The 144,179-nt window shown below is 38.4% G+C and overlaps 2 protein-coding genes across 2 annotated transcripts; both read right to left on the bottom strand.

Moving 5' to 3' along the window:
• Positions 1 to 3,741: 3,741 nt before the first annotated feature.
• On the bottom strand, positions 3,742 to 9,382 carry LOC134530492 (uncharacterized). Its single transcript, XM_063365350.1, has 2 exons — positions 9,338 to 9,382; positions 3,742 to 6,335 (listed from the first exon to the last, which is right to left on the bottom strand). The coding sequence occupies exon 2, from the start codon at positions 6,318 to 6,320 to the stop codon at positions 5,838 to 5,840; it is 483 nt and encodes a 160-aa protein (XP_063221420.1). The 5' UTR covers positions 6,321 to 6,335; positions 9,338 to 9,382; the 3' UTR covers positions 3,742 to 5,837.
• A 17,210-nt stretch (positions 9,383 to 26,592) lies between these two features.
• Positions 26,593 to 140,807, bottom strand: LOC134528290 (neuroglobin-like). The gene is made up of 3 exons (XM_063361784.1): positions 138,579 to 140,807; positions 70,355 to 70,586; positions 26,593 to 31,132 (listed from the first exon to the last, which is right to left on the bottom strand). The coding sequence occupies exons 1-3, from the start codon at positions 138,776 to 138,778 to the stop codon at positions 30,986 to 30,988; spliced, it is 579 nt and encodes a 192-aa protein (XP_063217854.1). The 5' UTR covers positions 138,779 to 140,807; the 3' UTR covers positions 26,593 to 30,985.
• Positions 140,808 to 144,179: the final 3,372 nt, after the last annotated feature.

Raw genomic sequence — 144,179 nt, 5'->3', positions numbered from 1 at the left:
TAAAATTCATTAGAATTTATTTTAAACCACCTTAATGTTATCTTAATCATTGGCCCAAAGAAAATTTTTATACGACCATGCATACTTTAGAATGCATAATATGAAATTTGTTGTAAGCTATTCAATGCTGCATGCAATGCGTTAAAAATATTGTAAGCATTTTAGCTGCAGAAATATGAGAAAAACGTTATTATTGATCATTTTGGAATATGGAAGAATATATAGTATGTCATGTTCATTAAAACCTTAAAATCATTTATATATTTAAAAAAGTTTCCAGAACATTTCTAAAAAAAAAAAAAAAAAAAAAAAAAAAACTGAGGGATTTTTGAAATTATATTTCTTTAAGCACGAATGAAAATAAGTAGATTAAAAAGATTTTTTTACGATGCGCGCGCACCAATACAGCAAGGTTTGACAGGATAAAAAAAGGCTACAATTAAAAATACTATTGTACTTTAAATACATAGTCATTTAGTGGCGTATTGAAAACTGGTCCATATAATTATAAACTTTATTTTTTTTTGTGAATATTAGTGATTGTAATTGTGCTTTGAAACTTTTTCAAGTGTAGGTATTTATATAAGTGAAGTTATGTTCCCGTATGTTTAATTTATTTGCACAATAACTATAACATTATGATTTAACAAATGAAATATTATTAAATTAGAATAAACATCCATCACATTTATTGATTAAAATTTATTTTGATTATTTTACTAAATTAAATAATTAATTTTATCGACTTATTTTTATAATCATTTTTAATACTTAGTATTTATTTACTTTTTTTTTAATTGAATAGATGTTATATTTTTCTAAACGTATATATATATCACTTTATTTCTTTTATTATTTTATTTCTATTAATTAATTATTCTTATGCAAAATTAAAGTTAGTTTTTTTTTACTACGCCAAGTAAGTACAAGAAGTATAACTACTTCTAACGCGCGTACATAGGTAACGCACCCATGTTTTGTGTTATTTTTTTTTCATTTTTTTCATCATGTAAAAATTTCGTTGCGTGGTTGGCACGTATCGTAAAAATTCACTCTCAAAATTTTTTGTATAATGCGCCTAATAAAGTACAACTAAAAAAAAAAATTGAAATTTTACAATGGATACTAAGTGATTTTACTCACCAGATTGGCATACCTCTGTAGACTGCATAGCACATCAAATAACTACTCAACTCGTTTGAAATATATTTTTTTATTACTTACTCATAGAGTATAATTTACACATAAACATTCAATATGTATTTTACTATAAACACGTAATTTAAATTTTTTTAATACATTGAAATAAACATGTTAAAACATTTATGGTATAGGCACATTTTACCAAAATAAGTGTGTTTTTAACATATCACATATAGGCTATCGAACAACTTTTTTATTTGTTGTAATTTTGTTTCAGTATTTTTTTTATCAGTCTTCATTTAAGTTTCAAATCGTTTTGTGTAAAATAGAAGTAGTAACTTTTCTATATTTCTACAATTAGAGGAAAATATTACATCTCCATGTTTCTAATGGATATATCATGTAAACATCCGTAAGTTTTACATAATTACAGACGTACTGTTAATTTTTGTCATACATACGTACTGTATTTTTACATATAAGAATTAACACAAAATCTTGTAACGCTTTTTGTAATCTACGCAAGGCAAAAGGTATGTTACGTGAAGGAATGCAATAAGCTATTCTATTTAATCTAATTTACATACATTAATAGGTCGTACAATATTTGCTGTTACCTACAGATACAAAAATTGCTTGCAATGTAGTTTTAATTGGTTTATAATAATAATAATGACCAAATTTTTATGACAATATTCTTACGTTATACGACTGTATTTCCGTTCTGACGAGCGATTACGTGTTAAAATTTCAACCGTTATTGCTTAGGACGACAATATTAATGCGTATAATAATATTGATAGATAATAGGTACTACGTAAATATAGTGACACATATTTAACTTTGGAAGACCTACACAGAAGTTATTCTAATATATTTACGACAAAATTTCGAGAGAAAATGTTTGACTAGTAATAAGGATTTTAGTTTTGTTACAAATATCTATTATCAAAACCCGAGAAGATAAAAAATTAGATGTATGACATGATGATTATTTTTTAACTAGTCATAATTTATGCCCCTTTACTTGTTTGAAAATAAAATTTAATTGTAAGCAACAATTGTCTATTGGTTACAGGTGAACTTAAAATTTCGTATTAGGTATATTTCGAAGAAAGACTACCTATTTGTAGCCATTACCACGCTGCGACTTCTGGAAAATTATATATAGTTTTTCGTTTCATGCTTCATAGTAATGGAAAATCTGAGTCTAACTTGTTTATGGGCAAAATCCGACCAGAAGGGTAAAAATGGAAAATGTTTTTTGAAAAACTGTAAAATATTATAACTATCATAATAATACGAATAATATCGGTTCTGTTTGAACGTAGGAGTAACACCCAAAATGTATTTTTGATACGACCAACCGTTAACTACAAAGGGTGGTAAAAACAAGAATTGGTCTACAAAAATGCATAACTTCCTCAGTAGGCACATTATCGAATACGTTCAAATTGTTTGTAAATCTTATAATTTTTATCTAAATTGTTTGTCTAAAACAATTTTTGATAAGATGAACCATTGCTACAATGGATTTAAAAAATAGGGGTAGAATTTTCAAAAAATCTTGATTTCAGTAACATGTATACTATTTAATCCGTTCTATTTATGAAAAACTTAAAAATATTATCTTCAACTTTTGTGTGAATGAAATTTTTAAATAACCAACCATTACTACAAGAAGTGGAGAAAAAACGATAGATGGACAAAACAAAATTCATGACTCCCTTAATATGCACACTATTAAATACGTTTAAATTTGTGGCAAACCGTATAAATATTTTTTTCCCTTAGTAAGTTCACTATAAAATCCGTTTAAACTTTTTTCTAAATCTTATAAATAGAATATAAAACTTTTGTCTAAAGTATGTTTTGAAAAAAAAAGCAACCATTACAGGATTTAAAAGACAAAAAAAAATCATTAAATCCCTTATTAGATTACAAGTAAAATATATAATTATTTTCATTTAAAATTAGTAAATCTTCTAATAATTATCTAAAACTTGGGTCTGGCCCGTTTTTTGAAATGGCGAACCATTACTACAAAGGGTTTTAAAAAATGTGGCTTGAATAAAATTAAAAAAAACTTCCTTGCTATGTACACTACCCTTTAGCTACTTAATTTTTTATTTTATTTTAAACTTTCTAAATATGGTCTAAAATGTTGGTCTTCAGTAAATTTTTATGTAAATATTTCTGCAAAAGTTGGAAATAACAGGGCTGATAGACAAATAATATCACAACTTGTTCAGTAAGTAAACTATCATATCCGTTATTTTGTAAAATTCTAAACATTATCTAAAAACTTTGCCTGAAACTATTTTTGATGCAATTAACTATTACCGTGAAATAGGGGTTGAAATAAAAAAGCAATACTTCCTTGTTATCAAATTCGTTTCAATTAACCATTTTAATAATATTTAAAACTTTCTTCAAAGCATATCTTTATAAGATTACATAATAGTGCAAGGGATGAAAAATAGTGATTTAAGGTAAAAAAATCATACTTACCTTAGAAGGCTTAGTATAAAATTCGTTGCTGGATGCATTAAGTTAAAAACATTGGAATCACTTTCACTGCACGGAAAATGAGAGAACTTTTTTTTTTTTACTATTTTGGAATATTTTACCACATATGGGATGTCATGTACATCAAGTTTTTAAATTGTTCCAAAAATTTATAGAGGTTTCTAGGTGTTTCCAGAAGAAATATGTTCTTCGAAATCTGTGCCAAAAGGGATATTTTTTTTTAAATCGTAGCCTTCCTAACTTCCAAGAGAAACGTACTCGTGAAACAGAAAATCAATTTTTATGCATACATCTGGCATCAAGTAGTAATACGTAGCTCCAAAAGACTGCGGCTTTGGAGGATGAAACAGGAGAAGAAACTAAACCAAGAAGAAAGTAGTTATTAGGACAGTGTAAACAAACAACGTCAATTTGGGGTCAGAAAAGGGCCTGTAAAACGTCGGTTAATCTCTAGGAAAGAAGCTTAGGCATATGATGGAAAGTATGTACATTTATATAGACAGTATGTACGTTTATAAAGGTTTGCCAAATAAAAGCTAGTTTTTTTTTGTATTGTGTGTTCTTACAAAGAAAGTTATCCCCATAGTGAGCAATAAGCAGTAAATATTGCATATGCATGGATATAAATAGAGCCATGATTATTTAACAGATTTATGACTAGCAAAGTATATTTGATGCATATTTTGTTTAAACATCGGCTGCGAGTTGGTGATTGGACTACAGTGTTCTGGACACGCCCGTAACGACCCTAAGCCAGTTATAAACAAGGAGAAGTAGTGTTTAGTGATTACTCAATCACGTATAACACGCCAAAGGACTTAATCTTGTTATCGACAAATAAATATTCTAAAAAGAATATATTTTACAAAAAACAATTGGAGTTTATCCTGGAGTGAGATGAATCTGCAACACAATTGCAACTCTAAATATTACAAAAAACTAGAGTTAGAAAAGTATCCGAATATTGATGTACCTATAAACCATTAAAACTAATTTATTAATAAGTATCAGGACAATGCTTTGTTTAAAAAAAATGTACAATGACAAATTTCAGGGCCACGATATCAAAAAGTGATCAATAGGATATCAGAAAGTCTTCCAGGTAATCCTCTTCTACTTTCCATTAAAACAATTATTGTGATTGTGCTGAAGTATAATAACGGCACAGTTCCTGCATGGCTTATTGTGAGGCATTGACTTTCTGCGGCATGCTTTTTGGCATACATTTTGGCTTATGACATTCAGGACGTCAATGAGGTGCTACGGCCTTGCAAATTTCAACATCCAGGCTGGTTGGCATTGTCGAGGCGAATGAAATTTATACTTATAAGCATCAAACATATTCACTAATCTTGTGACCGATACTACTAGGGTGTGTACATGCATTCATTACTGCATGAATACTGCATGAAGCTGTTTTTATTATCCAAATAATGGTCTGAACTATGTTTGTGGGGCAAAAATAAATAAATTTAGAGAGGAGTTTGCAGTGTAGAAACAGTTTAAAAGGACTATATTTTGAGGAAGTGACTGTGGTTAGTGACAGAAATTCTAATTCATACTTATTAACCATCATCAGGTATTTTCAAGCACAATATCGCAACATTTTAGGTATTGTAATAAGGTAATGTTGTGTTAGAAAGTGACTTCAACTACATCACAGTATCTCCTGACAATGCCTAATTTAATTAATACTATTGAGATCTTTTGGACAGTCTAATATTGGAAGATGACACAATGATAATGCTAACGAAGACTTTAAGGACAGCAGTGAGTAGCGAGATGACCCCCAAAATCTCAGTATTTGCAGACAACGAGCCAATGTTGCTGAAGAAGGGTAAGTGCCAGATAAGATCCCATGTGGTTGTCGCAGGGTGCTAATTTTCTGTGGCAAACAGTATTAACTATGCTGGCATTGAAAAATCAAAACGGGATTAAAATTTCACCAAGGTAAACGAAGCTAGAACTTAGGTGGAACATAGTCACACATATTCTGCGAGTTAAAGTGAGATAGAACACCGTGAACCATCAGAAGGATTAATGACAGCAGAGACATTCTAGAAGATCCTCACTTTGTTGTCATCATCATGGTAGATTAAGGAGACCCAAATAGATCGTCATGTTCATACATCTGAGAGAAACTGATCCAAAGCTGTCTCAGTGAATTAAATGGAGATCAGCATCACGATGACCACCAGGAGGACGATGACCGCCAGCGGATAGCAGAGGGCCTTCCACACGATCCTGCTCCTCCAGTACTTGGTGACCATGAGCCACGTGTTGCCGCAGTAGAAATGGCAGCACAGGTCCAACATGGCCTGCATCGGCGTCTCGATCTTCTGCGGCACGCTGTGCGGCTCCTCGCGGGAGATGACCTCCACCACGTCGCACAGCGGGCAGTTGTGCCTCTGGCCTCCTCCGGCCAGCGACGACATGACGGCCTGGTAGCCGGGGTGGCCCTGGATCGGCAGCGGGTAGGCCGGCGGGGGGCCCTGCTCGCCCATCAGGGACTCCTCGAACTTCTGCGCCTCCGGGGAGAAGGGCCCGCCCTGCCCGTCCAGGGACTTCAGAGGGGCCCCGTAGTTCTGGTTGTCCGTGCCGTACTGCGGCTGGCTGCTCGCCGCGAACGGGTTGGTCGACGACTGCATGTCTCACCTCTTTGTCTGAAAACCCGAAATAAAGCTACACCTTATGAGTAGAGACACCTGCATTTCGCGAATACATTTCGTGTCAAGGTATTTCACAAAATACTGTAGCTTTTCTCCTGTGGTTATTGGCTGAGGTCGGTGAGAGAGGTGTCGTCCCGCTCTTGACGGGGCCAATGAGAATGTGGTCACCGTACTGCTGCACCCTCAAAATTTGCCATGACTTAGAAAAAGCTACAGTGTTTTGTGAAATACCTTGACATGAAATGAAATCAGGAAATACAGGTGTCTCTACTTATGAGCATTGTAGACACACATATTCTGAGAGATAAAGTGAGATAGAACACTGCTAGCCACCAGAAGGATTAAATACACGATAATGACAGCAGATATATATATTCTAGAAGATCCTCCCTTTGTTGTTATCAACATGGCAGAGTAAGGAGACCCAAATAAATGGTCAAGTTCGTACATCTGAGAGAAACTATTCCAAAGCAGTCTCAGTGAATTAAATGGAGATCATGACGTGCGACAGACACGGTAAACACGACCTCACTCCTCCGTCTCTGGAAGTCGACTGACACGTCACAACTTGTTCAAACTTGACACTGACTAGATATCTCAACGAATCAGGCTATCGGGCTTCAATGTTTCAATCCGCAGCTATGCTCGAAATCTTTTCGCTCAAAATACATGTCCCTAACAATAAGCTTATAGAAAACACTTTGCGCCATCTGTCTCATATTTTGTCATTGTGGTTAACTAAACGCACTTTGGCTGTGTGAGTACAAGTATCTTGGTTTTTAACTTAGGCTCATAAAAGAGCTGCTACATAGAAACAATCCATACTTACGCTGCAAAAACATCTTATTTATGTCAATGAAAACAAATATTTTGCTCTACTTAAATAAAACAAATTAATCAACGATACTATAAACATGTTTACTAAAGTTTTATTGATATATTGATTCTTTGGACATTTACGGGTTGTTGCCGAAACATTTATTTATAGCAATAATAGTAACTCAGTCATGAAGAAAATCCTTAAACTTTTTAATTTGTAATTAACTTTTGCTGTAACTTTACTTGTCATAATTAAAAGTTGTTGGAAGCAACTTAGCTTTGTAGCAACCTAAATTAAATTTAAAAAAACGATTTTATAGCGCAAAAAAAGTAATATAATTTAATCAACTAATTTAGTCCATACAAAAATGAATCAAGAGTTTTAAATATATCTTTGTTCAATAAATTTATGAACAAAAAACGGGCTGTATTATTTTTTAAGTAAACATTTAGCTTATTTAGATATTTTCGTTACATTTTATGAGTGAAATTAATACTGCAGTATAAAAATGTTTTCTTTGCCACAACAAATTGTTAAATGTGAATGTGTGAGATAGCCTACCGCTATGTTATCTTGCTGCAGACTAAATTATTGTTTTACACGTATATTTATAGTAAAATCAATTTTGCATTGTAATCGAAATGGTACAACAGTTTTCTTGATTATGAAATATAAAATAAGATTGTATTGCTCTGAAGAAATGTTTTATTATAAGCAAAATTATTGAAACTTCGAAGAAATAATAAGTTTCAAATAAACCTAATTATTCAAAGAAAACTTTTACCGTCAATGATTCTTTAACAATATTGTCGACTCAATATAACTCTTATTTATTCGACCAAAAAAATGGCTGAGACATGTTTGCTTTGCCATAAAGAAAGCGGTTTCACAATGTACTGATAAAAAATATCCCGCAAAACTTAATTAGTTGTAATCGTTCCCACGTAATCCTTTTGCCGTAATTTGTAACGATAAGTTAATAATTTAAAGGTTTAAATGATAAATAAATAAGAATCATTTTCACTCGAGTGAAGTGTTTTGAAGTAGGTACGGAAAGTTAGATAGAATAAAACGCCCAGAAAAATTAATGTGCGGGATCTTTACTAACGTTTATTTTCCAAACAGGCCAACATTTTAATTTTTATTTGTCCGAAAAACATAAATTTTACGATGTAATACGATAAATATTTTTATACAAATATTAAAAACCTTTTCTTTCAAATAGGTATGATAATTTTGTTGAAATTTACAAAACTGCTGTTTTAATTGGCGAGGAATTGATCTACTTTAAGTCCCGACTATATAAGAACTCGTTAGATTGACCACTTAAAAATGTTAAAATCTGATATTTTATAATATTCACTAATCAAGAACGAAGGTTTTAAGCGAGACCCTAGAGTTGAATAAAATAAAAGTAGTGAGCATTGCATAGGGGTGACATTGACACTACTTAAAATAACATAATTAAAAAATATATATGATATTACACACATGCCTTATGGAGATAAAAATCAATCCCTAAAAATTTACTATAATATAAATGGGGAAACTTTAATTTAAAAATTTAATTTATAATAAAGTTGTCAATGTGGCCATAAATTAATAATGAGGGAGAGAGGACGCTAATACAAATTGTTTGCGAGTTTATCATACCTAAACAACTTATTTATAATTCAGATTTTTGTTCACTTTTTCAGACTGAATTTTTAGGTTTTAGTAAATTACGGAACCATTACGTAACCTTTTACACAAACTTGCATACAAAATAATAACGATTGAAAGCATCTAACTACAGTTTCTAAAGCGACTGCCAACTTGACTTATATCCTGGTAACTTAAGAAATATTTTTTTTTGAAAGCGTAACTTCTTTCGCGCTGCAGTAGCCCAAATTTAATTACTGGAATGTTTTCACGCATATACAAAAAATTAATGTATAATATTATCGTTATATATAAATATATAAAAATATATTTATATAACGTTGTTATTACACATTCAAAAGACGAAAATTGTACGTATCAATATTACAAAAAAATATCTTTCAAAATCGTTAGAATTTTTTTTTGCACGAACGCACTACAAGCTTGCAGCATAGAAAAAATTATAACAGAGCACGTACTGGCCGCCTAATGGCAGCCATGCGTAAGCGGCGCTACTTTACGAGCTAGCTCGTACCGTGGGGTTGGCAGTACCGTCGCCTCGGGAAGCGCTGGAGAGAGTGCGCGCTGGGAACAGTCGTCGCAAATGACGTCAAGAGAGCTAGAGTACGATTGTGGCACGGGCGTGCTATAAAACGGTACGCTCGCACGAAAGAATGGTACGTTGACGAGATTTACGTGTGGAAGCTCAGATGTGCTTTTCATATTTTATATTAATTCTGCAATAATATTTTTTTCACAGTTTAGTAACAGAAATGAAATACTGTTAAAATGTATAAAGTTAAAAAATTTAAATAATATTAACTTTATACTTAATAAACATTAAATCAGTATATGTTGTCAATTTTATTTATAACACTATTCTGTTCCTTGCATTGTTACTTTTCTTTACGATTTGTTAGAAAAATAAGGGGGTAAAAACAAACATGGTGAACGCATAGGGCACGTTTATAGCCGTTTGCCAAGACAGTCGTTTGGAAAATTTCGAGCTTTTTTAATGCGTACGCTTATTAATTTTTCATCAAGAATTTTTTCTTCAACATCAAGGTCATTAGAGACGGAAACGTTTGCAGCCTTTTCCCGGAATGGCTTCCGAAACCGTGGACTTAAAAATATATTTTAATGTTAAATTCCATGAAATCATTTAAGTACTTGCAATCAACATAGAAGAACAACATGCCACAATTAAAGAGTGAGACTAATACAGTTTTGCAACAAAATGATATGAGTAGTTACATACTTTCAAAAGATAACCAGGTTCGGAATTAGATATTTGACATCTATAAATTATTTATAGAAAATAACATGAATTATATACAATAAGTAATCATGTACATTAAATTTAAATATTTTACTTATGTCAGTAAGACTAATTTAAGTTATTTGAAGATGCCACAACTATGTAAAAACAATATTTTTTATTAATTTTTTCTCAAAAAAAAATTTTGCCCTTTTTTTTTTTTTTGTGTATAACTGCGCAACTCAAGCGGTTTGTATATATAGCACATAATGCATGCGATGCTAGCCTCGTAAATGGCACGCCAGGCTCTACTGTGGTACACGTACCATGGTAATGGTACGATGCCCAAAACAAGCCTGCTCTCTCTCGCAACCTCAGCATAATGCAACGCCGATCTCGTTCTCCGCCAGACCCCAGCACCTATGTGACGGGTATTTTGAAAAGGGTGGGAGAGGGAGGGGGGAGGGGGGGCAAAGGACGGGACGGGATCGATAAGTCTTCTGTCGGCGCCGCTTAGACGCGCCGGCGACAACAAATAAACAAACTCTTCATCCCTGGCTTGAAATCCCAGCATTTCGCAGACACCGCTCGAGAATAAAGAAGACAGCGCAGCCATTTTTTTTTTCATTCCAGTGGATGATAGCCGTGTTGGTAATCAGCTGTTTTTTTAAACGTTACTAAGCGGTAACGTGTACCTACCCAAAGTTGACGTTTTTATATACATAAAGAAGTCAGATTTCTACGGGAAAACTTCGGGTGTAGGTTCCCAGTAAAATAATAAGTTGAATAAATAAATACATCTATACTAATATTATAAAGCTGAAGAGTTTGTTTGTTTGTTTGTTTGAACGCACTAATCTCAAGAACCACTAGTCCGATTTGAAAAATTCTTTCATTGTTGGATAGTACACATATCGAGGAAGGCTATAGGCTATATTATATTATCAATAACATTAGGGATCCTTACTAAAAGTCCAATTTAGTATCAAATGCGTTGGAGGGGGTTAGATACAACATGCAGTACACGTACGAAGTGTGTGTTGACAATGCCGCAGGCGCTAGAAGTTTATTTACTATTGCCTATTAACATTGTTGCCACGCAATAGATAGATCAATCTTAATTTTCCCATACAAGTAAAAAACACCCGTGTGATATTAACAACGAAGCAATCAGTACCCTCATAAGAGTTCAATTAGTATTTAAATACTTTTTATCACTTTAAATCGCAAACCTAAACTATTGTTTTTTTTCTCTCTCTCTGTGTTTAATGTGTTTTTTATTTACCTTTTTTTCAAGTATATAGTATATTTTACAGACTTGTAACTTCACAGTAATGTTCCTTATGTTACGCAGGATGACATTTTCCGAAAATTAGATCCCATGTGTGGTTAAAACCAGGCAACAGTGGGTACTTTGTCTGCACGAGAACAGGATTTTGCATTGTTCATGCCTTCTGCGTCTCCATGGCAACGGGCATCGCGCGGCAGTGGCGTACCCACAAGGAGGGGCATGTATAATGAGCGGCGCAAGAGTGATCTGCCTGTAGACTGCCGTAGCGAAGTACGGGTACATCAGTTGTACGTTGCGTGCACGAGTCGGGAAACCATCGGTGCTATTCATTTTCTCTCCGGTACATTATACAGCATTGTAATAAATTTAACTGATTTTTTTTATTTGTCATAACTGTAAATGGAAGATGTGGCTTAATTTTTTTCCATTAGTATAGCCGTGCGAAGCCGGGTCAGGCAGCTAGTATAAAAATAAAGTGATTCCCAATATTGGTTTACGCCTTTAAAGTTAGAGCCGAACATTATTTGTATTGAAAATAATAGATAAAGTATTTAAGATAGAACACTTAGCGCCTGGATAATGTTTATGACACAAATTTCTAAAACAACCGCAAAGCTTGTAGATGCCATGAAAATATTGCTTTCAAATAATTTGGTGTACCAACACGACAATGTATGGAAAATAATGTTTATATCCCCAATTATTTCAGTGATTTCATTTTACAACGATAATATTGTCTGTGGAAACTTGTTCAGCTGAACTCAATACAAACGTTGATGTGTTTCATGTGTTAAATAGTTTATCTATTATTTGAAACAAAAAAATTGTTCAGCCCCGAATTAAAAGTCGTATACCAGCATTATGAAGCACTGGAGGACATATATCGCATGCATGTTTTCAAATATATATCACAATTTTGTGGACACTATAACTGCCGCAATTTTTCACAAATCACTTCCAAACTGATACATAAAATTTAGTAAGGGAAAATCTCGGCCGAGTAAGTTAATAGGCAATATCCGACCAAAGGGGTAGATATGGAAAAGGTTTTTTGAAAAAAACAGAAAAATCATTATAATTCCTATAATATGGAAATATCACATTCGTTTGAACTTATTATAACTCATAGGAGTAATACCACAATCTTTTGTCTTAAAACGTTTTTGATACAATCAACCATAAGGGTAGGAACAAAAAAATCATAACTCCTTTGTAGACACAACATCGATTTCGTTCAAATTGCTTGTTAATATCATAATTTTTATCTTAAACTTTTGTCTAAAAAGATCTATAAGTCGAACCATTACTGAAAGGGGTTTAATAAACCCGGAATTGAAATAAGAAAATAAAATAAAACTTCCCTACGATGTATTCTATCATATATATTTTATTTTTGTTTTACTTTTTAAATATTAATTATTTTTCTGTCACAAATCATTGCTGCAAGGGATGGAAATATCATGGGTAGAAAGACGTACTGTCATTACTTTTTTAATAGATACTATCAAATCCATTATAAATAATTAATTAGAACGCCTAAACTTTATCTAAAACCTTTGGTTGAAACATTGCTTTATGAAACGAACTACCACCGTAAATACAAGGGTTCAAATTAAAAAAAAAACTTTCTTAGTGTCAATTTCGTCAGTATTTATTAATGACCATCTTAATGTTACTTTAAAATTTTATCCAAAAAAAATTATGACCACATATTAGTGCAAGGGATGAAAAATAGTGTTTACAGATAAAAACAAATTGCATGAATACCATATTAGGCATAATATGAAATTTTTCAAGACATTCAATGCTGGCTGCATTAAGATAAAAACATTCAAAATATTTTCGCCGTATGGAATATGAGAAAATGTCAATTCAATCTTTTTGGAATATATAGGCTATATTAAGTTCTTAAAATGTTCCAGGAGTTTATAGAAGTTTCTAACATATTCCCAGAAGAAATAGGTACTTCGAAATCTACCTACACCTGTAGGCTGTGCCAAAAGTGTGTTCTAAAATTTAAAATTTTTAACACGTTTTACGAAATTTTTTTACAAGTATGTGCATACATTCTCAGGAATATTCTCCAGCTTAATTTGTATATTCTCTTAGGTAAACAGAAACATTTCCTTAAAAAATAATATAAGTGCCTAAATAGCCAAGAATAAAACAGAAAATAAGTGTCGCCTTAGTTTTACTAAGACACAAAAACTAATTCTGCAAATTCAGCACTATATTTATTATTAATTTAAATTTTACAACACAGCTAAAATCCCAATACGCGACAAGTATCATCATATGCTAAGAGACATCAAGCATACTTTATAAAACCTTTTTTGTAATAATCATCTCGAACATGTTAAATCAGGAAGCAAACATCAAGATAAAATAAACAGATAACACGAAAGTGCACACATTTTCGCTAATGAAACACCTTCTGTACATTACGCAATTAAACCAAAATACCAAAAATTAAAATTAATTATTTACCAAAATATATGGCAGGAATTTTCATGGTAGCAGATGAAAAAGGAAACACAATTCTTGCAATAGTAATAAATTGTAACAAAACTGAAAAAAAAAAATTCTCATTTCTTTATGATAAAGCATTTACCTGTAATTATTATTGTTTTTACTTTTGTAAAGTAGTAAAACATAATATATAGGGGCCAGATCTTCACTTACTTAAATAAACCTATTCTTTTTAAACGTTGTTTTACTCGCCATTTGTTTATGCTTTTGGGTCTCTACATTTCACTTTCCTTTTAATGCGGCTATTTATTTCAGGCATCATGAATTCTAAGTAGAATCGCGTCACCTTCGGTAGTATCTTGTTCATCAAAATTGTTTTTTTTTAATCAAACGATATTGTTATTGCTGCTATAGGCCACGAAATCGCAATACTACTTTTTTGAAATGTTAAGTTATAGCTGAATTTGGTAATAGATACTTACCATACACAGATGCAAAAAAAAATTACATTTCACTGTACATAATTCTTAACACTACTTCATTACATTCTTAAGAACTTAATTCCTCTGCCGTCTCCTCTTTCGGGAGTTTCAACTTGCAAATATGTGTGCAAAAGTGCGCAAAAATGTGTGAAAATTGTACACAAGTGTGCAGATGTGCAAAAGTGTGCAAGTGTGCAAAGGAAGCAAAAGTGTATGCAACTATGCGAAAGTGTGTGCAAAAGTGTGCACAAGAGTGTTCTAATTTAAACTAAAAAAATCGATGCGGTGACAATTCAATTACATCTATGGAGGAGATGACTTTTACAATACTCATCACGGTTAAGTAGGATACTTCTTCAGTAAAACAACTGCTAATTTAAGTGCCTTATATTCTTTATAAAATGAGTTAATATCAACATTTATTCCACCAGTTAACAATTTGGACACCAAGATTTTTTACCATTTGTTAACGAAAATATGTAAAGGAAAACACAAGGAAGAACAATCATATATTAAATTTATTTTGACAATGTCAGTTTCAAGATAACATGATGGTAAATAGAAGGAAAAGTGTTTTTTTGTTATGTTCGCATTAATTTTTATGCACAAAAATTATTACATGAATAAAACAGTCCATCTTATCTGCTCGGCGGTCATTAAAGCTGAATTAAAAATAAAATAATGTGAATGGAGATGTACGGAATGCTGATAAAATGGCAGCACTCCGAGAACACTCGGACTAACTACAACAATCATATTAATTCAGTTTGAAAAAAAAAATCTGTGCCCCAAACCCTCCAGGAATCGAACCTGGGTTGACTCTTGAAGTCGAGCGTACCGACCGCTCTACTTTTTTTTTTAGATGTGTCATGGATTTGATAGTTGCTTCAGATTTAGTACATACATCGAAAATGTTGAAGTTACAAATGCAAGCAATATTTACAGATTGCTTTTAAAATTTTTAAATTGAGATACAATTTACAAGATACAAGTTACAATATCATCAAAACGAATGGGAGTGTAGAAGGTTTCAGAATTTTGTATCTATGTGAATAATCAATGTTAAGGAAATTTGCATTTGATATCTTGAACTTTTAATTTTATTTGCAACCCTGGTTAAAAAGCAGTTTTAATTAATTTGGACTTAAGTAGGAATTTTAGAAGAAAAAAAAATTCCAGCCTGCTGTGATTTGAACCATGGATCTTAGAATTTGAATTATGTGCCTTAACTACCTCGGCTATTTTTTTATATAACATACAACATGCTTTTCCTTTTCCTGTGTTCAAAAAAATAACGATTGTTTAAACAAGTTTAAAAACAATACAACAAAACTTAAATACTTTCAGTCAAAAAAAATATTAAAAATATAAAAATTTTATGGCAATTCATCTGAGGTCCGTAGTAAAAAGTATAAATATAAGAAAATAAATAGATCTACAGACACATACAGTTCATTACGTGGCCAAGACAGATTTAACTATATCCTTTCAAAAACGAAAATAAGAATGTTCCAAACCATGTTCGGAGCGTGCCGCGGCGGGCCATGTTCCACCGCTCCTGTCGCAGGACCTGCACGAAGTCTCGCAGAGTCACCGGCCCCGTGACGTCCTTCAGGAAGTGGACAGCTTGCAGGATGAACCACGCCGCCGCTCTTCTCTTCACTGACGGGAACACGAAGAAGTCGCAGTGCATTACACGCTCGTCGCTGACGTCACCTTGACCATCGATAATTCGTCGCACTCTTGTGTGAACACCTAATACCATGAAATTGCATTTGCAAATTTGACTGGAAAACGTCTACTTGTAAGATAATTAAAACAAATATATATATATATATACCACGCATTGCTTGACGAGGACCAAAATTGATATTTTTTTTATCATAAGATTGTGTTGGAATATATCAAAGGCTTTGTTCATGTTGAAAAAAAAAATGAAATTAATGTGCCTATAAATATTTTTTTGTCTAAAACTTCTAAAATACTTAATAACAAAGGTATTGGTCAATAGTTTGTGACTAAAATTTAACTGTCAATAATACTTCAAGAAAATATATACCGATAAATGGTTGAACAACATCGGTATACATACACTCACTGACTGATACACACTTAATTCTAATATTTTATGTACAAAAGCCAAAAAAATTTAAATGTTTTTTACCGTTAGTAAAAACTAAAACGCTACAAATCTAAAATATATATATATATATATTTGCAAAACTCCGTTCCCCCGGAGAAACCCCCGGAATGGCCACCGCATGGGGAGCCCAAGAAAAGAAACGGGCTCCCCATTTGGAAGCCACCTGGAAGGTTTTTTTCTGTTCCACCCACCGTTTCTTTGGTAGCCTGACTTGTTACAAGGGATTGTATTCCTACCAGAGAAAATGCCTCCATTTTGTCTGGGCAATCCGCCTTGGAGGAGCCGGGGCGCGAACCCGGGTCCTACAAGTCACAAGGCAGGCGCTCTACCCCAGAACCAGAGTGGTAGAGCGGATACTTGCAGTCTTCTTTACACTGACATGATGTTATTCCACGAGTTTACTGTAGTTTCGTGTGTCATTAACACGTGCAGTAACATCTAACCTCGGTAAAGAACAAATTTATGTGTTCTTATGTTGTTCGTTCAGCATGAATTATATAATTTCATATCAGTGAAATATAATTTGTGTAACTAGTCTGGAATTTTTTTATTTGTTTTCCTGCAAACAAACTTACATTATCGCTGTACAATAATTATATAGAAATATAGACTAGTAAAAACATATGTAAGAGCTTGCAATGTCAATGGTAAAGTTTTTTTGAAATAAATGTTATATATTAAAAGAGTGTGTTTAGTTCAAATATATGTGTGCTTACAAGCATGAAGTTATTGTATAAACATTTTAATTGTTTGCTTTTAAAGCCACAGAAAAATTAACTTTTTTATATCACTTTTGGCTTTCTTTTGTTTTACCGTGCTTAATATGGGCAGCTAATACTGGAAAGCTATTTAAACAAATGTTAGCAAATAACTTTAAATATTGGAGATACTGGGGCAACACAAAATATAAATGATAACCCTATTTTGTAGTGATACAGTTATTTTCATGTAAATGTACATATAAAAAAATGTAAGTTTTCATGAATATTTCTGTTGCATTTACAAAGAAAATTTATGGTGCACAACGGCAAACGGCAATTGAAAAAAAAAAAAATAAACGGCTATACGGAGACGCACAGGTGAACCCAGCGATGGGAATAAACAGTGACGACAAAACAGACGAACACCACAAGCAACAGTTGAGCGAAAAAAACAGATATTTTGAAAACCACAACGATAATAGCGCAGACTAACACAGTATATGATTCCTAAGAGAACAGTTGCAACGTTTCGGGAAAGATATATATTCCCTTCTTAACGCACAAACAGACTGAGTTTTGTCATGAGTTAAAGTTTAATGAGAAATGGCGTATGTTCGAAACGACATCTTGAATTATTTTACCTATTATTTAAAATGATGTTTGTCATTTAAAATTTTATTTAATTAACTCCACTGAATTTGTTGAAATTCACATAGAAACTGACTTTCTTGAAACAGATTAGTGTTTTGTTTATTTTATGTGTATATTTGTTTACACTTCTGTTAACAAGGCACAGGTATTAGTGCAGAGAAGCTTACTCAAAAGAGGAACCTGTTTCTGTAACAATAAGTGTCAAGAGCGTAGTAAAAAAAAAAAAAAAAAAAAAAAAAAAAGGAGGGTAGTAGGGTTGCCAGATTTATTTAGACAAATAATTTTTTTTTACAAAAAGTACAATGGTAGGAATCTAAAGGCTTCTGCCCTCCCCTTCCACAAATACTGGCTACACCTGTAGTAAATGTGTAAACAAAATCACATGTAGATACACGCACTAGTACACGATATACTCAAAACACATAAATTAAAATTTTGAAGACTATTTTTTTAAATAGTATTTATATATATTTATGATATTAGTTGTCAATTTTTCAAGACATGTGATGATAGCCTATGTACATGGAGTACTCTAGTCTGAAATCATGTATTTGTACTGTTATGCAATGATCGTACACTCACGACTGTAGCATGGGGCATCAATACAAGGCAATCTGAAGATGAGAAAAGATACAATATCGATTTTTATTGACCGAGTCGTAAGACACTAGATTCATATTCCAGAGAACACAGGTTTAAATACCGGCGGGCAATTTTCATATCGTCTTAAAGTCTTAAAATTAACAGCGAAACATATAGGTACCAAAACAGACGAAAAGGTCTGTATCATCTTGCTTTAATATTTTCCTAACTATATAGGCTTCGGCCTGAGACGCACTTAAGAGTATTTCCTATGTAGACCTCCCTAATAGGTACACTCAGTTTTAATTTAGGTTAGGAAAAAAATTCTGTTCAGTGGAGCGCAAGACTCAGACATGATAGCGCGGTGATTTGTGTGTTTGTGTATAGAGAACAAACAACACTGGGCAGTATAGATTGTACGTTTACTAAAAATCATTAATGTTGATATTATGCCTTCAATATCATATATAACAAGCCAATGTTAAATAAAAATTTTGTCAAATATTAATTGAAATGAATAGTAAGCTACCATTTAGTGTCTGTTTCGAATTAAAAATTTTAGTACGGAGTCACTGTCTCGTCTTTTATTGTTTTTATTTTAAACCATTACAATAAAAGCGAATCGTTGACATAGAAGTTTCACGCGCAACCAACGGCCGCGAGTTCAGATACAGCCCGACCGATTTTTTCTGTTGATTCCTGAAATAATTCTAGATAATTGGTAAGATTCTTCCTTACTGTAGGTAATGGCTAATTCCTTTTACATTGTCGCTCTGCTGTGGCGTTGTGTTTGGCCGTCTGCATTGACCTCGCTATTAATCTGTTCATGGACAAGCAAGCATTTCAGAATAAGAAGAAATATAGTATCGGAAATAGGCTATTCCTCTAGTAAACATACATAAAAATGATTTCAAGGCTTTTATAAATTAATATTCTGAAATGTTTTCACTTAACCAACCCATTTGAGTATTTCTAAATGATTTCATAGACATTGACGCAGTTAAAATTTAGGCATAATTTCACAATTATTTAATCAATAATACTTAAACAGCAAACGTGAATCGTTCTCAAGAAAAGTATAACAAATATTCCGTCTTCACAGTTCTCAGGTTGGAAATGTGATTGTTTTTATATTTTCTTAATGGCAATTTATATATATATATATATGTGTGTGTGTGTGTGTGATAAAATACTCTTCTAGTGGTTTTTTCAGCACATGCTAAAAACATAATGCTGGAATCACAATATCCTGTGACATCCACGACATGACAAAAACAACACCACAGCTATTAATAAGTAAGTGCGGAGTGAAGTCAGCCCATGAAAATTAAACCCCAACAGCCCATCAGAAACATAATGTGGGTATTATTAATGATGTAGTAACTTAAACATATTTTTCGGTAAAATCATTCATGCTTTAGTTTATTTTATCGTTCTTTGATAGACGTGACGTCAAATAAAATAAATTGAATTGCCACCTCAGTACTATAGATAGCTATACACCTGATGGTGACAATCTGTCGTGACATTTTAAAAATATGATATAAATCATGCAATATTTTACTTATTTAAGCGTCGGTTGTCAGGGAATTGTGATTTTCGGTCACTAGATTGCATTTCATGTCAACTAGTGACCTGGAAATACACATGAATTAGAATCACAGGACTTCGTATGCTGCTTATTTCTACAAATTCTTTCTAACATAACAGACATAATTTACTCATGTCGTTCGAGTATTAGGACTGTATGGTTGCGTTTTAACTTATGGTAGTTTTACAGTATGGCAGTCTTCCGTCGCCCCCCATAAAAACAGGAGGAATAGTGCCATAATGGAAAACTACCATATTAATTTAAATATCGTGTTTATAAGTATACGGTGCTACTACCTATAACCCATTTTGGGAAACATTTGTTTTTACTAGTGCGCGATCTGTTGAGTTTATTTATGACGAACTACAGAAAATCACCACCAGAAGTGCTATCTGTAGCCTTTTAAGTTAACCTAAGAAACAGCTAGGGGGTTAAGGGGCCCGCCTACCTGGTCACACATACGGTGTGCAGAGCTTCAGGAAAAACAACGCGATTTCAAAACTACTCAAGATATCCGAGTGGGGCCTATTTACGAATAGCATTTAAGAGTTCGCTGAGGACCGAAAAGTACTTTTAATTTTGGATTAAGTTTTTAAACTGTATTTTTAGAAGCTTTAAAATGCCTAAAACGCGTGTTTTCAGAGTAATTTTTAGGCATAAAACAATCAGTACAGATTCTTGAAAGCACTTAAGGGGCTTGCATAACACATTTATCTTCATTTCTCCGCCATATACTGTTATGGTCACCGCTCAAATTTCACAGTTATCCTGTGACGACGAGACGAATGCGCGCCAGTCCACGTCCTTGCGCTTAGAGGCTATACCGCGCTGGAAGCACCAGCGAGCGTCGCGCTTATCATCCCGCCTCACCAACACACATACACCCCCGACGAGGCGGGCCCCTTAAGGGGCCCGCCTACCTGGGCACACATACGGTGTGCAGAGCTTCAGGAAAAACAACGCGATTTCAAAACTACTCAAGATATCCGAGTGGGGCCTATTTACGAATAGCATTTAAGAGCTCGCTGAGGACCGAAAAGTACTTTTAATTTCGGATTAAGTTTTTAAACTGTATTTCTAGGAGAGTTAAAAAGGCTTAAACGCGTGTTTTCAGAATAATTTTTAGGCATAAAACAATCAGTACAGATTCTTGAAAGCACTTAAGGGGCTTGCATAACACATTTATCTTCATTTCTCCGCCATATACTGTTATGGTCACCGCTCAAATTTCACAGTTATCCTGTGACGACGAGACGAATGCGCGCCAGTCCACGTCCTTGCGCTTAGAGGCTATACCGCGCTGGAAGCACCAGCGAGCGTCGCGCTTATCATCCCGCCTCACCAACACACATACACCCCTGACGAGGCGGGCCCCTTAACAGCGCTACCTAGCGACGTATTCTATACGTTACTTCAAGAGCAAAGCAGTTGTACTCATTCCATGGAGTGTATAAATGAATATGGCAGAATTCCGTTACGTTATCGCAGTTTTCTGTTATGATACTTTTCCGCCTTTTTCGAAGAGACCAGGCGGAATTCTGTCATTATGGTAGTTTTCCATTATGGCAGTCTTCGGTCGCCCCTCGGAACCTACCAAAGATGTAAGAAACTGTGCTTGATAAACATAAACAAAAAAAATACATTTTCTGTCTTGCCATCTTTGAATACCCATTACAAATGTTATGAAAGTGGATTATATTTAGTTTTATTAAGGTAAAACAATTATTTGTACTTACCAATGTGCGAGATGATTAAGGCATCATTTTAAATATAAATTAAAATACAAGTAAAAAACATAATATTTCTACAATTTTACACTGATGTGGTAATAACATTATCAGTTTAGTCTTGTTAGGGAAACTGGTATCAACCTATTTACAAAAGCACGAGGAATGAATTTTCAAATACATGTTTTAAAATAAAGAATATACCATGCGGTAATTTTTTTGCCATTAAAAGAAACAAATAGACTGACATACATAGGCAAAAAATAAATAAAAATAGAAAAGAAAATCTAACAAAAAAATATGTGTCAAGTTTTCAGTAGTCTAAGACTCCTAAGATGTCTGTAGAAATTTAATTTTTTTTAACTGTTTGCTGTATAAATACTTCCAGCCTCTCAAAAATAGCATTATTATTCGAAATTAATATAAAAACTAAAAATTTTATTGTTACCGAAACATACTTAGAAACTAATCCTGAAGCTACGTTGATTGATATAGGCTATTTTTCAGTATTTATGATATTCCGTAAACAGGCGCAAATATAAATTTACTTATAACGGGTATTTAATGTTTTTCGTGACTTTTTTCAGTACACTTAAAACGCAACTTTTCGCGTGAATATTACATTCAAGACTAAATCATTAGAATACGTAAATTTAGGTAAACCTGGATAAATGAACTAAACATGTTACTGTTTATTTGCTGGATGTTTTCTATTTTTAGCTGGGCGTTTAGAATCTCAGACAGTTGTGATTCAACTTTAAGCTTTGAAGGAAAGTTCTTTGTCGAAGCGTTGAGGACGGTTGTATAGCTTGCGGTCGTGCCAAACGAATTGTTGTTTGTGCCGAGACGCAGCACACATGGTGGCGCCCTAGGGAAGAAACCGACAGTAGAAACTGACAGAAACCGCCGCCCAGTTGTTTGTATAAATGTTCCTCTTTCTTCTGGTGCTCGGAAGATTTGTAAATGTGTCCCGTTTTTGTGTACATTTGGCCTCGGGATGACCTTATTTTCTAAAATCTTTAAGCAAACGGAAGAATGTCACGGACAGCATAATTTTCAGAGAAAAATAAAAACTGTGTTGTGAAAACAAGCGAGCGAAAGCAGAATTTTCAACCGTAACACGCACAGTAAAACAAATTTGCTTATCTTAAGCAAATAATCGTTTGAAACACGTTTCAAATTTATTTTTTTTCAGCAAGATAAAAAAAAAATGTTTTTATATTTTTTCAACAGTTGTTTTCACAATTGTTTTTTTTTAATCATATTCCGTGAAATTCAAGTTTTTTTTTTCTTTGCCATTTTCTTATGCTATCAGAATGTAGATTATACTATTTAATGGGTAAACGATTTGCTTTGTTCTGCGTGGGTTACTATGCGTGTTTCTTTAAGTTCCGCCCCGGAGTTGAAAATTGTTTATTTCACAAGAGATAACAATTAAAAGTCTCGTGTCCAAACCTAGGATTGCTGGCTGCAGAATCAGCAGGTTTGGATAATACGTGGCCACGGGTCACGATGTGACTGCTTGCTTGTGCTGTGATCTCACTAAAATGATGACGGAGCACTAGTGGAATGAATGGGTGCGGGAAACGGGAGTACCCCGAGAAAACTCACTAACTCACTGCAACGTCCGTCACGTTTCCAATTTGTGAAAAATCGAGGGAATGGAACCCGGATCGCCATCGGTGGGAGGCGAGTGAACTGGCCACTTCGACATAGATGGGAGGCGAGTGAACTGGCCACTTCGACATAGATGGGAGGCGAGTGAACTAGCCACTTCGACATAGATGGGAGGCGAGTGATCTGGCCATTTCACCAACGGTGGGAGGCGAGTGAAATGGCCATTTCACCTTCAACGATAATATTATTGGTCATCATAATTAACATGGAAAATATACATTTTATTGTTATTAGAATACATTCACTTCGTTCTTTAATAAGCATTTTAAAATTAATATTTTTCCATGAACAAGTGCAAATAATAATTTACCGCTATCAGAAACTTCATTTTTTCATGACGTTTTCGGTACACTCAAAACGAAACTTTACTCATAAATATTAAAAATCAAGACTAAATTATTAACATAGGTAAACGTAGGTGAACTCAAATTCTACTATCAGTTGCTGAATTCTTTAGTTTTAACTAAGATTTTTTAAACATAGACGATCATGCACTTGATTAAATTTTTCATGAAAGATTAACTGACGTTGTAGTCTTTATCTATTCTGCATTATACCTGAGTGAGATGATGATTAGCCACTTATTTCCCTGGTCTGCCAGGTTATCCAATCTTTCTCTATACACCCTTTTAGTTGTGAGGTTACGATCGAAAGTCGTGTTTAAGTGCCTCCCTTAGCAACGATATTTCACCAGCGCCACCACAAAGTCTTGTGACGCAGTCGCTGCCATAAACGTTGATTTGCTTTATCGTGTTTGGCAGGAGATAGACAACATAGCTGACGTCTGAAAAGACACCATATATCGTATATTGAACATCTACATACGACACATGGCGTGCGTTCATCTTCCAAGTTTAGTTCGGCCCCCAGATATCAGGAACACTGAGCATATAACACTTTCGCACAATACACGTCACGATTTTTACATCTCTTAACGTTTCATATCATTATTTTATATTTACTTTAAACACAGTTGAGCTTGTAGACTTTTTTGAGGTTTTATTTTTACAAAATTATATATAGCTTGCCTATGTTTTGCAAAATAAGGCTGCCAAGAAATTTCCAACGTTTTTGGTACAAACAAATAAGAATAAAATACAGAAATGAAGGCGTTCTATTTAAACTCAATGCTAAAGACAACCTAAAAATTGAGTTGGTTTTAATTTCTTTACGAAAATTGGTTTATTCTTATCTAGTCTTTCGTAAGAGTGAGTATTTCGACAAGTAAGTTTAAAATAATTTTTTGATATGGAAAGTTTGAGTAATTTCAGTTGTCGAATTCGTCTGATTCTCTTGTTTTAAATATAGAAAAACGTAAAAACAACATTTGGCAGTGTATACTTGTTAATTATGTTTAACGTTAATATAAGATAATAATCGGAGACAAAACGGACCTCCTTAATCAAACTTGATATAATATCTTACAGGTTGCAAAAAAATTTTAGCACCATCAGCCAAATTTAATTTAAAATGTCTTAATTTCTCTTTTGAAAATACATGTTAATATTTTAAATCAAATAAGTTGATGATATCTTCGAAATAAAAAACAGAGTTCTAGAAAAAAATGATAACAGTTAAAGTTCATTTTTAAGTATTTTAAAACAATAAAGAATAAATGTTATTCTTATAGCTAAACAAATCTTTAGTAAAAGTTACTTATTGCAAGAATGCGATGTTTTTTATAACATCGTAATATGTAAAGAAAGCTGTGTAAACAAATACCAGTTCCGAGAAATATTATTATTAGTTTTTTAGCTATTTTTACATATAAAATCTACTTTCTAGGCATTCAATGCCGCGAAGACAGTATTTGTTCAATTATTGTCATTATTTCATATTTTTCAATTATTCTAATGTAGAAAATTCAAGCGTCTAGCAGACGCTTAGGACCAAAACATTATCTTGAATCTATAATTTTTTTAAGCTAGTGATTGGAACTTTAGGTTGATAGCAATGGAATGCAAACATTTATCTCAAACAAACATTAAAAAATGGTTTATTAAAGACATTTGTAATTATTTAATGGTCGATGGTTCAGCTTCTATTGAATTGAGTAACCTTTTGTCATACATCATGATTAGCGTTACCATGAGTGTTGTTAGTTGTACATCTGCATCAATCATGTGAAAGAGAAAATTTTATTGGGACAACTAAACAGATAGATATTAGTAATTCTTATTGCGTTTCCATAAAACTAAATAAACTAGTATTTTAGGGGCCTTAAATTTATATTCTTACAATTTTGGTAGCATTTGAGCTAATTTAAACACTTTAAATAAACTTTCAATAATCGCTTTGTCCAGAACATCACAAACTTTATCTTAAACTTAACCTAAATTAAAATTAACTAAAATTTATCAAAAAGATTACAATCATTCAGATGACAACGCAAAAGTAATTGACTGAAAAAAAGGAGTAAAAAGTTCATTTACATAATTTTCTGTCATACCGACTACCTACATTGCGTTTAAGAAGTAAAAAATTTTTAAACATTTATTACACAAGTGTTTACCAGTTTAAAATGTATGAAATCAAGAACGTAGTACACTATTATCAATTTAAATGTGTTTGAAACTTGAATGAACATTGGAAAAAACACCTCATTAACTTAACTTCTCACTTACTAAATGTAAAAGAAAAAAACTTCGCATGTTTGAATCAACGAATACATTAATACAATGAGTTGGTTATATTACTACCTTATTTACTCAAAGAAAAACTGAACAGGATTTCAGTCACGAGCCAACTGTATGTCAACGAAAACATTTGGTTCAAACATATTACAATATATGCATTGGTGTGAATTATAGATATTACAAACGTAGGGGCTTATTTCTAAAACTAGAAATATGCGTGGAAGTAATTTGCATCACAAAGCGGACATTGTTTACAATGACTCTTTAAGTTGAAAATTTCTGTACAGTATATTCCCTGGAAAAGAAGTAACAAAAGTTAAGAGTTTATGAAAAATTTTCGTCCTGGGAAATGGTGAAGTATAGCGTACGGAAAGTTTCAATAGTAAATTTTACTTTCATTAGGCTTTATGCCAGAAAATAAAATTTACTCGGAAAAAATGATAAGTATAGTGAAAACATACTTTTTCAAGGTAGTAGGTTATTTATAATCACGAAACTAAAACACATTCGCCACAGCACATAAATACTAAAATCGCGTCACTTACCTGGAAAAACTGGAGTGAAATAAACACAGAGACTACAACCACTGTTATTGGTTTATTTTTAAGTTCTGTAATACACTTTCATATTTTTCACGATAAGCTCTTACAGTGAACATATTTACACAGTTTTAATTCACTAATTCCGCATTCAGTTAGACTTGACATCTCCTTTTGACATACATCGACATGAATTGCGAATTAACACCGGTCCGTCTTTAGGGGTGAGTGGAAACAACACGTGTTAATTTTATTCAGAATTCGTTAAATTATTAATAATTCCTTTGTTTAACAAAAAACCTTCAGCTGTTATAAAAATATCTTAGTTAAGTACATATTCAGAACTATGACCACAGACAATCTGATTGTTTAGCATGAGCTTCAAAATTCGATTCTAATTTATTCTAAAGATGGCCCTGAAAAACGCTGATTATCACTGAGATCTATGAACTGCCATTTATTTGCTTAGCTAGTGTAAGAGAGTTTTATCATGCCAACTTTGTTGAGTTTTCTCTGACATAGTGAGCGAAATAAATCAATAATAAATAATGTTCTTGAATTCTGTAAGCTTACCATACGAAATTAATGAATAATTTCTTACAAACGCATATCATGATCTCGAAATTTTTGTTTTGAATGACGTTTGTCATTCATAGCCAATGTAATGAATTAATTTTTTCAACAAAATGTTTATTTGGAAGCAAAATTTCTATTTACAAGAGGTTATTTCCCTAAATTAATATTATTTTTTTGTATCGAGTGCTCACTGGTTTCCAAATAACATAACTGATCACATGAGTGAAAAGCGAACTAAACTTTAATTCATGGTGAATTTTTTTTCAGAACGAGTTTCAGTAGCAACTGTTAAATCAAAAAGTAAATGCAATTGAAGTTGTCTCACCTCATTGCTAAGTCTTCCTCAATTTTTTGGTGTTTCAAGTCACCCCCAATCGCACAGACAACATTTACTCCGAAACCTTTACTTTATTACTACACATATAAAGTATGTTTAACACACATGAGAAACTTAATAATCCGATGCATAGCTACTATACAGGCACAGTTAATTGCAACTTTCAACCATATACACGAAAAAAATAACACCTTTGATATTAAAGGCCTCTTAAGGCACACTACAACAAACTTTTGATATAATTAACATGTTCTGAGTTTTTTCAAAGTAGTTTTTTACTACAGTAAAGCCGGCTTACTTACAATAATATAAAATTACCAAATTAACTGATTTACACAGAAAATTAATAATGCCAAAATTGCAGTCATGTTTTCACTTATCCTTGTTAAATTGTTTTGTGAATACAACAAAAATGACTTAAAATGCTAAAAAATGAACTAAAAACCTGAATACAGAGGTTTCTCGTCGCAAAAAAAAACTAATATTTACAGACTATTAATAACAATTACTTGGCAGTTTAATTTATAAAAAGACAATAGTTTTTGTGCTTCAGATTTAATGTACTTTCTTCGAAAAGTCTACCTTGTTGTAACTCTACTAAGTCTAATTTGTAATTCACATTTTAATTTTTTTATATTTATACAAAATACTTTTATTTTCATGAATATATGAAAAAAGCAACGTTTTCTTTCTTCAAAATAAGTTTTATAAGAAAGCCTTTTATGGTTGTGGCGTAAAAATGAACATATTTAGAAAAAAACGAAACAAAATAAATTTACAAATGTCAAAGTTTTTAAAGTACAAATAGTTATTTGAATGCAGTCTTAATTCGTGAAATAATTTTATTTTTAAAATATCTACATCAACAATTACATTTAAACTGATGATAATTTTGTAAATGAAGTACAGACCACATTATTTAATTTAATTTTCATTAATTTTTGTGTCCTATATTAAACATATATCTTCTTTTTTGGGTAAAATTGTGAGTAAATATCAACTATTCATGTAAACAAAACACACGATTAATGCTTGCTTGGATCAATCCACAACATTACTCGAAAACTTCATAAATTATTTTTTAATTCATTACAATACTAATGCAATAAAATTTAACTTGCCTCATTATTAAATAATTCTCTGACGGACACACATGAATAAATCTTCATCTGAAAGTAGGCATCATACATATTAAAGAAAGTGCTCCTTTTTGAGATGAAAATCCAAGCAGGCACGTTTCATTTGATTTAATATATCATATTTATGTTTATGAAAATATTATTCAATCTGGTTTGAAATAGTTTAATTAAAATATATTTTATCACCCTTTTATTCAAAAATAAACTTAATTTTATTCACTAGTAATATTTTTGGCTATCCTGTTAAATTTTAGTACGTACGTCAGATTGTTGCTTTTTTAAATTCTTATGTACAAATATTGCTTTCATAAAGCTCGTGTTAACAAGCAGTTGAAGATTTTTTTTACTATGTCACAAAAATGTAAAGTAAAAATGACTAATTGTATTTGTAAACACATACCTGGTTTCCACTATTAGCAGTGTTTAAATAAATATGATTGTCCTTACGAACATGTGGAAATATCTTACATTCTCACTATTACTCCACTTAAAACATAACTGATCCTGAGTAAATACATTTGAAATAATGGATGTGGGGTGATTTTTTTATTTTGCTGCCTTGCATTGATGTCTCCCTAATAATAAAGTCATTTTACACCTGAATTTGAATTCATAATAATTAGTCTATGCTAAATAAATCTTATGAAGAAATAAAAACAAAGAAAAAAAATTAAATAAAGATTTACTAAACTATTATGATCCTCCGGTAAACTGTTATAGTTCTGATGTGCACCAGATATTACATACAACTCATGACAGAGTAGAATAGGGCTATTCTACTTACCTATTCAATGGTTTCGTCACAGAAAATTCTCGTTCTATTTCTCATAGTCCGCGCACAATTTATTCAATTGTAAACTTAAATTGCTCTAAGAAGAAAAGTTTGGTTAGTGAAGTTACAATATCAGTATACACTTAGCGTATGTGTTGAAACTGCAGTTACTTGGAATTGTCAGTTGGGAAATATACCATTTAAACGTTTTTTTGACAAAACTGTTCACCAGAGGAACGTTAATCAAGCTGTAACTTACTTGTTTTGTATTGATCTTTCGAATGCTCTGTTTTATTTTTTCACGCTTGTTCAGCTAACCTACAAAATGTTGCTGCTCAATGGAATACTAATTTGATTGAAATCAAGAAGGCGTGTGCAGTTATGACATCAGTGCTCCTGAGGAAAAGGAGGGGGAAAAATTGACAAGACAGTTACTGGAAGATGTCAGACAAAGTACCAGGGCTATACACACACATAACTCCTGACAGACATGCACAATTACATTGAGCTTACGAAAAACGAAAGACATTCACGAGTACCGCAGAACTTCCCAGTGACTTTCGTGGTTAAATTTTTTCGCTCGTCAATGCTGAGTTCAGTTAGTCCGATCGAATCAAAATCAGCCCCCTCCCCCCCCCCCCTCTTTATCAAAACCCTTATCATTAGTAGACCAGGTAATTTGTGCATATGTCGTTCATCCCCTGATGGGTAGAGATGAATGTATTTTCGGGAAAATTTTAGGCCTCTGTGAAAATCATTTTTTTTGTCTGATATAGTGGTATAATAAATTTAAATATAAATGTTCTAAATATTTTCTGTTGCCAGTACCGAATCCTAATAGCAAGAGTGGAGAATTTGGTTTTAAAAAAAATTAACAAATACTTGTGTAAATTCTTTCGTGCAGTTGAAATATATATATATATATATATATATATATATATATATATATATATATATATTTCATGTTATTGGTTATACATAGTAAAACACAAACGCAAAGGGTTTGATTTTATTTTTCTAGTGTTTTCAAGTTGATTATTCAGATTGCAGATTGGTCCCGCTGTCTGACTTTTAGTTATTCTTTTGTTTACTGTGCACAAATTTACATAAAATTATGCTTTAATTTTTTGGGCCCATTGATACTTTTACACTGGATACTGTACAGAAACTGACTCTTAACCTTCGTGTGGATAGGATGTTCGAATGGGCCGAAGATAATATTTGTTATTTGGAAGTGCAAGTTTTTGTAAACGAATAGAACAATTAATAATATAATTTTTTTTAAATATCGAATATTGGAACAGGCCTCGACGCAGTGCACAATCTTTTTTTTTTTGGGTCGATGATAATGCGGTTAATCGAGCTAAAACTTCGCGATGGTAAGAAGGAAAAAAAATGTTACAGCGTTGTTTATTATTTTTTTTAATCACGTGAAACTTGAAACGTTTCCCGCAGAGAAGCAGGTGTCTCGAACTGACGAGGGGGGCTGGGCGTACCTTCGAAGATCTTCTTCGCGTCTTCTCGCGCGCGCGGTGAAGAACCGGGCACGAACCTCCGCGGTTGCCAACAACACAAAAATTAAAAAATAAAAGGCGGCTGCGATTGTCTCTCCTCACGAGGATCCAGCTTTCTCCTCGTACCCTTGCACCAGGGTCTCGATGATGAACTTGATGGTCACCCGGTATATGTTGTCGATGTTGTCGGTGTACCGGTCGCCCAGCGTCCGCTGCACGGCGTCCAGGAACGGCTTCTCGATCTTCTGCGGAGTGAAGGAAAAAAAAAGTACAATCACGTTCTACGTTAAAATAACGACAAAAATATTCATCTATGCGCACACAGGTTAACGAAAGATTCATTTGGAAACCAGCTGCCACACTACAGCAAAGATATTTGCAAATTTGTGCAACACATCGTTGCCTGTCCATTTTGCTACACCATCACTAGAGACCCGGATAATTCGCAAGTTCAATGACCTCCAGGATAGAATCCAATATCCTCTACACACTCGGGCAAATGCCAACTGTTCATTGGCTGCTGACTTGTGGGTCGTCTCGACTGGGTGGCCTGTGATTCGACACTTCTATGAGTGAGGGTCTCTAATTGGCCCTCAGTCCTCCAGACTAACAGTGAACCAATGACAGAAGCAGCACTAAGGTATAATTATTTGAATTTTAGCATAATACGAAATGAACCCGCGAATTTTCCGGGTCTCTAACCATCACTCAAAAATCTTTCGAATGGATTTCTATATCGTTTAGCACGATGATTTATGTCGTGAATTTAAGTGAAAGATACTTTCATCAGCACAATCTAAAACACTAAAATATATAATACAATTAGGTTACAGTAAGTACATAAATATTAATTCAAAACTTGTGTTAAGAAAGCTAAAACATTATTTCTTGGGACAAGTAGTTCAGTTTACATAGAAGACCTTTTAAAAAAAATGTATTTCAATTTGCACTTAAAGTAAAGTGTAAGGTTTATGTTGTATAGCAGCCATGAATTAAAAAAAAAAATACGAGAAGGGTGAATCAACCTATTATCATCGCTATCATTAGATGCGAAATACAATACTTACTTCGCGTAAAACTTAAAAAAAATTTTAAAAATGAAACGAATGCAAACGATGGTGCCAGTACTCCTAGCCTTGAAAACGATGCCTATGTGGTTAACATATATTGTTTTTACCAGGGAAAAGGCGATAGCATACAGTTCACAGGGATAAAAACCACAATCACCCGAACAGTTCCGAGGTTTGCCGAAGTAAAATGTTAGGTTAGTTTCGTTCAGTGTAACAAATAATAATAATTATTCTTTTTTCTGGAGGGTAGGTTAGGTGATGCCAGGTTATCGTTACTAAAATGAAAGGTTGGATAAAAAGTATATAAATAAAATATATAAATCCTTGCAATATGTTTTTTCTCCCGGGACATCGGCAAACTTCGGAGAACTTCGTAACTGTTCAGGCGTGACTCTCATCCCTGTGAACTATAGACTTCCTAGGAAGCATATTTCCAAACCCTAGACTGACTCGCCGACGCATGCTTGAACTGTGCTCTCATTGGTACGAACCTCGCGGAGGAAGGGAAGGGGTCGGGTTGAAGGTCACAGGGAAATGAGTTAAGTAGAAACATTCCGACATGCCGGCGAGAACATTCCTATATATCTCCAATTATTTTTAACGCCTGTAGTTATTTACGGGACATGTTAAGTCATCTATGCAACGTTACGGTAACAGGAAAGATTGTCTCGTTATGTGCGGTTTTCAAACATTGACCATTATTACAATCAACTTTAAAACAATTTATATAATATCATCCAAAACATTTATAATTTAGCATTAAGCCTTATTGAGTATTTTAATTATTAATTATTCCAAATTTCAAATCATTTAATTAATGAAGACCCCCTAGACGGCCGTAACTTCTGCGGTGTTTCGTTCGTGATGAGTTTCCTCAGTGCAAGCCCAGCCCATCTGATGATTCCATTCATGAACATATGAGGGACTCAGTGCTTCAGGGAAGACCACTATACCTAACTATAAAGTTCATGCTACTTTAAGACTCGGTGCATAAGAGTGATACGTGAAACTTTTTATGCCTACTCTCTTAAACATAAAATAATGCAACAATAAAATTTGAGAAACAATTGTCGTAATTATTTTTTAGAGCTTACAAGTAGACAATTGGTTCTTTGAGTTAGTGAATCAATAAACATTTTTCAACATTATTTTAACCCATTAAAATAATGCTTACACACAAAATAAACCTGTATAAAATATACATACAGTACCAATAGAATGGTTGCTGCAAGTTTATGCTTGTAAACAAAAATGCCACCGTTTTAACTAAAAGGGCGTCAGCTAGATTATCATGGTGTTAGTTGTCTATTTATAGAGTTTATATCATATTTAGAACGAAAGTTAACAATTTGCCTAATTTTTCCTTTAAAAATTATTTATCTTGTACTGCAATAAGTTTTTCAAAGTTCATAAAAAATATTTTTAAATAATTTTTATTATTTTACGATACGAGATTGGTTTGATTACTGTCAATGTAAATGACATTGTTAAAATGCATTTAATTGATTTGACATATTATGTGTTAACGCTGAATTCTCTTTAAACGAATGCATTATCTAAAATTTATTTATTTTATTATGTGATTGATGAATCGGTCCATAGTAATGACATAGATGAGGTTTTGTGTGTGTATATATATGCACATTAATATTTCATACAATTATAACAGCTTTTTCTCACGAGACAACACGAAACATATTTTGTTTAGAAGTCACACTCAACTCTCAAATGTAATCATATTCTAAACCTATTCGTGGACTTTTCTGTATGCCTTTTAAAAATGTAACAGTCATTATAAGTCAGCGTAAGCCATGTAAGCGCCCTTAAAGCGTCTATTTACAACGTGATTACAAAGCATCAAAATTTATTTAAATTCAGAAAGAAAAAAAAACATTCAGAAAGAAATTCTTTAATTAATGAAAATCGCATCAAAATCCATTCTGTAGTAAAAAAACCGCAGATTACTACTTTTATTTAAATACTATTTAAAGAAGAAATATAGTTGTCAATATTTCATTTTTCATGCAAGTTTATGTAAAATTGGTATTCCAATAATTTACACGTCGAAAGACAAATAAAAATATAAATTCTTAGTTATATTCAATAATATATCCAAATAACACACAAATTCTGAAAATAAAAAGTATCCTATAATCAAGACAAATATTAAATACATGAACGTATTTTTATAGTTTTAAAATTCTAAAATATGCAATCATTTTAATTGCGTCTGAGAATCTCTTCATATAATAATTGAATTTCTTACTCTCTCTCCGTCACATTAGTTAGTTACCCCAGTCCTGAAAATAGCACTCAAACCTACATGATTCATGTAATTGTTAATAATTTAATTTCACCGCTGCAGCTTTCTGAAATAATCTTTTTTAAGTTAATTTCAGAATCGTAGTAGCACACTTCACATGCCATCTTTTGTATGTTAACTTGTATTCATTAATTGTTTTTTTTCAAGTAGACTCTGACTTTGTTCTCCTCTGTCACGTATTTTATGGCGTCTTTCTTAGCCTTCCTCATCCGAAACAACCGTTAACGCCATAAAACTTCGCCAGGGCACGACCCCGTCCGCTCCAAGAGTCACCCGAGCTTCGGCCAATCCCAGCCCACTTCAAGGGCCGGTCGGCGAATCAATCTAGGGTTTGGAAATGCGCTCCCGGGAAAAAAGGCACGTGGCCATCAAAGCTTTCACGTTGATTGTTGGAGCAGATGAACAATAAAATTCTTTATTGCACCTTTATCATCGAAGTACTGCGAGCCGAATACCGAAGGTCATCGTAGGTAACACCATCACACGATTGCCGGTCATCTACTTGTCTTCTTGGGTTCAGGCCAAATGTTATTAATTGGTGGTTTGCTAACGTTTCGTCGTGCATTGTGCCAGTCATCATCAAAGGTGGTTTAAACAATCAACTTGAGCAAACTACTGCTGACGTTTTCTTTTATTTGAAACCATTTCAATCGTGTTCAACATCTCGTCGGCAACGGTGATAGCTGCAAAAGGTTTGCAAAATATCAGTAAAAGCAGTATGTTATTTTTTGGGAGATGCAATGTGATCTGTTACAACACATGCAATTCGTACTCTGTGGTAATTCGCGCCACCTACGGCTATTTCTGCAGGCACACATGTCAGTGTGTTAAATTCAAGATTAATGTAAGTTTTTGATTTGTAACATCTTAGCTCTCGGTATACGGCATTTTGTTGGAGTAATTTCGTGAATGCGACTTAAGTAAAGGAACGGAAATGTGTAACAGACGGTGCAGCTACCCACGGTGTAGTTCATAAACCCATAGGGAGACTTATAGTATTAACTGTTTAGCAAATTTTAACTAAATTGGCAGTATTTTAATAATGTTCCTTGTCCAAAATCAGATACAAAGCACGGGTTATGTATTTTTTTTCCAAGCCTTTTTTTCACTTTTATCGGAGACGTTTCATTATATAGTTTAAAATTTGGCTGTGCAGAACGATTGATTCGGTAGTCGACGTAGCTGCTCCGGCAACAGATTCTAGCGGCAGGTGTGGAAACTACGTACCTATGATTCACGTCCAGAAATTTAATTGAAAACATCCTTTCCGTATGTATATATTTATCACGCTCAGCATGATTTTAAAGAATTCTACGTTCAATTGTGTGACCTAGTTTGGTATTATAAGTGAATTTGCACCATAACACATGAATGTGCTCGTTGCCGAGGCTATATGTTAGACATTACAGGCGAGTACTGAAATACATGCTCACATTTTACTGTAATACACGTGTTGAAATTTTATTTATTTATTGACGTGACAACGTCTAATAGCGAGTGCAGTAATAATAGGTTATGTTAGATATTTGAATACAGTTTATTTATATGAATACTTGTTCATAATTATATTTAAACCTTATAGCTAAACGCCAGATTTAAAATTAATTACAAGTCATCTACACGTGAACTGTTTCGTTGACTGTTTATAAAGTGAAGTGAAAAGTTAATGTGGTTTCCATTGCTTATTACAACAACAATTTTGGCAATAAAGGTTAATTATTCTTGCATTTTAAATATCTGATTACTAGTATAATTTCAAGTATTTATTCTTTTATTATTAAAATAAAAATGATTCAATTTCATTCATAAAAGTATGCAATCATTTCATCAATGTTTTGTTATGACGTCACGTTAAACTATCATCCGTAAACCGACTTTACAGATAACCAATTTTTTTAAATATTTTTTTACCCTCCCCCCTCTCCATCCAGAGTTGGGCTGTGACCGAACAGCTAGTCGAAGGAACGATATCTCGCCCTTTCTCGGCCTCGGAGAGTGAGCCGTCCGAACTCGAGAGAGAGAAGGCGAAAGTGAGAGTGATTGATGATGTTCACTCGCTGTGTGCTCTCGCCCACTTCTTGGTCGCCATATTGGTTTTGAAAGCTGTCTAAGTTCGTAGGTTTCAAAAAGATACGTATTTCATCTGTTGTCAGTAATAAATTATATATTTTTTTTAACTTTCAACTTTGCCACTACCATATTTTAAAATTTATTTAATTTATGAAATAAAACATTTTTAATGTATATATTTCATTTTTTTTTATGTCGGAACGTACCACGTCCAGTATTAAGTTTTTATACTTCTTCCGAAATAATGAGTGAACGTCAAATGCGTCGATTGTGGACTGGAAAGTGAACCAGAGTGTACCAGATGGAGAGAAGGCTGGGCCGCAATCCACACAAACATCTATACGCGTGGATGGTTATAGTGATAAGCCAGCGGCCTGGCTACAATAGGCCTATGTTTCACCACATTCCTCGGAATAAAATCCATAATAGAGCAAGATTTTCGAGATTAAATTCATAAATATATCCCCCCCCCCCCCTCGGAAAATTGTTTTGAAAACAAAGCGTTACTCCATAGTGAGAAAAAAAATCATGTTTAGTCAACATTCGTATTTTATTATTTATTAAATACAGTTCTCAAATGACAACATAATACGAAGTTTCAGAGCTTCTGACTGGCCGAAAACGCAACACGATTTTATTAATAACTAGGGACAATGTTATATGGTGAATTGCGATAAAACTAAAATAACACTGAAAAACATATATGTAGGTACACCATACAACAGCGAAATGTAAGTTAATACACCATAAAGTACTGAAATGCAGCAAAAATAATGAAATTAATTAGCACATTTAATAAAAACTAAATTCAGATTACAAAAATGCAAAATTGATATATATTAAATAAAATTATTGTAAATTATTTAGCATGGAGCTAGTACCAAAGTGTATGTACTAAATATATTGAAAATAATTTGTGTTTTTTATATTGCAAACGTTTACATAAAGACAGTGATACATTTTTTAAACGTACATTTACAAGCTTAATTATTTTTATTGTTCCCAGTATTTTTACAAGCCTATTAATAATTATTATATTGTAAAAGTGCATCATGTATCAGTCAGAATGACACTGTTTTGTATAATTGCATCATTGGACAAGTAAGTGTCGTATTTATTGAAAATAATGCTAGAGCTTTATGATTAAAAAGAGTTCATAAAAAATAAAACCGTAAAAATCTTATCCCTAGTAGGTAATAAGCAATAGTCAGACCTACAGCGAAATGCATTGAGTACTTAACACCATCCGCGCTCGTTGTAAACGCCTGTCGCAACGTGCGATTGTTCGCTGGTCGAGATTGAATCACGTCAAATTTCGTTGTTTACGCGCGGTACTCGTGAAAATCTGGATTGTCGAACTGTTTGTCCGGAGGCGGGCTTTACGCTCCCGTCGGCGCTCAAAGACGGGGAAAACAACGAGGGCTGGCGCGTTAATGACACGCACCGGGGCGCCGAAAGAGAGAGAGAGAGAGAGAGAGAGAGAGAGAGAGAGAGAGAGAGAGAATGGAGGCAGGGGCTGTGTTTTTTTTAAATAAATAAATCAGCCGCCGGAGCCGCGAGTATGGCGGGTTGGCTCTCATTAAGAGGAGAGGCGAGCATCGATCGACAGCAGTCGCGAGGTGGCGCCCCTGGCGGCCGGATGTGGTAACTTCGGTGGGGACGTGCCATTATTATCGTACGCGTACCATCATTTCGTTCGTCAGATTTTTTTTCTTTCTTCGTTTAACATCTTAGCTCTCGGTATGCAGCAGCATTTTTGGTAGAAGCAATTCGTGAATGCCACGGAAGTCGCGTGGAACGGAAACGTGTAACCACGATGCTGCCATCTGTGACGGACGACTGGAACCAAAGTCCGCACAGACAAACGGAAAATTTATGGTAGTATTATCTGTTTAAATGAATTTTAATAAGGTGAGCTGTATTTTTAATGACATTCCTTGTCGAAAATCAGGTCCAAAGCAGGGGTTTAGTATTTTTTTTTTAAGTTTTTTCAGCTTTTATCGGATACATTTCATTATATATATATATATATATAGTTTAAACTTTCGGTCTGCAAATCGAATGATTCGATTGTTGACGTGGCTGCTCCGGCAGCGAAATTTGGTGGCGGGTGCGGAAACTACGTCTGATCCGCGTCAAGAAATGTAGTTTATCAAGCTCAACGTTATTTTAAAGAACTCTACGTTAAAATTCGTGCCCGAGTTTCGTATTGCAAGTGTATTTGCGACATGGGAACACATGAATCTGTTCGTTACCGAGGTGAGATGCTGCACGTCTCTGGCAAGTACTGAAAGACTCTCTCACGTTTATTCGTTTATTTATTTATTTATTTATTTATTTATTTATTTACTCGCACAATAAGTCGGGAATTGTCATGATACGGCGTGCTGTGACGTAGTTTAAGTCACAATTTTACCTCCTCATCAACGAATTGTCACGCCCAAAACACTGCGGGAAACGATGCTTGAATAGTCTGATCATGGTTGGTGAGTATGAATTATAATCCTTGTCGTTAAACCCCCACTCGCTTCCACAAAATGCAGTCATTTAAAACTGTTTCCACAGTGAAAAAGCTAAACATCAGCCAATGTTTTGGGGCATCCAACCAACAGAGCGCAGACCATCAGTTAAAATAATAAAATAAAATAAAATAAAGTCACCCGGTCAAAGAAATGATGCAGATGTGGCCACCCGTGACACGGCCATCTTGAATTTAGAAATTTTCTGTTTAGTTTTCATTCTTAGCTTAATAGAAGGGATGGTAAACATAAGACATCTTGGTCTGCACAGTTTTTAGTTCACGACATTATCCTATATTTTTTTCTTTTTTCGTATTTTGGCTTCTTTAAATCATAGGTTATAATTTAATGGAACGCAGTAAGTTAAAAGTGACTAGCTAAGAGTTTACCCTTACCCTATGAAGTCATCAGCGGTTAGAATATAATACACAATTTTCGGTGATAACTTCAACTATAATAATACTTTTAGTATAAACTACATTTTGGATTTTGTGAATCTCTTGGCGTGTGATATACACTTTCACGAACATAAATTTTTAATATTAAACGATAAAAAAAATTGTTTTTGCAAGAAAACGTTTGAAACCAATATAAAGTCTCTGCATTCATATCCCTCTCCCTTAAATATCTATCGTAAATTTTGGCTCGACAAGGCATAAGTAATGTATTTCAAGGCTTTATTTTACGCCGTTTGCATATCGTATTAATGGCCTTCTCTCCCTCTGGGCAGACACAAAGTGTGCAGAGCTTTAGTTTACACGCAATTTAATAATTGCTAATTTTCATTGATTTAATGAATTATAGGTATACTAAAAATAAATATTTTTAGGACAAATCTACATACGAGCGATCAATCCAGGACTGTGTACAACACGATTCCATGCTTTCCGACAGTGCCATATATGTAAATAGTTAAATTTTAGTGCCATGTTTATGTACAGTGAAAGAAAATTAGTTACTATGAATGTGTGTATAATATATAGTGTAAATATTTTCTAGATATAGACTCAAAACAAAAAAAAATTGAGCCAAAAGGGGCTCCAAAAAACATTGCTGAAGGTTTTTTAAATTTCCTCTAATTTAACAATTGTTTTACTATAGCCATATCAGAAATTTGTATATATAAACTAAATTAGGTAAAAGAGCACTGAGTGCTGGAATGCCACGTTGCAATAACAAGATCTGTAAAGTGAAAAAAGTCTGCCAATAAAAACTGAATTGAAAAAAAATTGAATTAAATTGAATTGTACATGTTAGAACAGATATAAAAAATTTACCTTAAAACATAAATTAGTTTTTTTAGAAAAAAAAAGTATTCGAAAATTAAATATGTTTATGCAATGAATCATGTGAAAAAACACGAAATATTAGAAGAATAACGAAATTAGAACACTACACATGAAAAAAAAAGTTTCAGTACTTTTACAAGAGATTACTTTGGAAACCATTTGCCAAGAAATAGTTTTTAATACTACAGTACTACTTTGTGCATATACTTTAGCTATGGTTATTTTTGCATTTATGAAATAAGCTTTAGGAAATAATACGGAGTATTTCTTACAAAAATTGGCGCATAATATTATATTCTAACTGATATTTCTTCAAACATATATTTTTTAAAACCTTGGTAAAGATAATTGAATATAATTTTTTTTATTATTCTTAGTAATATGCGCCGTTAATTAGTTAATTTATTCAGGGAACGGTTTACAGATGATATTAACTATTGGAGGTACAGGGACAACACAAAGCATATATATGCCATGGGTAAGAATCCAAACCCAGTATTACTGCGAACACTATTTTTTTTTGTAGTGATAAAGTCGCTTTCTTGTAAATATACAAATTTACAAAAAATATCTGTGATTTTTACATCGATGTTTCTGTTCCAATTACAAAAAAAGTAACAGTGCAGCAGTAAATTTGAATATTGGCGAGTCGCACCCCCTGCCCGAGGCAGGGCCAGCTGATTGGACGAAACAAATTAATAAAATAATGAATCAGGGCTTGTCGCATTGGTGACATGAGTGGATCATCACAGACAGCGAGGGGTTGACCAGTAGATACAAAAGAATCGACGGAAATTATTTTTTGTTGGGGTGAAATGGAGCCAGAAATGGTAACACACTGAGAAAACCAAGCCTGATCACGGGAAACCTTCCCACGTTTACCACACCGAGTGCTCGCCAGAGCAGAGCAGAGTTAACATCTCACCTCGGTAACGGTCACATTCGCGTGTTATCATGTTGCAAATACACCTATAATACTAAACTCTGATACTAAATTTAACTCGTAATTCTTTAAAATAATTACGGGCATGATCAATATATTCAAATCGTGTTTTTATCTACATTTCCGCACACACCGCTAGAATTCACTGCCGTAGCAGCTACGTCGACTACAGATAATTCAATTTCCTGTCCGAAATATTAAACTATACAATGTAACAGCTCCGACAAAATCGTAAAAGATCTGAAAAAATATATTTAACCCTTGCTTTGGACCTGATTTTGCCAAGAAAATTTTATTACTATGCTACCCATCTTGTTAAAATTCACTAAACAGTTAACACCATAAAGTTTTTCTTTGGCTTTGTGAACTTCGGTTCGTGCCATCCGCCACAGATGGCAGCACCGTGTTTGTTACACATTTCCGTTCCAAGCGACTTCCGCTCCATTCACGCAATTACTCCTAATAATTGACGTATACCGAGAACTAAGATGTTACACATAAAAAATTAGCAGATAAACGACAGTAGATAAGTTATTGTTACGAAAGTGAGCAAGCCCGCGACACGTGCAGGTGCAGAGCTGGCTGGCGGCTGCCGCAACATGATATGCGCCGCGCACGCCTGGAAGATGACAAGGATTGTCGCATTACCCCCTCCTTCCCACCACACCCCGCGGGGCGCCCTGCCTTTGACACGTAAATGACACCTGACAGCTGCGGAGTTACGCGAGCCACCGACACGTGTTTCGAGAGATTTCTGCCGTCGGGTCGGCGCGGAATGACGCGACTGGCCCCGGCCGCGCTCGTGAGTTCAAGAAATGGCGTCTGTGATATATAAAACGAGGAAACAGGCGTCAGAGTGGAGTTCAGAGAGAATTCAGTCGGGAGTTCTCCGGCGGTGGTTTCCGGGGCGATAGTGCCGCGGGTGCGGCAGAGTGGCGAAGTCCCTGGACGAAGGTTCCAGGGCAGAGAGTTCAGTTCCGGGCGATAGTGTCGCGGGCGCGGCGGAGTTCCAAGCGAAGTTCCGAGCGAGGCGTCGAGCGGATCCTCGGCGAAGGCAAGTGCGTCGGCGGCGGTTTGCTGCGACGGAGTCCCGCGGCGGAGATCCACGAGGGGTGCTGCGGCGAGAGTTGCGCCAGAGGTGCGGCCCAGCGAGGTGTGTGGATTGTGAGAAACGAGTGACTGGGGAAGCAACATTATTTTTAAGTGCAATTGATTATTTGCCATTTTAGAAGATTACTTGTAAGTGACATAAGTAGTGGCCATCAATAAAACTGTGTAGTGTAATAATATATTAAATTGGGCTATCCTTTACGAACCCGCGGTAAATCGTAACATTAGGGTAAAGCCGGGTAAGAGTACGCATCGGCTAAGAGTACGAAGTGTCATTTTTCAGTAGTTGGCAACAGTGATCGTGAAGAGGCAGCAAGAACCATATTGTGTATCAGTTGTCTATCATATTCAAGCTTGTAAACGAGATATTCGTGTATTCTCTTCACCGTGGCAGGCAAAACTGTGTTTCTTTCATAAATATTATAATTTTCTGACACTACACGCTAAGCATCAGCATAAGCTAGCGATTAAGAATGTAATTGTATTATATATGAAATGAAAGCTTGAAATGTGTGAATTATTATACACTAGGCGCGAGCCAAATTTCAGGCATGTGATGCTAACTACCAGCGGATACTTCAACTAAGGAAAATGAGGCTAAGTGTACGCACAGCAGGTGAGGCTAAGAGTACGCGCGTACTCTTACCCGCACATTGTGCGTACTCTTATCTCCATATTGTCAGTGATTATTTATTTCAGTGGTACACTAAACAATGTGGTTTTTACTTTGGGGATCTGGAAGATACGGTTACGTATGAGTAAATACAAAAGAAAAACAGACCGGAAGCTGGTTTTCATTAACGAAAACTTAGAGGAAGCTAAGAGACGACTAGAAAATGGTGAAAGTAATAGGCAGGGTGCAATAGCACTTGTTAATAAATGAGTGTACACTGAGGAAAAGGCTCAAAGTTGTAAGTAGGCCTATTCAGTTTTATCGTTAAATATATAGGCCTATGATATTGTTAAATCATGGTACAATAAAATATATCCAAGCTTGAAATTAATTCTCGTAATAAGAGTTTTGCCTATAACTGTATTAAATTACTTGATTGAGGTTCTAGGTAGGTAACTCTTACGGGTGGCTATTTTAAATTTGGAGGAAAGAGGGTAACCAGGTTAAACCCGGGTCCTCCTGAATGCGAGTACAACGTGTTATGGTTGTGTTACACTCGCTCAAGAGATAAATTGCTAGAAAAGAAAAATAGTTTAATTCCTGCGTTTCATAGCTTTAAAACGAAATAAAATACTATTTTTAAATTTATATAAAAAACAATAAAAACTCAATTGCAATTTTAGAAACGAAGTATGATTACACCTTTAGTCATTTAAAACGTATGAAGCCAGAACTCTTTGACAATGCACCGCCAGGGACTCTGCCGTTGGTCTCAGAATCTGGTTTCATGAACAGTGATCTCTTAATGGAGTGGCTAAAACCTTTTGTGCAACATTCCAAGACTACTGAAAAGGACCCAGTTTTGTTAATTCTGGATAATCACCCATCTCATTGCACACTTCAAGGTATTCTTTTCTGCAGAGATCATCACATCACTCTTCTTTCCCTTTCTCCACATGCGAGTCACATGTTGCAACCACTCGACAAAGGTTTATTTGGACCTCTGAAAACTGCTTACAGTACAGAAGCTTACAAGTTTATGGTAGACAATCCTGGGAAATGTATAACACAAACTCAAGTTGCTGGATTATTCAGGGCTGCATACTCAACAATAGCTACACTTGAGAATGCTGAGAACGCTTTCTGCTCAACTGGAATCCATCCATTCAACCCAGAGGTATTTTCCAAAGAAGATTTCGCTCTATCACAACTTACATATTAACCAGCAGGTGGTTAATAATGATGTTCTCATGACGATGCCAGTTTAAAACTTATCAAATACCCAATCAACAACTGACCATCCCGGAACAAATAGGCCTACCCCTATGACTACAACACAACTTAATGTTGCGCAAATTCATCCATTGCCTAAAACCACTACAAAAAATTCTTAAATTTTACCTGCTTCGCCTTTTAAAAATACACTTGTTAAAAAGTTAAATAAAACAGCAGATGAAGAAAAGGCGAGAAGAGATAGAATGGAGAGGAAGAAAGGATTGGAGAAACAAGTTGATTTTTCTAGACTATCAAAGTCTTTTAGTTCTATTTCAGAAAAAGACCCTCATATCAAGTTATTCTAGCTTCTAAAATATCACTTTCTTCTCAACTTTCAATCAATTATCCAGGTTTTAAGGAGATGTATGAAGAACGGATTGCTGAAGACTGGATTCAGTGTAACGCTTGCTCGGAGTGGTGGCATGAAGATTGCACAAGTTGTGAAGGAATAAGTATGTTTGTTTGTGACTACTGTTAGTGCGTACTCTTTCCCGATGCTTTGCGTACTCTTACCCGAACCTGAGTCTAAGAGTACGCATTTACATTGTTTTATTTAAATTGAAATATACAAATTAGGACACTTTCATTATATTACTGCTTAGTGTTAAACTGTTTTTGATTATGCAGAGAATAGTTCACAATGTGCACATATTGCAAAATTATAGTAGTTTAATATATATATATATATATATATATATATATATATACAAAAGGATTAAGTGCGTACTCTTACCCGACTTTACCCTATGTAGTAGGTTTACAGGGTAATAGTAGGGCAAGTGTACCGAATATGAGACCCCTTTTTAAAAATATTTATATTTTGTTATTAAAACCACTATTGGTAGATTTATTTATCTTAGATGATATATTATGTAATGCACTTTTACTTAAAAACAGGATTGAGCACTTGTATTAAAACAGAAAGTAATTAAACTAAGAAATAAGAAAAATGCGAAATTTTATGAAAACAAAAACGTGTTCCTAATATGAGACATCCCCTACATTATGTTCCAAATTCCATATTTGATATTATTTAGTCACTTTTTGCACTTTTGTTTGTTACACATAGGACACACAAAACATGGATCAGCTCCGCAATCTTCATGAGCCCACCCATAGCACTTGAGGCACTGCCGCCATTTCTCGCCATGTTTGTCCTCTGAGAAAAGGCAGCCCCATAACAAACACTCTGCATCATCATCACTTTCAGATCCATCACTTTCATTTGAACTGTCATGCAGCGAAATATGTTCGTCACTGGAGTCCTCAGAATCTACAACGATGAATGATTTGGTAGTTATCCTTAATTTGTCCGTGTTGCGAGATCTGGTTTGTGTAGGTCTAGCTTAGTTTCCTTTCTGTTTCCCAAGAACCAATTTCTTACGAGCTTCAGCCTTTTTCTTTCTTGCGACATTTTCATCCAAGCTTGTTTTGTATGGCGATGATGTGATAACATTAGCACTGCCACATCTACTGGATGTTTCTTTTGAAGGAAAATTTGGTAGTGGTTAAATATCCACAGGTCTGATAAAGGGCCTAACTGCACTGCTGCAACATGGCTGATCTGTCTGCATCGAAGTTTCTCTTGGCTGACTCTGGTCTTCTCTACAAATGGCTAAACTTATTAGTTACTGTTATTACAGCGACAGTATCATTTTAAATCTAAATCACCTAATATGAGACCCTTACTCCTAATATGAGACCCTATCTCAAATTAGGACACGTAAGTGGTCTCATATTAGGCACCTTATAATGACCGCTACAAAACACATCATAAAGGCTGAAATTTTAAACTGCCATAGTTCCTTATTTATACAAATGGAAGCTTACTTCACTGCTCATAAGAGAGTATGAATGGATAACTAATATAAACGTACTTCTATGTTGATAATAAAGCTGCAAGATGCCACTCACGAAAACTCAAAATGAATAAAATCGTATAAACTGTTATTCTGGGTCTCGCGCGCGTCAGATAAAAGTCTCACTCTATCCGTGGTCGGGAAATGGAGGCTGCTGGTAGTTCCAAGAGCGGCTGATAGGTAGTAGCTCTTACTTTTTAAGATAACCAAGGGTCTCATATTAAGGCCGGGTCTCATATTTGGGTCACCTACCCTACACTTACATCCATGGAAGGAGTGGATGTGTGAAATCATTGTCATGTTAATACTTGAAATCAAGATGAGAAAACCTTCCTATTTTTCCCCATCCCGATAAAAAAAAAAATTTTAATCTTTGTTATTAATACTCACTTTATGAAAGCATTTTTTTAATTTTACATAGCTAGTTAATTTAAAGATACTAAACAAACATATAGTGTTAGCACTTACGCATCTACGGTGACTTCAACTATAAAACAGACACCCATGCCATGGGCTAATACCACCATGCTAACTTCAGTACCGGGAACAGAATAATCTTTATACATAAAAATTCAAACAATAGTTTATAACAGTTTCATGAGTTGCATAGTACCAACAACTCAACAGATAGATGTCCCTATATAAATAGTCTATATGGGTGACAAGTACCGATGTTTGAGTCTCACAACCATTCTTTATTGTATGTGCACTTTCTAAACATGTTCTTTGAATGATTCTTGCGATTAAAATATAAATTTAAATTAATTTTAGGAATATACACCATTTCTGATTGTTGCTAGTTGTTATAGGAAAACCTCGAGAATGGACAACAGAGATGAATACATAAACACACGGGAGAAATAGCCAAAATAAGAGAATGTCAAATTTTGAACACATAGACAGCACCGTGGAAGGAATTTAGTGAGAAGAAAAAAATACTGCAGAGACGAGCACTGTGGGCTTGATAAAGAGGGGAAGTTGAAACAAGAACAGCAAATACAAACAAACAACAATATTGGACAATACAGCGACGGACAGACGAACACAGCGATGACAGCTCGGACGAACACAGCGATGACAGCTCGGACGAACACAGCGATGACAGCTCGGACGAACACAGCGATGACAGCTCGGACGAACACAGCGATGACAGCTCGGACGAACACAGCGATGACAGCTCGGACGAACACAGCGATGACAGCTCGGAGGAACACAGCGGTGACAGCTCGGAGGAACACAGCGATGACAGCTCGGACGAACACAGCGATGACAGCTCGGACGAACACAGCGATGACAGCTCGGACGAACACAGCGATGACAGCTCGGACGAACACAGCGATGACAGCTCGGACGAACACAGCAATGACAGCTCGGACGAACACAGCGATGACAGCTCGGACGAACACAGCGATGACAGCTCGGACGAACACAGCGATGACAGCTCGGACGAACACAGCAATGACAGCTCGGACGAACACAGCGATGACAGCTCGGAGGAACACAGCGGTGACAGCTCGGAGGAACACAGCGATGACAGCTCGGACGAACACAGCGATGACAGCTTGGACGAACACAGCGATGACAGCTCGGACGAACACAGCAATGACAGCTCGGACGAACACAGCGATGACAGCTCGGAGGAACACAGCGGTGACAGCTCGGAGGAACACAGCGATGACAGCTCGGACGAACACAGCGATGACAGCTCGGACGAACACAGCGATGACAGCTCGGAGGAACACGGAAGGCTTTCTGCGACACAGCAGTTGCGGCGTTTCGAGACCTGACATCTGCTCCCGTCGAACCAGGCGCTATTCGCTATGATTGCGGTGGTGTCCAACTGTCATGCCATCTAACACACGGGAAGGAAGGAATTTTTCGTTAGTTACACAACAAATATTTATTTGTCTTACCTAAAAAATTGATACAAAAAAAACATTATCGTGAAGGATAAACTATAGTATTTATAAAATTAAAAGGTTTTTTAGTGTGCCTTTGAAGTATTACTAAACAAGGAGTTATATACACCCGTTAAAAAAAAATATATGTATTTTATTGGAAAATAGTTAAAAGATACAGTTTGAAAAGATAAATTTACAGTCCCATTCGTAATTTTTTTCTGGGACACCAGACAAAGGCACTGAAAGGAAGGGAAAAACTCCTATTAAAACAGAGAAAAACAGACCTTTGCGTGAGTCACTGTGTTTGTCTACTTTGTCAGCTTTGCAACTGTTCGCGTGTACGTACGTCCAGGTTTTTTGTGTACTGTAAAACCGAGACGTGAGATGCAGAATAATGCAAAAAAAATTAAACGTGGACGACAACGTGAAAATCTGCTTTGACCTCGCAAACATGCGAGGAAAAAAAATTGTTTTGTGAAAACGGGTCTCTCGGGAAATATACTAAAGAAAACAGTTTTATAAAAGATATGGTATATACGTATGTACGGTCTTTTGAAATTTGCGCATCAATGAGAGAAGTAAAAAATATTATTTTTATATTAAATATTTATTTGAGGAAGGATTTGGAATTACGGATACATAAGTGCGAAAAAGATTTTTTTTACAAAACATAATACAATTTGTTTTTAAATTTATATTAATATAAAACTAAGGAATTCGATTGTTTTATATAACTGATACGCTTGTAGTGAAATTTAAACTTATATTTAAAGGCAATGTTTTACATTAGACGTTTAATATTATTAATTTTCTATAACCAAATAAAAAAAAATATTTAATACGCATTACAAATCGGGATGGCCGTTTGAAAAGTGGAGTGTTATGATTAAAGGGTAGATTTTGAAATGTTATAAAATATAAACCAGGCTTAGTATATTCGAGTTGCGCGTACATATAGGTAGGGAAAGTGTTTACGCATGCGCCATTATAAACAGTTTTCTATATATTTATTTTCAGGTCACTCCGAGTAATAAGCAAGTTTTTCGATTGTTAGATTCCAGGTGACTCATCTACCTTGAAAGCAGATATTGGACTCGTGCGTTAAATAATTTTGAAAAAAAAAAATTATATTAATTTTGTGCTGAAAGTAGTGAACTAATTAAACCACGTTTGAAATTTAAAAAAAAAAAGTTTACGATATAATAACTGTGAGACGAAATTACGAAGAATATCGCGAAAAAAATTACAGTCGTAAATTCATACACCCGGAATTGCAAGACACGACGATTACAATAAAGATCAACTTTACGTTAAAAACCTGCGGCCGTGTCCCAACACCGCCTTCCCTATTTTTAATTTTATTTATAATAGGATTATGGTTCGTTATTTTTGGTTTTAACGTAGTTCTCCCGGGCGACTCCAGTCCATCGATGCCTCATTCTTAGAGACAGGAAAAAAAAAATTCGCGTTTTGTTCGTTTTGCAATAGGCTAGAATTCAAACGCATATGCCTTTGCGATGCTGCTGTTCGGCTCGTGGTTTACCTGGAGGACTCTGGGCCAACGAGAAACGCAGGGACAAAGATGTGACCAATCATAGGTAACCCCCAGCCTAGACGACTCTCGAGTCAGCAGCCAATGAGCAGGGGATACTTGCGCGAGCATGTAGAGTACCGTGGAGTCTATCCTAGAGGTCAATGAAACCGCGATTTTTTCCAGTTCCCTACCCATTCTCTTCTCGCAACCTTTCTTCGAATCGAATGATCTTGACGTGAACGAGACATTAGTTACAGTTTCAATTAGTGTTAAAACAGTAGACCTAAAAATGTTTGACAGACAGACAGTATACCTAAATTTGTTTTGCCGAAAAAATTCATTTAACCTAAGTGTCATTTAACCAACAGTCTTTTGACCAACAAGTAATTTGATCGAAATCCTGAAAATTCATCTTGCTGAAAACAGTCTGAACTCCAGCAACCGACAGTTGACCGACAGGCCCTGGACGTAAGGTGTAAATTTTCCAAAGAGTAATTTTAACCTAGAACTCATTTGATCGACAGGCACTTCACAATGTCGGAAGTAAAACATTTCCTGCAGACGACTTTCGGTATATACTTACTGCTACTTGTTCAATAATTCAGTTATTATATATATTATATGAGCGAGTCTTTCAGTAGTATTAGCAAAAGATATGTTACATCTAACCTCGGTAACGAGCAAAATTCATGTGTTCTCATGCTGCAAAGACACTTTTAACACGAAACTCGGACTCGAAATTTAAAGTAAAATTCTTTTAATAATGCCGAGCTTGTGTTATCAACTCAATTCCCGGACGCCTATAACACGTAGGTTTCCGCACCCGCCACTATAATTCGTTGCCGGAGCAGCTACTTCGACTTTCGAATCATTCTTTGCACACCAAAAATTTTAACTATATGATGAAACAGCTCCGATATAAGCGAAAAAGACTTGAAAAAACAAATACTAAAACCCCGGCTTTGGAACCATTTTTTTTTTCCGGCAAAGAATTTTACTAATATACCGCCAATCTTGGTAAAATATATTGAACAGTTAATACTTTAAAGTTTACCTTTGGCTTTGTGAACTTTGTGTTTCGCGCCATCCGCCACAGATGGCAACATCGTGGTCACACATTTCCGTTCCGTACTACTTCCGTTGCATTCACGAAATTACTCTCACCTCACCAAATGCCGTACACCGGGAGCTAAGATTGTTACACATTAAAAAAATAATAATTCCGTTCTGCCAAATTTTTGTTCCATAGAGTCGGGCTTGTATTCCAGTGGACAGCGACCAGAGGCTAGCAACGACGAGTGGTTGGTTATGGCTCGTCAAGCGACGGAAATGAGTCCTCAAGGTCAGAATATCATCGTCGAGCTCACCAGCCGAGCGGCTGCACAATGTGGAAGAGCGGAGAAAGATAGGCGGGAGGACGGGTGGTAGCACTGTACGTGCCGCTGGCAAGAGTTCCCAGAAACTTAGTTCGTTGCAATCGACCAACCGTGTAAAAAAACTTGATTTTGGCCGGTGTCACGCTGTATGCGGTTGAACCGGAGTGGCTGAAAATCCCGCAACAATTTTTCATGTGTAACATCTTGGCTCTCGACATCTGCACGGCATTTTATTTGCGTCAATGTCATGTACGGAACGGAAGACGGCGTGGAACGGAAATGTGTAACCATGGTGCTGCCATCTGTGGCGGATGGCGCAAACAAAAGTTCGCAATACCCAAGGGACATTTATTTTTAGTATTAACTGTATGGTGAATTTCAACAAGTTAGGCAGCATTTTAGTAAAATTACTTGTCGAAAATCTGTGCCAAAGCCGGGAATTAGTATTTCTTGCATGTATTTTTAGTTTGATCTTTTGTTCTGCAATCGAATGATTTATTTGTCGACGTGACTGCTTCGGCAACGAATTTTAGCGGCGGGTGGGGAAACTACGTGTGATATGTAGGGACCGGAATAATTCGCGGATTCAATGACCTCTAGGATAGCCTACATTATCCTCTGCACATCTCAAGTAAACACGCGTGTTCATTGGGTAGCTTGTGATTCGACGCTTCTTTGGTCGATAGTCTAATTGGCCCAGAGAGCTCCAGTTAAACGGCGAGCCAATAGCAGAACCAGCAGAATTGTACACATGTTTGAATTTCAGCCTATCACGAAATGAATCCGCAAATTTTTCCGGTCTCTAGTTATATGGCGTCAATAAATGTGGTTAAAAATACAATTTTCGTATATTTATCACTATCAGCTATTTTTTAAATAATTCTACGTTAAATTTCGCGCTCTTTGCCGAGGTTCGATATTACACATCACTAGAGACCGGAAAAATTCGCGGATACATTTCGTGTCAAGGTATGTCACAAAACACTGTAGCTTTTTCTTAGAGTAATGGCGAATCGAGTGCGTGCAGCAGTACGGTATCCACATTCCCATTGGCCCCGTCAAGTGCGGGAAATAACCTCTCGCCGACCACAGCCAATAACTACAAAAAAAACTACGGTGTTTTGCGATGTACCTAGACACAAAATGTATTCGCGAAATACAGGTGTCCCTACACATCACTGGCGAACACAGAAAGACTTTTTCACAATTTTTGAATTTTGAATATCTTTTTCGACCACTTTTCACAGAGCAGGTCTCTCAAGTTGGCACCAAGTATTGTTATCAAAATCGAACACGTAAACATTTGATCTGGATGAAGTCACCATAGTACGAACTGGCAACCGGCATAGTGTTTAACCGGCCGTAGTGGAAGTTTGTGCGCGGGAAACCAAGTATCTGCGCGAGAACCCGCCCGCGCGAGGCGTCATACTGTACGTTCACAAGCCATGTTTGCTCTTTCAGTTTCTTGTTTAGGCATAAACATCATATCTCTCGGTACGCGGCATATGGCAGGAATAAATTTTGTGAAAATGGAACGGAAGTAGATGGACGGCAATGTGCCACAAGGTTGAAGGACCCACGCGTAGCAACATCAACCCGCACGCAGTCACTTTCGCCAACATTAGGGGACATGCCAAACGTATCGGTGCACCAAATGAAACTTTACGATAGTGAAACTACCCTGGAATATATTTGGTGAACTAAAACACTGATAGTAAAAAAGTAATTCCCAAGTTTTAAAATACGTAAAACCCGGCATTACAACGAATATATTAATATTTTCCTTCGAAATTATTAACAGGCTCCGTAGCAAATGGTAGAGAGTGTGCCTATTAAATTTCAGGACAAATTCTTGACGTGGTTCAAACCTCGTTGCTGGAAAATCTTTTGTATTTTGTTTTAATCAAATAATATTACAGTATTATGTAATTATAATTTTGAAAAGGCTCAACATGGTTAAGGTTTGTTTGTAGGAAATATTTACAGACTAATTTCATTCGTTTGGAAAAAATCAAAATACAAACATATACTCAGTGTTATAATATGAGTTTTAAAATGTTTCAAGTTAATAATTTAGTAATTCTATAGAAGTATAACTTCTAACGTGTATGGAAACTTTATAGTATTAACTATAATGAATTTCAACACGATGGACAGTATTTTAGGAAAGTTTGTTGTAAAAATATCAGGTCCAAAGCCTGGGTTTAGGATTTTTCCAAGTGTTTCTTATTTCGCTTTCATCGGAGCCGTTCCATTATATAGTTTAATACGTAAGACGAATTCCTAGTGGTGGGCGCGGAAGGTACGCGTGATTCGCGTCCAGAAATGCAGTTGAAAAAAACAATTCTCGTATATTTATGTTATTTTTTAATAAGTCTTCGTTAAATTTAGTGTCCGATTTTTCGTATTATACATTTATTTACAACACGAGAAACACGTGAATTCGCTCGCTATTGATGTTAGATGCTGCACATATCTGGCAAGTACTGAAAGACTAGCTCACAAACATTTTTTTTGATAGTGTGTTTGTTATTATCTTTGAAAGATTTGTGCAATGGGAGTGCATGACTTGATGTAGGTTTTTGGACATACGCCATTGCTAAGAACGTGTTTTTGTTTCGTTTCAACCGCTGTGCTGAATTTTTTGCGTTCAATATTTCTGTGTCGTCCTTTTTTTTCTCTTAGTACATTTTTCTTTGTTTTTCTTTGTTTTGTTGACCATATTCCTGTTACGGAATATTTTGTGGTGTTTATATCGTTGTTGACAACAGCAATTTTTTTTTGCTTAATTTGGTGTTTTTTGTCTTTTTGGGGTTTTACTTATTTATTTATTTTTTATTTTTTAGTTTTTCTTCAACAGAAAAAGTTCTTAGCAAAGGCGTATGTCCAAAAACTTAGATCAAGTCAGTGTGTTTGTTGTGTGCGTTTCCAGAGGCGCCGCGTGCGGACCTGACCCAGATACCCGAGTGGCGCCCTCTCCAGGGTGCGCGCGAAGCTCGTGACCTTTACCCGCGTCGCGCTGACCTCCGAGGCGCCGGGACGCCCTTCCCCAACCCCCCTTCTCCACAAGGAGAGCTGTCACAGCTCAGGCCCGTGAAAAATAAGGGCGTAGGTGTTGTACATGCTACACCCGCGCCCTTACCGCACTCCTTGTGCACGATGGGACGCGACCATTACATTTTCTTTTCTCTTAGGGAACGTAATTTGGTGTCCTATCCGTAGAGACTGGAAAAATTCGCGCTTTCGATGACCTCTAGGATAGACTCCACAATCCCCTACACACTCGGGCAAATGCCACCTGCTCATTGGCTACTGACTCGTGACACCTGTCAACTGGGACGCTTGCGATTCGATGCTTTTTTGGTTGAAGGTTTTTCGTTGGCTCAAAGTCCTTCAGATAAACTGTGAGCCAATCAGAGAAGCGATATAAAGGTACAGTTGTTTGGATTCTATCATAACGTGAAATGAACCCGCAAATTTTTCCTGTCTCTACCTATCCGTTGCCGATCTGTTGCCCGAATCCCGCATATGTGCAAATTACTTTTTTTTTATTTCGTCCGGATGGCAGCCCACGCGTCTGGCGCCACTAACTCGCATTGATTCAATTTTGTGATCATCGGAAGACGTACCAAGCGTGTTGGTGTGCCGAATGAAACTATACGACAGCGAAACTATCCTGGAATACATTCCGTACACTTTGATGGTAATAACAAGAAACAATAGCAACTTTAAAAGCCTGAGAAAATTAGAAGAAGAAAAAAACGATTCTATTTATCCCTAGCATTTTTGCCGTAACAGTTTAATAGATGGTTGCGAGAAGTTCGCTGGAATGCGTTGAAACTAGTTTCTAGCCTCGCGCAGGGCTCCGTTTAGTATAACAGTTGCCGATCTGTTCCCTTACTGGGATTGGGTTCGGACACGTTCTGGAAAAGGCCCGCGATTTAGGTTATGGTTGTATTCCAACAAGGTACTGCTTATTCGCTACCCTATCCGAACGTCTTGGAATACATCCCTTAGAAAAACACAAGACATAATTTAATATGTTATGTAATCCCTGATCTAAGTTATGACGTTCCAACTTGTTATATTTTAAGATACGTGGTTTCGGCGTTGTGTGTTACTTAGTTACGACAGATCTAAGTTATGAAAATTCTAACTTATGTGTTTCTAAGTCGCGATAGTTCTAAACTATTATTTTCTAAGTTACAGCGTTTCTAAATTATGATTGTTCTAACTTATGATTGTTTTAGGATAAGTGTTTTTTTCTCGAGAATTCTAAATTATGGCATTTCTAACTTATGTGTGGATCGCCCTCCTTGCAACATGTTCAAGAGGCCGTCGCGAGTGATTAAAAAAAACTAAAATAGCGTTAGGTGCGGAAGATTAAGATATTCACAGATTTCACAGGCCAGTGTTTTAAGTGATGTTTCGATAATGCTGACAATGCAGGTGAACGTTGGTGCGAGCCGCTTGGTAGCACCTTGTGCGAGGCTAGCAGGGCTGGACCCTTTGCGAGGCTAGTAGAGCAGAACTATGTGCGTGGCTTTAAGGAGGGCAGTACCCTTGTGCGAGGCTAGCAGGGCTGGACCCTTTGCGAGGCTAGTAGAGCAGAACTATGTGCGTGACTTTAAGGAGGGCAGCACCTTTGTACGAGGCTATTAGGACAAACTGAGCATGGCTTTTACTTGGTTTCATTACAGAATAGATACCTTGAAGGTTAATGAAGGGAACTATTCGCGCGCAAGGCTCGCAAATACAAAATAGCACACAGAGACGTTAACATGGCTTGCGCCAGACGCCACGCGATTACGAACTAAGACAAAAGTCACTAGGTCTTAAAAATTAAAAAAAAAAATATTGGTACAAAAATAAATAAAATGAAACTAAAATACAGGGTCAGTTGGTGACACCCATCACAACTAGATATGAACTCGCTAGGAAGAATGGTCCACATGCCATAATGAATTAAGTATTGCTAAAAAAAAAACACACACCATTAAATAATCTGCATCACCTAAACTTCATTATAACAAATAAAAAGGTTTTGGGAAAATGAAGTGGGAGGGGGCTTTCCTTAGTCTGACTTCAGTGATGCTCTGCCGATCTTATCACATCCATGGTGCAAAAATATCTATGATGGAGTGATTTAACTGTTTTTTTTTCAGATATAGTATTCTTTTTTTTTTTTCGTTTTCATGTTTACAATGTTGATAATGCTGATTGTTTCTTTTCCTTGTCCGTGAACATGTGACCAGCACCTTTCCCTAGGGATATGGGTATAATTTTTTTGGGGTCACGTAGTCTGTGACTTACATTTTTCTTGCGTGGTAATTCGTTATCCTGGGTTCAAGCACAGGCGAGGTAAAACGCCTTGCTGATCTAAATGCGTCACATCTAAATGCAAGCAGTGAACATCGCTGTATTTTTTAAATACCAAACCTGTCCTCGGTTCCGCTGGAATGTGTGTTTCGACGCCGGTGGTCCGCGCGTGGAATGAACTTGAGAATGTACGAGACAACTTCGGGCCCAACTTTTAAGTCCAGCATCCACTTACTACACATCCCTTCATTTATATGGAAAAAGCGGACCACACGTACGCGCGATGTTTTTACTGCGCGCGGCTCTCGTTTCACTGCGGATTGAAGTGCCTTGGCCGCAAACACCGGCGCAGGCCAATTATGAAATTGGCACCGAAGCTTAGCATAACCCCCTCCCCCTCATTTTTTTTCTCATCCGTGACGCGACGCAAATATCATCTCGTTTCGTGTGCAAGCGTCGGTAAAAGAACCGAACGATGATGAGCAAAAAAAAAAAAAAAAGAGAGAAAAAGGGGTGGCAAATAAAAGGGAAGAGGGAAGAAATAGGATGCCGAGGGATGCTCTCGAATTAGACCTAGACCCTTGAGTCGGACTTTACGATCGAGTACGTAGGAATCAACATAAAGTCGTATGCTTAAAATATGTTTGTTTCTATGCACGCAAAGGTCGTTTGGTTCGTGATTTTCGTGAACGGTTTGTATAAAACAATGATTTGATCTGAAAAATAACAAAAAAAGATATTGTTATTTATGCTAAAATTATTAACAGAGTGTGTGAGTTACTTAATTTGTTATTTTTGCTAGTAACGAGAAAACTCGAAAACTAATGGACCTATTTGGAAATTTCCTTCGCCGTAATAATGCTACATTATTCCAGATGGACACTGACATAGTTTTTTTTAAGTTCCTCCATATAAATAAATATTTGTTACTCAAAACGAAGGGGGGGGGGGGGGGGGGTGGTGGAACAAATTGACTGTGTTATAGATTAAAAGTTTTTCCTGTGTAATCAATTTCTACAGAAACGTTCGTTGTGTTTCCCCGCCCCCTTGCGTGAAAAACCATTCTGTATCCACACATTCCAATGAAAAAAAAGCCTAAACGACATCGCAAAGAACAGCGATATATAAAGTGTTAATATGGAGTGTCAACTTAGCTATGAGTTATTTATAGTGATTCTTAAAATAAAACTTATTTTCTGAAAATCTTTACCAACCCATGTGAACTTGCTTACCACCGAATGTTTTTAAATTTTTACTTAAGAATTATGGGAAAGCAATAATCAGAGCTCAGTATAATGTGTTTTTGTTGCTGCTTGTCTGGCGAAAGCATGTTATTATGTAGTACGTAAGCTATACGATAAAGGTAATTAATTATTGGCATTACCTAGAAGGAAATTGCACTGAATGTTAAAAGCACTTTGGTTGGAATCTTTATTTATCTTTTCTGATTATGGGAGTTGAATTTTGTGATGCGTTCCTGGTATATTAATGGCCTACTATTACATTAGTAGGTGAAAATATGTTAACAATGAATTAATAATGCTTGGAATTTTTCTTGTGTAACGGTTTTAAGTAACTCTAATTGGCTTGGAAAAGACGATTTGGCAATAAGTGTAGGCCTAATATTAATATCATGTTAAAGTTATATATTTGGTCACTATAGGGCACGAGCTAAAAAGCAGAAAATCAAATGTTTAGTTTATTTATATATACGTAATTAATGTCAGCATGAATCTAACTTTAATACTATTCATCAGTCATCTACATTTCGTAATCCAAACATACTTAAAAAATAGCAGACATCACCTGTACACAAAAAAAAAATACCTCCCTATTTTCGTTGGCTTGAATAAACGACTCTTAATTCAGTCATAAATTGGGAACTCACAGCATTTCTTAATCGTGCGTGTGTTCGTCAGAGCATGGGCTTAAGTTTATAATATTGTTAAGTGGCTCAATCGTAAACCCGCCTTTACGCCGTAGTCAGCGACAAGGCGGATTTACGGCACGGCAATTTCCGAGGAGGAAGATAAACAGGCCGGCATGCTGGCCGGAAGTGAGTGTCAGGTTGGGCGATAGGGGCGGAGTGTGTGTGGTGGGAGAGCGAGGCACTCTCCCGTATTGCCGTCCAGATCGGCCCCCCCCCCCCCCCTGGAGTTAGTAGAGGAGTACACACGGTCCGAGAACAGTTTTCAGCGTGATTAGCAGGCTTGGCCGCTGTCGTCGCGCGCGTGGGTAGAGTTGTCTGGGTTGCCTACCCCCACAGGGTGAATCGCAGCAGGTGACTTACGACAAATCGGTATTTAAATTAAATTTTGTTATTTAAATTTTGAGTTTGGTTGAACCAACTGGAACTAAATGTGCTCCCCCTTTTTTTTTTTTGGTAGTCAAAATTCATGCCCAAAATTCTTTTCCTTTGTAAAACTGTTGCCAAGAAATAGTTTGTAATATTACTATAAGAAATATAGTTAATGTCCGGCATGCTTTGCTATGCCACTTTCAAATTTTTGTAATTTGTTTCAGTAGGTACACATATACAAAGCATCTCTCTATATCTTCATCTCTCTGTCACTCTCTCTCTCTCTCTCTATATATATATATATTCTCTATACATAAAATCTCTCTATCTCTATTTATCTATGTCTCTCTATCCATATCACTCTATATCATTCTATATCTCTATGTATCTACATTCCTATCTATATCTCAACCTATTTATCTATCTATATCTCTCTACAACTCTATGTATCCATCGCAATATACCTCTATATCTATACATATGTCTCCTCCATGCCTTTTTCTATATCACTATTTCTCTATGTCTATATATTTTAACTATATATTTATCTTAACAAAACAGAAGTCGAGTACACAAACACGCATTTGTATATTTTTTTATCTATCTTTCTACCTGTCACATGTCTCACATAGGTACATAAAATCACTTTCGCATTCGAATGCAAAATTGTATCAATATTTCAAAGCAATCGGTGAAGAACTTTCTGACATTTTAGATATTAAACGAACGAAAATGTACCTTTTTATTTATATATGTTTATTTGTAAAACACATTTTTTTTTTGCAAATACAAAATACGTTTTGGAAACAATACTGAATATTTAATGTACGCTTACGAAAATTGGTGCATAATTTTAATTTTCGATTGATGTTTTTGTAAGAATATTTATTGCGACCATGAAACAAATTATGTAATATTCATCAATTCAACTTAATTTTGTTTTTATCATGCTTATTAATGTGCACAGTTAATGGGCTGGAATGCTATTCAGGAAACAGTTTATAAATATTTTTAACTAATGTAGGTACTGAGACATCAAATATCATAAATGCCCGTGCAAGAAACAGAAAACCATATTACTGGGAATATTATATCTTTTATTTAACGTAAATGTGCAATTTACAAATATTTGTAATTTGACATGAATATTTCAGTTGAAAGTACAAAAAAAATACTTTACAGTGTAGTGTAATTGTTACGTCAACCGCATCCAGTCCACGCGAAATAATCAGTTGTTTCTCCCCCGCGGTGTTAATTCAAACGCTAATCACTACCAGTGAAATGTCCGTGATCACATCACGAATAACTACAGTGCTTTTGATTTCCACTCTTTAATTTGTCTGTTTGAGGGTTCCACCCAGGGGTTGAGGGCTGTTTTTATTGGTGAGACGATCGCTGGTATAGTCTCTAAACTGACGCAGAGTCTTCACGTCGGGCCTGGGGCAACTGTGAGATATGGACGGTCACCATAACGTTAAGTGGCGAAGAAATGAAGATTAAAGTGTAATGAATGTCCCTTGAGTACTTTCAAGTTACGTTACTTGAAAACACGAGTTTCAATAATTTTCACTCTTCAAAAATCACAGTTTCGAAACTCCTTAAGCGTACCCTTGGGCTCCGCCCACCCGGGCACACATACGGTGTGCAGAGTTTCAGGAAAAACAACGCGATTACAAAACTACTCAAGATATCCGAGTGGTATCTGCTTACGAAAAGCATTTAAGAGTTCGCTGAGGGCCGAAAATAACTTTTCATTTCGGATTCAGTTTTTAAAATGTATTTTTAGAAGAGTTAAAATTGCTAAAAGCATGTTTTCAGAGTAATATTTAGGCGTAAAAAACCAGTACAGATTCTTGAAAGCACTTAAGGGACTTGCATTATACCTTTATATTCATTTCTAGGCCATGTAATATTACGGTCACCGCTCAAATTTCACAGTTATCCTGTGACGACGAGAAGACTGCGCGCCAGTCCAGAGCATTGCTCTTAGGGGCGACACCGCGCTAGAAGTACCAGAGAGCATCGCGCTGATATTCCCGCCTCACTAACACACATACACCTCTGGCGAGGCAGGCCCCTTAAATGCTTTTCGTAAACAGACTACTCTATATTATCTTCGGCAGTTTTCAAATATTTCAGGTTTTTTTTTCTGAACCTCTGCACACCATCCAGGTAGACAGGGATACTAAAGTGGTCCCCATGAAGACCCTTATACAATTCCGATGTCCTAAACTGTGTCCGACGGACAAAGATCGCTGATTGGCCGACGGGATCCTCTGACGTCATGGGTGGTGTGGGCGATTGTCCGAATCTCCCTTGTCCGGATTACATTGGTTAACTTGAACTGTTTTTGTCCCGTCTCCTTTGGTAGCATACAAGAAGACAACTCGTGATATTTGCTGTTTCCGGTTCCCGTTTCAAATATTGATAAACAATAAATAACGGATGAGGTGGGGTAGGAACAGGAAGCCAAGAAGACGAAGACGAAATATTTATTAGTGCTGTCAGTTTGCGACCGGCATTTTAAAAAGGCCAAACACACGAATTTATTTTTGGCAGTGCGATTCATTAATTAGCATTTACTTTTACCGTACTAAATGCAGAAAAAATATTGAACCCTAACAACTTACACAAGTAAAATTAATAATCAAAACTAAGCTGCATAATAATTTACAACACATGAAAACAATAAACAAAAACGATCGAAAAACACATATTTTGCCGCTCTATATTTAGTGATTACTTAAGAAATGAGTGGATTCATACAACGAACAGCGCAATTGCACACAGGGCAGTTTACCGTGCGACAATGTGACGTCATTCACATTAGGGTAAGGACACGGACCGCCCACAGGTTCGAACTGTTGTAGACGGGCCTTAATGCGCCCATTAGCGTCTCAAGTTAAGTAAACCAGAGAGCAACAGCCTGGCCGGATAGCATAATTAATATAGAGTATCGCGAGCGTGGAATCCAATATCGATTGATGGGCGTATAAATTGAGTTGGAACAGCGGAGGAACGTGATGGGAAGAGACGACCGAGCAGCCAATCACCGCGATATTAGCCTAAGGTATAAATTTAGACTGGAATCTGTGTCACCTCTCGTGTCTATGATGTTCGGTACGTCGCAACTACTTTCGCTAGCCGAAAATAACTCTAAATCGTAAACGAAATGCGAAAATATTTTTAATGAGATTTTTGTCACCCCATTGCTTCTAGCGAGAGTCCTTCCACGATTTATATGTCGCCGATGATCAGGCATTTAGGGTTAGCTCGCAAGAGCTTCTCTATGTACGTTAGAGAGAGAGAGAGAGAGAGAGAGAGAGCAGATACAGATACAGGAAGTATAAATGTGTGTAGACCTATGTAGCACTGAAAGATTTCTTATTCACTCCCTAGTTGTAAGATTCAGATAATGATTTGTTTCTATTTCTACGAGTCGCGAACATTAATTCTCTGTTGTTTATTTATGGTAAAGTCGATCCAAAAGAACTTAGCCGGAAAATAATATTGTGAGAGGTCCGCAAACGAGAAATATTTTATACATTTTGAATTTCAAAGCGCTTAAATTATTGACATTCAAGTAAATCGAAAATTGTTTAAGAATCAATTTACTTATGGAAGAAATGTTAGTCTAACATTGATCGTAGTAGCATTTAATTACTACTTTGTTGGATAGTAATCTAACAAAATGTGAGCAGGTTTTTCATTACTCGCCAGTCATGTGTAACATCTAATTTCAGTGATGAGCAAATTCATGTGTTCTCATATTGCAAATACACTTACAATACGAAACTTGGGTCTATGACCCCAAATTAAACATATAAATTCTTAAAAATATTACCGAGCGTGATAAATAGAGGCAAAATGTGTTTGAAACCATATTTCTTGACGCGAATCACTCGTAGTTTCCGCACACGCCACTAGAATTCGCTGCCGGAGCAGGTACGTCGACTATTGAATCATGATTAGCAGACCAAAATTTATATATATTTTTATATATATAATGAAAAGCCTCCAATAAAAGGGGAAAAGACTTGAAAAAATACTAAACCCCGGATTTGAACCTGATTTTCGACAAAAAATATTTTTTTAAATACCGCTCATGTTGTTGAAATTCACTAAACAGTGAATACAATTAAGTTATCCCTTTGTCCCTATGAACTTTGGTTCGCGCCATTCACCACAGGTGGCAGCACCGTGGTTACACATTTCCGTTCCATTGTCACTCCTACCCGAATGCCGTGTACCAAGAGTCAAGATTGTTACTCATCAAGAACTCACAAAATGAGATCGAGGATCCGCAAAACTCTCTCCTCAGCTCCGCGGGACCAAAAGCTTACGCGCCGCTGTTACAAATGTGTGGTTTCGCCTCCCGAGAGAATCGTCGACGGTTTATCCTGTTGGCTCAGGAGGGCTTCTCTTTAATCAACCAATTGGGCTACGCGGGCAATTACGGTTGGATGTCTGATGGCTCATCCTCTCCCTCGGTTTCCCCCGAGACTAGACTCGGCGGGAAATGACTCGTTTTGTCTGCGATTGGCCACACTGGATAGAAAAAAAGAAAAGAAAAGAAAAAAAAACCTGTTTTTAACACCTACTTACCGTGATCACTTCCCGGCTTACCTAATGCTTGAATCTGCGTGTGAATGTTTGAGTGACTGGTTTTAATGTAATACCACTTATATTAATAATGTTCGCAGGCTTTCACGGCCATTGTCTGAAGTAGCTTGGCTTCTGGGTTGTAGCCGTGTCCTTGGCGAATAATTCACCGACGTTTCGGTCGACATTGCAGTTTCCATCATCAGGGAGCACTTACATACACTGCTCCCTGATGATGGCGACTGCAATGTCGACCGAAACGTCGGTGAAATATTCGCCAAGGACACGTCTACAATCCAGAAGCCAAGCTACTTCTTACCAATTATATTGTTTTGATAAGGACGTATTGTTTTTCAGTGAGTTAATTACTTTCCCGCACGTGTAATCCTACGCTTAATTCTTACTTACCCGTAAATTAGCTTTATGGTTAAATATTTTTAATCGTTACCTCTTATGTTTTAACATTTAGTTAAAGCTTAGGTCTATCTTATTAACTATTTTATCATCTATTACGTTTAGGTTATGATTATTTTTATTAAATTTATATGTATGATGAAAATGTGATGAAGTATAAGAAAAGGCCAATCACCTTAATTTTGCTCACCAATAAAGACGATAAATAATACATCATAAATAAAAATTCTGAAAAGCGTATTGGGAGTGGTTAGACTTATAGCCGCAGCAAGAAGCCGAAATATATTTTTTCATTACATTAAATAGAAAATGGAAATGAACTTAAATTTTATTGCACAAAAATGTAAGTAGAAAAAATTACAACACTGTTAGAAATTACAATAAAAATACGGACTTTTCAAGGAAGGAAACACATGAGATAGATGAATTTTTTGTAGTTGCAGATAAATAGAACTTCGTATGAACTTCCCAGGCATGCGTGTTCAGCGTTCAAGTGATCTGTTATAAACAACGTTGAACATAATCGTGGATTGAATCAGAGTTTAACACTCTGTAGACTTAACAAGAGTTTGATGGTTTTGTTACTATATCACGATGATTCTTGTGAGTGTGTCTTCAAAGAAAGTAAACTCGGTTCCTGTAGATTTACGAAGATATCGAGAGATGTGCGAAGATTCCTGTATGATTTTTGTCCCGTGGTATTCGTAAAAGTTCAGGTGAAAGATTTAAATAAACGATACTTCTCCATAATTAAGACTAAGTTGCGTCAGTGCTTGTTTTGTTACGGGCAGAGTGAGCTGTAGATTTCCGACAGTTAAATAAAGCATAATAATTCTACAACTGCACCCATTGTGGCCGAAATTGATTTTATCAGTTTGAATTGAAAAATCCTTCATTTATTACCAAGGTATATATTATGTATTATTTGCGTGTGATCATTGAAAATATAAAGAAATACGAGGCTATATATGATAAAAATCTATAAACAAAAAATACCTAGCTCAGATCCAAATAAATCTCGGAAGAATTAAAAAAAAAACACTATAACTTTAACACTGAATTTTAAGAACTTTAAATAACGTTCAAAGTTCTTGTATTATTAATTGTATTATTTTACTAGTAATAAGTAGATATATAGTGCTAGATTTTAAAATTTCCACTTAAGTTATGCCCCGGTATGTATACTTTCGGCCCCTTAAAAATTATTATTTTAAATTATACTAATTATCAATATGATAAATTTCTAACCTCATAAAAAGGCATATGTTTTATGCTGTCTGCCTCGGTAGTATGCTAATATTAAGTCATGTGTTTGAGTTGGTGTTGGTTGCAATTAGTGTCTTTTTTAATTAGTAAGTTTATAAGGTGTTCCACCACAAACCATCTCAACCTACAAAAAGGAAAATTTATACACTCCAAAATTCGAGTAAATCTTGCGTATGTGCGAAAAAGAAATCTCCAGAAAGGAAGGGATGTGTGCGAATTACTCCTAGAGACATATCTCTTAATGTGAAACTTAACCTGAAGTAGCTAGAGTGAAAGCCCCGGTCTAGTCCATGTTGCTTAACTTGTCTCAAATTTGACATTTCTGTAAGATAGTGCCAGTGGTATCCATTTTCCAAATGTGACTTGCAAAACCACACTTGATGTTTGTTCACGAACGCTGACAAACACATAAAGTTGTCTATACTGTCGACAACAACAGTGACCACTAGCTATACCTCTGAGAACTGTCAAATTTTAAATGAGTACTGTGACGCAGATTTTTCTGGTGGTATAGCCACCACAAAAACGTCTAAAATGCTAAAAAATTGTTCCATTATATCCGCTATTTACCATTTTCGAGGGACAATTTTTTTCACTTAAAATTATTCCTACGTGCCAATTTATGATCATTAAAGCAGCCATAAATTCTCACTTAACATTTATGTTGCTAACACTATCCATCTGAATACATACATCATTTAAGCTTCACCCTGATATTAATTATAATTTTATTGAGTATTATGTACCAGCTGTACACAGCAGTTCGGAATGGCTTTCTGCTACACACACATTTTGTCATTGACAACAATCTATATTATTCGTGGTATTTTGCTTTATGACATGTTATCCAATAACTAAGGTTGAAGTTTGCTTCGAATCCGAGCTTCGAATCGCAACACTTACCATTTATTATAGTTCCGGTACGACAAAACTCAGGTAATACTGAACAAGGGTGGAATGCAAAAGAGTGCATAAAACACTGTCTTAAGATGTATTAAACTGTAGACGCAACAAATAGAAATCTGAGTCACATGGAAATGTATGTAACCTTAAAATAAGCTCTAACGGGTATAAATCCGCATGTAAACTTCATTAATACATAGGTACTGCTGTCTACATGATAGCCTGCACCAAGTTTCCGGGACACCTGAAAATTGGGTGTAGTATTTGCATTGGGAAACATTTCCGAATTTCATAGAAGGAGCTGTATTTAATGACGAACATTATAATCCATACTCATTAATAGGGGCAGGCATTTTTCGCGAATAAATCTGAACGCCTATTAGACTGCAACAAGATATATCCGCACCAACAGTTTCTTCCTTGTGATTGGCGGCCATCTGCGAGAGAGGTCGTTGCATTATTTGATTGAGCCTCTCAGGACGCGTTTGCTTCCGCACTGACTCACTGTGATTGGTGATGTAACAATCGACATGTACCTGGAAGAAACTCACCCAATCACGGAATACAGACGATGCTACAGTGTTTTAACTTTCAGCTAGCCTTGGTTTCTTTTCGCGAATTATACATGGCCCTACTCATTAACCATAATCAGGCTTGTCTTAGCACTATCTTCGCGATTATTACGATGTTGCAACATTATGATGGCGAGGTAGCATGTGACGTCAGCTACAAAATAACATGCCATCTTCTGACCATTTCTATATCAATGATTATAATAATTTTGCAGATTAGAGCTCTGTGCGTGAACTGTAATTTTTTTTTGTAAATGGAACATAAAAATTCATGTAAAATTACAGATGTTAGTACATTTTTACATTTACATGAAAACAGCAGTATCACTACAAAATAATGTTCTCAGTAATACTGGTTTCGGATTTTTAACCCGCCATTTATGCTTTGTTTTGTCCCAGTAACTCCAATAGTTAAAGTTATCTATAAAGTGCGCAGGTTAATAAACAGAATAAAGTCAAATACAATTATTTTTTTGCGTGGTTTAAAAAAAAAATGCTTGAATGAAATTCAATTAAGATACAAATTTATGCCCCAATTTTTGAAAGAAATGTCCAGTATTATCTCAAAAAACATATTTAATTTACGCAAAAATAATTGTAACCATGTGTTGTACAGAGTTACATTTTGTTGTGGTTTTACAAACCATTTTCAAGCCACCGTTGCGATGCGCTGTCTCAGTATTTCGCGCTGACGCCGCTGTTGCGCTGACGTCGAGGCGTGTGTCGTAGCTACAGTTATCTACGTCACGTATTATTTTGTCATGTAGGTTAGACGTTTTCCATGTTAATATTAGTTATTAGCTATGGGATTGACATTTTCAAAGGATTCCAAAGAACGGAACATCGCGATGTTTAATTTATGGGCGAACTACAAGTACATAGAAAAAAAAATATTCTGTACTTTTACAAAAAGATTACTTTGGAATTCAGTTGCCAAGAAATTGTTGGTAATACTACAACAAATATTTTTTAACTTTGTACAGCACGTGACTATGTGATTATTTTTCGCATGTGTGAAATACGTTTTTTTTTTTTTTAAAGATTTCACTGGGTATTTTTTACGTTAACGTGTGCAGTTGACACTGGAAAGCTGTTCAGGGAACGGTTTAACAAATAACTTTAACTATTTAACTATTGGAGGTACTGGGACAACACGGAGCGATCACTTATTTTTTCAGTGACAACAGTTATTTTTTAATAAACGTACAATTTAAAAACGTGTCTGTGATTTTTAATGAATAATTCCGTTCCATTCATAAAAAAAATGGGTAGTAGCTGTGTCATGGACACTCCGTGTGTTGTACGTGAATACGTGTACGAAACAAGTAATATTTTCTATACAAAATATAATATACGCTATTTTGTTTTTATTTTAACACCATATATATTCACTGTAACTATTTTACACTAATGAGTTGTATACGCAATCGATAGATTTTGACGAGAGCTGACGATTGAACGTCGTAGCTTCTCCGAGTCAAAAGATATACCAAATGGAAATCTCGATAACGCAGACAAAATGATCTCAAAATGGCGGCGCTTCCCCCTCCACAGTCCTCACTTAGCGTAATTATTTTTTTGGTCCTTTAGCCATCCAGTGGTGTAATTAAATTCTGGGTGGGGATGATAGATGTGTAGCTGCAGCACCAAACTGTATCCCCCGATTTTGATATCATTAGTTTTTTTTTAAGTGAAAATTTCTATAGGAAGGTTTGGATAGGGAGTAAATTCATGTAAGTCGTCATCAACATGGTCACGTGACGTGTTAATTTTTTTATTTAAAGGATAAAACTTAGTTTATTCTATTTTTAAAGATACAAGTTTTTAATTTTATCTTTATTTTCCAATGAAATTTTAACGTTATTGTGTGGTACATATTGCGAGTATTAGACATTTTTAGTAGGTAGTTAAGTTGAGGTTATGTTTTTTTCTTTTGCTTATTTATTTACGATGTGAATTTCTTCAAATGTCAGGTTATTGATTTATTAGAGATAATTTTGATTATTTGTAGATTTAAGTTAATAATTTTTTATTCTTTCAATGAAAAACTTCATGTCTTCTAGTTTTAAAGTTATTATTGGTAGGGGCAAAAATTATGGGTCCGCGTCACCGACATGCTAGTGATATAATACCAAAATCATTTTCTTGCGCACATTCGACGTAGAAATGATTTCATATTACACATTTAAAAACAAAAATTTTAAGTTATCACTTCTGTCGACAGTCCCCATGGCTGACTTTTAGTTTTTTGAAGAGAAAACTTCTTTAGCCGCGTTGAGCGATTTTTGGTAGGAGAAAAACTTACGGGTTCGCGTCACCGACATGCTAGTGACGTGTTGCGCCAGAATGGCGAATCGCAGCGGCATGTGTACATGTATACGCATATATATATATATACACTAATACATAGCATATACTCGTCTTTATCATGTGCGTGTTGAACTTTTTTTATTGGATGAGTAAAATCTTGTGAGTTCGCATCACCGACATGCTGTAGTAGCAGTAAGTGAAGTTTAATTTGACAACGTGAATACATGACCTACGTAGGTCTCATCACTGGTAAGTCATAGCTAGGTAATGAATTTTTTTACGTAATTTTTACATACCATTGACATCTGTTGTGACTAAAAAAAAAATTATGTAAGGATAAATGATATCATGCTGACATCGTATTGATATAATATGAAAATCATTTTCTTACGTACATTTGACGTACAAATGATGTCATATTACACATTTAAAAACAAAGTTTTAAGTTTTCACTTCCGTTGAAAGTCCCCATGACTGCCGCTATGGATGTAATTATGAAGACGTATTCACGTCAAAAGTGTCTGTGATCTCACGTGAATAATTGTTAGAGATCGGAAAAATTCATGAATTCATTTCACGATAGGCTAAAATACAAATAGTTATACCTCAGTGCTGCCTCTGCTATTGGCTCACAACTCACCTGGATGACTCTGGGCCAGTGAGAAACACCCAACCAAAGCTTTATCGAATCACAGGCTGCTACGTTGGGTCGTCTTGCAAGACAGCAGCCAATTAAGTGGGTGACATTTTACCGAGTGTACGTGGAACTATGGAGTTTATCCTGAAGGTCACTGAACCCGCGAATTTTTCCAGTCCCTAATAATTAGAGACCTGAAAAAATTCGCGGATTCAGTGACCTCCAGGATAGAACTCCACTACACTCTACACACTCGGGCAAATGCCACCTGTTCATTGGCTGCTGACTTGTGAGTCGTCTCGACTGAGTGTCTGTGATTCGACACTTCTTTGAGCGAGGGTCTCTAATTGGCCCTCATTACTCCAGATTAACAGTGAACCAATTGCTAGAGACATGCAAAATTCGCGGATTCATTTCGCGATAGGCTAGCATCAAAACAACTATACCTTCGTACCGCTTCTGCGATTGGCCCACATTTCATCCGGGGAACTGTGAGCCAATGGGAAACACTAAACCGAGAAAGTGCCGAATTACTAGAGACCTGCAAAATTCGCGGTTTCGATGGCTTTCAGTATGGACTGCACATACCCCTGTACACTCGGGCAAATAACGCAAGTTCATTGGCTGCCGACTTGTAAGTCGTCTCAGCTGGTTTGTCTGTGATTCGATCCATCTTTGGTTGATGGTTTATAACTGGTTGAGTTTCGTCCAGATGAACAGTAAGCCAATAGCAAAATTATCTAAGAGGTATATGTGTTTGAATTCTAGCCTATCACCGAATGAATCCGCGAATTCTGCAGGTCTCTACGAATTACGGACAACCTAGTTGAGACGTCTCACGCGTCAGTAGCCAATGAACAGGTGTCTTTTTCCGCGAGTATTTAAAGGACTGTGGAGTTTATCCTAGAAGTCAATGAATCCGCGAATTTGGCAGGTCTCTACGTAATAACTAGAGACCCGGAAAATTCGCTGGTTCATTTCGTGTTATGCTACAATTCAAATAATTATACCTTAGCGCTGCTTCTGCCACTGGTTCACTGTTAATCTGGATTAAAGAGGGCCAGTTAGAGACCCTCGCTCAAAGAAGTGTCGAATCACAGACACTCAGTCGAGACGACTCACATTTCAGCAGCCAATGAACAGTTGGCATTTGCCCGAGTGTGTAGAGGATATTGAAGTCTATCCTGGAGGTCATTGAACCCGCGAATTTTCCGGGTCTCTGGTAATAACGGCGAGCGGGGAAGGAAGGAGGCGACAACGCACCCAGAAGTAGCTGGAGTGGAAGCCCGGGATCTTGCGGTGCGTGGCGCCGACCTGCGTCACGAAGGCCAGGAAGGCGTCAAGGTCGTCGAGCTGCTTGATGCCCTCGTCCAGCGTGGACATGACGGTGGTGGCGTGCTCCGCCAGCTCCATGCTCCCGGCCTGCTGCTCCTGCGTGCGCAGCTCCTTGAAGCGCTCGAACATGCCGAGCAGCTCTTGGTGCTCCTCGAACAACCTGCCGGGCACCGTCCACACCCAGTTACTATGCACCGCGAACATTTATTTATTTTCTTAGCAACCAATAGACTCAGTTGATGAGCAGCGGCTCTCTGAATATAGCGCTTGTCAACATGGTTACAATTTTTATGAAATACATGTATATATGATTACATACACTATTTATAATATATTGTTACGATTTACCACGGGTTCGTAAAGGATAGCCCAATTAAAGATTTTTATCACACACACACATTTTTATTTATTGCCACTACTTATGTCACTTACAAATAATTTAAAATGGCAAATAATCAATGGAACTTAAAAATTTTGTTTCCCCAGTCACTCGTTATCACACACCGCACACCTCGCGGTGCTGCACCTAGGGCGCAACTCTCGCCGCAGCGCCCCTCGTGGGCCTCCGCCGCGGGACTCCGTCGCCGCCGACGCACTTGCCTTTGCCGAGGATCCGCTCGACGCCTCGCTCGGAACTTCGCTCGGGACTCCGCCGCGCCCGCGACACTATTGCCCGGAAACTCCGCCGCGGGAAAACTCCCGACTCCACTGAATGTACTCACTCCCTGCCCTGGAACCTACGTCCAAGGACTTCGCCACTCTGCCGCACCCGCGGCACTATCGCCCCGGAACTCCGCCGCGGGAAGGCTCCCGCCTGAACTCTCTCTCTCTCTGAACTCCACTGACTCTCTGCCCTGACGTCCTCGGGCATATATATAGGCCCCGGCGCAATTCCAGAACTCACGAGCGCGGCCGAGGCCTGTCGCGTCATTCCGCGCCGACACGACGGTAGAAATCTCTCGAAAACACGTGTCGGCAGCTCGCACAACTCCCAGCTGTCCGGTGTCAGTTCCGTGTCAAAGGCTGGGCGCCGCGCGGGGAGTTGGGGGAAGGAGGGGTAAAGCGACAATCCTTGTTATCTTCCAGGCGCGCACGGCACATATCATATTGCAGCAGTCGCCAGCCAGCTCTGCACCTGCACGTGTCCCGGCCTTCCTCACGTTCGCAACAGTATGTACAATATATACATTAGCTAGCATAAAAAGTTATATTACAACTTTCTAATAATGGATATTATGTTAAACAATTAAAATAAGTATTAATTAGCAGAGTTTGTTGAACATTAGATCAATTAGATCAATCTGTCTATTTATAATCATATTCACATTAGTCACCGTAGTTCACATCATAGTTAAATTTCACTCACTTGTATTATGTTATACACTATGAACTATTTATACAGTCACAATTGAACTTTACATTCATGCAAATAAAATTCGTTTTTCTTACTCTTCAAACAGCCTGCGGGACCGTTCACATTGCAATAAGTGCAACACTAAAATTGGGGGGGGGGGGGGGAGGAGGTGCTGAATTGTATCCCCTTGGAAAGGGTACCTTTCATACTTTTGGTGGTGGTAGTGTAGCTGGGTAGAAACTGGAAAAGTACCCTTTCCGATTTCTGAAAATGCTTAGGTTTGAATGCAAATTTGGACTGGAAATGTATCCCCTCGGAAAGGGGACCTTTCAGGATTTTCTGTGCAATGACAAAGCAGAAAATAAACTGTAAAGGTACCCTTTCCGATTTCTTATGTTAGATATATATATATATATATGTGTGTGTGTGTGTGTGTGTAAGTATATATATTTATATATATTTATATACATACCCACATATATATAAATACCTTCACAGATGACGTCACGTGATCATGTCGATGACAACTTACATGAATTTACTCCCTATCCAAACCTTCCTATATAAGTTTTCACTTCAAAAAGTCCTTGCAAATAACTTTACGTGATAATTCGTACGCAGGGCAGTCGAGAGGGTTAGTTCAATTGCTGTGGAAAAGGAGGGGGGGGGGGGGGGATATTTGGGCACGGGACATCATGCTTGGTTTCCGCACCTGACAGGACTACAATTAGAAGTCTATTTTTGAAAGAATTAATAGGAAACCTTACGTATAATGCGAAACGTACAAATAACCTTTACAGATAATGGCCATAGTAACGTTTAGAGTCATTATTTTTTTGACGCGAAACGTCTTTAATACCACACCGGAACATATGGGTACCAGAACATTAATTTTACCGAAATGAAAATGTATATATTGTTTCGCCTCACTAATGAGCTAACTATTAATCTTAGAGACGTAAAGTGCAGAGTCATTAATCAACGCATATAGTCTGATCGTTGATACGACCTTGAGTTTTGCGTCATAGACGGCAGGGTTGGCGGGGAAGGGGAACCGCGCTGATTGGCCAAAACCGGCGCTCTCGCTCCTTTCTACTCAGCGCAGCTCGCTACTCAGACGTGACGAGGGGATTCTTGTGTTTGTGTGTAGAGTTTATTTAGATCGCTTGATTTAAGCCAAAAATAATGTATTTTGAACATTATGTATATGTAGAAATGTAAAGTAAACCTATAAAAAGTATTAAAACACAGTATGTGAGCCTCAGTCCGTGCTAAAGCCAGCTGAAAGTATAAATCCCGCCTATCGCTGGAGAGAGGCCACGCACAGGCGCACCAGTGAGAGACTGTCTCTGGAGCGGCGCAGAGCTGCCAGCCTCGCTCACTGTCGCTACCTGCTCGAGTGGACACATCTAGTGAAGATAGCACTAAGCGAGACTCACCGACACAGATCGTTCCACGTTAAACCAACGACCGAGTGTCCTGGCACAGCCCCACAAAAATGTTTGTGTTAATTTTGGGGTTTGAAAAGTTGTATACTAATTAATAGTTACAATGTAAATACTTTCCAGGCATACTGCTTCCATAAATATAAGTAGTCAATTTCTTACTATTTTTTTAAGGTTGACTATCTGTACTCTAAAAAAAAAGTAATAACGTGGTATGTTGATAATTAGCGATTGCTTAAACAATTTGTTTCAGAAAGCATTTATAATACATTTTGACGTGACAAAGTCTAATAAATCGATGAGCGCCGGCTGCACGCACGAAAAAGTGTCCCGTTACGCACATCGTCCCATTACGCTGTGTCCCGTTATGCTCATTGTACGCTTGCGTCGCATCTATCTCTCTTCCACTCGATCGGAACAACCATCGATTTGACTTTTTCGAGGCACATTAAAATTGAAACACTCCCATTCGTTTCCTACTTTTCCTATCATCGTCCTATCCTTAACAGAATAACACAGATTGGAAGAAGTTAAAAAGCAAACATGTATTAAAGTTATAGTTAAAATAATCGCTTCGTTAAAGTTATAAACATATTTGAATTAATGAGTGCAAATAAAAGTAAATTTATCAATTAAATTGTAGATTTCATTTCACTCCTTCTTTGTATCCATACAAAATAGTGATAATTCAATAAAAATGATTCAATTTTATTCATAAAAGTATGCAATAACTTCATCAATGTTTTGTTATGACGTTGTCACGTTGAAATATCGTCCGTAAACCGAATTTACAGACAACCAATTTGTTTATATTATAACATTGATTGCCCCTGGGCTCTTGGGATTCTCTCGAAGGCTAGGGGCTGGAGTTGATTGACCTCCGGGACAGACTCCGCGAACCCCGTCGCCCGTTCGTTGGTTGCTGATCCGTGAGATGTCCCAACTGGGTGACTCGCAATTCGACGCATCTTTGCTCGAAGAGTCTTTAATTGGCCCACAGTCCTCACATTAGCAGCAGAAGCACAGAGTTATATAGTTATTTGAAATTTTCAGCAATTACACGAAATGAACCGGCGAATTTTTTTTCCCCTGGATTTTTTTTTTTTCGACTGGCCCTTGCTTGGACATGGTAGTCGGGAAATAATAGGTGTTTCACCCCTACCGCACTTTGAGAACTGTCATGATTCGAGACAGTTTTCATGACGCATACTATGCAAGCTGATCCCACGCAATTTTGCCCTTCCTCCTCGCTTCGCCAATGTTTATTCTCAAACACCTCCAACCCCCATTCGTCGAGAGAGAGAGAGAGAGAGAGAGAGAGAGAGACGGTCCCACAGGTACGCAGAGGGGTGGAAAATTCATCAGAAAGGAGTTTTCGTTTTGTTTGCGGCTTTGGGACGGTGCGGTTTCACGAGGGGGGAAAAACAATAGGAATTTTTTATGGTGCGGGAGGGAGTTGTATAGGGGAAGAATGGAGCGCGCGGCATGATAAATATTTCTCTTGCCGCCTCGGCGCACCAGCAAAGAAGAGGAGAAGAGCAAAGCGTGCCAAGAAAAACGCGTGTATGAACAAGAAGTGATGCGTTGTTTCGAGAGAGAGAGAGAGAGAGAGAGAGAGAGACCGAGAGAGATGGAGGGATGAATAAAATGGTTGCTGAGGGAAGTAAAAGAGTTCCAGGCTCTCCAACTGTCGCCCTTAAAGAATTTCCGCCTCCCGTTCCTCGTAGTTCTTCCTTGATAACATTTGAATTGCCACCCAGAACAAGGCTGTAACCGACCAAAAAAAAATTAAAATTTCAATGTTTTTTCTCAAGTTTACACAGAAAAAAAAATTTGTCTACTTTTACAAAAGATTACTTCGGAAACCAGTTTCCAAGAAATGGTTTGTAATACTACTCGTTATTTTCGCATGTATGAAATACGTTTTTAGAGATGATACTAAGTATTTCTTACGAAAATTGGCGCATAATTTTATATTCTAAACGACGTTTCAGTCAAGCAGAATTTATTTTAAACCATGGAAAATATTCTCGAATATTCAACAATTTTACCTTATTGTAACTTTTACTGTTGGAGGTACTTGAACAACACAAAGCTTAAATTCCCGGGTAAGAATCCGAACTCAGTATTATTACGAACACTGTTTTGTAGTGAAACAGTTGTTTTCATGTAAATGTACAAATTTACAAATATCTGACATTTTTTCATGGATATTTCTGTTCCATTTAATAAAAATTACATAGTAAAAGAATACGTTATATTGCTTAAATGTTTCTAACTTACAATGCCATAATTAGAACGAAACATCCAGCAATGGTGTCAGGTTGGTATAAAAATGGCGTGACAATGGTTACTTGAACATCTATAACCAATCACGTTTGATATATCCGTGAAGTCAGCGCGACATAAATGGCGCACGTGACAGAATTCCCGATTAGAATTTTTTTTTTCATTACCACCGGAATAGCTGGCAGGCGTTAGCGAATTGCGTGTCCAAATCATGTTTTCGAATGATGGTTAAACAGGTGCATTGGGAATTGTATAATTATTTTTGTATTTTAAGGTTTTTTTTACTAAACTATCTGTGGAATGTGTTTACGCTCAGTAAATTTAAATTTTGATTTAAGAAAGTAAAAGCCAGTTTTCGAACATTTTTTTTTGTTACCGCTCTTTTCTGTGCTACTCTTTAATTAATATCATGCATTTTGTTTGACCTTAAGATGTTGACCAACAGCTTGACGTACAATGCATGACCAGCATTTTCTAACTAATCACGTTAGACATATCTGTGACGTCAACGAAAGAAAAAAAACGCGGGTGCAACACTTTCCCGTTTAGAAAGTTTTTTCTTCTTCTTTTTCCATCGCGTTGCGGGCACGAACATACGAATTTCGTCTCAGAATGATGATCAAAGGGTCTATTTGTAATACAATTATATTTATTATACATTTTTTGGATTTATTTTAGATTTTAATAAATTAGTTTGTGTAATCTTTTTAATTTGTTCTTGTACAGTGCCTTTTTTTAAGAATAAATATGAAATTTGGTTTTAAAAAACGTTATTTTCGAAACAGTTGATTAAAACCGACTTGGAAAACATTAAAAGGTAACGTTTTTATTTATGTGAATGTAATGGCAAAAAAAGCTTTGCGTAAGTATTGCTGTTTTTCATTGTTTGTTGCGCAGTCAAAAACTGCATGCTCACAATAACCCGATGTTTTGCTGACGCCTAACGTCCTTTTTCATCGCTTCTGTCGCATTATTTTGATTCCAGAATGGAGGCTAGTGGAATGGAGTGAAAGGTGTATTTCGAGTAACTGCAACAGCATTCGCATGGAATGATGTGATGGCAAATTCTCCTTGGAAGAACCCACCCCGACCGGGGGCGATGGGGGGGGGGGGAGGGGAAATGGTTATATAGGATATTCTCAATTGTTATTACTATCATGAATAGACTGTATGTATGTGTGTGTGTATCTCTCAAACGGACGTCAAAATTGCGGTTAGAAATGCAGTATATTCACGGGGTTGCAGAAATGTAAACAGAACGCTCAAAGCGAATAAAATAGAGAGGCAGGCAGGTTTTGTAAGGTTGTGTCAGAGTCAAGCAAGCAGTTGTGTACTTGCGACCTTGCAAACTTACCTTTCTGGCGTACTTGTCGAATGTGAGAGGGTTGAATTGTTGGTCTCTTCCAACGGCATTAGCCACCACAACATGTTATTTGCATTAATTTTTTTAACACACACATTATATTATAAATATTATGTTTTACTGAAATTAATAATTTTTAACACTTCATTGTGATTCGCACGAGTTCACAGCCGTTTATTTGTATTTAAAATCGGTATGTTTGTGCATGTTTTTGTTAAAAACTTTCATATAAACATGTTTTAATAGTTATTTTTTATTCCGTTTATTAACAGTCATAAATATAGTGGATATGATTTTACAAGTCTTAAAACTACTATCAAATATAAACTACAAAACTTTTTTTTAAATGCCAACTTTTCTTCAACTCGAAGTACGCAAGAAGTACACCGATTCGTTTACTTGCATACTTGTGCACTTGCGTACTTCACTTTCAGTTCGGTCGGAAATTGTGCTGTCACTTCCGAGGATAAATACGCATAGGTAGAGACCTGCAAAATTTGCGGATTCATTTCTTGATAGGCTAAAATACAAATAGTTATACCTCAGTGCTGCTTTTGCTATTGGCTTACAACTTACCTGGATGACTCTGGGCCAATGAGAAACACCCAACCAAAACTTTATCGAATCACAGGCTGCTACGATGGGACGTCTCACAAGACAGCAGCCAATGAGTGGGTGGCATTTGACCGAGTGTACGTAGAACTATGGAGTTCATCCTACAGGTCAGTGAACCCGCGAATTTGTCCGGTCTCTACGCATAGGTAAGCAGGGCCATGTATTAAGGTATGCCCGTGCTAACGATTGTTCCCTCGTAATTGGCGGCCGTCTGCAAGAGAAGCCATCGATTGCCCTATTCGACCGGGCCATTCATGACGCGTTTGCTTCCGCATTGGATGGCTGTGATTGGAGTGCTCATAATAGACATGTATCCAGATAATAGACATCCAGCCAACCACATAATCCAGACAATGCTACAATAGTTTAACACAAAACCGGTCTGGAAATATTTTCGCGTAAAGTACATGGCCATACGTACAAGTATATACTACAGACGAATTCCAGCACTGCCTGGCATTCCTTGAAAGTATTTTGTCGCCATATTTATAACAATTGTGAACTTCTGGCGTGCCCCCTCATTGTGTACTTTATCAGCTACGAAATAACTTGCCAAGAACCAAATGGCAGCATGGCGCTCAATGACAATTTTTTTTTTTTTTTTTTTTTGGCATTATGACGCGCTTGAAAAATTACGCACTGGCATACTATCGCAACACTATTCTTGCGCTCTCACATACTTGCGCATTCGTATAGGTATGTACTGGCTCTCTCGCGTACTTGTTCACTCGGATGCTTGCACACATTCATGTTCACTCGCATACCTGTACGTTTTTATACCTGCACACTTGTACTCGCGTTTCAAATATTTGTGTACTCTACCAATTTCCTATCCCTCTATCTGCGATATTTTACGTGGCAACACACCCATTTGTTTTTTTACAAGTCTTGCGAGGAACATTCCGTATTAAGCAGCTGAATGAAGCGACGCGACTTAATAAAAAAATAATTTTAATGTAGCAACAGACTATCTACTCTGGGTAAAAAGTTATTTTGTTAATTCTACAAGTAATTATTAATTGGTCATTTACAGAGTTTACGAGCTAGATCGCTTGAAGCAGACACGGGAAAGTTTCACGGATTAATTTCTCGATGGACTAAAATTCAAATACGTGTGTCTTTAAGCTGCTTTTGCTATCGGCTCACTGTTCACATGGAGTGCTCTCGGCCAATGAGAAACCCTCAACCAAATAAGTATCGGACCATTTATGAAAACCAGTTGATACGACTCACAAGTCAGCGGCCAATGAACTGGCGTTGTTTGCTCGAGTATAACAGAGGACTGTGCAGTCTAACTTGATGGTCATGGGCGTGGCACACGTGATTTGGGGGGGGGGGAACCTAGGCCTCCTGGATTAAGAAGACCCTCTGAGGGGAGTTCTGCCTGCACTTGCAAAAACGTGAATGTGAAAGGGCTTGATGTCAAAACTATGTCTTGTGGAACATTCTCTGTATATTTAGTCTATAATTTATCTGCTTATGGCTCGCATGTTGTCCCAAATGTGGACTGTATACAGCATACAAGCACCGTATCCAGAGACGGCGTGACGGTTAACGCCGCGTGCGAAACTCTCTGGCCGACCCTCCCCTTCCCCCTGGAAATATCCACCCCCCCTCCACCCCCTTGCGAATCCTTCAGATTTGCGTCCCTGCTGAAGGTCACCGGACCCTAGCTTCAAGAAGTAGCTGGGTTGGTCGAGAGAGCAAGCACTGGGGGGGAAAAAAAAAGTCGCGATTTCGATGACTTTCAGGGTGGACTGCACAATCCTCTTTACACTCGGGCAAATAAGCGCCCGTTCATTGGCTTTGTGAGGTCGTCACAAACTGGCTTGCCTGTGATTCGGTGCTTTCCTTCGGCTGAGCGTTTCTCATTTGCCCGGAGTCGTCCAAATGAACAGCGAGCCAAATAGAGGGAGGATACATAGTTGTTTGAATTTTAGACTGTCGCGAAATTGAATCCGCTAAATTTTCCCTGTGTCGTAGTTTTGAAGAGGGGTGAGGTGGGGTGGGGTGTTCGCCTAGCTTGTAAAACCTCCCACCCCCTTGCCCCCTTCACCCGACACGACGAGTGTCTGGGAACGGGGAGGGGATGAAAAACAACGCGCCGCACAGCGCATCCACGAACTCGTCCTCTCGACGCGAGGCGTCGCCATGGCAACCCCTGCAGCCGCCCCCCCCCCCCCCCGTGAGGGGTGGGGAGAGAATGAGAGGGTGGACAAGGGAGGGGAGGGATCGATGACGACGCGACGCCCAGGTGAGATCGACCTGCCCTGGCGCGACCTCCCTCATCTTCCGCGCTTTAGCTTTCACTCGGCCTCCAGGCAACCCTGGCAGAGGGGAAGTGTTGAGCCGGAGGTGGAAGGGGATGGAAAGAGGGACGTACAGGAGTCCGACGATGATATCTCCGTCCAACAAACCTCGCGAAAGTGTGCGAATGATAAGGAAAATAATAACCACTAAACATTGTAATTTTTTTCTTCTGTAGGTATATGGAAGAGAAATATTCATGTAAAATTACTAACTAGAGACCGGAAATATTCGCGGGTTCATTTCATGATATGCTATAATCCAAACCACTGTACCTTTATATTGCTTCTGTGATTGGCTCACAGTTTATCTGAAAGACTTTCAGCCAATGAAAAATCTCCAACCAAAAAAAGTATCGAATCGTAAGCGTCCCAATTGACAGGTGTCACGAGTCAATAGCCAATGAGCAGGTGGCATTTGCCTGAGTGTGAAGGGGATTGTGGAGTCTATCCTAGAGGTCATCGAAATCGCGAATAATTCCAGTCTATAAAAATTACATATATTTTTTAATGTGTACATTTATATGAAAACAACCACTTATGCCAAGTTGTGTGTGTTTGTGTGTGTGTGTATATATATATATATATATATATATATATATATATATATATATATATATATAGCCAGCTAGTATGACGTCACATACGCCATATTGTTTTCGTCTTCTAAAGTGTGCTACCATCACGTTCAATTTGCACCTGCTAGAGTACTGTATATATTTATTACTGTGGCGCCCACCATCTGAGGAAATAGGATGTCATCTTGAAAATTCGTTATTATTTAGATAGAAATTTAGGTAAAATTACAATATTCATCAAAAAAAATCTACAATTAAATTACATTCATTCAATCAATAGATTCCTGTCTTTGGTTCGATACTTGATCAACACACAAAAAATATTTTATAAAAAAACCTATTTAATAAATCAGGTTCAAAATCCTCAAAGAGGCTTAGTTTCCTAGCCAATCAGCCTCTTGTAAGCCGATATGACAGCCATCTTAGAAACTTGTATTTATTGACCTTGAATTTCGAAAAAATTCCAAAAAAGCATCAAATAATTGCTCATCATTTTACCGATAGAATCGATGGATTCCTGTCCTTGCTTCGATCATAATCAATGCTAAAATGGTATTATAATTTAAATTATAAAAAATACAATGTTCAAAAAACTAAACAAAATTACAAACATAAATTATATTACATAGATCCTATCTCTTACAGGAAAACATGCTAAAGTAGGCAAGTCAATAAAAATTTATATTCTGAATTGGATTCAATTGACAAATTCTTAGCTCCAATCGGTTTACTGAAGACAGACCAGCCAGATCCTTTGCCTACTTAGTCTTTTTCTTCCCGATAGTGTTCATCAATCCTGTGATAAACAACCTGCTTCAATTCGTCGGAAATGTAAATGTGAGTAATCTCTGTCTTGAACGCACACTTCACTTTGTCCTCGAACGGATATGGTTTCCCATTTACACAGTCCAACCAAATGTTATATTTTAAAGATCCGTATGTAACTACTTCATCAGTAAGCTGATTGATAAAGTTCTGCCTGATATCGCCAAGGAAAAGTACAAATGTCTTACGACACATTAACCGTATTTCGATAATAGTTGATCAATGTTCCACGAATTGCACCGAGCACAGTCTAAAGTGTAGATTCATGTACAAACGTCATCACATTCGGTTGCTGAACATCTGTTTTTGTGCTTGTAAGCATACGAGGCTCCAACAGTTGCTTGATCCAATTGTCTCTTTATAGAACTGTCACTTGATATATCTGTCTATTGGTCCGTCTGACTCTTGGTCCGTCTGTCTCTTGTCCAGCCTTATCTTGGTCCAGCCGTCTCTTGATCCAGCCGTCTCTTGACCCAGCCGTCTCTTGATCCAGCAGTCTCTTGATCCAGCCGTCTCTAATTTTAGCCGTCTCTTGATCCAGCCGTCTCTAATTTTAGCCGTCTCTAATTTAAGCCGTCTCTTGATCCAGCCGTCTCTAATTTTAGCCGTCTCTTGATCCAGCCGTCTCTAATTTTAGCCGTCTCTTGATACAGCTATCTCTTGATCCAGCCGTCCCTTAATCCAGCCGTCCCTTTATTCAGCCGTCCCTTGATCCAGCCGACCCTTAGTCCAGCCGTCCCTTGGTCCAGTCGTCTCTTGGTCCGTCTGTCTCTTGGTCCGTCTGTCCCTTGGTCCAGCCGTATCATAGTCCAGCCGTCTCTTGATCCAGCCGTCTCTTGATCCAGCCATCTCTAATTCCAGCTCTCTCTTGATCCAGCCGTCTCTTGATCCAGCCATCTCTTGATCCAGCCGTCCCTTGATCCAGCGGTCCCTTGGTCCAGCTGTTCCTTGGTCCAGCCGTCTCTTGGTTCGTCTGTCTCTTGGTCCAGCCGTATCTTGGTCCAGCCGTATCTTGGTCCAGCCGTATCTTGACCCAGCCGTCTCTTGACCCAGCCGTCTCTTGACCCAGCCATCTCTAATTCCAGCTGTCTCTTGATCCAGCCGTCTCTTGATCAAGCCATCTCTAATTCCAGCTGTCTCTTGATCCAGCCGTCTCTTGGTCCAGCCGTATCTTGGTCCAGCCGTCTCTTGATCCAGCCGTCTCTTAATCCAGCCGTCTCTTGACCCAGCCGTCTCTTGATCCAGCCGTCTCTTGATCCAGCCGTCTCTAATTCCAGCTGTCTCTTGATCCAGCCGTCTCTTGATCCAGCCGTACCTTGATCCAGCCGTCTCTTGATCCAGCCATCCCTTGATCAAGACGTCCCTAGATCCAGCCGTCCCTTGATACAGCCGTCCCTTGGTCAAGCCGTCTCTTGGTCCGTCTGTCCCTTGATCCAGCCGTCCCTTGATCCAGCCGTCTCTAATTCCAGCTGTCTCTTGATCCAGACGTCTCTTGATCCAGCCGTCTCTAATTCCAGCTGTCTCTTGATCCAGCCGTCTCTTGATCCAGCCGTCCCTTGATCCAGCCGTCTCTTGATCCAGCCATCCCTTGATCAAGACGTCCCTAGATCCAGCCGTCCCTTGATACAGCCGTCCCTTGGTCAAGCCGTCTCTTGGTCCGTCTGTCCCTTGGTCCAGCCGTATCTTGGTCCAACCGTCTCTTGATCCAGCCGTCTTTTGACCCAGCCGTATCTTGATCCAGCCGTCTCTTGATCCAGCCGTCTCTAATTCCAGCCGTCTCTTGATCCAGCCGTCTCTTGAACCAGCCGTCTCTTGATCCAGCCGTCTCTTGATCCATCCGTCCCTTTATCCAGCCGTCCCTTGGTCCAGCCGTCCCTTGGTCCAGCCGTCCCTTGGTCCAGCCTACACTTGGTCCATCTGTCTTTTGGTCCGTCTGTCTCTTGGTCTATCTGTATCTTGGTCCAGCCGTATCTTGGTCCAGCCATCTCTTGATCTAGCCGTCTCTTAACCCAGCCGTCTCTTAACCCAGCCGTCTCTTGACCCAGCCGTCTCTAATTCCAGCTGTCTCTTGATCCAGCCGTCTCTTGATCCAGCCGTCTCTTGATCCAGCCGTCTCTTGATCCAGCCGTCTCTTGATCCAGCCGTCTCTTGATCCAGCCGTCCCTTGATCCAGCCGTCCCTTGATCCAGCCGTCCCTTGTTCCAGCCTACACTTGGTCCAGCCTACACTTGGTCCAGCCTACACTTGGTCCATCTGTATTTTGGTCCGTCTGTCTCTTGGTCTAGCTATCTGTCTCTTGGTCCAGCCGTATCTTGGTCCAGCCATCTCTTGATCTAGCCGTCTCTTGACCCAGCCGTCTCTTGACCCAGCCGTCTCTTGACCCAGTCGTCTCTAATTCCAGCTGTCTCTTGATCCAGCCGTCTCTTGATCCAGCCGTCTCTTGATCCAGCTGTCCCTTGATCCAGCCGTCCCTTGATCCAGTCGTCCCTTGGTCCAGCCGTCTCTTGGTCCGTCTGTCTCTTGTTCCAGCCGTATCTTGGTCCAGCAGTCTCTTGATCCAGCCGTCTATTGACCCAGCCATCTCTTGACCCAGCTGTCTCTTGATCCAGCCGTCTCTAATTCCAGCCGTCTCTTGATCCAGCCGTCTCTTGATACAGCCGTCCCTTGATCTAGCCGTCCCTTGATCCAGCCGTCCCTTGATCCAGCCATCCCTTGGTCCAGCCGTCCCTTGGTCCAGCCGTCTCTTGGTCCGTCTGTCTCTTGGTCCGTCTGTCTCTTAGTCCGCCTGTCTCTTGGTCAGTCCGTCTCTTGTTCCTTCTGTCTCTTGGTCCTTCTGTCCCCTGATTCGGCTCTCCTGATCCGACTGTCAGTCTCCTGCTCCAGCTGTCTGTCTCCTGATCCAATTGTCTCCTGATCCAGCACTCTATCTCCTGCTCCAGCTGTCTGTCTCTTTCTCCAGCTTTATGACTCTCGCTCTAGTTGTATGACTCTCCTCCAGCTGTATGACACTCCTCCAACTGTCTCACTCTCTTGCTAGATCTGTCCCTTTCAATTGCTTCATCTGTCTTTCTTTCTTGCTAGAGCTGTCTCTCTCAATTGCTCCAGCTGTCTCTCTCAATTGCTTCAGCTGTGTCTCTCAATTGCTGCAGCTTCTGTCTCCTTCTCCAGCTGTCTGTCTCCTGCTTTAGCTGTCTGTCTCCTTCTCCAGCTGTCTTTCTCCTGCTCCAGCTGTCTGTACCCTGCTCCAGCTTTCTGTCTCTTGCTCCAGCTGTCTGTTTCTGCTCCAGCTGTATGACTCTCCTCAAGCTGTCTCCCTCTCAATTGGTATAGCTGTCTCTCTTAATTGTTTCAGCTCTCTCTCTCTCTCTCTTGCTAGAGCTGTCTTTTTCAATTGCTCCAGCTGTCTCTCTCAATTTTTCCAGCTGTCTATCTCCTCTCAGCTATCTGTCTCCTGCTCTTGCTTTCTGTCTCCAGCTCCAGCTGTCTGTCTCCTGTTCCAGCTGTCTGCCTCTTGCTCCAGCTTTCTGTTTTTTCCAGCTGTCTCTCAATTGCTCCAGCTGTCTCTCAATAGCTCTAGCTGTCTCTCTTTATCGCTCTAGCTGGTTCTATCTTTTCTCCAGCTGTCTCTCTCTCTTTTTCACATGTCTCTCCTTTTCCACATTTCTCTCTCTCCTTTTCCACATTTCTCTCTCTCTTTTTCCACCTATCTCTCTCTCTCTTTCTGCAGCTGTCTCTCTCACTCTTGCTACGGCTTTCTCTCTGCCTCTTGCTCCAGCTGTTCTGCCTCTTGCTCCAGCTGTTCTGCCTCCTGCTCCAGCTGTTCTGCCTCTTGCTCCAGCTGTTCTGCCTCTTGCTCCAGCTGTTCTGCCTCATGCTCCAGCTGTTCTGCCTCATGCTCCAGCTGTTCTGCATCATGCTCCAGCTGTTCTGCCTCTTGCTCCAGCTGTCTGCCTCATGCTGTAGCTGTTCTGCCTCATGCTCCAGCTGTTCTGCCTCATGCTCCAGCTGTTCTGCCTCTTGCTCCAGCTGTTCTGCCTTTTGCTCCAGCTGTCTGCCACATGCTTCAGCTGTTCTGCCTCATGCTCCAACTGTTCTGCCTCTTGCTCCAGCTGTTCTGCCTTCTGCTCCAGCTGTCTGCCTTTTGCTCCAGCTGTCTGCAACTTGCTCCAGCTGTTTCCTCTTGCTTCAGCTGTCTGCCTCTTACTCCAGCTTTCTCCAACTAGGCTGCACAAATAGCATACAGACATTTCCATCAACACAATGTATAATGCTGGGAAGAAAATATTTCTGTGACTGAGGTGCACCAATATAATCCCCACAATTTGCAATGCTGTGCGAAAATATTTGTTTTTCTAACTGGGCTGCACCAATAGCATTCAGACAGTTCCATCGCCACAAATTACAATGCTTTGCCGAAACTTTATCTCCGACTGAGCTGCACCAATATAATACAGTTCCATCACGACAATTTTGAATGCAGGACGAAAACATTTCTCCTACTGGGCTCCACCAGTATAATACAGTTCAATCTCTACAATTTTAAAGTCTCGTCCAGAAAACTAAAACCTTCCTCCACCTAGTACACACTTAAAAACAACAAAGCAGCTTTCTCAGATTTTGAACAAATCCACCAATCATGAACATCAAAGGCTTTCTCTTCCGTTTGTCTTCACTTCATCTTCGAAATTGTCATCGTCCTGAAATCATAATTCGTCTTCAGAAGACCTAACCGGGCTGTCATAGGCTATATCGCTGACTCTCGATGGTGTCGCCGACGAGCCAGGCTGCGGACTTGACGAGGACTGCTGGTGGTTTGACGGAGCGAGGTTGAACCCCGGCAGGTATCGTTCCAGCTCAGCAACCCCGCCGTCCTGTACGCCACCCTCCTGCTCTGAGCTGTCTGCAGCACACTCCGGCGAATGGGGGGCGGCAGATTGCTCCAGTCAAGACCCCGGAAGAAAGAGTGCGCCATTACCTCTGCCAGGTGTGCTGTCGACCCTGACTCCTGAGCAAGTCCGCCGCCTCGGGCGACAGGCACGGCGGGCAGTGCGGCTCCTGGTTGATGATGTTCAGGTCGCCCTCATCCCCCGGGTCGAAGGGCAGGCTGCCCGTCAGCAGCTCGAACCCCAGCACGCCCGCGCCCCAGCAGTCCCCGGCGGCGGTGCAGCCGGGCGGAGTCCTCAGGAGCGCCTCGGGCGCCGAGTGCTCAGTCGTGCCGCAGAAGGTGCGGCGGGCCAGGCAGCCTTCCTCAGCCCGCTCCGAGCACAGCGCCACGTTGCCCTCGCCGTCAACCAGCACGTTGTCAGTCTCTACGTCTCGGTGACTCACGCCGAGCGAGTGGAGGGTGTCCAGGGCCGCGAACAGCTGGGCCGGCACCAGACGGGCAGGAACCCCAGGTCCTCCGGCACGGCGGTGAGGTCGCCTCCCGCCGCGTGGTCGACCACGAAGAAGGCCGCCTCCTCCGCCCGGCCGGCCTAGTGCAGGTGCAGGGGGAAGCCTCCAGGACTCGCCGCTCCTTCAGGAAGGACCTGGACGGCGGCTCCTGGGTCCGCAGCATAGCGTAGCTGCACCCGTCGTCCTCGCCGCAGACCTTGCGCACCAGGTGCACCGTGCTGAAGCAACACCACTGAGACTCAAGGCCTTAGAACATGTCCGTGACGTCACAAGCACGAGGTGGTAGGCTCGTGGCGCGCGGACGTTGCTCTGAACGCGTTTCTCCCGCCCTTGCGTTCCGCCGCTACTCTTATGTCACTCTTAACGAAATTTTGTTAAGTACGACTATTATGATCATTGCTAACGAAATTTAACTACATTCACTTAAATCAGCAGAGGATATTATAGATTATTATTAGAGACCGTAAAATTCGCGTGTTCAATGACCTCCAGGATAGACTCCACTATCCTTTACACACTCGGGCAAATGCAAACTGTTCATTGGCTGTTGACTTGTGAGTCGTCTCGACTGGGCAGCCTGTGATGCGACACTTCTATGAGTGAGGGTCTCTAATTGGCCCTCATTACTCCAGATTAACTGTGAACCAATGGCACAAGCAGCACTAAGGTATAATTATTTCAATTGTAGCATTTTATGAATTGATTCCGCGAATTTTTCAGGTTTCTAATTACTATACACATTGCATTATTTGTCTTGGTATAATCCGTACAAATTTGTATTTATAAACATTTAAAAATTCTTTTATATGAATAACAAAATAGTTTTCTTGACACACACACCGGATCAAAAGTTTGAGTAGAAGCCACATTTGTTAACAATATACCGATACAAATAATAAACATGTATTAAGGGAAGTGAGAACAAACAAATTAAAAGTAACTTAAATGCTTCTGATAGCACATTTTTAATTTATATGCTGGGTGTATAGTATATTTTTGACAGCTCCTACAATTAGAACGATTTCATGGTTTGTAGTTTAACTTGACATGAATTAAAACACACATGTATAAAATAGAAAATTATGTAGCTTATATTAAAATACAATGATGAATTTGGCATGACAAAATGTATTTGTGCAGCCTGTGCAAGGATTTTGCTGTCTTTTCATATAAAATATCTATCCTAATATCCGACTCAAAAATTTTATGTATGTGGGCAATAGTAATGTTTTCATTAGAGAGCTTTTTCATTAGAACAAAAAAAATAACCACTAGAACACCTACGAAGTCAGAGTTTAATGCTTGTTACTTTAAAGCCGTGATCGAAATGGTTCATTATTATATAGAAATTTTATTTAGTGTAATTAAACTTGGCCATCGTCAGTAAACATTTCCATACGTCTACAAGTATACAAATGAACAAAGTTTATAAATGCTTCATAATGGACTTATTACGACAAATATTAAAATTTAAATCTAATGTTGAGTAGTATTTAAGCTAACTGCAAAATTTACCAATTATTAAAAAAAATTTTCTTGCCAACATTACAAGCAATTATTTGTTTTTAAACATATAACAATATCTTCGGGTGTTTCCGAAGGTTAAAAATTACACAGCGTGAGTTTTGAGATGACTTAAATTTATTTACATCTCTAGATACAAAATATGTAATAATAAACCCTAAAATGCGTCTTCCATAATTTTATTGAAAATTTGGTCACATGTCGTTTTATACTACTTAAATATGCAGTTTCCGATATGGCGTAATATTATTTATTATTACTTATTAAGTGCGTTTTAATGAAATAATTTTACTATGCGGAAGATAACGGTACAAAATCATGCTTATTGCTGAATACTATTTTAATGTAATTCCATTTGTCTACGCATGTTGTATGTTTTATAAATTTTAAACCAGATTGGTTAAAACACTTACGGATTAACAAAACGGCAAAATCCCTAACTGAATATTAGCACTATTGGCAAATAAATACTGTAAAAAGTTAATGCACAACTTACTCTGGAAGATTTTGTGGGTATGAAGTGTTCCCGTGTAATTGCGTTGAACCACGCAATTTTACTATTTTCACTGTCGGAAAATTTGAAGACGTGAAATCTTCCGGACCACGTTCATAATTTCCACGAAATTGTGGAACACAACCAAGCTCGGCTCCAGAAGGGGGGGGGGGGGGTGGGGGGCGATAGCCCCTCCCGAGACCAATTTTATTGATTAGTGTATATTTATGTTTACTTGAATATATAATTTCATATGTTAGACTTTTATCTCATCAAAAGTTGCATGGAGCTACTAAGGTTCTGTATTTGAAACCTGTAATTTGTAAATAATATTCGAAGGCCAATATCAGACCACTTTCATTTTTTTTCAAATACGACCTTTCTTTGTGCGAGATAGCCCCTCCCGAAAAGTCATCCTGAAGCCGCCATTGAACACAACACTTGTATACCATGACATATTTATTATGCTCACTCGCGACGGGTGTACTTAAAAGTAACGTTACAACGCGCCGCGGAAATATCTATGCTACGGTCAAGGCAAGTAGCTGCAATGAACGTTACACATTCCTGAGTCTGCCCAACCAACCCTCTCCTGGCCTCTTACCCGTGACGTCACAGGCTCCGGGCGACAGGGTGGGAAGGCCTGGAGTCCCGGTGGTGCCCGACTCAGCTCTTCAAGCACCTCGAAACTCTCTCCGCCACGGGAACTCCCGCACCGCGATCCATCGTGCAGATCTCGACCGTGTATATAGCAGGAACTGTCCAATATCGCAGAATATCTCCGCATTAACACGAGACTCTCGACTCACAAACTTTCAACGAAATGTTCTTAAAGTTAGTTGCCTCGTAACTCCAACAATAACCGACATGAGCGAGAGAGAGAGAGACATTGTTTATAGCAACGCAGCTCTTGGAGCTTGTAAAGAAACAATTGACTACACGATGCTGGAACGATATTTACGTCAATTTTAAATGTTTTTGGGTACATCATCACCTCACATTATAGTTTTAACCTGACTTGTACTAGAACTTTATCTTCGCTCAACAAAGGAGAAGATTACAAGATGACAAAAGCAGCATTTTGTTATTGTTTTTTTTAACATTGTATTTTTTTATAATTTAAATTAAAATACTTTTTTTGCATAGGCCAAGGATCTAAGCAACGACAGGAATCCATCGATTTTTTCGGTAAATTGATGAGTAATTTTTGGATGGTTTTTTGGAATTTTTTCGAAATTAAATTTCAATAAATACAAGTTTCTAAGATGGCGGTCATATCGGCTTACAAGAGGCTGATTGGCTAGGAAACTAAGCCTCTTTTAGGATTTTGAACCTGATTTACTAAATACGTTTTTTTATAAAATATTTTTTGTGTGTTGATCAAGTATCGAACCAAAGACAGGAATCTATTTATTGAATGAGTGTAATTTAATTTTAGATTTTTTTTATGAATATTGGACTTTACCTAAATTTATATTTAAATAATAACGAATTTTCAAGATGGCATCCTACTTACTAGATGGTGGGCGCCACAGTAATAATAATTACAGTACTCTTAGCAGGTCAAAAATTGAACTTGATGGTAGCACACTTTAGAAGACGAAAACAATATGGCGCATGTGACGTCATACTAGCTGGCGATATATATTACACACACCTTGGCATTAGTGGTGTGTGGTTAGTCTGTCGGTGGATTCCGTAGAAAGAGCACGGTGCCATTTTTTTAATTTTTAAAATAATTTTTTTTAGTATTTATTAATAAATTTTATGTTTTCTCTCGCCGGGAATCGAACTGAGGACCTAAATCGATTAAGTAACAAAACATTTGCAATTGTTTTGATTTTTTTTCGGAAGTTTTGGTTGAAAAATAAATAATTATAATTTTATAGTCAAAGTCAAGTTTCTTATATCAACGGCTTATGGCGGCTTGCTTTAAGGAGTCTCAAGCCATTTTTAGGAATTTGGGTACTTTCTAAGTCAATTGTTTTTTAAGTTTATCGAATTCCGAATTATTGAAACGGGAATTTTTTAGAAATTTTGAATCAATCATTTTGAGTGATTTCGAGGAAATTTGAGTTATTTTAATCCAATATGGCCGCCATGACGTCACAATCCAAGATGGCGGATTGGCTCCACGCTCCACAGCCTGGAGCCTGGCGCTGGAAATACTTTCCTATACTACTTGTTACTTTTTCCCCGAGTTAAGTGGGCGATGTTAGAGTTTAAACTGCAGAGGTTACTGAACTCGCGAATTTTGCCTGACCGCATTCCAATAAGTCTAGCTTGCACACTTATAGATTCGTTTTCCTTCGATAATTCCTGTAATAATAAAAAAAATAGTGAAGGGGAAACATTAAAGTAAAAAAAAAAAAAAAACAAGGCAAAATCTAAATGATTAGACAACGGAAAAATTCGTGGATTCAATTCGCGATAGGCAAAAATTCAAATACGCACTGCCTTATTAAGCTGCTTCTGCTATTGGCTCACTGTTCATATAAGCGACTCGGGCCAGTGAAAAACCCTCAACCAAAGAAGTATCGAGTCACGGGCTAACCTGTTGAGACGGCTTTCAAGTCAACAGTTGTGAACTGGCGTTTTTTGTACAAATATACATAGGACAGTAAAGGTCTGACCTGGAGATAATAAAAATCGCGAATTTTACTTGTTCTTATGTACGACACTGATGAACTTTTTTTTCTTCTTTTTTTTTTTGTAAATGAAAAATTAATTTTCATGTAAAATTAAATATGTTTGTACATTTGTATATTGACATTAAAATAACCGTATCACTACAAAACAGTGTTCCAAAAAATACAGAGTTCGGGTTCTTACCCGGGAATTTAAGCTTCGTACTGTTGCAGTACCTCAAACAATTAAAATTATTTCTAAAACCGTTACACTAATAGCTTTCCAGTATTAACAGCGCAAATAATAAGCTTGATACAATAAAATTATTTAATTATATATATATATTTTTAACCTGGAATGAAACTTAAAATAAAATTAAAAAAAAATTAAACGTGAATTTAAAAAAAATATTCAGAAGCATCTCAAAACACGTATTTCTTAAATGCAAAAATAACAATAGCCATCTGTAGGGGCAGGCATTTTTCGCGAATAAATCTGAACTCCTATTAGATTGCAACAAGAAATATCCGCAACAACAGTTTATTCCTTATGATAGGCGGCCGTCAGCGAAAGACGTGGATGCCTTATTTGATCGAGCCACTCAGTATGCGTTTGCTTCCGCACTGACTTACTGTGATTGGTTTTATAACATTCGACGTGTGCCTGAAAGAAACTCGTCCAATCACGGAATGCAGACGATGCTACAGTGTTTTAACTTTCAGCTGGCCTTGTTTTCTATTCGCGAAATATGCACGGCCCTAGCCATCTGTTGTACAAAGTTACGTCTTTCTTGTAGTATTACTAGATACCGGAAAAATTCGCGGGTTCATTTTACGATATGCTATAATCCAAACAACTGTATCTTTATATTGCTTCTGTGATTGACTCACAGTTTATCTGAAGGACTTTACGCCAATGAAAAACCCTTCAACCAAAAAAGTATAGAATCGCAAGCGTCCCAGGTGTCACGAGTCAATAGCCAATGAGCAGGTGGCATTTGCCTGAGTGTGAAGGGGATTGTGGAGTCTATCCTAGAGGTCATCGAAATCGCGAATTTTTCCAGTCTCTACTGATGCGGTAAAATGCAAACGTTTTTGGATTCTTGTCTATCACGAAATGAATCCGCGAATTTTTCCGGTCTCTTATCATTAGTTATCAAATTTGTGGTCACGTACATACAATTACCTACTTAATAATAAAACATTTCAAATAATCTATGACAGGGAAGAAGAGGGGAGGAGATCCCTGAAATTGTGGTATCTCAAAATACAGAAAATGTTATCTGAATTTGACTTTTTTTTTGTAGCTACAGTAGTGAGCTCTGCTCGGCTGAGACGGAAAAGTGTAATTACTCAAAACAAAAACGTTACGGGCATGAAAATTTAAATAATTTAAGCGTAATAAATATTTTAAATTATTCATTATAATGATATATTATCATGGAGTTAAAACTATCAGCAGAGTATTCGCCGTGAAATAACTACGTAAAAATATGTATCTCCCCCCCCCCCTAAAGTAGAGGTAAGGACTAGAACAAATCGCAGGATGGACTCCTCAATTCATCGTCTACCCGGGAAAATGTCACACAATCATTGGCCGCTGTCTAGTGAGACGTCCTAACGTGGCAGCCTGCGATTCGACACAGTTTTCGTTGAGTGCTTCTCATTGGCCCAGGGCGCTCCAGATGAGCTGTGAGCTAATAGCAGAAGTTGCGCCAAGGGTAACTACGTATTTAAATTTTTGCCTATAGAGAAGTGAATCTGCGAAATTTTCCTGTTTTAAATCATTATTATACTGGGGAAAAGGGAATCGAAGTTGAAATGAAGAATAGACGGCAAATATATTTTGCAAGCATTGGAAATTGCCACTTTTTCATTGGCTGTCCACGTGAGAGATTACTGATATGAGTATATAGTAATTCGATAGTTCTTTGTTTAAGGGTTTCCCTTTGGCTTAGAGTCGTCCGCATAAACTGTGCGCCAATCTAATACGAAACCTAAAGCAATAAACATTTGAATTTAAGCTTATCAGGAAATAAAACAGCTAATATTTCCAGTCCCTAAGAAAATGATATAAACTGGCCCATGTATCTTTTGGGAGAATTTTTCCATACCAGTTGAGTTTTAAAACTTTGTATCATTTTCTGTTTTGTGATTGGCTGGGTTTATTTCAGGCATATGACCACTGCCAGCACGCCAATCATAGCCGTCCAGTGTGGACGCCAGCACGCCCTGTCTGGCCCACCCAAACAGGGCAATGGATTCTCTTGAAACTGCCGCCAGTTACAAGGGAACAATCACTAGCGCGGGCATTCCTCTTTGCTAAAGACTGAAAATTTGCGGATTCATTTTGTCAGATAAGATAAAATTCATATAATTATACCCTGTGCTGTTTCTGCCATTGGTTCACTTTCAATATGGTGAATTCTGGGCAGATTTCATAGAAACCTTCAATCAAAGAAGTTACCCAGTAGAGACGCCTCACAAGTCAGCAGCCAATGGTCAAGTGACATTTGCCCAGATATGCAGAGGATAGTGGAGTCTATCCTGGCGGTCACTGAACTCGTGATTTTTTTCCCGGTACCTACTTATTGCACAGTACCGAGCCTTCGGAATTATTTTTTTTTGCGAAAAATACGTGACCCCTATAGGAGCACGCATTTTTTGCGAAAAGATTTATTGACCAGCTGAACGTTAAAACACTGCAGTAACATCTGTACTACGTGATTTGGTCGAGATTCTTCCAGGTACATGTCTACTGTTATTATATCACTCAACAGCAATTCAGTGCGTAGGCAAACGCGTCCTGAGTGGATCGGTCAAATAAGGCAACGACTTCTTTCGCAGACAGCCACCAATCGCAAAGAAGAAACCGCTGGTGCGCATATACCTTCTAGCAGTCTAATGAGCGTACGGATTATTTTTTTTTCGCTAAAATGTGCCTGGCTCTAGTGAGTTGTAGGGGCAGGCATTTTTCGCGAAAAATTATTTTGGCCTATTAGACTGCAACCAGGTATGCCCACCCCAGAGGTTCATTTCTTGTGATTGGCGGCCGTCTGCGAGAGAAGTTTTTACCTTATTTCAACGAGCCACTTGGGACGCGTCTGCTTCCGTGCTGAATTAACTGTGATTGGTAGAGACCGGAAAAATTTGCGAATCATCTCGCGATAGGCTAAAATACAAATAGTTATACCTCAGTGCTGCCTCTGCTATTGGCTCACAACTCATCTGGATGACTCTGGGCCAATGAGAAACACCCGACCAAAGCTCTATCGAATCACAGGCTGCTACGTTGGGACGTCTCACAAGACAGCAGTCAATGAGTGGGTGACATTTGACCGAGTGTACGTAGAACTATGGAGTTCATCCTGCAGGTAATTGAACCCGCGAATATATTTCGGTCCCTAGTGATTGCGGTTGCAACAATCGACGTGTGTACGAAAGAAACTCTCCCAATGGCAAAGCACCGGTGATGCTACAGTGTTTTAACATTCAGCTTGCTTACGAATCTTTTCGCGAAATATGCATGCCCCTAGTGTAGGGCCATTTATAGGGACCGGAAAAATTCGCGGTTTCTATGGCCTTCAGGATAGACTGCACATTCCCCTGTACACTTGGGCAAATAGCGCAAGTTCATTGGCTGCCGACTTGTGAGTCGTCTCATCTGGTTTTTCAGTAGGGACCGGAAAAATTCGCGGGTTCAATGACCTGTAGGATGAACTCCATAGTTCTACGTATACTCGGTCAAATGTCACCTACTCATTGGCTGCTGTCTTGTGAGAAATCTCAACGTAGCAACCTGTGATTCGATAAAGCTTTGGTTGGGTGTTTCTCATTGGCCCAGAGTCATCCAGGTGAGTTGTGACCCAATAGCAGAGGCAGCACTCTGGTATAACTATTTGTATTTTAGCCTATCGCGAAATGAATTCGCGAATTTTTCCGGTCTCTATTTATCATTATCAGTGATTCGATCCTGCTTTGGTTGAGAGTTTTTAATTGGTTCTGATACGTCCAGATGAAGAGTAAGCCAATAGCAAAATCTACTACAAGGTATATGTATTTGAATTTTAGCCTATCGCCGAATAAATCCGTGAATTTTTCCGGGTTCTGGCCATGCATATTTCGCGAAAAGATTCCGAGACTAGATGAAAGTTAAAACACTGTAGCATCGTCTGTGTTTCATGATTGGGTGAGTTTCTTTCAGGTACATGTCGATTGTTAAAACGCCAATCACAGTAATTCATTGCGGCAGGAAATGCGACTTGAGTGGCTCAACCAAATAAGGCAGACGGCCGCCAATCACAAGGAAGAAACCTCTGGTGCGGGTATATCTTGTTGCAGTCTAATAGGCGTTAAGATTTGTTCGCGAAAAAATGCCTGCCCCTGCCTTAGTGATTTGTGGTGGTAAACTTCGAGACATCTGGCTTGTATCTTCTATGTGTTCGGTTTTACGGGCGCCGCGAGGGGCGCAACATTGAAAAATATCGTCGACGCTCTTGGCGCGGCAGGTTGTCGGCCCAGAAGGTTAATTTTGGATGACCGACATCCACCTCGCAGTGGAGGATCGGGCGACCGCTTTAAGAGCTTACAGAAGTCTCGGTGTTGCAATTCCAGAGCACAGGGCGTGGACAGACATTGCAATTTATCGCGAAAAAAGATTTTTGGCACCAAGATAAGACTGCAATCCACTGTAAGTCTTCTCACTTATATCTAGGGACCGGAAAAATTTGCGGGTTCAATGACCTGTAGGATGAACTCCATAGTTCTACGTACACTCGGTCAAATGTGACCCACTCATTGGCTGCTGTCTTGTGAGACGTCCCAACGTAGCAGCATGTGATTCGATACAGCTGTGGTTGGGTGTTTCTCATTGGCCCAGATTCATCTAGGTGAGTTGTGAGCCAATAACAGAGGCTTGATCGAGGTATAACTATTTGTATTTTAGCCTATCGTGAAAAGAACTCGCGAATTTTTCAGGTCTCTACTCATATATATGGCCATGCATATTTCGCTAAAATAAACCAAGGCCAGCTGAAAGTTAAAACACTGGGGCATCGTCTGTGTTTCGTGATTGGGTGGGTTCATTTCAGGCACATTTCGATTGTTACAACACCAATCACAGTAAGTCAGTGCGGAAGCAAACGCGTCCTGAGTGGCTCTCTCAAATAAGGCATCGACGTCTCTCGCAGACGGCTGCCAAACACAAGGAATAAACTGTTGGTGCAGGCATATCTTGTTGCAGTCTAATAGGCGTTCAGATTTATTCTCCCAAAATTACTGCCCCTACTGAAATCGCATGCCCGCCTACCCGAGCATACACATGCAGAGCAGAGATTTAAAAAAAAAAAACTTACCCAAGATATTCGAGTGGGGTCTGTAAACGAAAAGTATATAGGGATACCATGAGGGTGGATGAGTTTTTTCGTTTCCGTTTTTCGTTTTCAAACTTTATTTTGGAGCGTGAAAATAGCTAAAACGCGTATTTTCAAGGTAATTTTGAGACATGTAATACCCGGTACCGATTACAAAAAGCAGTCAAGGGACTTACATCACACCTTTATCTTTATTTGTCAACTCTCCTGGTTGTTCTGTGCACGACGAGAGGACCGCGCGCAAGTTCAGCGCAAGTACAGCGCACTAGATGCAGAGATGAGCTTCACACTTATTATCCAGCCTCACTAACACAGATATACCCTTGACCAGGTGGCCTCCTTAATCAGTATGAGTAGAGACCGGAAAAATTCGAGGATTCATTTCGTGATAGGCTGAAATTTAAACATGTGTATAATTCTGCTAGTTCTGCTATTGGTTCGCGGTTTAAACTGGAGCTCTTTGGGCCAATGAGAGACTATCGACCAAAGATGCGTCGTATCACAAGCTACCCAGTGGAGACGCCTCACAATGTAGTACCCAATGAACACGCGTGTTTACTTGAGATGTGCAGAGGATAATGGAGGCTATCCTAGAGGTCATTGAATCCGCGAATTTTTCCGGTCCCTAAGTATGAGTAATTTATTACTCGCGAAAAATTTTTCAAGACTAGCTGAGAGTTAAAACACTGTAGCATCGTCTGTGTTTCGTGATTGGTCAAAATTTCTTTGAGGTGCATTTATACTGTCAGCACCCCAATCACAGCAATTCTGTGAGGAAGCAAACGCGTCGTGGATGCCCCGGTCCAACTAAGGCAATGGCTTCGCTTGCAGACGGCTTCCAGGTACAGGGAAGAAACCGTTAGCGCGGACATGTAATCTAGAAGTCTAATGGGCTTTCAGATTTTGTTTTAAATTTTAAATTCCTGCTATTAATAATTAGTGACAGGCAAAAGTCACGAATTCAATTCAGCGATATACTAAAATTTAACTACCCGTCTGTTTCATTTTTTTCTGCTTCTGCTATTGGCTAACAATTAGCCCGGAGGACTCTCGACCAATGAAAAACTCTCAACGGAAGAACTATCAAAACTCTGATTACTACGTTAAAATTACTCACAAGTCAGCAGCCAATCAGTACTGAAAATTGTGCCCAAGTATACAGAGGACTATATCCATCCCGGTGGTAACTGACCCGCAAATTTAGTTCAGCTGCTATTTATCAATGAATTAAAGTACGTCCCTAAAATTACCAGTGCATTTAACTGACTCCAATAGAGCGGTTTTGACTGTTTTACCGTCAAATATAACTGATTTGTTTAGCATTTTCGATGTTATCAAATGAAGAGTGTTTGCTTTCGTGTACCTACTTGTACATTCTGTGACGTTATGCTCTAGCCTGACTTTTTTTCTCGTCTACTCGAGGAAGTAGACCCGTCAAAGCAGTGCATTGACGGAAGGGAAAAGGAAGCGGGGAGAAAGAGTAGTTCGGGCGGATGAAAAGAGACGAAGAGAGGAGATCTATTGTTGACTCGGCAAATGGGGCATCGGCACAATGGAGCCACTTTTAGCCATCGTTATCAGGGTTGGTGGCTCTGCGATTCAGGGCCGAGAGACTGGAACGTTTCACTGTTGAACTCCTCTGTCTCGTTTCCACAAAGCCGCCGCATCTTCGCGGCCCGTGTTAATGCCTGTCAAGGTTACAGGCTCGGATTCTATCCGCGGGAAAAGCTTATTAATAGAGACCTGCGAAATTCGAGGATTTTATCGGTGATAGGCTAGAATTCAAACACATATACCTCTTAGATAATTTTGCTATTGGTTTACTGTTCATCTGGACGAATCTCAACCAGTTATAAACCCTCAACCAAAGAAGGATCAAATCACAGAAAAACCAGCTGCGACGACTTACAAGTCGGCAGCCAATGAACTTGCGTTATTTTCCCGAGTGTACAGGGGTATTTGCAGTCTATCCTGAAGGCCATCGAAACCGCGAATTTTGCAGGTCTCTACTTATTAATAGGGATAGGAAAAATTCGCGGGTTCAATGACCTGCAGGATGAACTCCATAGTTCTACGTACACTCGGTCAAATGCCACCCACCCATTGGCTGCCGTCTTGTGAGACGTCCCAACGTAGCAGCCTGTGATTTGATAAAGCTTTGGTCAGGCGTTTCTAATCGGCCCAGAGTCATCCAGGTGAGTTGTGAGCCAATAGCAGAGGCAGCACTGAGGTGTAACTATTTGTATTTTAGCCTGTCGCGAAATGAACCCGCGAAATGAACCCGCGAATTTTTCCTATCCCTACTTATTAATTATTAGTAGGGGCAGGCATTTTTCATGAAACGATCTGAACAATTACTAGACTGCAACAAGGTATACCCGCACAAGCGGCTTCTTCCTCGTGATTGGCGGCCGTCTGCGAGAGAAGTCCTTGCCTTGTTTTGACCGAGCCACTCAGGACGCGTTTACTTACGCAATTAATCACTGTGATTGGTGTTGTTACAATCGATATGTGCATGGGAGTAACTCACCTAATCACGAAACACAGACGGTGTTACAGGGTTTGAAGTTCCATTTAGTCTCGGAATATTTTCGCGAAATCTGCATGTCTCTAATTATTAGACACCGGAAAAAATATTCATGTTATCGTTTGGCAATAATCTAGATCGTAAATGACTGTGCGCTCACTGGCCATCGTTGTTCGAGCGCTTAGTATCAAAATTAGGGACTGTAAAATTTTGCTGGTTCAATGACCTTCAGGATAGACTTCATAGTCCTGAGTATTTTCGGGACAAATAACGCCAGGTCGTTGATTTGTGACTTTTGAGGCATCTCAACTGAGTAACTTGTGATTCGATACTTCTTTGGTCATGGGTTTTCATTTGGCCCAGAGTATTCCAGATGAACAGTGAGCCAATAGAGGAAGAAGCTCAAAGATATAGGTATTTGAATTTTAGGCTGTAGCGAAATAAATTCGCAAATTTTTACTGTTTCTAAGGGTCCGTCCATTAATCACGTGATGTTTTTTTAGCAAATTTTTAACCCCCCCTCCCCCCTAGTGATTTGTGGTGAGGTTTCAGACAAACCCCCCCCCCCCCCAATAAATCACGTGTATTTTTTGGTGCAAAATATTTTTAAAAATTTCGGAATATTATCTTTAAATATATGTATAATCTAATTTAATTCTGGAAAATTAAGCACAGTGATAAAATTATCCAGACACACATTTAGGTTGCAGGTTTAATCTCACTGGCATAAAAATAATAAAGGAAAGGCTTATATGTGATTTACGCATGTATTCGGCGCCAAAATCACAGTCTTACTAGCGACTGGCAAGCCGAGCCGGGTGGTTCATGTTGCGGCGGGCGGGGATATTGTTGCCTGGCTACGACGAGTCAAGGTCACGCATCGCTTTTCGGTTTAGTAGAAATCGGGCGAAAAAAAAAATACACGTGATATCTCTCTACACCCCCCCTCCCCCCTTGTGATATTTCGTGATTTTTCCTGATCCCCCCCCCCCCTTTCGAGCCTCACGTGATTAATGGACGATCCCTAATCGTAATTATCGAATCACGTACTTCCAAGAAAATAAGTGTATTTCTACACCAGGCAATGGACACATGAGACTAACTTGATTATGCAAGCGTTTGGGAATTCCAACCTGGCACCATCAAATAACGCGAACTTTACGTTCTTTGACTGATTATTGAAATCTGACAAAATTGATGTATAGAGACCTGCAAAATTCGCGGATTCATTCGGTGATAGGCTAGAATTCAAAAACATATACCTCTTGGATAATTTTGCTATTGGCTTACTGTTCATCTGGACGAATCTCAACCAGTTATAAACCCTCAACCAAAGAAGGATCGAATCACAGACGAACCAGCTGAGACGACTTACAAGTCGGCAGCCAGTGAACTTGCGTTATTTGCCCGAGTGTACAGGGTTATGTGCAGTCTATCCTGAAGGCCATCGAAACCGCGAATTTTGCAGGTCTCTATTGATGTAAAATAATTTCATGGACATAGGTAGGAGCATGTATTTTTTTCGCGAAACGATTTCAAGTCTAGCTAAGCGTTAAAACACTGTAGCATTGTCTTTGTTTCGTAATTTCAGGTACGTATCTACTGTCGGCACACCAATCACAACAATCCATTGTGGAAGCAAGCATATCCTGGCTGACCCGACCAAATAGGGCAATGGCTAGAGACCGGAAAAATTCGCGGGTTAATTTCATGATATGCTATAATTAAAACTACTGTATCTTTATATTGCTTCTCGGACTGGCTCACAGTTTATCTTAAGGACTTTCAGCCAATGAGAAACCTTCAACCAAAAAAGTATTCAATCGCAAGCGTCCCAGTTGACGGGTGTCACGAGTCAATAGCCAATGAGCAGGTGGCATTTGCCTGAGTGTGTAGGGGATTGTGGAGTCTATTCTAGAGGTCATCGAAATTGCGAATTTTTCCAATCTCTAAAAATGGCTTCTCTTTCAGACGTCCGCCAATTACAGGTAAGAAACCACGGATACAGTCATATCACATTGCAGTCTAATAGAGTTCAGATTTTTTTTCTCGCGAAAAATGCCTGCTGACAGACATACCCCATTGCTGGTTTACATTGTTGGTCTAAGAAAATATCACAAATGTTTTGTCATGGAAAGCCTTCTCTATTCATTCGTGCTGTCGTCGTTGTGTTATTCATATGTGTTGTATTTGTAATTACTGTTCTTGTTGCAACCGTTATCAGCCAAATATGTTCTTCTGTGCTATAATTTATTCTGAATAAATATTACTTTCACGGATTTATTTGAGCTTCTATGCAGGAAACATTTGCATTAAGCATACGTTAGCTTGTTCTCCATGTGTTTATGTGTATGCATATTTGTAGACGCCGCAAAAATTCACGAATTCATTTTGTGATAGGCTTAAATTCAAACAGTTATAGATGCAGAAGCAAACGCATACTGAGTGGCTCGATCAAATAAGGCACCGACTGCTCTCACAGACGGCCGCCAATCACAAGGAATAAAGTGTTGATGCGGTTCTATCGTGTTGCAGTCTAATAGGCGTTCAGATTAATTCGCAAAAATATTCCTGCCTCTAATCACAAGTTACTCAGTTGAGACGCCTCACGAGCCAGCATCCAATGAACAAGTGACGTTTGTCCGAGCCGGCAGGGGAGCGTGGAGTCCATCCGGGAGGTCATTGAACCCGCGAATTTTTCCAGTCCCTAAGGTTTTTGCTGTACATCCTGAGATTTTTTTCTTTGACAACCAGTGTAAGACAGCCAGGACTGTTGAACAAGGTGGGCATGGCGTTGGAGTATTCAGAGGGTGGAGGGAGATTATGATTCCCCGAGACCCGAAAACCAAGTGTTCCGGACCATTTTTTAAGCTTGTGTTTACTGTGATACTAGGGAAAAAAAATATTACAATTCTACTGCCAATAAAATACATTGTAAAACCTATCATTAGTAGAGACCGTAAAAATTCGCGAATTCATTTCGCGATAGGGTAAAATACAAATAGTTATACCTCAGTGCTGCCTCTGCCATTGGCTCACAACTCACCTGGATGACTCTGTGCCAATGAGAAACACCCGACCGTGGCATTTGACCGAGTGTACTTAGAACTATGGAGTTCATCCTAGATGTCATGAACTCGCGAATTCTTTCGGTCCCTAATCATTAGAGACCGGAAAAATTCGCGGATTCATTTCACGATATGATAGAATCCAAACAACTGTACCATTATATTGCGTCTCTGATTGGCTCACAGTTTATCTGAAGGACTTTGAGCCAATGAAAAACCTTCAGCCAAAAAAGTATCGAATCGCAACCGTCCCAGTTGACAGGTGTCACGAGGCAGTAGCCAATGAGCAGGTGGCATTTGCCCGAGTGTGTAGGGGATTTTGGAGTCTAACCTAGAGGTCATCCAAAGTGTGAATTTTTCCAGTCTTTGCCTATCATCGTTGTAGGGTGTTCGGCACGCTTTCTAAAGTTAGTGGGTTTGATCCCGGCCGCAAAGCACTTTGGTTAGTTCGCTACAAAAAAAAAAAACTGGTTTTTCTCCCTCACTACAGTTCCTCGCGATACGTATTTACTTCTCCCATTCTCTACCCTTCACGGTGCTTCTCTGTAACTGGTGTCGAGCTCAGTTGGCTGGCAGCCGGATCTAAAACGAGAAGAAAAACTATTGCATCAAAACTTTTTATATAAACTAGGTCAAGAAAGTTTGTGTTATTTTTCTCGCTGTAGGATTCTGAACGCAATGAATTAGAGTTTTGTTAAAAAGTCATGTCTTCTTTTTGTTTTGCAAACTTTTCACCCGTTTTTGTATAGCTTATGATAGGTGCATTCACACGTCCAATTGTGTTTCCGTTACTGCTGACAACAGAATATTGCGCTTACAGATTGAACGCAACTCGGGGTGCATGCCTGTGTGGAAACAAAACCGAACTAATTTGATGAATCAATCGAAAAGTGGTCATGATAATAATAACATTTCCTTTTATGTATTAGGTATATATAATATATTATTATATAATTATTTAATATTTTAATCACACTATTCAAATAAAAAATAATATTTATAAAGTTAATTGCACAAATCAATAACGCTTTTCCATGCGAATAAATAAATCGTAGATAATAAAAATAAAATTAATATGGTAGCGTCAATCAATAGTCGTTACGAAAACTGAGGAGTAGACAAACACAAAAAGCGTTACGAGGATACCGCAGCATCACCAACGTGTAATTTCTACCTCTCAACTGCCGTCTCTTCTTACGGCCGTTACAACTAGCATAAAGCATGCTCCGCTACGTACCTATACTCCCTCTCTAACGCTTGCGCATGCGTTGGAGTGGCGTCGCCACTGACGCACTCTCCTCCTCTACCGGTTTCACCCCCCCACCCTCCCCGCACCCAACTACGTATTTAACTATTACCCTCGTGCGATCGAGATTTTTGTAACACTCGAAAATTGCAGCCCCTTCAATAAAGAAGTTTCACTTCAAAATGTGTAGCTCTAAGGGGAGTGGGGAGGCACATATCCCTACCCTGCCCCTCCTACCCCCTCATCGGGGAAACAAGAATGAGTGGAATTCCAGGGGAAGACATGCAGTCCTCGCTAGTATTATGTTCCAGCGTATCGGTAATTATACAGAAGGACGGCTGCCGGATAATCCGCTCGTCACCATCCCATCATTCTTCATTTACCTATATTTTCCTTTTTTTCCTGTTTTCTGTGGTAAAATATATTCGTTAATAGAGAGCAGATGAAATAAATTCTTATAAGCATGTTATTCAAAAAGCTGGTCGATACTCTTAAATTTCAAAATTGAGTTTTCATGGTTTCGTGTAAGAAAAACTTTAAAATTTTTTTTTCCCCTCATTTGAAGCTATTTCACAGGAATTTAATATTGATCATTTATAAATCTAAGCCAAGTATAATTTATCAAGTAAGGATAAAATATTTCTTAAGATAAATTATGAAAACCATCGCAGAAATTTCAGTTACAGGTTGGTTTAAAAATAGTTGTTTAGTGTTTTTCTTCAAAAATTATCAGGGGAAGGGCCCCTGAGGTTCTATTCCATTCACATCAAACCCTTCTCTACACTGTATTATTATTATTTTTTTGGCAGATGGAACAGAAATATTCATGAAAAATTACCGATATTTGTAAATTTGTACATTTATAAAAAAACAACTATCAATACAAAATACTGTTCGCATTGATACTGGATTCGGATTCTTACCCGAGGCATTTATGCTTTTCGTTGTGCCAGCACCTACAGTACTTAAAGTTATTTACAAACAGTTCCTTGACTAGCTTTCCAGTATTATTAACTGCACACATTAATAAGCATATTTTAACAAAATAAGTCCAGCCATTTATTCCATGGTTTAAAAAAAGTTGCTTGAATGAAACATGAATTAAAATATAAAATAATCTGTCTTATCTCGAAAAAATGTATTGTTTTTGTTGTGTTGTTTTCTGAGCAGACGTTTCCAAGGCCTTATTTTTAATTATTCATTTTTGAGTGTTTACCTGCAGCCCAGCGTAGGTTCCAGCATGTGTGTAAAAAATAATCATAGCCATGTATTGTACAAAGTTACAATATCTTTGTGGGTGGCAGCTGGTTTCCATAGGAATCTATTGTGAAAGCACGGAATGATTTTTTTTTTCCCATGTGCAAACAGCCCCAGGCCCCGCACGGTCCAGCACCGCCAATGACGTCACTCGAACGCCCTGTCCAATGATCGCGCCCCATCGTCGTCGACGGCAGCTGTGCGTCAGGTAGGACCCAAGACCGTCGCGGGTTCGCCGGAGTTTCATGCATAATCGATGCGCGCCGAAAGCTCGCTCGCTGTTCGCTTCGTCGAGGACTTTACCCCCCCCCCCCCCCCCCCTTTCCCGTCGTCTTCTTGTCACGAACAGGAGGTTCAGGGTTGGAAAGGGTTGGGGGGGTGAGAACAAATTTCGAGAAATAAACGCGGGTGTCTCGACATTACTATTTTCCAAGTTGAAACTTCTGTGCAACAGAAAATGGAACTAAGAATCCGTCGTATTTTTTTTTCTGCGACGATCCAGTTACCAGGAACTCTTCGAATACCCGTAGGTAAATACGTAATGAGTCTGAATTCAACCGACAAATTTCGACTGGAGTTCCATCACGACCAAAAATAAAGTTGCAAACTTCTGTGCGACGTGTGATCTGAAAATCTTCCCGAGTCTGCTATCCGTCTTTGAAGTTGGGGCTGGACCAAGGTTTTTTTTTTTTTTGCGAACAATAAAGAAAGAATTATTTATAATGGAACACTAAGCGATTAATAGAACGATGTTCCAAAGACACCGCGAATTTGGTGGCTTTAACAAAATTATTTCTTTAGATTAATTGCGAGTAACAACATATTTATTTTCCACATATTTTGGTAGGAGGAATTTCTTGAATGGAACGGAAATCGCCTGGGACGGAAATATGTAATCACGGTGTTAACATCTGTAGCGGATGGCGCGAACTAAAGTTTATAATGTCAAAGGTAATATTTAAATAAAATTACTTGTCTAAATCCAGGTCCAAAGCTGGTGTTTTAGTATTATTTTCAACCTTTTTTTTGCTGTTATTGGTGCCGGTTCATTACATTATTTAACATTTCGGTATGCAAATAGAATAGTTTAATCATTGACGTAGCTGCTCCAGTGGCGAATTATAGCGTTGAGTGTGGAAACTACGTGTGATTCGCGTCCAGAAACGTAGTTGAAAACACAATTTGCGTATATATTTATCACGGCTGCGCATTATTTTAAAGAATTATACGTTGAATTTCGTGTCCGAGTTTTGTAATGTAAGTGTGTTTGCAACATGAGAACACATGATTTTTCTCGTCACCGAGGTTAGATGTTACACATCTCTGGCGAGTGCTGAAAGACTCGCTCAATTTCTTTTTGTTCACAGTTTGAACTGATGACGAAAGTGAAAGAAGTTCTAGGGGGTCCTCATAGAACGCTTGGCCAGACGAAGTAAACCGGCGGTGGATAGAGACCGGAAAAATTCGCGAATTCATTTCGCGATAGGCTAAAATACAAATAGTTACACCTCAGTGCTGCCTCTGCTATTGGCTCACAACTCACCTGGATGACTATGGGCCAACGAGAAACACCCAACCGAAGCTTTACCGATAGGGACCGGAAAAATTCGCGGATTCAATGACCTCTAGGATAGCCTCCATTATCCTCTGCACATCTCAAGTAAACACGCGTGTTCATTGGGTACTACATTGTGAGGCGTCTCCACTGGGTAGCTTGTGATACGACGCATCCTTGGTCGATAGTCTCTCATTGGCCCAAAGAGCTCCAGTTTAAACCGCGAACCAATAGCAGAACTACCAGAATTATACACATGTTTGAATTTCAGCCTATCACGAAATGAATCCGCGAATTTTTCCGGTCTCTATTTATCGAATTACAGGCTGCTACGTTGGGACGTCTCACAAGACAGCAGCCAATAAGTGGGTTGACATTTGACCGAGTGAACGAAGAACTATAGAGTTCATCCTGCAGGTCATTGAACCCGCGAATTTTTCCGGTCCCTAGCGGTAGAAGCACGGACGCGTTTTTGCTGTGCGCGTTATGTCCGTGGATGCCTTCCGCGTCGAGTGGGGAATAGAGCGCGCTCGTGGTGCGGAAGAACGACTGGGCTGTGTTATTGATTCTGAAACCCACCGTATCATCGCGCTGCCTCGTCTCCCTGCTTCGCCAGCACAAACAAAACGACTAACCACCCCCCCCCTCCCTTTTCAACCCCCCCAATGCCATTCCCCTACGTTGTCCCCCCTTTTCCCATCCCCTGTTCATCAACTATCGTCCCATTCACCGCATGATGATCTCCTATCGACGTCCGCTGCCGCGGTGGAATCTGGACGGAGTGACACAGCGTCCCGTATCACGGTGCGGAAAAAAAAAAGCAGAGGATTAACTCAGGGAGTAAACACAGTAAGGCTCGGACCCAAACACCCTCCGAATGTCCACACTGCAATATTGAAAATATAGCTCACAACGAAGTTCATCCAAAGGGCGATGTAAAGAACGACACACGCGAAATCCGGCGTTATTATTTGCAGAGAGGGGTGTGAATGCACACACTGTAATTGTTTTTTATTTGTAAATTTGCAAATTTGCATGGAAAAAAACCGAACCACTAAACAATATTGTTCGCAGTAATACTGGGTCCGGATTCTTACCCGGGCATTTATGCTTTATATTGTCCCAGTACCTCCAATAGTTCAAGCTTTTTGTAAACTGTTACCTGAATAGCTTTCCAGTTAGCATGATAAAACAAAATAAAATAAAATCGTTGAGTATTCATTTTACTTTCCATGGTTTTAAAAATAAACAAATATGCTTGGATGAAACATTAATTCAAATATAAAATATGCGCCAACCTATTTTTAATATTTAAAAATAATCTTTCGTGTAAGTATTAAAAACTATTTATTGCCAACCAGTTTCCAAAGGAATCTTTAGTAAAGGTACAGAAAGGTACTTTGGAATATACTCTCTGAAATTTCAGCCGAAATCGAAGGTACTTTTCGGCCCTCAGCGAATTCTTAAATGATTTTCGTAAACAGACCTTACTCGGAAATAGCGTTGTTTTCCCTGAAACATTCCGCACCGGATGTATATTCGGGCAGACGGCGCCCTTGAAATACGTCCTAAAAATCGATTTATACTTTTTGTCAGATCAAAATACGATATAAATATATGGATATGTCTTTCCAGCCCTAAAGGTATGAAAAAAAAATATTTCTGCTTGGCTTACAGACGCTGGTATGATTCAGAGTTCATATTTATTTTCTGAACATTCCATAAAGTTCTGATACATTTCGGATAGGCCTATTCCATGCAGTCAAAATATTTCTATTGTTTTCCATTAAATCCATTCAGAATTTTCGTAAAGTTTTTAGAATATTCTCGACCAAAGTGGGATTGAAATTTTAATAGAAATTTAAAAAAAAACATTAGGTTACTAAGTTTACGCTTAAAAAAGAGTATTTTTAACATTTTTATTGCGTATACAGAAGTATAGAATAAGCGGCAACCGCTGCAGTTGCCGAAGCAGGACTTGAAAGCGCTTCGCTAAACGCTTCGCAGGAAGACAATGTTCCGGACAACAGTTTTTACTGCAAAACTTGAAGTTATTTTAGTTCTGCGGCAATAACACTAAGCCCAGAATGCCATGTGTACGGCCACGTGAGAAAAGTTTGTGGGACTCGATGTGAATCCATAAAGCGAACCAGCTTACAAAATATCTTCATACCTCTCCCTATAATGTAACTTTATAACCACTTCATCTGTCACTGTAAAAACATTATTGTACTTTTTACAAGGTAAATATTTCGAAACACAGTTGCCAACGGTATAACTTGAAAAACTGCAAGGCAGAACTTTGTAAAATTGCAAATGGTACAAAGCTTTGCCCTGCCTTTCGCAAGTGATATCGTTGGCAACTGAGTTTCCAAGGACTACCATTGCAAGAGTACAAAATATTTTTTATAGCGTACTATCGATTTATCAACAAGTTTCTCAGCTGTGATATGTGGAATTGAATAAGTACGCATTAGGTATTAAGTGTGTGTAAGTTATAGACACATAATTTTGGCAAAAAAAAAAGTGCACTGTAAATTGTTTTTGTACTTTTACAAGGATAGTCATTGGAAACTCAGTTGTCAACGATATCTTTTGTAAAATAAGAAATATTATTAGCTATTTATATGTACGTAATTGATTTGGTAAGAAGGTTGAATATTAATGTACCTGTAAGTGAGTAAGCTAAGTCGTTATTTAGGTAAATAGATAGGTTAGAAGAGTATGTGTATTTAAGAAGTATTTATGTAGTGAAGGGGTAGTTAGATAAGCAGTCATTCTTTTGAGAATGTAGGATACTAGATGAACGAATGGAAAAGATAGTAATAGGTGGGTATTCCAGAGTTATAAGTATGGTCATATGCAATTGAATTAACTGGTTAGTTTAAATAGAAGGTGTTATTTCAGAACATATGGACAACGAAATGGAGTGATTAATTAATAAACACAAAGACTGTTCATTCATACAAAAACAAATTATTTTACAACCTGAACAGCAGTTTCAAAGTGCCAAATAATTAAAAAAAATACTAAATAGATTTTCAAGAATTTTATTTCATACATTGGCACCGGAAAAATTCACGAATTCAATGACCTCTATCATAGCCTCTACTATACTCTGCTTTTCTCTAGCAATTCTACGTGTTCATTGGCTGCTGACGTAAGAGGCGTCTCGGCTGGGTAGCCTGTAATTCGATGCTTCGTTTGTTGTTAGTCTCTCATTGGCCCAGATACCTCCAGTTAAACTATGAGCCAATAGCAGTCAGCAGAATGGTAGACGTATTTGAATTTTAGCCTATCGCGAAATGAGTCAGTGAATTTTTCTGGTCCATACTCATGTTTTAATACTTCATATACGAATGCTAACTATGACTGAATAGTAAATCAACCATTTTCAAAGTCTCTGTAGTATGCAAATTCAGTTTAAAAGGACTATGTTCTACTATTTTATAAAATAATTTTCTATCAAGTGGCTGCAATGTCATGATTAGGGACACCTGTATTTCGCGAATACATTTCGTGTCAAGGTATTCCACAAAATACTGTAGCTTTTCTCCTGTGGTTATTGGCTGAGGTCGGTGAGAGGTGTCATCCAGCTCTTGACGGGACCAATGAGAATGTGGTCACCGTACTGCTGCACCCTCACAATTTGCCATGACTCTTAGAAAAAGCTACAATGTTTTGTGAAATACCTTGGCATGAAATGAAATCGCGAAATACAGGTGTCCCTAGTCATGATCCAAAATTGACCATGTGATGTCTGATTCCAATATGGTGGAAAGTTCTAACGTAACAAAAAATGTCAAGATAGTTGAATTAAAGGTAGGGGAGTTTGATATAGGGACTGAGATCAAAGGTCATGTCCAAGGTCGAAGGTCAATGTCAATATAAAAGATTAAAATTGTGCCCGTAACAAAAATTTCAGCGGTTACTTTAATAATTCAAGATGGCCACCGTGACGACAGATGGCGGTCGGTCATTGACCCCATCCACACAACACAACCATGAATCAGTCCCAGGAAATACTTTACTATACTTCTCATAATAGAACCATCCTTTTTCCAGCTAATGTAAAACGTGTTTTCTTTTTTTAATATGTTTCGTGCTAGATTTTAAACTACAAATATTTCGTAAAAAAATTGAAATGTTAATTATTAGTATTTTCAGTAGTTTAATAAGATATATATATCAGATTGCATTAATCGCAAACATCATGCACTTGGATGCTTAAATTGGCCTTTGGTCTCCCAACTGAGAATCCTTCCACTGAGAAGGTTAAAGCTACATTACCAAAATAAGTGAAGGGTTTAAAATATTGAGAAAGGTTTTGAGTTTGTATATGTAGGGACACGTATATTTCGCTGGAAAAAAAACCCTGATTTCTCATTAGCCTGCCATAAGGTATGCCCGTGCTAGCGATTGTTCCCTTGTGATTGGCCATCTGCAAGATAAGACATTGCCCTATTTGGTCTGGCCATCCAGAACGCGTTTGCTTCCGCACTGGGTGGCTACGATTGCTGTGATGACAGACACGAGCCTGAAATAAACCCAGAAACACAGAAAATGCTTCAGAATTTTAACACACGGATGATCTGAAATAGTTTAGCGAAAAAATACTTGACCCTAAAATGAAGATCTTAGGCACAGATATGAATTGAGGCAAAGGAAACCATTACTCAATTTGATTAACCTACAAAGTTTTTTTCTTAGCTTTTCCTTAGCTTTTGAACCAGCCATCAGCTTAGTTGGATTCTCTTTATTATAGGAAATAGTGCAGAAAGCATACTTAACTCTCGAGTTGCCATTGGTAACGCTGTGTTCAATTATGTCGGGTGAGATAAACGATAAAAAAATACCTCTAGCCGGAACTTACTACAATCATATAAATAACCAGGTTTTCCCGCGGACACATGAACTATGCATAGAAACGTCTGCATTCTTTGTGACGCAGGTTGTTTCTGCTTTTTTTTCGATCCCTAAGTGCAAGAACCAGAAAAAAACTTCCGGCAGATACGGGGAAGCGTAAATACACAGACATTTCTTTCAGCAAGCTTACTCCGACCAGCACATTTCTCGGGACGTAAAAGTTTTTTTGAGACCGCCTTCGCGGAAGGCTGTGTTAGTGTTCAGACAATTTTTTCCTTCCTCCAGTTGGAAGAAATTGTCTTAAAACAACAAATAAGAGTTTGAGGTTATGTAAATGTTCGCGGTATTACCGAATAAACTCTAGGTTACTACAGAGAGCTCACCCGTAAACAAACTTCAAAATTGCAAAATAAATGTCAAAAAATTTCTGATTTTTCTCTGAACTCTTGAGTCCGGCGATGAACTATGTGATTCAGTCTTTTAGGAATATAACGATCACACTAAAACATTATTACTACACGTAGATGCTTCTTATTCAGCATTAAACGAGATTAAGTAATATTCCCAAGGTCTAACATTACGAACAAAGTTATAAGCTTTTGTAGTTTAAATATCTTCGAATTATATACATAAGAAATAAACACTATAATCTGTATTCTGTTTCATTAGAGAAATATTTGTTACGAGTTAGAAACCATGAACACCATGGACCATATTAAGTAATGATTTATATAAAACCATACTGAACGAGTTTCCGACATTTTGTAGGTGCGCGCAGAATTATTATGTCATAATAGATACGGATTAATTCCATGGAATATTTATAGGCACACCTTATACAGATTGAGTCTGAATTCGGCTACTGGTTCATCACGACAGAACCAATTGAAAAAATTATACCACTTATGGTCTAAAGTGCTTTCCAAGGCTTTCGCAATATCGTTTCTTTGAAATAATTATTCATGTTAAGAAATAATAAAATTATGTGGAAAATAAAATGTGTTACCACCTATTATTGCAAATGAAATAATTTTGCGACAGCGACAAAATTCACAGTGGTTGTAGAACTTATTTCTGTTAAACAAAATCCAGACTCTTAGTGTTCCACTTTAAATACGTTCACTATTATTTAATATAATATAAATCCAATGTCCCGATGTTTGTTTCCAGTGAACTCTTCACCAAGTAAACCGATTTCAATGAAAATTGGCATTTATGTGTAATTTTTTACAACTTGAGAGATAGGATGGTTTTTATTTCGACTAATGGTCTTAATAATTTATAATTAATAATAAACTGATTATCAATGTTGATTGGTGTTTAAGACCGGGAAACAGTGGGCACTTCGTCTCCATGACAACGTTGCATGCTCGAGAGTCGGGAAACCATCGGTGCTATTCGTTTTTTCTTCGGTACATTACAAAGCATTGAATTAAGTTTTTGTCAAAATTAATTAATTTTAATTTTATTTCATTTATTATAACTGTAAATAAGAGATTTTGTCTCATTTTCCCCCCCATTAATACAACCGTGCGAAGCCGGGTCGGGCAGCTAGTTTAATATATAAAAATCAATGTTTGTTTGTTCGTATTTTATGCGCTCACGCATCGTTTATCCGATGGGGTTGATATTGACAAGGGGAATGTCACTGTCTAGGTGAGATTTCGATAAAACCAACCCTCAAAGCATAATTTAATTATTTGTGATGAAATTGCATCTTTTTATTGGTTAAGCTTTAGTCCTCTGTATGGCCACGGGCTTTTTCATTGTTGATGCCTTCTGGCTATCTATGACAATTTAATATGACGCGTGAGTAGTATTGGATAATTACCCGTCAGTATTTTGTGACAGTTCCTCTTTTTATGGTCCAAATAATAATGGTAGCACGCGAGTCGAGAGAGAGAGATAAAGATAGATAGAGAAATATAGAGCGATAGAGTAACATACATTGAGATGTAGAAAGAGATAGAGAGAGATAGAAAGATATACAGAGATAGAGATAGAGATGGAGATATATAGAGGATTGATATGAGGGAGAGATAGAGGGGAAGAGATAGAGGGGAAGAGATGGAAAGATAGAGGATATAGATAAATAGTGCTGTGGAGAGATATATAGATATAGAGACACTGTTAGAGATATGGAGAGGTATATGCAGGGAGAGTTAGAGCGATAAAGGGAGAGATATAGAGCCAATCGGAGAAACAATATAAAGGTACAGTTGTTTGGATTCTATCATATCGGGAAACGAATCCGCAAACTTTTCCTGTCTCTAGCCTTTAGTATTGTACCATTAAGTGTAAACCGTTTGACGTCGTGCGTAGAATTTAATTTCGCAAGAGGTCGGAGAATTCATCCAGGAGACGTGCTGGCGAGAGCTGCTCAGCCTTCGGCGCCCCTCGCCCCATTCTACAACACTCCCCCTCGCCCTCCTCCTGGCGCCCGAGAGGGAACCCCATTCCGCGGCGGGGATGGTTATTTTTTCCCCCGCGTCGCAGGAATTTGTGTACCGGGAGCGGGATGTGCGAGCGCGTCGACGGACGCAGCGCAGCGCCGCGGAGGAGGCCCGCGCAGAAATACCCTTCCACCTCCCCCCCCACCGGGGCTAATAGCCTTCCCCCCCCCCCCCTAGGGGCCCCCTGGCGTCCAACAGGCGAGAAGTCAGGGAGCAACCTTTCCGCGACGGGTTGACGCCCGCGGGAATAAACACACTCCAACCTCCACTCCTGCCTACTTCTTCTTCTCCTTCTTCCTCGGTGAGCACACCGGTGGGACTTGCACTCTCCAACACACGAACAGACGATTTTTTTTTTAATTCTTTTCTCGAGAAGGGTTGTTCAACAACGAACATTTGACAGCTGAACATCGTGAACGTGCACAGAAGGAAAAAAAGGAAAAAAAAAAAAAGTTTGTGCTTTTTCACGCAAGATTCCTTTGGAATTAAGAGCAGATATATTTCGCGGGGGAAAAAAAATCTGAACGCCTATTTAGACTGCCAAGTGTTTCTTCCTTGTGATTGGCGGCCGTCTGCGAGAGAAGCCGTCGCCTATGTTTGACCGAGCCACCCGGGACGAGTTTTCTCCCGCGCTGAGTTGCTGTGATTTGGTGTTGTGAACAATAGACGTGCGCCCGAAAAGATACTCTCCCAATCACAAAGCACAGACGATGCTACAGTGTTTTAACTTTCAGCTAGCTTCGGAATCTTTTCGCGAAATATGCATGCCCCTAATTATCACTAGAGCCACATTTGTTTCGCGGATTCTTTGTGTAGAAAATTAGACTTGAAGCAACTTGGTGATTGGTCTACAGTACTCTGGTCACGTCCTTGACATCCCTGAGACAGCTGGGTTTTAGCAAATATGTATCTTCTCGTGTTAGTTGAATTTAATTGAATTTTGATGCACGTTCAATCATAGTTAGAGATACGGAAATTTCGCGTATCCATTATGTCGCAAGTCAGAATGCAAACCTTTACACTCTCGCTCTATGTTCATGATTGGACAGCAGTTATTTGGACACGCTCCTCTACGACCGTGAGGTAACGATGCCCAGATAGGAGAGAAGTAAGCGAAGCAGGTGGTGCCAATTATCAAGGCTAGCAATGTTCTAGCTAGGAAATCAACCAGTGGGAAAGCAAATCTTGGCCCCGGGGTCAGGCGAATCCACAAAATATCCGGGTCTATAATCATGGTTAATTCAACCGTTTATTAGTTTCACTCACAGAGTCTTCTGTTCTGCGTATGAGAATCACTGGATTTAAATTTGTAGTTCAGTAACGTCAAAATCCTATGTTGTGAACATTAACACGTAATTTGTTCACAAATAATAGCCTACTTCTAAAACTGTTGATAATTTTTTTAACGTAAAGTTATAACTGGTCGCAGAACTTATTTTAAAGTTTACCAGGCATCACACATCAAATATTAGCTGCACTGGAGTTTCGGACAAAGCGATATGAAGATTTAATGAACTCGACGACACGCCAACTGCCTTCCGCCATGACACGTGAATTCGACAGTCGAATTGGCCGACAATGCCTTTCGATGATTGACTCGAAAGAAACTCTTTCTACTGTACATCTTCAGCGCACGAAAAAAAAAAAAAAAAAAAAAAAAAAAAAACAATATGTTGTCTGTGGTTTCAAAAGTTTGAAGATCGGATATCATTCGCTCGTGTTGCACTGTTTTTTTTTCCCCCTCTCTGAAAATATGAGGTAGGTGTGAAATGTGTCCGGTACTTTTTTTTCATCTTTTTCTTAATGTGCAGGTTTTTTTCCATAGAAATGAATAAATGCAAAGAAACCCAATTAATCGTTTTTTGGAAATAAACACGTCTACACGTATGTTGGCAACCACCCAACGACGCCCCGGACAGTAACCAAACTTACTACAAATCAATTATAGAGTCTAAATAGTATCGCAGTTGGTGATGATCTATAGCCAGCTATTTTCAAGCTACCCGCGTTCTCAAAAGCAATCGTTCCCCCTCCCCTCGTTCTCTCTCTCTCGCTCTAAAGTGAATTTTATTACGGCGTTTATCAAACGGAAACTTCAAGTAGAACTTAAAGAAATGTCTCATGAGGATGAAAACATTATGTAACGGAAATGTATAAATAATATACTATGTAGACCACTTACATCTACGTAAAACACACTCTCGATGTAAATAAAATTATATTTAAAAAAAACTAAAATACACGCTTTTATGGTTGTATGAACTTAAAAATGAAAATAAAGATTTTATTTTAATTAATTTGTTCAACAGATATAGAATGAAATAAAACTCTGTAGAACGTATTTTTTTAATAAACTTGAAATAAAAATGAAGTAATAAACAAAGCACTTAATTTTAATAAAAAAATCGTGGGGTGCTTTCATTTTCATAATGACTCTAGCCTAACGAATAGTCATTAGTCATAGAAAATTTAAGACAACTTATTTTCATTAAAATTAATTGTTTTGTTTATTACTTGATTCTTTTTTAAGCATATTAAAAGTTTGCGCTATACAGAGTTGTAGATCTGTTCAAAAAAATTATTTAAATTTTAAGATTATATTTTACTTTTTAGTTCATACAATAATAAAAGCGCGTTTTTTTAGTTTCTAAAATATAATTTTTTTTCTTTTTAGTTTATATTGAAATACTTTTTTTACATTTTTTTTTATAAATTCCTCTAAATGCACCACAAAAAAATTTTCAAAGTCCCGAAAATGTTGGGATTAACCTCCTGACGAAGGAGGGGTGGAAGCAGTTTAACCCCGGGAAAATTACTCACCATGCCCTGGCCTCATTTATAGACAAAAAGTATGGATATTGCCCAAAGCTCGAAAGTTGTGTTTTTTTCCAATGACCCTCCCCTCTCTTTCTCTTCAGGTCATAGTCATGAAATTATTGTATTGTCATCCGGATTACATATACTTGTAAAGTTTAAGATCGATACGACTATTAGAAATAGGTTAAAATCGACTTCCAAGATTTGATTACATAGTTATTTACAAGTGAATCTAATAAAAAAAAGCGTTTTAAAATCGTCAAGCACACTGTCAAATATTTTCATCTTTCATCTATGACGAACGCTGGTTAAAAATTATCAACGGATATTCGTTAGTTAATACAAACGTTTCTTCATAACAATACGGATACCGAGTTTACTGGCTTTGAACATGCATTCGCGAGAATCATATTTGAAAAGTGGACAAAATATTTTTTTTCACTTGTTCACAGTCATCGTACGATAATTTCAGATACGGCATAACTCCAGTACAACACGCCACTACTGAAACCTTCAAAACTTGTTAAATCCATAGCAAAAATCACTCTCCCGCCTTCCCTTTGCCTGTTTACCCTGTTTACAATAGAACACATAACGTTTTTCAAATTATTGTGTATAGTATTTTATTTTTGACCTGGTGAGATACTTGGAAAAAGTTCAGTTATTTTTTTTTCCAATAAAAAGGTTGAACGTCAAAACTAAGCTTATAGTTATTTTATTACTACATGCCAGTGAAATATGTTCCGTTATTAGTTTATTTAAGTTGTAGGTACTTAAGTATTCTTACATTAAAATAGTAGCAGGTAGAAAATTATTGGATAAAGAGCAATACTCACACATGATTTCTGTCAGAAGTGACGATACTTTCTATGGCAAAAACACGAGAATTTATTTTTAGTTTGATATCACGTAAAACAAAGTGAATTTTTTAACGGAAGATGCGTGCCTACATAAAGATGAAGTAAGATCTCGCTCGTCCCCGTAAAAAAAAAAATTAAAAATTTTGAAGTGCTTTTTACAGTCTGGCTGAAGGTACTTTCAGTAAGAAATTTGTATTCAGTGAGGAATACGGAACTTGAAGGAAGATGTAGCTGGCGAAAATTACATTTGCAAATAAAACTCATGTTTCGTAACTTTGTTTTATTCAATCGTGCCATGAATTTTTAGTGCCGGAGGGAATTTTGTAAGGAATTCGTTGGTTCTTCTCCCTCGGAGCTTGAGAGGTCTTCAACCGGAGCTCTGGGGAACTGCATACATAATTAACTGCCTTAATTTTTGCAGAAGTAGCTTCATTTAGTTTCCAGTCGAGATCTGTTTGAAATGGGCAGAGTGAATTCCTGAAAAATGTTGTTTTAGAAATAGAATCTGTATGGTGACTTACAGAGTCAAACATCACAACATCAACATCCGAATCTCAAATGCCAACGCTTGAAGAATAATGAAAATTATAAATGAATAAAAAAAAATTAAATTAAGGTGTTTGACATTTCCTTTGCATATAAATGCAATGCGCGGAAATATGCACGGAGTCATAAGGCGAAGGCACTTCCAAGATTAGTTGGCTTCGTATCTTTTAGTTACTGCCTGAGCTCTCTCAAAAATTTCAGTAATACAAATGGTTGTGATTGAAACTTCGCCAAATAATATTGATGCCTTACCTTTCTCGGTCATCGAAGACCCTTTATTTAATCTAAATGGGTGTGTGAGCTGTAATTTTTTTACGTTCAAATATAATTTTTTGGAAGCTTTTTTTATTGCCTGGCTACAAGTTATACATTATACACGTTCTTAAGCATTTCAACGGGATTTGTAAATTGTAACAAACCGATTGTAATTTGCTTATTGAAATAAATCGTTAGTTTGAAATTGGAATTCTTTTTGTACAATTTATATAGATTTGCCAGAAAATATTTTGGCAACTAGTTTTCAAATATTTTCTTTGTAAAATTATAAAACATCTTTAAAGGGTGTGTTTGAATATATCTTTTCTTTCCCTTGTAAACGACAGAAAATGTCATTTATAAACACTAGAGACCGCATTTAGTTGTCTATTGGAATAATATGTGTACGCAAGCTCATGTACAGCGCATCTCAGACTGTACATCATAAATGTGGTATTTTTCACTGTTCTTTGGTAGCCTTGCTTGAAACCTGTATTCAGCTCATTTCACTTGAGAAAATTTCACCGGAAATTGGCCTAAAGTAGGTTTTATCCAACCGTCAATCAGCTAAAAAAAAAAAAAGATAATTTTTATTTATTCAAAGATATCATTACTATGACAATCCTAATTATGATTAGCTTGAAATTAAACGCTATAAAATTCAAGTAAAATCAAGCTTTTAAAAAAGACAATGAAATTTTGACCTATTTTAATGAATTTGCTGCCAACTTAACTGTGTTAAATAAATAAGTTATTTTATTTAGCAGCAGGACTATCGTTATATTATTGCTTTAAAATGCTGATTCCAGTTAACAAAAAAATTTCACCTTGAATTAAAGAGTGCTGGTTTAAAGTAAGTAAACGGATAGTCTACATTCCTAAATTTAAGGATATTGAGTTTACGTCCTTTGAACACGAGCTCGCAAAGATCGACTTCGAGGATTAACTAAACGTTAAAATACGTTAACATAATCTTCTTCCTTTACGAAGGAACTCAAAACCCGGAAGTCTGAATCAAGCATAGTTTCTACGAAGATCCGGTTTTCTGGAACTACCAGTAACCCTTCGTTTATTTCAGGTGCATTGTTCGTTAGAACTTACGTAGATAAACCGTGATTTCTTAGGGAAGCCTATGATGTACATTATGTATTGCACAGACCCGTACAAGCCCGAATATCTACCTTCGGCCAATTCCTAAACAACCATTAAAATTATTTGACAGTATTTTTAATGTAGCTGTACTAACCTAACATAACCAACCATCCACAATTTTGTAAAGTAATAAAAACTTATCCCGTAGTTGGCCGAAGCAGTGGCGAGGCGTGAGGTTTACATGAGGGGAATCAATAACTCCGTTCACACCAAAACATGATGAGGTTGGGGGGGGGGGGGGGTCTGGGGGCCCTCCGCCGGGAAAATGTGGATTTCAAGGTACAAAATGGTGCTATTTAAGTAGTTTTCTTAACTGAACATTGACTATTCCACAGGTAGAAAAATTGACAATTATTTTAAATACAATATTTTTGAAAAATAATGATTGACTTAAATTATTCTGATAGTAAAATACCTACTCTACATTACTTATATACTAAGTGGGAGTGTAGTATCATCGTACGCCCACAAATCCCCCACGCACTGCCAGCCAACAGCCCGCGGGAGAGATGCGCGCGCCCCGAGAGACGACCGCCGACTGAAACGCGACATCGCCACCTGCCGTGCCGAACTGTACCGGACATAGCCGAAGCAGTCGGCGGAAAATTCCACCGTCTGCTTCGGCCATGTTCGCTCCAGTTCGGCAAGAAAGCGTTACCTTCGTAGCTTCTACCGCGTATTTTTCCAGCCAATCCCCTCCCTGAACCTTTGTACCATGCCACCCCCCTTCCGAAAGGAAACTACTGCGGCAGCCTTCCTGCTGAATGCGATCCTACCAGCGCTTCTAAACCTAGCAACGCTTCTAAAACAGCATGTTTTTGTGTCAACGAGTTCTTTTTTTATAGCGCACAGCGCACAGTATTGGGTCCCAAGAAGATAGTGTAAAAAATACATACACCTAACTGCACGAGCCAAAGTAAAATACTATTCTGAATAAAATATTTATTTAAAAAATACAATGTCTGGAAACTGCCTGGGCAAGCACTGCTTGCCTTGCTTGCCCTGACGAGACGCCACTGGGCCGAAGGTAGATATTCGGGCTTGTTCGGGTCTGTGCAATACAGAATGTACACATAGGCTCCTCTATTTCTTACGGTGTAAAGAATTGCGCATTAAAATTGTCATAGACAATATGTTTACATAGAAACTAAACAGTTCTACGCCAAGAAAAATAATAAACTTGCAGGGACGTACAACTATTCAGTGAGTTTTTCATATGAAAACATCTTAGCTCTCGGTATACAATATTTGGTAGGAGTAACTTTGATTTCGTGAATGTAGGCCCTAACGGAAGTCGCATGGAACGGAAATGTGTAACCACGGTGCTGCCGCCTGTGGCGATGGCGCGAACCAAAGTTCACAGAGCCAAAGGGAAAGTTTATAGAATTAAAATTTTAGTGAATTTAAACAAGATGGGCAGAATTTAATAAAATTCTTTGACGAAAAGCAGGCCTAAAACAGGGGCCTAGTAAATTTGTTTTCAAGTCTTTTTCGCTTTTATCGGGACCGTTTCATTAAACAATTTAACATTTCGTTATGTAAATGGAATTATTGATAGAGACTGGAAAAATTCGCGCTTTCGATGACCTCTAGGATAGACTCCACAACCCCCTACATACTCAGGCAAATGCCCCCTGCCCATTGGCTACTGACTCGTGAGACCTGTCAACTGGGACGCTTGCGATTCGATACTTTTTTGGTTGAAGGTTTTCCATTGGCTCATAATCCTTCAAATAAACTGTAAGCCAATCACAGAAGTAATATAAAGGTACAATTGTTTTGATTCTAGCGTATCGTGAAATGAACCCGCGAATTTTTTCGGTCTCTAATTATTGAATAGTCAACGCAGCTGCTTCGGCAGCGAATTTTAGCGGTGGGTGCGGTTACTATGTCTGATTGGTGCCCGAAAACGTATTTGAAAATACAATTTTCGTACAGTTATCATTATTCTGGTCCGAGTTTCGTATTATAAGTTTATTTGCAACCTGAGAACGCACGAATTTATTCGTTACCGAGGTAAAGCGGGAACTCTGGTGAGTAATGAAAGGCTCGCTCACAATTTTTTTTTTTGGAGGGGTGTGGGGTAAATTTTGATACCATTCGATTATGTTTTCAGTGGGCTGAGATTATGAATGATAGGTATATTATGGACAATGCTATAGCTGGGGACACCTGTATTTCGCGAATACATTTCGTGTCAAGGTATTTCACAAAATACTGTAGCTTTTCTCCTGTGGTTATTGGCTTATGTCGGTGAGAGGTGTTGTCCCGCTCTTGACGGGGCCAATGAGAATGTGGTCACAGTACTGCTGCACCCTCACAATTTGCCATGACTAGAGACTGGAAAAATTCGAGCTTTCAGTGACCTCTAGGATAGACTCCACAACCCCCTACACACTCAGGCAAATGCCACCTGCCCATTGGCTACTGACTCGTGACACCTGTCAAATGGGACGCTTGCGATTGGATACTTTTTTTAGTTGAAAGTTTTCTATTGGCTCAAATTCCTTCAGACAAACTGTAAGCCAATCACAGAAGCAACATGAAGGTACAGTTTTTTGGATTCTAGCATAACGCGAAATGAATCCGTGAATTTTTTCGGTCCCTAGCCACGACTCTTGGAAAAAGCTACAGTGTTTTGTGAAATACCTTGACATGAAATGAAATCGCGAAATACAGGTGTCCCTAGCTATAGCAAATGTTTGTAGTGATGTAAAAAAAATACCAGTTATAGTTAATCACGATCAACGTAAAGGATTTGTTTACAAGAACAATCTCACGCAATGTTTTACTTGTGTAGATGTAAGTATCGAAGTAGCGGAGATGGGGTGTTGAAAGTGATACTCTGCCCCTCAGGTTTACTTTAGCTGGACTCACAATGATCCGTCGCGTCCTTCCGTCAGACATCCGTCAACCGTCCGTCAGCCGTCCGTCAGCCGTCCGTCAGCCGTCCGTCAGCCATCAGTCCGTCAACAAGCCGAGCGTTTCACAATCATCCGCATGTTCGTCAAAAACTTCTTTTTTTTTTTTCATTTTAATGCTGCAAACAAACCAAAAATCTTATAATTCTAGCGAAAATTTATCTTGTATAGATTTATAATATTGACGGTCATGAAAGTTAAGCACTTAATAAATAATTAAATTTAATATTTTTCACTCTGATATTTATTAAAATATTTTCAGTTGCTAAAAAATGTGTTCAAACGTATGTTAATAACATTTAATGGAAGCAGCTAAACAAATAAAAATACTTAAAAACCTTATAAGACAGTAAAGGTCGCTGGCAATACATATCTTGCTAAAATTTTGACGGTTATTTCATCCGTCCATCTATGACCGTATAGCGGACATAGAGAAATGACAAACTTACTGTATGTGTGTCTATGACCTGCCTTCTATGATTTTCTACTATAAAACTGCATTTTCCCTTTTTCACTCCCTTAGGAATAGAATTTAATCAATATATGTAGTCTATGTCACTCTCCAGCCCATAAACTATCTATATTCAAAAAATCATGTCAATCCATTGCTCCGTTGCTGCGTGAAAGGAAAAACAGACAAACGCACTTTAGTATTTATAATTTTAGTAGGAATGGCACACCTGTGACAGGTAAAAATATAGATAATTATATAGATATGTCACAATATATATATAAATGAATTTTTTTGGGTTCGTCTTCTGTTTTGTAAAGATAAAGATATATTGGTAGATATAGGCATAGAGAAATATACAGTCAGATAGAGAGAGGGAGATAAATAAATAGAGATATAGAGAAAGGAATATACATAGACATAGATAGATGTAGATATATATATATAAGCACAGACACATAAAGAGATATAGAGAGAGACGGAGAGATATGGTGGGATATGGATGGCTATATAGAGAGATTTATGTATAGAGATAAATATAGTCAGATTTATAAAGGGGCATATAAAGAGATATAAAGAGGTAGAGAGAGATGATAAGTATATGTGTACCTACTTCAACCAAATTTTAAAAAATTGTGATCTTTCTAGTTTCTTTCTTTTCCATTGAACCAGACTGAGCCACAGTAACATGTGGCCGGTTACAGCTAGTTTACAATAAAAAAAATTGTTCAGCCCCAACTTCAAATACCTATACCAGCCTTGGAAAGCACCTTAGACAATAACCATAAGTAGAGACCGGAATAATTTGTGGGTTCATTGACCTCCAGGATAGACTGCTACTCTCTACACACTCGGGCATATGCCACCTGTTCATTGGCTGCTGACTTGTGAGTCGTCTCGACTGAGTATCTGTGGTTCGACAATTCTATGAGTGAGGGTCTCTAATTGGCCCTCATTACTCCACATTAACAGTGAACCAGTGGTAGAAGCAGCACTAAAGTATAATTATTTGAATTGTAGCATATCACGAAATGAATCCGCGAATTTTTCAGGTCTCTAACCATAAGTTGTACATATATGTTTTCAATTTGTTTTGTCTTAATGAACCAAGGTAGAATTCAGACGCTCTCTGTAAATGTTTTTTTTTTGTTCCTGTTACACATATAAATGTTATAAACTATTGTTCTTTTTGAATTCAATGTTTAAGGAGAATTCTGTTGTTGGTACTCGAGTTTATTAACGTGTTAACTCGTATAAACCTGTTACAGAACTGATCTGTTACTGTCTTCTCTCTCCTTCGGCGAATAGATAACGGGGTGCGTATCGCTGTAATGATGATGTGTGCGCGGGTATTAGCTCTAATGCCGAGGAGATAAGAAAATCCACCCCGGAGATTAGCAACCTAATTGAGCGCTAGATGCATCAAGCGCTATCACGTCGACGGGAGAAGAGAAGATAGAGGACTGGATGGACTTCAGGGTAGGCCGGAGAGGGGTGGTTGTAAAGTGGGGGGAGGGGGGGATGGCATTTACGCCTGTAAACACGGTTCCGGCAGGCGTGTTAATTGATTGCTTCCCCAGTCAGCTGTTCCAGTTTCCATGCAACGATAAACACTATCGCACCCCCCCCCCCCCTCCTTTTGGCAAATCACTCCATCTCCCCGCAGTGCACGGTGAGCTGGTGCATAGTGATGCACAAATGCAAACCGTCTGCGGGATAATTCACGGTGAAATAATACACTTCAAACACACGCGTATCTTACATAATAATAATTCCGCACTGCATCTCTCTGCTCATGACTTAAAAAAAAATATTGTTTGACTTGGATACTTATTTTTAGTTTTGCCGCTTTCACGAAAATGAAAATGTATCCTTTGCCCGTGGTTTCTTTTTTAATTTATTTTTTAAAGTTACGTTATTAAGTTTTCGGGAATATGCAACCACAAAAAATTAAGCTAATGGGATTATAAAACTTGTGGCATTATTATTTATCTTGCATTTCTTAATCGCCAAGAATTTCGGACCCCAAAATACAGTACATACATGTAGTTATCCCAGATATTCACGACGGCATTGTACCTCGATGACATTCAGTGGCCGACACACCAGCTCTGATGTAAAAAGAAAAACTTGGTTGGTGGTGAGGGGTAGCAAAATATGCACCGCTTCACTCCTTCAAGGCCCCGCCCATTTTGTTTTAATCCCCAGCAGGCTATGTATTCGGTAGACGTACCTACATACCGAACCATAAAACATTTTATAGTGTTTCACTGGGGACCAAGTTGAAGTAACCAATGTCAGATACAGAAAGTATACCATTTTTTTTAACCAGTATATCTGCATAAAGTACTTATACTCCTTGGATTTAGTGAACTAATGAAAAGTTTTTATTTTAAAATCTCTTTGCCATCAAAGTCATCTGAGACGGACGAGCGAAGAAACGACGGGGTGCATACGGCTATTGAATATATATATTAAATATATTATAATAATATATAATAATAGTATGTTTTGGGGGTTCCGGGCACTGGCGCTGGCGCGTGGAGCCACGAGCCGGTCCGCCATCTTGGATTGTGACGTCACGGCAGCCAAATTGGATGACCTTGGCCCTGACCTTTGACCTTGACCTTGGAAACCATCATGGATCCGCCATTTTTAAATCGACTTTAGTAACATTAACTAATAAACATATTGTTACGATTTCCCTGCGGGTTCGTAAAGGATAGCCCAATTAATAGATTTTATTTCACCACACACAGTTTTATTTATTTCCACTACTTATCATTTACAATTAATCTTCTAAGATGGCAAATAATTTACTACACTTAAATAAATGTCAATTCCCCAGTCACTCGTTCCACACACCTCGCTGGGCCGCACCTCTGGCGCAACTCTCGCCGCAGCACCCCTCGTGGGTCTCCGCCGCGGGACTCCGTCGCCGCACTCCGCCGCCGCCGACGACACTTGCCTTCGCCGAGGATCCGCTCGACTCCTCGCTCGCAACTTCACTCGGGACTCCGCCGCGCCCGCGACTCTATCGCCCGGAAACTACGCTGCGGGAGAACTCCCGACTCCACTCACTCATTCAGACTCTGCCCTGGAACCTCCGTCCAAGGACTTCGCCACTCTGCCGCACCCGCGGCACTATCGCCCGGAAACTCCGCCGTGGGAGAACTCCCCACTCAACTCCTTACTGACTTGAAGGTCGGCCCAACCTCCTTAAATAGCCCTTGGGTTCCCGTCCAGAACAATCGGGCATGTCTCTGAGATATCGCGCGACCTTCGTCGTCGAAATGCCCAGAAACGCGTCGTGAGTCCTCGAAGGACGCGGCGGCTGCTCAAAGAACGCCGATAAACTCAACAAGCATCGGGTTCCCACAAAACACACCGATAAACATGTCTGAGTCCCTCCATTCCACAGTGCGGCCTCCCTTAAGTAACCCGATCTGAGGCAGGTGCGCGCTGCGAAGGTCAGGATGTAGCGAGATAGTATGACACGAGATACCAGGGAGAGGATGCAGGTGGAAGGGGGCGCAGACAGGCCGAACGAGCGCGGCGACGCCAAGCACTGAAGCCAAGCGCGATCGTAACATTATGTACATCTTCATGGAAGGTTAAAAGGGTTAGGGTGGGGGTGAAAACAAGGGGGGGTCCTGTCCACCCCTTTCCCCATCCGTGGACGCGTCACTACTTACATTATTGGATGTGTAAATCATATGCGCTTGAAATCAGGAAATATTTTTTTTTTTCCTAGGGGTGATTTCAATATTTTAAAAATAGCTGAGTTGACTTATGTCACTATTTTATTTTTCGCTTCGTCATTATTTTTCTGAATACGTGCACACACGCTTGGGCATAGTCAGGGAGGTGTAATGGAGGTGCCATTAAAGGCCCCCCTCCCCCAAAAAAATCTTTTTTCTAGAACCACATGTGTCTCAGTTAACAAGCTTTAAGAGAGTCAAGTATGGCTTAATGTTTGGTAATTGAAATTGCAAATCGAGAGAGGAACCATGTCATTAAATATGTATAAGGACTTAAATACCATAAGCAGTAGCACACAGTGTTAAGAGCAACCTTTCGTAAGAGGGAATTACTATATAAGAACTAGCTGCAGTACCTGACGCCCTGGCTGAACACGGTGTGATATATTGTCCGTGATATATTGCCGAGAAACGCGCGCATAAAATATCGGAAATTTACAACTAGAGAAAGCAAAATGGATAGCGCTATATGACAGTGTGGTGGACAAAGAGAAGTGACACAAAATTACTGTTTGTATGTCTATGACCTATGATTTTCTATTTACCCATGGCGATCGGTTTAACGGAATAGAAGTTGATGCGCTGCAGCGCCATCTAGTGCAGAGTTACAAAAAAAATGAATAGTATAAAAATCTTGCCCATGGAAAAAAACACTTCGATGTGCCAACTTTCATGGCGATAGGTCAAACGGTGTCGGAGTTTATCGACGTCATACATTCCAAAATCTTATTTTATACATATACGTATGGATTTCAGGTTTCTGAGAAACAGTGAAGCATCATCAGATATATAAAAAAATGTTTTCAAGCATAATTTTTCAAAAAATATTTCCGGGGGAGGAACCATGGTCGCTCCGTTACAATTCTCAGAAACGGGTTTAGACGATTTATGTTCTCAAACCTGCCCCACCCCCTCCAAATCATCCACGCCACGCACATGAACACACGGCTGAAGAAGGCGTCGATTCAATTTCCCCTCCGCAATAACTCCAATGCACATGTACAGACATATACGTGAAACTCTAATGATCGATACGCCGCATACATTTAAATCGATCCCTAAACTCGATATCCGCTCCACCGTTCCACCGCGCTGTAAAGCAATTTCTTGTTCCGCCAGCTCTCGAGAGACGCGCGCATAAAATACCGGAAATTTACAACTAGAGAAAGCTTCGTACCACTGCCATAAAAAACAATTATGACAAGGTTTTTGTTATGATTTTATAAAATCGAATCTGGTAAATGTAATTTTTATAACGCCATATTAACTGAAACTTTTACGAAGTCATGTTTCCGCTGGAGCTTCGAAACTTCCGAGAACAAAGGGGTTATGCTTAAGTGCGGTTATAAAATTGTCAATTCTTACAACAGTATTAACATTTCAATTTGTATTAATTAAACTAAAAAAATATTTATTAGGTGCGTAAAAAATATTTTAATAAAAAAAATATGGATTTCCTATGAATATATACATATAAAACAAGTTGCCTCTAAACAGCCTGTTTTCCGAACATACAGAAAATTTACGAAAACGTAACAGTACAGGACAGGTGACCTAAAACTATCAGAAAACCACTAAGAATAGATGTTTTTATCATTTACATGTATACTGAAACTTATCCGAACACAATGAGAGGAGCTTGCATTAAGTTTTATTAAAACTAATTTATTAATATTTGTTTAATACTGTAGCAGTAACGTAACTACACATAAATTTATTGCGTAAGGCATGTGGCATGATTCTGGAATTTTTAATATATATATATATATATATATATTAATTTGTAAAGAATTATTTATTGCTCATGGAAATTTTAAAAATAAAGTCATAAAACTTTTGCCAAGCAATAAAACTGTGACTTTAAACAATTATAACATTACATTCTTTAAATTTTTTACTAAAACAATTAATACAATTTTCAAATTTTTAAATATTACAATTAATCAAAATTTAAAATTTTATAACAAACCACTTGAATTATTTAGTTCACTAACCGATTTAGCAATAAATGTTTAGTTTTTCCTTCTTCAAAATAAGGTTAAACTTATAAAAATGCAAGAAATATAAACCAAAATATCTCTAAAATTACTCAGAAAGTAAGGTCGAGAATATCATAATCAAATTGCGTAACATAAATTTATCTGAAAGTGAATGAAAATGAAAATGGTGTTATCTTACAAGAGTCCTAACGTAAACTCATAATCCATTGCTCACTATTATCATTAGTTAAACTGTTCGTTTATCTACTTTAAAAAGGCCATCGCTTATTTAGGCAACGGTGAAGAAGATAAGAGAGTTTTGCGTCGGAGTAAACTAACCAAATGTGTATAAGGTCGGTATAAAACCGTGTTTGAGGTTCAATAGTGTTTTTCTTTTTTTTTAAGCATAAACCTCCTTTATAAACATGACACTTTAAGATACAAGAGATTTAGCGCACTTAAAGAACGTGTACACGTGGTAATGATTGTTTTCTAATAACAAAAGCGACGTATGCAAAACTTGAAGGCTTTTTTTTTATATCAGGGTTGATTTTTTTGTCCTGAATGCGTTTGTCCTGCCCTAAAATTGAGGGAAATAATTTATCGACCCTATACCGTCATTTTTCCTTAAAGCGTTTGCTCTAAAAGCGTTTGTCCAAATGTCGTTTGAACTAATTTTAAGACAAAAGATTTTAGGAGAAACGACTAGAATGCACTTTTAGAACATATGACGTGTACTCTTTAGCTTTTAGAGAGAAACCGCGGGATATAGAGTGTCGACTTTGTTCCCACATCTCCCACGCCCAAAATATTTATGTACATCGTGCGGTCCTCGAAGACTCTAATGTTTCCTCGTACTAAGTATAGCCCCCTGACCTTGCACAACTTTCTCGACCAGTTGGCCAATCAATTTTTTTTAACACACTTCGGCTAATTCTTCCATAGGCTCCCATTAACGCCTTTGATTTAATTTGTTTAATGCCCTTAGTTACATATGTTTAATCATAATGATTGATTTCAAGGGAAAAAATATATATAACGCATACAGTATAGTTATTTTAGTGCAGTGGTGTGTAGCCACATATACTTCTCTTACTGCACTTATTTAATTTTTTAAAATATTTTGTTCGAAAAACTCAATGATGGTCACGCCTTTGAGAAATGTGGCGTCGGTTACTGATATGGATCATTGTCTCGCCCCTGCTTGGCTTTGTCCTAAAGTAGGGGTCAAAGAAAAAGAAAAACGTATTATTGGTTTCAACCTGTTTTATGCAGTGAAAAATCTTTTATGCCCTAACATATTGGGCAGGTATTTTACAAAGACCGTACGTGGCTTGAGACCAGAAAAAAAAAATTCGCGGATTCATTTCGCGATGGGGTGAAGTTCAAATACTTGCAACTTTCGACCACGTCTTCGACTGGTGCCACAGTGTTTGGTAGCCAGCACTCCGGGCCGGTTAGGAACTCTTACACAGAGAAATATGGGATCACGTGGAACTCCGATCAGGCATAGCTCTCTATTGAACGGCTAACGAACAGCTAGCAAACAGCCGAGGCTTGCAGAAGACTTCTGTGTCCATCCTAGAGCCCCATGAAGACCCCGGGTGTTTCCAGTCACCTAGTCATAACATAGTATCTGGTGGCAGTACGATTCCAGTTATAGATGTTCCCGTTGATGAACTCAGCACTAGGGACGCCTGTATTTCGCGATTTCATTTCATGTCAAGGTATTTCACAAAACACTGTAGCTTTTTCTAAGAGTCATGGCTAGAGACCAGGAAAATTCGCGGATTCATTTTGTGAAACGCTACAGTTCAAATAATTATACCTTAGTGCAGCTTCCGACATTGGTTCACTGTTAGTCTGGAGGACTGAGGGCCAATTAGAGACCCTCACTCATAGAAGTGTCGAATCACAGGCCACCCAGTCAAGACGACTCACAAGTCAACAGCCAATGAACAGTTGGCATTTGCCCGAATGTGTAGAGTGTAGTGGAGTCTATCCTGGAGGTCATCATTGAACACGCGAATTTTTCCGGTCTCTATGCATGGAAAATTGTGAGGGTGCAGCAGTACGGTGACCACATTCTCATCGGCCCCGTCAAGAGCGGGACGACACCTCTCACCGACCTCAGCCAATAACCACAGGAGAAAAGCTACAGTATTTTGTGAAATACCTTGACACGAAATGTATTCGCAAAATATGTACAGGTGTCCCTACTCAATACATACTGAACGCCAGTAACCTGATACAGGAGTAAAACTGTTTGCGGCAGCCAGTAACTGTTTGACTTCAGGCATGCAATTGAATTATTTTATCTGCTTTACGTGAGGCAAATTATTGACAAATCGCGTGATAGAAAATCGATGTGGCCTTAAAATCGTTTGAACCCAAGATGGCGTCTTCAGTTTCCTATATCTACCCCTTAAAAGTTAGTGGCAATTTTTAAGTGACCGTACATCTTCGAGGACGACTACAAGCTGAAAAGTAAATGAAAGTAAATGTCTGCTACAAAGGATTTTTTTCCTTATGAAGTCGTAAGAATTAAATTCAATTTGTTTTTATAAATTATCACTACTGTAATAATACTGTCACTAGACCCCAAGATGTGGTTTTAGATAATTTATATATGTTGAAATCTACCTTAAATAAGAAAACTTTATTTCCAAAAATAAGCTTTAATCAATTTGCTAGAGAATAAAAACTGTTGAAATTAATATGGCTTATTTTTCTGTTCCTATCTCTCTCCTCCTTTCGTGCTCGATATTTTGAAAACGTCTAACAACAATTAATTTTGTCATTAAAAATTTAGTTTGAACACCAAACTAATCACGGTTTTCCTCTTTTTCCTGAGAAAGTCGGAAGTTTTTGTGTCATTATACTTGGTTTCAGTCGCAAAAAATTCAAAAGGCTTGCGTAAAGACTTAGAGAGCAGACTTTGGGAAGGAAAATACGATGGACCGTCAGCAAATAAAAAAAAAAAAAACCTTCTCTTCGTATGCGGAAAGTTATGGAAAGACTTCAAATCCGCGAGTTCTTTTTTCTTTTGACTACGCATGCGGACGATTCCTCTTTTTTTTTTTTTTTTTTTTTTTTTTTTTTTTTTTTTTTTTTGCGAGAGTGACACCTTGTTTTGAACTTGTTTCCCGTTCTGCACAAGTGAAACGAACACATTCCGTTATATTATATCATAAATTCAAATTTATTTCGGTTTCGACCTTCGCAAGGACTCCGCAGGGGCCGGGGTGTCGGGTATCGATGCGTGCTCTCTAATGCATCGCTAAAATGTTTCTCCTTGGGCCGAGGCGCCGATGGAGGCTGCAGGAAATACGGCGCCGTTACGTAAGACCGCTAGTTTCGTAACCGACTCGTACTGAATATTCTATGAGCGGTAGAGAGCGCGCGGTTCAATTTGAGCAAGTACCACGTACTTGAGGCGTGATAAAAACAAATTCTACGGTGAATGAATTTTTTTTAGCGGCAATTACTGACGCTACATCCTTTTTGTGAAGTAACTAGCCCGACAGCCTGATCCGTTGAGGTAGTCGGTGTCAAGTTAGAACAGGTTGTGACTTGTCAGTCGGCTTCCAGGGCATGAAGAGTGAGGTCGTGGTTCACCCGTGTATGTCGCGCGTCATGGACAGGGACCTTGAAATTTCGCGTATCCGTCAGGCCTCAGGGTAGAATTCCAAGTCATAGGTGTGCTCGAACGCCATGTTTGCTTCCCACTCGGTTTATTTCTTAGCGAAAACAATTTTTATACTTGTTAATTGGCACTACCTGGTTCGCTTACTTCTCTCCTAGCTGGGCATCGTTGGCTCACGGTCGTAGAGAGGCGTGTCCAAATAACTACGGTCCTATCACGAACACAGAGCGAGAGTGTGGAGGTTTGCATTCTAACTTGCGACTAAATTAATGCACAAAATTTCCGTATCTCCAGTGGTGGATTTCGAACAACGCGTTGACATTAAGTATTGTTTGCGAAACGGAGACCAAAAAAATTGGCCATGCTAAAAGTAAAACATTTTTGATACCATTGAGCATGCCATGACGGAGCAACTGAAGGCCCTTCCTGAAAACCTCCCAGAATTGCTTCCAATCGCGGAATCAACATTGGGATAGCTGCTAATCATTAACCAAGGAGAGTATTTTGAAATAGATAAGTTCAAATTTGATGTCATCTCATTACATTGTGCTGTAATAAAATTATTCGCCGTGCTTTTTGATCACAACTTGTAATATCCGGAAAATAACAGGAGGATTCTCGTGCTGGAAATAACGATGATTAGAGACCGGAAAAATTCGCGAATTCATTTCACGACATGTTAAATAAAAATAGTTATACCTCAGTGCTGCCTCTGCTATTGGCTCACAACTCACCTGAATGACTCTGGGCCAATGAGAAACACCCGACCAAAGCTTTATCGAATCACAGGCTGCTACGTTGGGACATTTCACAAGACAGCAGCCAATGAGTGGGTGACATTTGACCGAGTGTACGTAGAACTATGGAGTTCATCCTGGAGGGCATTGAACCCGCGAATTTTTCCGGTCTCTAACAATGATTCTATGGGTGCGACTCGTGGGGTGAATAAAATAGTATTTTTTACCAATCACGTTCGACACACGCGTGACGATATGCTGTGATGTTCACAGACGTGACTGACTTTCCGGTTAGAACTTTTTTTTAAAATTATTAATTCCGTCGTGTAGCTGGAGTGAAGTCACTGAAACGAGTGTCATTATTTTTGTTTCCCACTGATCGTTCAACTGAAACAGAAATTATTAGTTTATTTTTTTTAATTTGGTTTGTGAAACATTTTGAAATACGTCCACGTTAAATTATTTTTTTTGTAATAAATATTTAATTTGGAACAAACAAACAAAACCATCTTTCAAAAATTTGTTGGCTGTTGTACGTTAATGCAGTGCGAATGTAATGGCAAGAAAAAAGATTATATCTAGTTTGTTTGTTTCTGTTCGTCAAGCGGTTAGCAGCCGCATGTTCACAACAATGCGATATTTCGCTGTCGCTTCGCGTCCTTCCAATTACATCTGTCGCGCTATAGTGGTTCTAGCATTACTCGCGCTGAAAGAACTTAGAGAAAAACCAAGTGGTTTAAAAAGAAAACTTTGAAATTGCGATTAAGTTATTCTGTAGGCCTATTACATCGCCAGTGGATTTCATTTCCACGCAGAATCAACTCCACCGACATAAAATAATTAATTTTCTTTTCGGCGAAAAAAAAACTGACCTTTGTTTTTGTAGTTATATGATGAAGTTTTGCTCATATAGATAGAGCCACCATTCATTTTACTCCAGGCTATACTCAACTAGACCAAACATTATCAAGCCTTTTTAGAGTGCTTGTTAACTGTATGTACATAAAAATCTATGTCTATTATGTTCTGTTCCCTATGGACTCCAAAACGGCTGAACCGATTTTGATGAAATTTTCACTCTTCAGATGAGCCCAGTGGGTGATCTTGTGAAGTTTGGTAGCGATCGGTTAAACAGAATTTTTTTTCAAAATGAAGCATTGGGGAATTTTGATTTAATACAATTTCTTGGACATACGCCATTACAGTTTTGAATTGTTTGTCATGGAAAAAAATTCAAGAACGCAACTGTTTCGACAAAGGACTGTGTTCGTTTGTGTTGTCTTCGTTGTGCTGTCCATAAATAACTGTTTATATTTATGTTTGTGTTCGTATATTGGCTGCGTTTTTTTCATCAGGAATTTTGTCGTGTATCTGCATTTACTGTTATCGCAGAAACTCTCTCGTCGTTGTTAGCCCCATGTGTTCGTCTGTGCTGTTTTATTCCTTCCACGGAATTCTTGTGCTGTCTGATATTTAAGTTTGAATGTGTTCGTCCGTGCTGTCGTCGTTTTGTTGTCCATAATACATGTTAAGGTTCATCGTTGGGTTCATCTGTTTGACACAGAATGGCTATGATTGGTGTGCTGAAATAAACCCAGCCAACCACAAAATAAAGACAATGATGCAATGTCTTAACACGCAGCTGGTCTGGAAATCTTTTTCGTTGAAAAAAGAATGCCTCTAACTATTACTTTTGTCACTTAATTCAATACAGAACACCATGTTTGTGATATATCCCTACAATAATTTCTGAAATACTGTGACTACTGTGACTCCGCCGCCCCGCCCGCGCCGCAGCCCGCAAGGAGGTCGTCGTGAGGTCGTCGTGAAGTCGTCGTGAGGTCGTCGTGAGGTCGTCGTGCTGCCCGGGTGCAACTCCAGGCGATGCAAGGACTTAGCCTCTATTCTTAACTATTTACATACTAAGTGCAGCCGGACTTTGCACCCGACGAGTAGAAGCAACCAGAGATGTTCGTCAAGACGAAGGTAAATCGCCGAGAAATGAAGTCGGCACTCGCTGTCACAGTGGACTCGCCGAGCGAGTCAAACCTGGAAGCTCGCTCAGTGGAATCTGTGAGGGTGTTTAGTACTAACAGAACAGCTGAATGTACGTCAGAGTACTCCACGGGCGGAGGTCACGCATATCACTCGCTGGGCGAGTAAGTGACGAGCGAGTAGCGGGTGAGCGAGTTCACGGCGCGGCGAGCAACAGTGGCCCAAGTACCCCTTGGGTCAGGAGGTGATGAACTCGGACAGCCCAAGACGAGTGTCGTCTCAGCCGAGTAATAAACAAGGAAGTGGGACATTCGCGACACGACAGGTCTTGTCGAAGTCATCGCCAGGTAGTTAGAGGGCGAAGGAGGTGAAACCGGGGGTGAAGGTCAAGTGCACGCAAGTCTCGAGTGGAGGTCACCATCCAGGGTATCTGTGGTGCGTCCCGAGTCATCTCGTCCGGAGTTCTCGTCGTCCAAGTCCAGACGTCCGTCGAGAAGTGAAGGAGGGTTGGACGCTGGCCCTCAAGTTCTTCAGTGACGACGTCTTTGGTTCACTCCACCGCGGGAGAAGTCGGTGCATTACACCAGGCGAGTGTGGCAAACAGTAGCTACACACCCAAGTACAGTGGGGGTTACCTGCAGTAATCCCTTTCGGTCGTCACTATAAAGATACATAGTGCAAATGCCTAGTTTAATAAAAGCAGAATTTTGAAAATTTGTAAGTAATTAAGTGTGGACAAGTTGCTTAAGAACAAGTTGCGGAGATATTCAAACATTTTTTTTTTTTTGTTTTCGAAACTACCGGCTTGAATAGTTGCAATCATTTTTTTCGTCAAGTGAAATATTTTTTTTTGCTTTTCATTGAAACACTTCACTACTTAAATTTTGTTGCGATTTTAATTTGCGTATTGAAACCGTCGATAGGAGTAACACATAAAATATATCGTTTAATAATTTTGTGTAAAAAAATTATATTCTTTGTGTTTAGCCATTGCAATTGCAATCAACTCAGGGATAATTATTACGAATATTGATTTTTATGGTTTCTATTATTTTTAACAGTTGCTTGTGCTCGCGAGCGAGCTACATCAACATGGCAAGTGAGACCAAGCTTTCATGGCCGGCAGGAAAATGAAAAAAATCAAGCGTTTCTTTTTTTTTTTGTTTAAAGAAGAAATGTCCCGGATTCGCAACCATGCGAAGTTTCGGGCTCGAACAAAAACCCGCAAATGTGAATTTCACGCGCATGTAGGCGCTGCTCGGGTGACTGAGAGGAAGCGAGATCGCAGCGCCGTGGTAACAGCGTGACGTGGGTCGCAGGCTGCTTGGAGCAAGCGCGGGTTCGTGGTGCCAAAAATGTTTCACCCTCATAGCAGATCTTCGAAGTGCGTTTGGCCCCCCTTAAACACACACACGCACACACCAACGCACACCCACAACAAAAATTGTCTGTAGTATTTCAAATGATTCCTTTGGAAACCAGTTGTCAAGAAATATTTCAAAACACAAGGCTATGGTTATTTTTGTATATATAAAATGCGTTTTTTTTTCAAGATAATACTGAGCATTTTTTTTTCAATGATTGGTGCACAATTATTTTTTAAATTGATGTTTCATTCAAGCATTAATTTTTTTAAAACCATAACACAGTTAAAAGCTTTACAAATAACTTTTAACTATTGGAGGAAGGTATCTACTGGGACAACACAAAGCATGAATGCCCGGGTTAAGCACCTTTTTATTATTTTTTTTTATTTTTTTTCTTAGTGATAAGAGTTGATTTCACGTGAATGTGAAAATTTACATATATCTGTAATTTCACGTGCGCAGCCAGTGTTCTGCCTTCTACCAGCTCCGGTGAGACGTGTCGAAGAAAGTGGAGATGGGCACCGCCGTGCACTGCGCTAATGACCCGTGTAGCCAAACGTGTTAACATACCAACAACCAACCATCGCCTGTGCTGCACACGCGACTGCTGGTGGCCAGTGCGTGTGGGTGACTCTACCTCGCCGCTGCTTCCCGCGGAGCGCCTGAACGCGATACGTCACGGCGCTGCGATCGCGCGTCCTCTCAGCCGCTGGAGTATCGCCTAGATGCGCGCGGAATACAAAATTTCGCGGTGCTATAATCGCCTGTAATTTTCCAGTGTAGCGTTTTCGTATATATATTTATATTTAAAAAAAAATATCCGTTTGTTTGAGCATTCCCTGCCTATCATTAGATTTATGACCAGTAATTGCGGAACATTCTGTCTTTTTATGAGTTCTCATAGCAGACTTTGAAAGATGTTTACACAATATTGGCAACTGTTTTTATTTAGGTTAGCATAGTAAGGTATAGTTTTGTTTTATAACTTTGTTAACAATTTTTGCGGTTAAGTAGTAAGTAGCCTTAAATAAACTACACGAAACTAGGCTATAAAATAAATATTAATAGTTTATTAATGAATTTTGGAGTTATTTACTTCGGAGCACATAATTACACTAGGCCTTAAATCAGAACTGAATGTAATCATTGTACTTCAGTATATTTATTATGTAAGTTTACCTGCAGTTGTGTTCTTATAAGACTACGAACAGTCATTTTTTTTAAGTCTCACGAAATCTCTCAATGCCTACTGTCAGCCTTAATTAAGCTCAAATTTCAATAATAAGATAAATTTACTTGTTACTAACTAAAAAAAATGATGGGGTATTAACGTTTCTATTTTTCCCTTTAATACATATAACTGGGACTGGGAGTCAGACATAGATTTAATATAAAACTTCAGAAACGTGTTTTCAATATCGTTCCCGTGCACAAAAATTGAGTTTGTTATTTTTTGAGTTAGCAAATTTACCTCAAATATATTAATTATGTATTACTGGGTGAAATTGTTGTCCATTTTAAAAGCATTAAAAAGTAACATCCATAAATTGTCATGCCTTATTGTTATAAATATGTTTGCATTTTGTAGAAGAGACACGTGACAGATGTTGCGAAACAAGTATTGACTCCCTCTATAGAGTGTCTCATCCTTAGATTGCAGTGTGCATTAATATGATAATTTACACTGTCTTCCCAATGCATGATTTCTGCCATTAGCGCTATCCTTGTTTCGGTATGCTCTGTTGCCAGATTTATACCATTGAACAAAAAATGTTTTAGACGTTGTGATATATATATGTTTTTTTAATGTATATGAAATATTGTATTTTGTAAAGTAAAATTTTGCATGAGAATTTTGAGAATACATTTTCCTGTCTCCTATTTCATCCAGAGCATCATCTGATAATAAAAAATATTTATTTATGAGTATGATTTGGGGGGAGGGGGGGAGAGAGATATTTGAAAGACACCATATTGTATTCAACCTTTTTTTCAACAATTATTGTGATATAAATTAAAATTAAAACTTTTTTTTGGTCTTTTGAATGTAGCACACTATCTGATGGAAGGCCTTGTTAATAATAGTGATGGACTGCTACGGATAGTCTCTCGTGTGAAAAATTAATTAGTTGATAGTATTGAATTATTTTTTGTCCGAATGAATAACACTGTGAAAAAAACACTAATTTATAGTCATAAAAAATCAACCAACAGTAATATTTAAAAAAAATAAAAAGTGAGATATCGAGATATCGAGTGGAAATATTCCACCAAACAATTGTGCTTTCAGTTTGATACTGATCGGCTTTCATCGTAAAATTGCCGATACAAGCTTGTGAGAATTCTGTCATAAATACTGTTGCATTTATGAGATCTAAGTAGAGTAAACAAAATAAAATTTTCAATGTTAACTCGCCGGGTAGTGTAAATCTGGCAACAGTGGGCGCTAGCTGCAATCTGAGCGTGAGGCAGCCTATAGTTAGCATCGCCCCTGTGGCCGACTCGTACTTGATGAACATGTAGACGCCGGTGGACTCCATGGCTCGGCTGATGCCCTTCCACGACGCGATCATGCTGTACTTCTGCTTGGCGGTGAGCGGGAGGCGGGGGTCGGGGGCGGCGGTCGGGGGCGGCGCCTCTATGGCGTCCTTGCGGCCGTCCGCCTCGGCGCGCGAGCCCGCCACCAGCTTGCCCAGCTCGCAGCCCATGTCGCCGCCGCCGCCTCCACGTGTGCGGAGGAGGAGCGGGGGCGGGAGTCACCAACTAGGGGAGTTCCACTCTACAAGTCACCGACTGTAGGTGTTCCGAACTGCAAGTCACCAACTGTAGATGTTCCGAACTGCAAGTCACCAACTGTAGATGTTCCGAACTGCAAGTCACCAACTGTAGATGTTCCGAACTGCAAGTCACCAACTGTAGATGTTCCGAACTGCAAGTCACCAACTGTAGATGTTCCGAACTGCAAGTCACCAACTGTAGATGTTCCGAACTGCAAGTCACCAACTGTAGATGTTCCGAACTATAAGAGTTCTGGAAATAATAGTCACCACCTGACGAATATTAGTAGCTCAAACCACCACCTGCAGGGTTTTTTTTTCGTACACTCGCGAGTCACCAGCTAGAGCAGTTCAACTCTACAAGTCACAAACTGTAGCTGTTCCGAACTGCAAGTCACCAACTGTAAGATTTCCGAATTGTAAGAGTTCTGGAACTTAAAGTCACCAACTGACGAGGGTTAGTAGGTTAGTAGCTCAAGACACCGTCTGGAAGTTATTTTTTTTACACTCGCGAGTCACCAACTGGCAACCAGCTGGCGTGAACTATTTTTTGCAAGTCTCCAACCGGAGGAGCTCAGACGTGAAAAATCACCACAGCTGTTGGAGCTCAAGACAATCAACTGGAGTTGTTCAGAACTACAAGTCGCCAAAACTAGTGTCCCGACTACAAGTCATAAACCGGAGGTAGCCCAGAGCTACAAGTTACCAAAGGCCGGAGCTCTTATAAGGGTTTCAAAACACGCACACTTCGGCAAAGGCAACTCCGCCATGCCACTTGGGTCTTTCAGTCACCCATGGCTTGCTTTGGTAGGTGGTTCCTCAACATATCAGCTCATTATTCTTTCACAGATCATACAAACGTAAAAATCAGATGTTTACAGTCAGCAGAATTTGTAACATGTACATATTTTTAATTGACCAAACCAACGTCATGCTGCCATGAAATAATTTTTTTTTTTCAGTCACCGGCTTGTCTTCTGTCCGCACAAAGACGTTTGTCTCGCGCACACAACCACAAGATTTAACCGACAAAAGCTGTTTTTAACGTCTTACTACTCCACTTCTCGAGGAGGAACGGAATGTTTCAAACAAACAAAAAAAAAATCGTTTGAACGCTTTCCCTCCCGACCTCAAACGTTTACGGCCGTGCTGGGCGCGGGGAATATTTCCGCTCGGCGGTAAATCCTCGGCGTGTATTTACGCGTTGGACGTTTTCTGAGCGCCGCCATGTTGTATTTTAAAAACCTCTCCCTCCTTCTCCTCCTCCTCCTCCTCCTCCTTCACCCACCCCTCTTCCCTATTCCCCACCTTGCTGATCCACAAGTCCCGCCGAGGCGCCGAGCGACTTGCGTCACAGGTAACAAGTCGTCGAAATGTTAACACCGTCTCGAACACGAGTCGATTACCAGGAGCTCGCGAAGATCAGAGCCGGCAGTCAAAGACGAGTTCCAGATCTCATTGTGCTCGCGTTACTTCACACAATATCACGCCACTCGATCAACAACAAAAAAAAAAGTGGAGGGGGTGTGGGGGGTTTACGCTGACGGTTGATTTCCCGGCTGGCGGGAGATCTTCAGGAGAGTTCTTGGGGGGGGAGGGATTCTTGGGAATCTGCTGGCGTCACCCCGAAGGCGGCTGATTGACCCGGCGATGAGGTCGCGTGCCACTTTCGGTCGTCTGGTCGAGGACCACGCCACAAGGTTCGCGGGGAAGCGAGTCGAGGTCAGGAGGTCACGCGATCCCTGTCGCCGACGACCACCAGGGGTTGCACACGCCGGGCCGAAGAAGACGCAGCTGACGGGGAAAGTGTGTGGGAGAGGCGCCGACGCCGGTGCCCCTACCACAACCACCACGACCACCACCACCACCACCACCACACCTCCTACCCGCGGCAGGGCCCGTCCGGCGTCCAGCGGGGCACTGCGCGGGGAGGGAGAGTTACCTCCGCGGCGAGGCGTCGCTTTCCCGGAGCGTTCCCCGGCGTCGGAGAGGGGGGGCAGGCGTCGCTGGAACCTGCGCATGCGCCAAGAGCGGGCCGGCCTTCTCTCTTCGTGCACCTCGCCCCACGAGTGCGAGCAGAGGGGTGGGAGGGGGGATTGTTGCAGTGGGGAGGGAGAATCGATGTTCGCCAGGGGGTCGCGGGCCGACGGAAATTGCGCGGTCAGGTCGTCTCTGCCCGGGCGAACGACGAGGCGCGGGTCGCGATTTCGGCCGCCGGCTGACTGCACCCTCAATCACAAATCAACACGTTCAATCACGATCATCTATTATTTCTGTACCGAAATTAATCGTCGATGTACATCTGTACTTTTTGGGCAAAATGCACATTTAAACAGTAAACTCGACCACCGTTTGACGACACTAAAGATCTACGCTATTTTTAAAAAAAAATTCACATTATTCTGTGTAGAAAATGGTCGAGTAAACAAATGGGGTACTATTTAAAAAAAATTAAATATGTTCTAATAAAAAATTACTGTTTATGTGACATAGTGTCTCCGACTTAAGAGTACAAGGTCACAAATCAAATCCCGTATTTTCCGAAATTGTCGTTTAGTGCTGGGCCAGATGAAAGGTTTTCAATTCGGTACGTACATGATTAGCGATTTTTTTTTTTAGGATTATAGTACGTCAAAATTTATATTTTAGTGGGACTACTGAAAGTAAAAAAAAAAATGTGTCATGTGACCCCGCTACCCGAAGAAAAAAAAATCCAGGTGAAACAATTTATTGAAATGTAATGTAAACGGGCAAATCGGAACAGAAATGTTCATGTAAAATTACAGATATTTGTAAATTTGTACATTCACATGAAAACAACTCTATCGTTACAAAATAGTGTTCGCAGTAATACTGGGTTCGGATTCTTACCCGGGAATTTATGCTTTGTGCTGTCCCAATGCCCACATTAGTTAAAGTTATTTTTAAACCTTTCCTGAATATCTTTCCAGTATTAACTGAGCGATTAATGAGTATGATAAAACAAAATGAATCTATTGCATATTCGATTTTTTTACATGGCTAAAAAAAAATGTATGCCTGAAAGAAACATCAACTAAAATTTAAAACAATGCGCCAATTTCATTGTTAATACTCATCTCGCAAAACGTATTTCATACATGCATAAATAAATTGAGCAATGTTTTAATGAATAGTTTTAATATCTTCCTTGCAGTATTGCAAACTTTTTCGTGTAAACTTTTTTCCAAAGGAATCATATTTTTTAAATTTCGGATTTTTTTTTTTTTTTCGTGCACAAACAAAGATTCAAAATGGCGGGATCGCTGTTCCGCGACTCTGGCCCGTGGCTTCTCGTTACGTCCTTGAGCCGTCGCCTGTCCCGCCGCGCTATCGCTTTACGAGACGGCAATAAAGATAAAGAGGTGCGCGTTGCACGTCTTCCAGTTGATTTGTTCCGTATTCCGTGCAGAAATTCTTCACGCCGCGCACCTACTGCGAGCCTGAGAGCGTTTGTTTGGTTGTGACAAAGTCCCCTCCGCCTTTTTAATGTTGTTTGGTTCAAGTCTAGGCCAGAGCGAATACCTCAAAATGGTAAGGTGAGGCCATTTCCCTTGTAGAGATAATTGAAAATTTAAAAAAAAGAAAAGAAACTGGCGCATAGATTTAATCAATAAATGTTACTCGTGTTTGTCATAGAAATTAAATTATTAGTTACTTAAATGCTTCCTCTTTGGATGCATAAAGAACGGCTTAATATTTTGGAGTATCTTAAGAAAGCTATTACCGAACTAAGAACGCTAGAAACAGAAAATTTACGGAGCTATCTTTTTCTAAGATAGGAAATTATATTTTAATCTGTTTAGGTGAGATCAACTTTATACCTGTTAATTGATTGTCCTTTCACACAAATTCAACCTCTTTCATGAGAAAAAAAAGAGGGGGTTGGGGGTTTAATGGTGCTATACATTATCAAACAATAACAAAGGAAGATAATAATTAATTTAAAAAACTTAAATGAAAAACCCTTTTCCTTGCCTTACACCCGAATACGACCTTGTGTCCAGTTAAACGTTAGTTCAGTCCTGTTTACGAAATATGGCTCTGAGTATACGAGCGTAAGGGTCTGTTATTGTTCAATAAAAAGCTATGACACACGTATACACAGACGTATCTTAGAACCGGAATTTTTTACTACAAAAGCATTGTGGGTAGGATAAATCGGTAGTTACCCAAATATTATTAAATACAATTATGCCTTACGCATGTCGTTTGGTACACTCATATGGAAGTTAGTTTTCTCAGTTATCATGATTGGGTGGTGCAAATAAATTTCGAAATATTAAAAAAATGTATAGCAAAATGGGTGAAGCCGAGCGAGCGAGGTCTCACTCACCATAACTATTTAAATGTATTTTTTAATTTTTTTATTATTATAATTTAAGGGCTGTTTTCTGCATTTGTTGTTCTGTCACAAATACGTTTAACAAGCATTCACTCTTGATACACACGATATATTGTCGTTTACCGCCAGGGGCAGGGTCTGCATGGATGGAAAGGGGCTGACTCTCACAGGAGCCGGCTGCCCTACCAGAGGGACAGACAGACATGTCGTTCCGACCAGCCCGGAGAGTGCGTGAGGTGAGATGGGATGAGATGAAGGGAAACGGAAGTACCCCGAGAAAACCCACAGGCCACGGCAACGCCCGTCACGTTTCCCACTCGTGTGAAAAATCCGGTTTCGATCCCGCCGGTAGTCGAACCCCGGATCGCTTTGCTGAGAGGCTGACTTTTCCTGTAAAGTTACGCAACATCTTATTTCATTCACGCCAATCACATCATGTAGGCTATGTCAGTAATGACAAAATGCTAATGGCCAGTTGCACCATTTCTGCTCTTCGATCCGCGATCCAATGATCTCAGCCCAAGAACGATCCAAGGATCATTCCTCTAAACGTTGCGCCAACACGTACTGGGACTGCAAGGTCTTCGTTCGCTTGAACTTTAGTTCGTGCGTTTCCAATCTGCGACAACAGGCAGCAGAAGTGTCGAAGAAATGTTAGGTGCATTTCGATTAGTGAATTGGAACGATATGAAGTCTCTACAGTCGACTGTGACACGGCGTGCAAATGGTTGGTGCAATTGCCACAAGATAGCAGTACGTACAGTCGCTGCCTCTTTTTTTTTTTAAATTTTAGTAACGACTGAAAACATATACTGGTATTTAATGGTTAACAAATAAACTAACAGTTGGAAATTTGGATATATTTTGACCAAAAAAAGAACCTTGTATTTAACATGGAAAGCAATCATGGTGAACTAAAGTACTAAAACATTAAACTAAAATAACAAGGATTTCATATATTTAAAATAT

This window comes from Bacillus rossius, chromosome 1 (genome assembly GCF_032445375.1).
Source record: "Bacillus rossius redtenbacheri isolate Brsri chromosome 1, Brsri_v3, whole genome shotgun sequence".
Classification (NCBI taxonomy): domain Eukaryota; kingdom Metazoa; phylum Arthropoda; class Insecta; order Phasmatodea; family Bacillidae; genus Bacillus; species Bacillus rossius.
This window is presented reverse-complemented; position numbering and strand designations above follow the sequence as displayed.

Coding starts and splice junctions, on each gene's coding strand:
- LOC134528290 (XM_063361784.1), bottom strand. CDS start 138,778: ATGGGCTGCGAGCTGGGCAAGCTGGTGGCGGGCTCGCGCGCCGAGGCG. Junction 70,587..138,578: donor GGCGTCTACATGTTCATCAA/GTACGAGTCGGC, acceptor GGTGCCCGGCAG/GTTGTTCGAGGAGCACCAAG. Junction 31,133..70,354: donor TCCACTCCAGCTACTTCTGG/GTGCGTTGTCGC, acceptor TTCACTCCGCAG/AAGATCGAGAAGCCGTTCCT.
- LOC134530492 (XM_063365350.1), bottom strand. CDS start 6,320: ATGCAGTCGTCGACCAACCCGTTCGCGGCGAGCAGCCAGCCGCAGTAC.